Raw genomic sequence first — 142,246 nt, forward strand, 5'->3', positions numbered from 1 at the left:
ACCCCCCAGCACGCGTGTTGTCCATATATGACTAGAGAGTTTCTGCTACTGACGTAATTTAATTGGTCTTAGTGAAATGTGGATGAGTTTTGTTTTTAAAACTTGTAAGGCCCTGGTGAACCACACCTGTAATTCCAGTACTTGGGAGGAAGAGACAGGCCGACCTCTGGGAATTTCAGCCCAGTATGGTCTACGCAGTCAGTTCTAGGCCTTCGGGGGCTACACAGTGAGATCTTATCTCAAAAGCAAAACAAGAGTTTCTCCACAGCACTAGTCTCCTGAATCTTTTTTTATTTTATTTATTTATTTATTTATTTATTTATTGTTTTTTTGAGACAAGGTCTCTCTCTGTGTTATCCTTGGCTGTCCTGGACTCACTTTGTAGACCAGGCTGGCCTTGCACTCACAGCAATCCACCTGCCTCTGCCTCCCGAGTGCTGAGATTACAGGTATACGCCACCACGCCCGGCTCATCTTTTTTTTTTTTTAAAGATTTATTTATTATTATGTATACAGAGTTCTGCCTGCGTGTACACCTGCAGGCCAGAGGAGGGTATCAGATCACATTATAGATGGTTGTGAGGCACCATGTGGTTGCTGGGAATTGAGCTCATGACTTCTGGAAGAGCAGCCAGTGCTCTTAACCTCTGAGCCATCTCTCCAGCCCAGTTTCCTGAATCTTCATCACTGGATGTATTTGGTTGTGTTTGCTAAGGGTCTGATTTACTTAGAAATTAGGATTTTTTTTTTTTTGGTACAACAACTCAGTTTACACTCTTCTTGAACTCTTACACTCTTCTTCCTTAAACATTTAGGGTCCATTATAAAGTCTTCTTGGGTGTGTCTCTCAGAATACACAGGAAAGTAAAAAGAAAAAAAAAAGGGGCCTGAGGATTTATAGGGTTGGAGTCATTTTCAGAGATGAGGTCTGCGTCCCCCAGTCAGGCTTCCCACCACAGCATGTGACAAGAATCACGACTGTCTGTGGCTGCCGCCAGCCTGAGCTGCTGCCCTAGTCAGCGTCCTCTACCCTCCCAAGCAGATGCCCACTGTGACTTCATATCAACAAGAAAACATGTGACGTTTGCTCCAAGACCTTCCTGCCTGACCATCTAAATAGCCCACAGTACTGGCAGCAAATAGGATGGGTTTGCTCAAATATATATATATATATATATATATATATATATATATATAGAGAGAGAGAGAGAGAGAGAGAGAGAGAGAGAGAGAGAGTTTGATCCCTTCTTACCATTTGAGGTCACACCTTCTCCCCATCCCCCAGCACCAGATGTCCCCTTGCCCAAGTGGCTTCCATGCCCACAGGTGTCTTCTACCTGAATGGCCTCTGCATTCTACTCCCCCTCCCTCCCCTCCACCTCCCCCCCCACCCCCCAATCCTCAGCTCACCTGCCTTCAGCCATGCTCCAGGCCCTTGGCACTGCCAGGCCTCTGGATCTTCTGCCTGCCTTCTGTGCCTTTAATTCCATCCACTGCCTTATCCATCCTCACACAGAGAAAGTCAGATGTGTTGCTGTATGACACTGTGGGACACAAAAGAACCATGGCCTGTAAATATTCAGCAGATGGAGGGAGGGAGGGGTAGGTGTTTAAAGATTCTACTGGATGCATACATAATAGATAAACCTAAAAAAAAAAAAAAACAGGGCAGCCAAGGCTAACACAGAGAGACCCTGTCTCGAAAAACAACAAAACAAAACACAAAAAGATTCTACTGAAAAACAAGACTTGCTCTAGAAGTGAGTACTAGTACTACAGTGGCAATGAAGACACACATCCAAGTCACTGTGGGTCAAGAGTGAGAGAGCTCACAGTGTGCTCTCCGTCTCTGATTCAAAGCAGCTTGTTTGTCTTTCTTAGTAGAAAACACTTTTGAAAGTCACTAAAAGTGATGAAGCTTGCTCAACATTTTCCCCGAAAGAAAAACACATGTCCAGGCAGTGGTGGCCCACACCTTTGATCCTAGCATGTGGTAGGCAGAGGCAGACAGATCTTTGAGTTTGAGGCCAGCTTGTTCTACAGAGCAGGTTCCAAGACAGCTAGGGCTACACAGAGAAACCCTGTCTCAAAAAAAAAAAAAAAAAAGAAAAGAAACTTACCAAAATGAAACACTTAAAAAAAAAAACAAACACACAGACAAACAAAAAAGACATAAAGAAAACACAGAAGAGTTTAATCCAGTTGGGCCAATTCCATGAATTCTACTGCTCACTTTAGTTCTCAGTAAATTTGGGGGGGGGGGGGATTCCTCAACTCATTTTAAAGAAGCTCCATTTTTTATTTATTTTTATCTTATGTGCATGGGTGCCATGCCTGCACGCGTGTGTAGCATGTGTTGCCTTGTACCCACAGAGGCCGGAAGGTGTTGGATCTCTGGAACTAAAGTTATAGACAGTTGTGAGCTAGGTGCTGGGATTGTAAACAGCCGTGCAGATGTTTGGAATTGAACCCAAGATCCTCTGCAAGAGCACCCAGTCTCTCTAGCCCTGGGTAAGTTGTTCCTAATCCTTTTTGCTTGATCGAAGAGCCTAGATGATAACGGAACATCCCTGATTAGAAACCAGTGGCTGAGCCCAGGCTGTTGTTCAAAGGCGGCTGTTTTGTTCAAGTGCGCTCTGGGCTGAGCCATTTTGCAATGTGCACAAAGAACCCGTTGCTGTAATTGCCAGGGCGCCAATGTCTCCAGGCAAACGAAGCACATTTATGTCCCTTGTCTCTGCCCAGTGAGCAGAAATAAAGGGTTCAGTTGGGACCGTTCTTGCCAAACCTTGGGGGCTGCCATGGGAACCCGTGGTGGAATTCCCAGCAGTTCAGGAGGCCAGCCTTGCCAAATCGAGAACGTAAAGGTTTATCTGGCTTGATGAAGGAGATTTCCATCGTGTGATAATGGGAGACAGAGAGAGACTGCTTTAAAAGACGTAGACCTTGGGGTAGTTTCCCCTTCCAGGACCGACGTTGCTCAAGATCCACATCCAGGGCTGGACTCTGTTCTCAGCATGGCTTCTCCTTCCAAGACCCCCACCTGGCTAGTATGCAGAGAGTGGGACCACGGGCTCTTCCTTTCCTTCTTGTATTGGGAAAGCTCCAAGCCAGTAGTTATGCAACCAAGACAAACATTTCTAGGATCCACTCCCCTAATCTCCTCATTGAAATTCAGGAAGCTGTGTGCCTGCCCCTGGCTGAAAGTGTAGTTTGGCTGAGCTTTTGTCCCACTTTATGAATAGTTCTTGCTGGAAGTCCATCACCCAGAGGCCAGCTCTCCCAGCAGCCGGAAAACAGCGGAGGTGAGCAAGAAGACGTTAAACTGCAAAGTAGGTGTGTCTTTTGTAATCTCGTGTTTGGTGACACTGTGTTGAGTAGGTGGGGTCCCCCTCTATTTGGCACTCATAAAGTTGGTGGCGGAAGTTGAAACGCACTATATCTGAAGACTCCGATGAAGCCTAAAAACTCTGAATCCAGATGGGGTTTGGGTAGTTTTATTTACTTTGAGAACTAAACGCTTATTCCTTGTTAAGTTCACGGCTCCAGAGTATGAGCATCTTTCTTTGTTTAAGAAAGTGTTTTTGCTTAAACCAGACACGGTAGTGTTTACCCATGCAGAAGTTTTAAGACCAGCTTGGGCCACATAAGTGACACTTCATCTCAAAAGGAAAAAAATTCTAAAGCAGTTTCTTGAAAACGACTTGTTGCAGTTGGAGGTTTTTCCGTTGTCAAAGTCCACGGTGATGTCACTGATGGGAGGGAAGGGTGGTCTAAGTCCGTCTCAGCTTGGCTGTATGTCACCCTCAGTAGCATGCCTGTTTCCAGCGCCATGACACGGGAGGGGCAGTTCAGGGAGGAGCTGGCCTATGACCGCATGCCCACACTGGAGCGGGGTCGGCAGGATGCAGGACGGCAGGACACAGGCAGCTATACTCCTGACTCAAAGCCCAAGGACCTGCAGCTATCCAAGAGGTTGCCCCCGTGCTTCAGCTACAAGACATGGGTGTTCTCTGTATTGATGGGGGTAAGTAACTCAACACCATTTCAGGGCACAACAAACACCATGTCCCCTCAGTGCTGGTTATACCTTACAGAGTGCAAGGCCCCATAGACTGGAAATCACTCTGTCCCAGCTGGGTCGGGCAGGAACAGCTCCCATGTTGGTGAGGTACCTCCTGAGTGCTGGAATATTTCTTTTTATTTTTCTTTTCTTTTTTTTTTTTTTTTTTTTTTTTTGATAGAGTTTCTCTATGTAGCCCTGGCTATCCTGGAACTTGCTCTGTAGACCAGGCTGGCCTGGAACTCAGAGATCCCCCTGCCTCTGCCTCCCGAGTGATGAGATTAACAGAGCACACCACCATCAGCTGGCGGTATTTCTTTTGCGTGTGTCCTGTCAGTTACTTTTCTCAATATCTGCCACGGGGCCCTATGCCCCTAAACTGTACGTATCCTGAGACCACAGGTAACCTTTAGCTGCATGACCTTGTACTCCTGCACAGGAATGGTGTGTGAAGAAGCCAACCCACACTTCAGGACGGCTCTGTGGAGTGAATTGACAAGAGTCGTGGCCAAGGCTGGGGTCAGGACCATGGAGCAGGAAGGGCTACAGAAGCCATAGGACTATGGGGGAACCATGGAAAAGGCTAAGTGGGGTGTAGCTTGAGAGCAGATCCACGCTAGCCCAGGGTGGGGCAGTGCCTTATGGAGCCCAGGACACTTGTACACAGTCTTGCAAATAGCCAAGATGCTTAAAGTGATATTTGGCCTTGAGTATGCACAGTAACCGAGGACCATGCTGCATGCATTTCTCTATGACAGGAGCGGGGTTTTGTGCAGCCATAGTCTGAGAGCAGTCAGACAGCAACCTCTCCCTTTCCACATCTCTAAACGGAATTTTCCAGATTCCGTTTTGAATCGCTTTCTGCAGTAGCAGGAGGGCAGGCACTTGTTTTATAGGCTCTGAGCCCGAACCTGGGGTAGGGTCCTGAATCCCCTGATATTACTGCCCTCTCTCTTTCTCTCTCCTCGCCGCCCCCCCCCCCCAGAAAAATGTGGCAATTTTTATTCTGGCACCAGAGGTGGGAAAGGGGAGGTCCACGCCTTGGCTTGTGTTGGCCCTGCCAAGAGGAGTTGCAGTCATACAGGACCCTCACACAGGCAAAATAAATAGCCAGGAGACTGTTGGTTAATGTGGGAAACGTCAGGTTGCAGTCAAAGGCTGCTCTTCTTAAGCGTCATATCATGAGACAGGCCAGTTATAACCTGAATCTTTGTCACTCTTTTGCAGAGCTGCCTTCTTGTGACCTCTGGGTTTTCGCTCTACTTAGGGAACGTGTTCCCTTCTGAGATGGATTATTTGCGCTGTGCAGCAGGCTCTGTAAGTGTGTTCCTCAGCCACATGGGCACCCTAATTCTCCCACTACGGGTTTGAGGTCCCGTGATCTGGGCTTTAAAGGCTTCTGTTAACCACTTGTGTGACTCCTTTCAATAGTTTTGAAACTTACCAGGTCTGACTCCATGTGTGGGAAACAACACTCGAGCCTGGTGTGTTGTGGTGCCTTTGCGGTCCAGCTGTCTTAGGTGCCATTAAGGAATCTCATCCATTGCCAAAGACTACTGTCCTCACAGGAGGAGGAAGAGATGGCCACTAACAACCCTAAGCTCTGTGGCTCCTGCCTCCCAGTGACTGGGCGGCTTAACCACAAAGCACACTATACTCTGAGTCAGCATGCAGTAGCTGGCTACGGTAGCCTCTTGGGACCACTCTACGGGTCCTTTGAGGTCCTGGACCCTCAGGTTCACACCCTATGCCTTTCCGTACCCAGTTGGTGACTGATTGTCCAGCATAGGCCTTTTCTTCCCTAACCTCATGCCAAGATCCCCTCCCCCTCCCACAGGACACCACTCCCATCAGTGGCCTGAGTTGTCTTAAAAGGCAAAGGGACACAGAAGGCTGGAGAGATGAGTCAGCAGTGAAGAGCACTTTCTGCTCTTGCAGACTCCAGGGCTCAGTTCCCAGCATCCATGATGGCTCACGACCATCTGTAATTGCAGTTCCAGGGGATCCAATGGCCTTTGCTGAGCTCTGTGAGCACTGCACACACATGTGGTATATACAAACACACACTCAGGCAAAACACTCACACACATATGATCAGCAAATCTTTTTTAAAAAGAAGAAAAGAAAGACAAAGGACACCCCGTTTCTTTTAGTCCCAATACCCCAGCCGTGTATACATGCTACCATGGACCTCTCTGTTATTTTAGAGTAAAACTCCTTGAAAGAATGTGAGCCACCCGTCCATGCCACCTCCTCTCTGAATGAGTCAACTGTGCCCTCATCACAGGAGCAGGATCACAATGATTCTGACTCGGATTGTTCCAGAGTAGCAATGATCACTCAGTCCCAAAGGTAGGGGACAGTCATATCTGCCTTGTCCCACCCCTGGCAGCTATCTTCCCAGATGCTAACACTTGGCCTTGGGGGTACCTGAGTAGGTCCCAAGCCCTACCTCAGGCCTCAACACAGGTTTCTCCTGCCTCCCATACCACCCACTCTATGTCCTATATAGACACTCCCACTGGCCTTTGTCCCATGAGCCCCCAATCTTCTTTGGCCCCACCTGCTGTTCTTCTAGGGAACTATGGTCCCGTTGCCCACACGATTGACACCACATGGCTTCCCAGGCCCAGGATGACCCACCTCCAGCTCCCCAGACACCTTCACTACCCTTCTTTCCTGGTCCTTCATCGTCTGGCTTTGGAGTCTCAGCAGAGTCAGATAGGGCCTCGGTGACAACCACTGAGATAGTAGACCCTCTTAAGTATAAGGGGACTCTTCTGTTTTGGCCACACAGATACTTTTTTTTTTTTTTTCGAGACAAGGTCTCTCTGTGTAGCCTTGGCTGTCCTGGACTTGCTTTGTAGACCAGGCTGGCCTCAAACTCACAGCGATCCGCCTGCCTCTGCCTCCCGAGTGCTGGGATTAAAGGCATGCGCCACCACTGCCCAGCCACAGACACTTTTTATTTCTAGGCAATTCCTAAACAATATTAAGTTATATTATGACTTCTGCTCGCATACAACTAAATGCTGGTTTTTTTTTAAGCCTTTAAAATATATCGTTTTTGTAAATTGAGAATTTCATACGTACAATGTATTTGGGCCATAGACTCCGTCCACTGCTTCCTCCATCCTCCCAGATCTATGTCTGACCTCCCTACTCCCCCTCATCATAACTTCATTTCTTTTTCTGTTTAATAATCCACCGAGTCCAATCTGGCCTGAGTCAACCTACCAGGGGCCACACTATAAAAGAATGCTGACTTTTCCTCTCCCCAAGTCATCAGCTGTCAATCACTTCTCAGCTAGGGGCCGGGGACTGGTGAGCCCCTTCTTCTCAAACACTGCTCTTAAATCAAATGACTTTGAAGTATCAAGGGACGTTCAGGGTTGAGGGAGCTCCCTGTATCAAGTAGCTAGACAGTGATGCTTTTTTTGTTTTGGTTTTTGGTTTGCTGAAACAGTGTTTCTCTGTGTAGCCTTGGCTGTCCTGGAGTCACTTTGTAGACCAGGCTGGCCTCGAACTCACAGTGATCCACCTGCCTCTGCCTCCGGAGCGCTGGGATTAAAGGTGTGTGCCTGGCCAAAGATTGTTTATTGTTATGAATACAGTGCTCTGTCTGCATGTGCACCTGCAGGCCATAAGAGGGCATCAGATCACATTATAGATGGTTGTGAGGCACCATGTGTGGGGAATTGAACTCAGGACCTCTGGAGGAGCAATCAGTGCCCTTAACCTCTGAGCCATGTCTCCAGCCCTGACAATGATGGTTTGCCAGTGTGACTCTGATAATTGCAGAGGCTTAGACTTTGTAACGCATGATTGTTTTATGCTAAGCTGGAGGTCTTCAGCTTGGTAGGCAAGAGCTCTAACGCTGAGCTACACATGGCCAACGATGTACAGTCACCCAGGTTCTGGTTTCTTTTCAGTGCATCCCCTCAGCAATTGTGAGCTTCGCGGTTGGGAGGAGAAATGTCAGTGCGGTAAGTTAGCCTCTAGAGCAACCTCTGCAGACCCCACAGTACTGAGCTGTGGAAAGCAGATGTTGTATTTATTTTAGCATATTTTAAATTTATTTATTTATTTTAAACATTTTATTTAATTTTAATTTATGTGTGTTGGTGTGAGGGTGTCAGATCTTGGAGTTACAGACAGTTGTGAGCTGCCCATGTGGGTGCTGGGAATTGAACCCCGGTCCTTTGGAAAAGCAGGCAGTGCTCTTAACCATGGAGCCATCTCTCCAGCCCCTATTTATATTTTATGTGCGTTGGTGTTTTGACTGCATATAAGTCTATATGAGGGTGTCGGATTCCCTGTGAGCTGCCACAGTGGGTGCTGGGAGTTGAACCTGTTGGGGGAGGGATGGTGTGATGTGTTTTTATGTTAATTACTGTTTCTTGTCTCTGTGACCCACCTTTTGATTAATAAAAAGCCATCCCACCTGGGCAGGGCAGAAGAGATGGAGGTGTGGCTAAGGGTCCCAAGAAGGAGAGAGAGGAATCCTGGGAAGAGAAAGAAAAAGACCTGGAGAAAGACTGGAGGAGGAGGAGGGGAGGAAGGAGGAGGAGGAGGAGGAGGAGGCCGCCATGGGTTAGATAGAGGAGAAGCACATGGCTGGCGTGGATGGGAAATTCGGCCCAGATTAAAAACATTAACAAGTATTTGGGATTATGGATGGGAAGTAGCCTGATAAAAATTAGTAAAAACAAATGACAAAGCTGGGCGTGGTGGCGCACGCCTTTAATCCCAGCACTCAGGAGGCAGAGGCAGGCGGATCGCTGTGAGTTCGAGGCCAGCCTGGTCTACAAAGTGAGTCCAGGACAGCCAAGGCTACACAGAGAGACCCTGTCTCGAAAAACCAAAAAACAAAACAAAACAAAACAAAACAAAACAAAACAAAAAACCAAATGACATAGGATTGGGGCAGGAATATGGGAAATAGTTTAGAGGATTAATGTCTGCCCTGCCTCAGGTTAACTAAGGCTATTTTAAAATATAACAAGTGTCTGTGTCTTGATTGATTGCTGGCCAGTTATACTAAAGTAATAATAATTATAGGCCTGATAATAAACATTATTAGGCCATACTGATAATACAGTTAATTTAAAAACAATAAGAACCCGGGGCTCTGGAAGATGGGTCAGTGCTCACCACAGCCATCGCTCGGCTCCTTCTTTAGGTTTTTGTTGTCGTTTTGTTTTTTGAAAAAAAATCTTTATTGTATAGAAATACGTATACGTGTGTGTGTGTATATATATATATAATCCCCCCAAAGATGCTATTCTCTCATTTCTCCATCTTCCTCCTCCTCTTCAATGCCTTTGATATAAAGGACATTATTACACCTTATCAGAACTTCGTCCAGATGTCCAGACAATGCCCCATCTATGTATTCACAAGCTGCATGTTCATGTAGCCGTCCACAGAGACCAGGTAGCCCCTGTACTACATTCCCTGCTTAAGTTTTACCATCACTGGCTTTCTTGTCAGTCCATTGAGTGCTTGGGACTGAGGGGTAAACTCTTGAGCGCTGCACCCCACTAGCCACCGACTCTGCCGCACTGCCGGGCCCTCATGACTGGAGCAGCTGCCGGTAACCGGACCGGCCCAACGCTCTCTCTCTTTTTTTTTTTTTTTTTTTTTTGTTTTTCGAGACAGGGTTTTTCTGTGTAGCCTTGACTGTCCTGGACTCACTTTGTAGACCAGGCTGGCCTCGAACTCACAGCGATCCGCCTACCTCTGCCTCCCGAGTGCTGGAATTAAAGGCGTGCGCCACCACTCCCGGCTCTCTTTAGTTGTTTTAAAAGAGGGAAATGCCCTCTGCTTTGTTTTTCAGATTCCCAACTTTCAGATACTGTTTGTTTCCACATTTGCCGTTACCACTACGTGTTTAATCTGGTTTGGATGTAAACTGATCCTGAACCCATCAGCAATAAACGTGAGTCACTGGAAGGGGCTGTAGGTCGCAATGGATTTCCTGTTTTCACCTGAGTCATGTCTTCCCACTGAGCAGGGGTAAGCCCTGGTTAAATCACAGAAAATGCGTTGCTCTGATCGACGAATGTTGAGGATTTTGCCCGTGCCTCTGAAGGAAAGAATCATCTTCACTGAATTCTGAGTTTATTCAGAGAGTCTACTGACAGATGAATTTTAGTGTCTATTTTTCCAACAGTGACAGGCTTGGGATGCAGCTCAGTGACAGAGCATGTGCTTTTAGCATTTGCAATGCTCTGGATTTTAGCCATTTACCACACATGTTAAAGCACACACACACACCACAATAGCAACATACTACTGTAGTTTGTCAAATCTATGATACTGTTGGTGTAAGGCATTCTGTTATTTTATGTGCTATTGAGAAAAGGGGGGTGGGAATTACTTAAATTGTGATGCTCAATGATAAAAAAAAAATTCTCATCAGAAATAAGGATATCCCATCTAGTTTTGTGAGAACAAAAATTCAAGGGACACCCAGGCCGCTGTGAGCAGAAGAGACACTGCTGACTGGGCACTGGGATCATTGTGTACACGTAGTAAGTTGCTGGCTACGAAAAGTAAACTCTATCAGGGTGCTCCCATGAATTAAAAAGCCTGGGCATTGCTCACGCTGTTATCAGAGTCAATTGTAAGGACCACCATGCTTAGTCTCCACTTTTCAGATGTCACAGACCTTTGTGGCTTAGTGTCTAATTTCACATACTTTGGATGTTATTTTTTTTAATTTATGTTTTGATTGTTTAAAGCTGGGAGCATGAATATAGTCATAGCTGAAATTGCCTCTCTCATCATCCTTCAGGGACACTGTTTGAGTAGATCAATGAACTCATGGACCACAGAATGCAATCGTACTGTATAGAATGGAACAGTAAACTGGATCCTTTTTTTTTTTTTTTGAGGGGCTCTTTCTTTCTTTTTTAAACAGAGGAAAAAGGTCCAACACATCTTCTTTAAAAATTGATTTTTCCCCTTAATAATCAAAAGATGACATAATACCAAGATGCAGCATTCACAGTTTACAATGGAGGGAGAAACTGAGGATTCCTTTGTATAGAAATCCTCCTTAGAGTGATGTCTATGCAGAGCAAAGGAGAAGGAAATAGAGAATAATTTAAGTAGGCAGACATCCAGTTACTTTGAGAACAACTTTATAAATTCCTTCTTTACTTTCTCAAACATATTTTCTAAGATATCTCTATTAGAATCAGCCATCAAATATCATCCATATAATGGTAAATTATGGATTGAAGAAATTTCTTATGAATTATTTCTAATGACTAGTGTATAAAATACTAACTCAAAGTAGGACTATTCAACATTCCTTGTGGCAAGACTTTCCACTGGTATCTCTTGGTTGGTTTTTCATGGTTAAATGTGGGCATAGGGACAGCAACTCTTTCTTTATCTTGTTTCTCAAGGGGTATTGAGAAAAAGCAGTCTTTTAAATCAGTCACTATGATAGACCATGCCTTAGGTAACAAGGAAGACAACGGGATTCCAGGCTGTAAAGAGCCCATTGGCTGAATGATGTTATTAGTCGCTCTCAGATCTGTCAGCATCCTCCTTCCGTGATGGCTAATCTTGCTTGTATACTTCACTGCATCTGGAATCAACTAAAACCCAAGCAAGCTGGGGACAGCTGAGGAGTTTTTCTTGATTGGATCATTTGAGGTGGGAAGGCGTACTCTAAATCTGGGCCACCCTTTCTGGTGGCAGCCCACAAAAAAGGACATGGAAGACAGCCTTTGCTCGCTTGTACTGGCAAGTTCATCTGTCCCGTCTCTAAGACATCCTTTGCTCATATTCGAGCCTACTTTTTGGATATTCCAACATAGACTAAAGGCCAGCAGCTCTCTAGGATTCTGTTTTTGTTTTGTTGTTGTTGTTTGTTTTTTTGGGACAGAGTTTCTCTGTGTAGCCTTGGCTGTCCTGGACTAGCTTTGTGGACCAGGCTGGTCTCGTACTCACAGCGATCCACCTGCCTCTGCCTCTGCTGGGAATAAAGGCATGTGCCACCACACGAGATTGGGACCACTGAGACATCCAGTATCATAAACTGAATCCTTGGCCTCTCTGTCAGGAGACATCCATTGTTGGACTACTCTGACCACAGCTATGCCACTCAGATAAAGCGTAGATAAATCATACAGTCTCCCCTCACACACACACTTCGTCAGTTCTGTCCCTCTAGAGCAGCAGATCTCTAAGCTTTTCTTTACCTGATACTTGCTCTATATCAGAACTCAGATCTGCTTACCTCTGTCTCCTGGATTAAGGAGTGTTTGTATTCCAGCCAGATCACAGATACCTACAAGATCTTTGGATGTGATCTCTTGCCAGAACATCCATGTTCTGAATTGTCATTCCTCTACAGTGTATTGTCAGGATGCCAATGAAGCAGGCACAAGGATTTATTTTAAAATATCACCCATATGTTATTGGTTTCTGATATCACTGTTATGACATGAGTACACAGTCTTATGGCACTGATCCTTTGTCATTTGCCAAGGTTCACTGTGTGGCTGTAAACATTTGTGTTAATTATTTCTGTGTGCTGGGGTAGGAAACACAGCTCAAAGGATTCATATAAGGCGTGGTTTTGCTCCTTAAACATTAAATAAACAGTTTATTTAAATAGTCATTTGTAAAATTTAAATAAATAGTAGTTTATCTTGAGCAAGATAAAAGAATGACCAAAGACTGGGGAACACAAGCTCAGGTTTCCTTGAATAACATGTTCTGCAGTGGAAAAGAGGTATTAGGAACCAGAATAAAAAAAAGTCCTAAGTCGATGCACTTATCAGATATAGTGGGGTGGACATCAGGTAGGCAGGCCAGCGATGGAGGAGTAGGCAAGTCACTTTCTTATACTTTGCAGACGTCATAACATATTTAGCTTTATGGTGTTGGAAGCTAGAAGCCGTTTAAGTACACATTGCAAATGATTTCCCTAGGAGTCACGGAGCTGTTAGGCCAGAGGAGAGCTATTGACAGCGAGTGACTGTTTGAGGACTAAGGGCTGACCCAGGTGATTTGGGCTCTTTATGTGCCGCATTCCGGTTCTCCACAATCATGACGTTCTAGTTACTCAGTCGTGTGGAATTTCCCACCCAGATGAGACTTCTGTAGGGAACATCAGCTTCTGGGCCCAGTGGCCCATGGCTTGTCCTTAAATAAGCCTTTCAGTAAGAGTAGTTTAAAAACCAAGATCCTGGAGCCGGGCGGTGGTGGCACACGCCTTTAATCCCAGCACTCAGGAGGCAGAGGCAGGTGGATCTTTGTGAGTTCAAGGCCAGCCTGGTCTACAAAGCAAGTCCTGGACAGTCAAGGCTACACAGAGAAACCCTGTCTCGAAAAACAAAACAAACAAAACAAAACCAAAAAAACCCAGGAACCTGGGGCCGGTGGTATGGATTAGCAGATGGTGCTTGCTGCCAAGACTGACAACCTGAGGACCCAGAGGTGGAAGAAAATAACAGACTCCTGCAAGTTGCCCTCTGACCTCCATGTGTATGCTATGACTGATGTCCCCATTCCCAGTGAATAAATTTAGATATCAAAAAGTTTAACAATGTACAGAGAGAGAGAAACGAAACTAAAAAGAAGACCAAACAAAAGAGAGGCAGTATGTTGCCCATAGCTTGCTCAGGCCTATGCCAAGGCGAGCAGAGCCTGGTTGGCCAGCTGAAGGGAGATGGTAGCTTGCTGGGGAAAGGACCAGTGTGGCTGAGGCACGCTTCCTTTGCAGATTAACTTCAACCTCATCCTGCTTCTTCTCTTGGAGCTCCTCATGGCAGCCACAGTGATCATCTCAGCCCGGTCCAGTGAGGAGCCCTGCAAGAAGAAGAAGGTGTGTCCCACGGCTACCCCACCCCCCATGGCTCTGAGCTGGGTCCATCTGCAGGAGGCCATGAGTGGGGGCGGGGTACTGGTATGGGTTGAGGGACTGCTAGCCAAGCCTAGGGAGGCGATGGCACAGCACCACCGCCTCCCTAGTGTCCTTCCCTTCCTGTCCTATTTCCACGAGTGTCATTGGAAGATGAGGTCTGCTAAAAAAAAAAAGTCGGTAAGCTCAAATTGCAGTGGCTGGACATGTGCACATGCAGGGGGAAATGTTTGCACTTGAGTCTCTCTCCAGACCGAAAGGCTGTGACATTAAGGCTTTTAGATGTATACTTCCTACCCGTGGCAACCAGCACCCACGCCCAGTATCCTATGGCTCCACGGGGATTTCCTTTTTTCTAGGGTTCCATCTCGGATGGCGCTAACATTCTGGATGAAGTGACTTTTCCCACCCGGGTTCTGAAATCCTACTCCGTAAGGATCCTTCTTCTTTCTCTGGTTTTGTTTTGACACAGGGTCTGCCTGTATAGCCTAGGTCTGCACTGAGCCATCAGCGCTCCTAACCCAGCCTCCCCACCCCCCATGTACTGGATCCCACCACAGGCTCCTGCATCACTGTATTGGGCTGGGGCATCTGGCTTGGATTCAGTTCTGCCCAGGAGTCTCACTGTGCATCTGGTGGGGCTCCCACCGCCATCCACCTCCTTGGCCTTGTGCAGTGATTTCTCCATGGTCAACCCAAACAGACCAAAGAAAGGCGCCTACTGAGCCCATGGCTTGCCTTGGGGAGGGCTGTATCTATACACTGCGTTCTGGGACTTCAAGGGTGTCTCTTCTCTCACTGTGGGAGCAGACCAACTGTGTGGTGGCCTAGCAAGGTGACTGTGTCATTTCTCCCCATAGGTGGTAGAAGTAATTGCTGGTGTCTCCGCTGTCCTTGGTGGGGTGATCGCTCTAAACGTAGACGAAGCAGTGTCGGGCCCGCATCTCTCAGTGACGTTCTTTTGGATTCTAGTGGCTGTGAGTACTTCCTGGATGGTCAGCTTGTCCATGCATAGCTAGCTAGACACAGTTGCAGCCACAGTTTTGAGATTCCCTCCTTACACCTTACAGTTTCTTTTTAGCACAATGTGGTAACATTCACACAGGAATGCACACAGGAGAGCCCCCTGTCCGAAAGAATCTGGGAACAAGGATTAAATGTATTTCTATTAAGCTTTATCTTAACTGCTAGTATATTACTTTCACACCTTTCTAAGAAATCCAATTATTTTACATTAAACACCACTATGATAAACATTTAGACCAGACCTAACATGTGGGAAATGTGTGACATCTGGTCACTCATTTAGACATGATCCTTTTGCCATTTTAAAGCATTCCAAGTTTACCCACGTGCTATAGTACTGCTCAGTGTCTTAACAGTGTGCTGGGTTCAGGTGCAGCCAAGGCTGGCCTGGGGCTCCTGACACTCCTCAGGACAGTCAGTCTAGAGCGACTCCTCCCCATTCGTGATTTCCACACATCTCACTTCTACTCTGAAGCTGGTATCTACTGTGGTGTGTGTTTCCAAATGTGGGCCAACGTGGTCACTTTGCACCATGCCTCTAGTGACCTGCCATTGGCCCTGCTTTGTCCCATATGGCTTGTCTCGATAGAAAGACATTTAGATTATGCTTCTGCCATCTTAGAGGACAGGACACCATGAGCATCCTCCACCTACCTCACCCGTAGGCCTCTGAGCCAGAAGTGGGCGCTGAAGCTTGGCTGGGCTGCTTGCCTTCTGATCTAGTTTGCTTTCAATTGCTGTGCTGAAACAATATAACTAAAAGCAGCTTGGGGAAGAAAGGGTTTATTTGGTTTACACTTTCATGTCACAGTCCATCACTGAGGGAATTCAGGGCAGGAACTTCAAGTAGGAACCTGGAGGCAGGAACTGATGCAGAGGTCATGGAGGAGTCCCACTCACTGACTTATATCCCATGGCTTTCTTGGCCTGCTTTATACAACGCAGAACCACCAGGATGGCATCATGATGCCCAGGGCCCTCCTACATCAATTATTCATCAAGAAAATACCTCCTGGGGCTGGAGAGATGGCTCAGAGGTTAAGAGCACCGTCTGCTCTTCCAAAGGTCCTGAGTTCAATTCCCAGCAACCACATGGTGGCTCACAGCCGTCTATAATGAGATCTGGTATCTTCTTGTTGTGGGCAGGCACATGTGTGGGCAGAATACTGTATAAATAATAAATAAATCTTTAAAAAAAAAAGAAAATACCTCCTAGACTTGTCTACATGCCAACACTTCTCAATTGAAGTTTCCTCTTAGAAGACCTAAGCTTGTGTCAAGCTGAGAAACACACACACACACACACACACACAAACACACACACACACACCAACCACTAACCAATACATCTTCTTAATCTTTCTGTTCATCCATAAAAAGACAAACACCCACCAAGGCTGTGCGGTTCAGCTCCCTGCCAGGGCCCTGGCCACCTGTGATCACCTTAGTGAGCTTCATTCCTGGGGGATTTGTTCCTTCTAGGTGAGCCCAGAGACAGGTGCAAAACACACAGTTCTTCCTCTGAAAGAGACAGAAACGGGTCACTACAGAAATAGAAATCTCCTACAGGTTCAGGGTGTGACCTGAATCTTATGGCCTCAGAGAGAGAAATAATAATAATAATAATAATAATAATAATAATAATAATAATAATAATAATTAATAATAATAATAATAAAGAAGAATGGTCTCATCTCAGTGGTCTGCAGTGCAAACCTGGCTATGGAGTTACATGCTGAACTTCTTGGGGACTAAGACCAAAAATAAACAAAAGACACTTGCTTTCATTCCCACCCCTATTTCCTGAGTTAATCCAATGAACATAACCCCTCCTACATCTTCCTCCAGGACCTGTCTGCTAAAAATGCCCCCTTCTCCTTCCTGGCAAGATACCCTGGGTCCTATCCAGTGTTGACCCTGTCTCCTGGCCAGCCATACCTCTACACAACATGATGTCACTCCCCGAGGGCATAAACAGCTTGGAAATGAGTATGGACACTTAAGGAGGTGGGCCTAGGAGTTAAAGAGAGGGAAAATTCCTCCAGTGGTAGTGACCCAGTGCCACTAACCTGAGTACTGGCCGAAGGATACTCAGAAAGACCAGCCCTGTAAACTCCTAAGAGCCAGACACGGGTCTGGAGATGGGGCTGGGGCTGAAGTCTATCCTTGGGGTCCACATGGGCTAGAGACACATGGGCTTTATCGCAGCTTGCTGGTTTGTTGGGGCCACTCCAGTTGCTTCCTAAGTGGTTGTTTGATGTCCACTGTTCTCATGTCTGCACTTGCTTCTGCTGCAGCCAGAGAGCGCTTTTGGAAATATCAGTTTTGGAAGAGACTCCTGCCTTGACGGTTCAGGATGCTTCGGGACCTGCTCATATAAATCCACATCTGCAGCTAGACCCAGTGTCCCCCTCCCTCTTCACTGGGGCCCTTGACAGGTGCAGACCCCTTCTTGGTGTTATCTAGGACCAGGTATCCTTGGGCCAGTGCAGCTATCCTGGGACACAGGCATTTCCTTCACATTTGCTCATATGGATAAGAACTTTCCAGCTGAGAGACAGGTCAGGAGCTCCTCAGGTCGTTTAGGGTCCTTGGAACCCCTGGACCAATGGCTCAGAAAGATGACCAAAGCGCTCGCCTCGCTAAGCTCTTTGTCATTGCCACTGTCACTGTTTGCCCACTCTTGTGAAGTTGCGAACAGACATTTTGGTAGCCAGAGAAGGAGCCCTGGAGCATCCCTAGCCCAAGATTAGCAGACCTTCCTCTCTCATCCCACAGAGGTACCAGCCTAACCCAAGCAGCTCAGGGTTCACTTCTCAGGAAAGTCCATGAAGATGCTGGAGGTCCAGGGACATCTCTACGAACCGAGATTAGCAAGGAGGCACAAGGAAACTCCAGTTTGGCTCTTAGATAGATCATAAAGCAGAGATTTCTCTTCATACTACTTTTGGGACAACTAAACGCTGTTGCGGATAGGTCCTCTGCATTGCACTGTGTGTGTTGCCCCAGGATGTAACACATAGTCAAGCGACCAGGCTATAAGCAGATAGCATAAATCACAGACATGACAGGTGGCAGCAAGGTCATTCCAAGGGGACTTGGAGGTTTGGAGTGTCACTCTGCCACTCTTGTAGCCTTTCTACAGGAGACTCAAATGTTTAAACAAATAGTCAAGGATCAAGCAGCTACCAAGCCTATGAGAAGGCTGTCCTGTGCCTAGGCCACTTGTACAGCCCTGGCTTTCCTTCTACTCAATAGAAGGGCAAAATCATCGGGGCAGGAGTACAAGGTTAGGATTTGGTTTCTTGAACACCTGCCTCTCAGTTTTTCTCTTCTCTTCCCAGTGTTTTCCAAGTGCCATTGCCAGCCATGTGACAGCAGAATGTCCCAGCAAGTGTCTGGTAGGTGAGGCCTAGTCCTTCCATTGTGTCATGGGTTACACTTCGGGTGTGGCTTAATAGAGGCTAAGAAGGAGAGGCCAGTGAGGGAGGAGGTGGTCAGTGGGAAGGGCCAGGGCAGGCACCATTTCCCAGGAGAAGATCCATAGCTTTCCTAGGGACCCAGTGGCCCAGCTACCCTGCCTATGAAAGCAAGAAGTGAGCACTTTAGGTTTGGAAGCCAGAAATCCCTGTAAGCAAGAGACGTGGAGAGACCATTCCTTTAGCCTCATCCTCTCTCCTGTGGGGCTGGTTACCTGTTCCCTGGCAGTCTTCGGGCCCACCGGTTCTGCAAATGAGTGTCTGTACTGGCTTGAATGGCCCTGGCACCGAGGGGGTGGGGTGGGGGGGTAGAGGTTAGAAGAACAGATCTTAGAAGAATGGGAGAAGTAAACAGCACACAAGAGCTGGTTCCCCCCCCCACACACACACACACCCCACATGAGATTAGAGAGGTGCGTATGACAGTCAGAAACTCACAGGTCACACCTAGCACTGAGTGAATGAGCAGCCACTGTCTGAAGCCACACAGCGATCCGGCCTCACAAACTCACAGGCAGGTAAATGCTGGCCACACCCCCTACCCAGCCTCATCTGCTTCCCTGCCAGGTGGAGGTGCTCATCGCCATCAGCAGCCTTACATCCCCACTGCTCTTCACTGCCTCTGGATATTTGTCCTTCAGCGTGATGAGAATCGTGGAGATTTTTAAAGATTATCCACCAGCCATCAAAGTATGTATCTGTTGTATTTTTGCAACTCCTTGGTAACGGAGCCACGCACTCTTAGGGGCCTGAGGAGATGGCTGGGGGCATCCGCTGTATTCCTGGCAGCGGCCAGAACAAATGGGCACCCACCTGAACAAAGAGGCTTGGCCCAGTTTCCTCCGGGTAGGCTGGGTTGTGTGGGAGTGAGGTGGGATCTGATTGGCTTTCTCCATGTTGGTTCTGTCCGCACTGAGTGTTCTGGTTTCTGCTCATTGCTTTGGTTCTCCTTGCTTTTATCTGCCTGTCTTAGTTCAACCCTGTAATAGGCCCCCACTTCCTTCATCATGACTGTGGCTTTCCTCTGTCTTCTGGCCACCCATGGGCATCTCAAGTTCAGACATCACGTTACCAGAAGACCCACTGGGGTATCGGTCAGTCTTGCATTAAGTTCACTGGTAGATCTGAGGATTGGAAGTGTTCTGACTCCGGATCATTTTACATAGGATGTCACCAGGTGGGACTCCTCCGGGGCCTCTCAGCATAAGTCAGGACTTAAACACATGCCACGTAGATGCTTGGCATTTGTTTCCAGGATAAGTGATTTCCCTTCACAAGTCTATTATGAAGAACCTCATGTGTACATTGAAAAGGCAGTGCCAGCTCCAGCGAGGTGCTCCAGCAGCTGCCCTTGTGCTCAAACATCCTTGAGAGTGATGGTGGCATGGCTGTCGCACTCAACTGGAATGAGTATCAAACTCTGATAACCCAACCCTTCACGTGGTCACAATTAGATGGTCCTAAAATAAGAACAGTCCTCTGCATATCTAAGTGACATTGTCAAGGCTAAGAAGGCCAGCGTTGATACGTGATATTGTTTAAGCCCGTATTGATCTTCACGACTGCTTTAGATCAGGATGTCTTGCACTTTGGTCTTTTTTCTGCTTGGGCAAACCTTATCCCCTGATGCTGTCTGGAGTGTGGCCCCCACCTATGTGTCTGTTTCTAATGCTCCTGAGTACATTAAGGGCCCTGGTGAGGTGTAAGATTGTGGTGACAAGCTCTGTCCGCAGCACTTCCCCTATGAGCTGATAGGAATGGCCAGATTTCACATTGCTCTGCCACTCCTGAGGCGGCAGATTGCAAGGCAGACAGCTTTGGTTTTGGTTGGACACCACCGAAGACTCCCAAGGCCTCTAGTATCTTTAGAGTATTGTTGGCGTTCCTCTTTCTATGCTGACCTTGACCCAGGTGCATCCAGAGGCCACCTGCCCGGTGAGTGCTCCTGTGGCCATCTGTCAGTCTTTCTACCTGGGCACTAAAGACAGCCTTGGCTCTTCCTTTCTGACCTGATCAAGACAGGAGCAAGGCACAGAGCTCAGAATCTGCCTCCGTGTGGTCTTCCTGCGTCAGGTCACTTACAAGCTTGCTTGGTGAATGAAGCTGGAAAGAATTGTATGTTTACAGATATTTGTTTGTATTGTTTCCAATTCAAGTTGAGCATTCGCAAGGATGTTCCCCCACCCCCCACCCCCTGCCTTGAGTTCTTTTTTTTTTAAAGATTTTATTTATTTATTTTATGTATATGAGTGATCTATCTGCATGTACACCTATCCCTCGGAAGAAGGCTTTAGAGGGTACAGATGGTTGTGAGCCACCATGTGGTTGCTGGGAATTGAACTCAGGACCTGTGGAAGAGTAGATGGTGCTCTTAACCACTGAGCCATCTCTCCAGCCCCTGAGTTCTTTTACTTGATTTTTTTTTTTTTTGTTTCTTTGCCCCTACTCCAAACAAGGTGTTTCTGATGACAGTTAATATCCCTCTACTTAATTTTGTCTTATAATAGACACATAAAATGACCAACAATCACAAGAAACCATCATTGCTACCAATAGCCCACCTACTGAGTTTGTGTGTGTGTGTGTTTAACATTAATACCACTAAAGAGTGGCCCTCATATGCTTTGTGACAAAAATCCCTTTTCTGTGTATGATTTTGCTAAGTGATAAAGTCCAGCCTTTGTGCCCATCTCATGTGAATTTGAGGGCCAACACCTGGGAGAGATTCTGGATGTAGTCAACATTAGGGATTGCTTCATTTTGCATGTTAGTGATATTTTAGAGCATAATACATTTACATTGTTCAAAAGACAAAGCTTACAAAAGGTGCCCTCAGAGCAGCAGGACTGGCAGCCTGCTTCCTCAGCAGGGACCACATTGTTATAAGCTTCTCTCTTCCCTACCAAGAAAGCTAGGCCTTCCAGTCTATTCTGTGATGGGGGTCATTTTTTAACCCAATAATTGATCTTGGTGTTTTTCAAACACTCAGAGGGATCAGAACTTTTCTGTGCACTTTCATTAGTCTGTTCACATGTTACCCCACTGACTTGGCAAGTCCCTCGTGATGGGAACCGGGCTATTTCCAGCTGTCCACTGTTATGAATAGCTCCTGCTGACCAGCCTTTGTGCATATCTCCTGTGAATATGAGGATGAACTCCTGGGAGAGAGACTACACAGAGAGCAGATGTAGCTGTATTCTTAAGTTCTCACTGGAAAGGTTTCCAGAGTGTGACAAAACCACGGAGCGGATGCGATCTTTCCCAAGACGCTTCATTGTTGCCGAAGCCCCATCTAAACACAAATCCCCGTTTCCCTCGGTCCCTTGGCACACTTTCTCACAGGCCGTGCTCCTGCGTGCAGCCCTCTCCTTGTATCCATCCCCTGGCTGCTCCAGCTTGTCACCATGTGCTCGGTCTGTCTGTACACCTCCTCCTTCCCTTCCAGACGGTTGAGGCATCTAAGTACAGAAGCACCTCTCTGTGGGACACACATAGCTTTTGCTCTTATGCATGAATTTCTTATCTACATTCCTGGCTCCATATCATGGCATTGACACTGTGTGTGTGTGTGTGTGTGTGTGTGTGTGTGTGTGTGTGTGTGTGTTTAAATTTTTGTGACAGGGTATTGTTATATAATCCAGGCTAACCTTGATCTTAAGATCCTTCTGCTGTCAGGGCCTCCTGAGTGCTGGGATCATGGCCTTACATCATCCTGCCAATCATCTCTCTGTCCTTTGTGTGTTAACATTTAGTTGCTCTGTGTTCCTGTAGGTTGGTGCCGATAGGCACCCACCTGGTTGCTTTGTGGGTATCTCTGAAACACTCCTTAATGTATGAAGTGCATTTTATTGCCTCTGGCCCCTGGGCTGTTAAGACAAGGACTCTTGCCCTGTCTTCTTGCTCTCCCTATGGCTTCTTCCTCACCATCATCTGGTGTGCAGGTCACTTTGCTGGTAGGTCTGGGCCCATGACTTTTCTTCAGCCTAGGGCCCTTCAAGGCCAATTGTATCAATTTCAGGGCTGTTTCCTGCCGGTATAGAATTGAAAATTTTGGTCCTTCCTTCCCTTTACACACTAATGCTCTTTATCCTCCCTCTGCTTGCTGGATCAAAGGGGTGGAAGGAACACAGCCTGGGTCCTTTTAATGCTTGCTTGCTACACACAAGCTAGCAGAATCGGTTGAGTTGGGATGCTATAATTCAGACGACTGAAACAAGAAAGCCGGTTTGGATTTCTAGGGCTTGCTGGCCAAGGGGGTGCTCTGGCTCTGTGGAAGCTGGAGGCGAGGGGAGAATTGGCAGGAGTCTGCCTCTGGGCCTGCTCACATCTTGATCTTTCCTCATAGTCCTATGATGTGCTCTTGCTGCTGCTGCTGCTGCTGCTGTTGCTTCAGGGGGGCCTCAACACTGGTACAGCCATCCAGTGTGTGAGCTTCAAGGTCAGTGCCCGGCTGCAGGCTACATCCTGGGACACCCAGACCTGCCCCCAGGAGCGCCCAGCAGGAGAGGTGAGTGGCCTCCTTCCCAGGATGCCCCATTCTGGGTCCTCAGAGGGTCTTTGTGAGGTAATGGACCTCCTCCACTGATGCCCTTCGATATTTGTTGTAATGTTTTGTGGGATTTTTTTTTTCTTTATTTGCAGTTTTAAAAATAACCTTTGAAGCTGGGTATGGTGGCGCACACCTGTAATTCCAGCACTCGGGAGGCAGAGGCAGGCGGATTGCTGTGAGTTCGAGGCCAACCTGGTCTACAAAGCGAGTCCAGGACAGCCAAGGCTGCACAGACAGACCCTGTCTCAAAAAATAAACAAACAAACAACAACAACAACAAAAAACCTTTGAACTAGGTTGTTTTTTAAAGGACTAAATGAGTACAAACCCAGAGTTTACAGTTCCACTTTCACAGAGAAAGCCTTCCCAAGACTTCCACAGAAGGTGGCACATTCTGTCAGGGAGGGCTGGCCCTGCCTGGCATGTGGGGCTTCTTGCGACTAGACATGTCTATTCTGTGGCCAGTGGGCTGGGAGTAGCCAGTTCATGGTGACCTGCATGGGACTCTCCCTTCCTGCCCATCCTAAGTTCTGAGACCACTGAAACTGAGGCTGAGCCTGTTACCTTCACTCTGAGCCATCTGTCCCGGCAGTGTCTTCCTGGACAAACTTGCCTATTACCATCAAGGAAGTGACCTAGTTGTTCTGTGCCCAAGGAAATATTCAGGTCCTATCTCTGACCTGGGCTACATGAAATCTACCTGGGTCTGTGTCCTGACCAACAGGCCACAGAGCCAGATGAATAAGTTGTTCTCGCCAGCTGATTCCGGAGCTGTCCATGTTAGGAACACAGAATAAGTGTGTAGGCCAGCAATTCCCCTACCTGGTGTCTGGAGGTGTGCATCTGTCTGTTGTCCACTTCCTCTGCTGCCAGTTGCACACCCATCTTAAAGCCTGCCCCATTCCACACCTACAGACACTGTGGGAAGGGATGTGGGGATTTCTAAGACGCTTTGTCCCTTTTCTAATGTCCCTCCTCCCTCCATTGTCTTCACATCTGAAGAAGCCTCCATAAGGACACATGAGATGTCCCACGGATGCTGCTGACTCTGCCTTGCTTCCAGGTCTGACACTGATGAGGTCACACTGCCCTTGTCTTTTGTCACAGGTGGCCCGAAGCCCCCTCAAGGAGTTTGACAAAGAGAAAGCCTGGAGAGCTGTGGTGGTGCAGATGGCCCAGTGACTACAGGATAAAGAAACCGAGTCTTGGTGTCTGCCTGGCCCCCAGCACGTTCACCAGGACAGACTCTAACTATCATGCAGCTACGGCTTTCTAACATACTCTTTTCTTCCTGTGAGGGCGGCCCAGGCTGCAAGGTGGTTTTTCATTCCCTGTAGCAGTTTAACTTCGAAGCAGGCAAATGTTGACGGTCACGCCCTGTCAGGTGGATCTGTTCTGAACTTCTCAGGTGACCCTGATGGCCTGGGTGATCCTTGTTTTTCAGCCCTCTTCACTTCCTGACTGGATCCTCACCAGGATCTGGTGTTTTGGCCTTTAGGGCACTTCCATGCCTCTGCATGCTTGCCACAGTGCAGGGATGATTTGGCTGTGAGAACCGCATTAGCTTTTATTAAAATCATGGCTGAGATAAGTTTGTGTACCTGTCTTCCCAAACCCCAGGTGACAGCAGGAATCTCCCAACTGACAGGAACACCAAGAAATCTATAGTAAGTTGGATACTTGGTGAAGCTGAGAGTCCTTTTAGGAATTGCTTTCTGGCTGGTGATTTCACTGAACCTGTACATGACAGCGGTTTTGTTCCTCCTGTGGGAGGCGAGCTGCAGTTCTCAGAAGGACAGTGTTTCTTTACTGAGACGGGGTATCAATGGGTCCCCTTCCAGGGAGGCTAGTGGAAAGAACAGAGGTGTATTTTTTGTGCCCCCAAAGAACTGTCATGGCCAGAGTGCCATGCTTCTACGTTTCCCACTTCTAGATGCATGAGACCCTGCCAGTAGTCATGAGAAGTGTGGTCATAAAGCCAGGCGTGGTGGCGCACCCATGCCTTTAATCCCAGCACTAGGGAGGCAGAGGCAGGAGGATCTCTGTGAGTTCAAGGACAGCCTGGTCTACAAAGTGAGTCAAGGACAGCCAAGACTACACAGAGAAATCCTGTCTTGAAAAAACAAAAAAAAAAACAAACAAAAAGTGCACTCATTACTTTCAGTCCAACAGGAGGATGCAAGTCAGGCACCTGGAAGGTGGAAGGTAGCAAGGAAAGCAGCTCCATCTCCAGTGTTGGGGCATCCCTGTCCTGTCTGCATCTTCTGCAGCTCCAGAGGGCTGGGCTGGCCTCAAATAAGACCCCCGAGAGGCCATTGCTGCCTAGGTGCAGGGCCTTCTGGGCTCTGGGCCTGCTGTAGTTCTGCCACATGCTTGCTGTTTGCATGGGGAGGGAGCCATGGGCACACTGGGCTGGCAAGGCATCTGCTGCAAGGCCAGAGACTTGAACTTTCAAGACCAGAATGAGACAGCAGAAAGATTACAGCTGGCTTGCACTTTGTAATTTTAGAGAGCTTAAAAAGCGACTGGTATAAATGCGATCTAAAAACTGTGTCTTGTATGCTTTTGTGTGATATAGTTTAATATGCTTGAACAATAAATGCTAACATGCAAATGTGGTCATAGCCTGTTAAATGCTTCTGAAGAGAGTGGGGGGGGGTGAGAAATAGAACCTTAGAGTGGAAAGCCACTTTTAATTTATTCTTTGCTTTGTATAATCCCTGGACGTGGTAAGTAAAGACTAGACCACCAGTCAGGAAGAAGATTGCTACACCTGGAGAGCAAAGCCTGTGAAATAAAGATGCCTTTAAGCCAGAGGTTTCACCCTTCCTAGTGCGGCAACACTAATACAGTGCTCATGCTGTGGTGACCCCCAACCATAACGTTATTTCAATGCTACCTCATAACTGTTAAGAACTGTAATATAGGCCGGGCGGTGGTGGCGCACGCCTTTAACCCCAGCACTCGGGAGGCAGAGGCAGACAGATCGCTGTGAAGTTCAAAGCCAGCCTGGTCTACAAAGCGAGTCCAGGACAGCTAAAGCTACACAGAGAGACCCTGTCTCGAAAAACAAAACAAGACAAACCCGTAATATAAATATCTGATATGCAAGCTATCTGATAGAGGACCTCTGTGAGTGAGGTCACCACCTACTACAAGTTGAGAACCACTGCTTTAAGCCAACTAAAGATGTCCTGAGGTTTGGGCCTGGGTGGTGGGCCTCCTCAACACAGCCCAAGGTGTCACATAGGGGAGGCTGGACAAACACAGGAACTAACCTGGTAAGGCCTAGGTGGCAAGTGGCACTGGCTATAGGGAAGGGACAGCCTGGGAACACTAAAGACACAGCACAGGCACCCCACTACCGTACCAAGGCCACTCTATGTTCCTCTGGCCACCCTAATCTCAGTAGACACCCTCGGTTGACAAGGGGACTTGTCCGGGAGACACCTGCCTGAAAGGACCCTGTGACTCCATCTCAGCTTCAGGCCTAGGTGGGGGCATTTTGTGGAAAGCAAGGGAATCAGGAGGGAGGAAGTTGAGGGTGGGGCAGGGTGTGACCCATAGTCTTTGTGACTTGGTGTAGTCTGAGTGCCAGGTTGTCTGTGTGACCCTGACAGGTGCGTGGGAGATGTGGAGCAGGAGCACATAACCCTGGCGGGGGTCGCAGTCACTTAAGGACTATGCCTGACGCATGGCCGCCTTGGTCCCCGGCCTTAGTCCCCGCCCCCGCCCCCGCCGCCAGCTCCGCCCTGGCCTTGACCACTCCTCGGACCGCCGCACCGGACTGGATCTAGAACCAAGGCTCAGTGGGAACGCCAGCCACTGCATCCGGGAGTCCGCGTTCGGGGTATACTCCGTGGGCCGTCGCCATCAGACTCCGCGTTGCCTTCAGCAGCCCCGGCCGCCCACGCGTCCAAGAAGTCCTACACCCCGGGCTGGGCGCCGCTCAGCGCACCGCAAGCCCCGCCACCTGCGCGAGGGGTCTACACAATGCGCCGCGCAGTCAGGGACCGTTGCCCCAGGCGACCGCAAGGCGCCCAGCGGCTCAACTCGCAGCAAGAGCGTAGGAGCACGTGCTTCTGGGCGGGTCCCAGGTGAGCACTCTCTGCCCGCCCACCCGCCAGGCTTGTCCTGGCTACCGCCCAGGTCTCCCTCCCACCTCGCGCTCCGAACCCCTCCCCGCCCCCCCTCCGATTGGAACCCCAGACCTCGCTCCTTAGAACCACAGAACTTTCCTAGCCTTACCCTCTCCACTTCCCCTATCCACTTTCACCCCACCCCGCCTGTTCAACCTTCTTTCCCTCACCTTCCCGCCTCCCTCCAAACTCCATGATTGCCTCCCCTTCCTGTCCCTAAACCTGCGCCCCAATTTGTGACCTGTCTCCCTACCTTTACCTTCCCTTCTTAGCTCCAGACCTGGATTCCGCTCATGACTGGTTCTCCCACGCGGATCTCCCTAACTCTGCCCCAAACCCGTCTCTTCAACCCCAGCCTTATTTCCTTACCTCTGAGTTGTCTCCCTGCCCTAACTTACCCATCTCACTTCTCACCTCCACATCATGACCTGTCCCTTTACCCCAGACCTCCTTTCCAGACCTCCCTCCCCAGTCCCGGGTCTCAGAACCCAAGGCTTGCTTCAGTGTGTATGTCTGACCTCGCCACCCTTGTCAGCAGGGGCCCGGGGCCAAAAGAACCAGCTACGCGAGGCAAGCATGGAGAATGGCGAGAGGAAGAAGCTGTCTTCCGCTGCTCCGTCGGATGGAGATCACAAAGAAGAAAATAGTCTGTACCTTTGTGTTCCGCATTTGAGACAGCCTTACTCAAAAGAGCAGGCACCGGGGCTTGGGGGATAGTGGAGGAGGCCCAGCTTCTGCAGCCTCTTGGGCTTCTGGGGTTTCTGAGGATTGTGAAAAGCGGACGTGTTGGTCCTGGGAGAGTGTTCTGGTAGGACAAGTAGAAAGTCTTTTATTCTAATGGATTCCTGCACTGGCCCTTAAGACATGGTTCACATTCCTTGAGGAATACCTAAATACCTGTAAGTAAAATCCCATGTCATAGGTGGGTACACATGTCGTTTTAGAAGACATAGCTCAGACTTACCAGCTGAGGTGTCTCCATCCCCCAAACAGTTGGCATTGGCCTTGCAGGTTTGGACCATTCTGGTGGGTGTTACCAGTATCATTCTGTGGCTTTTTTTTTTTTCCCCATTTCTCTTACACCCATGACGGTCGAATGTTTACTACAGATCTTGGCTATTGTTAATAGTGAGTCTTACTGGTTTGCAGCTCTGTGTCAGATCAGGTATTACACATACTCATGAAAATCAGTGGCTGGCCATCGGAGGCGTAATGATTATTTTCATAATCTTTTTTTGTTTTGTTTTGTTTTGTCTTTCGAGACAGGGTTTCTCTGTGTAGCCTTGGCTGTCCTGGACTCACTTTGTAGACCAGGCTGGCCTCGAACTCACAGCGATCTGCCTGTCTCTGCCTCCCGAGTGCTGGAATTACAGGTGTGCGCCACCACACCCGGCTTCTTGCTTCCATAATCTTAGCTTCTAAGGTTTTGGTTGGTTGATTAGTTTTGTTTTTCTATCATCCATCCATCCATCTATCTATCTATCAATCATCTATCTATCATCTATCTATCTACCGTCTATTTATTTGGTTTTTCAAGACACAGTTCCTCTGTGTAGCTCTTGCTGTCTTGGAACTTGCTCGTAGACTAGATTGGCCCCGCCTGCTTCTGCCTCCCCAGTGCTAGGATTAAAGGAATGCATTATATATCCTGGCTGGCCTGGAACTCACTATGTATACCAGACTGGCTTGAACTCATATAGACCCGCCTGCCTCTGCCTCTCAAGTTGTTGGGATTAAAGAATGTGTCATAATGCCTAGCCCGTGAATTTCTGTTTTTAACCGAGGCCTACTTACTGATTTTTCCATATATAATGAGAGCCCTTGTATCTTAAAGATTCTACCTACTTCCTTCCAGAAGGTAATACCCCTCCCCCTTTTTTTTTCCTTTCCTTTTCTTTTCTTTTTGAAGCTTTGCCATTTCACCTCTTACATTTCAGGTCTGCCACCTAATGGGATTGAGGATGGGACTTATCTGTCCTGCTGTCCCGGTCTTTCTGCTCATCCCTTTCCTAGGCCAGTGTTTTCACTGCAGAGGCTTTATAATTTAAGTCCTGTGAACTCGTCCTTCAAGATTGCCTGGTTCTCCTGGACTTTTGCACTTCTGGGAAAATTTTAGGACCTGATTGACTTATATACATGTACATAGCCTGCTGGGGCTGTCCTTATGGTTGTTGTTTAGGTTGAATTTATGAGTCAGTTTGGGGGTGAATTAACATATTAATATTAAATGTCCAAAAATAGGAACATTTAGTCGTCTAGTTCTTCTCGCCTGTGGCTTATAGATTTCATTGTGCGATGTACAATGTTTCTATTGCTAGATTTACTCATGTATTTGGTGTTTTTAAGTCTGCTATAGATGACATTTAAATTTCATTTCCGTGTGTGTGTGCGTGTGTGTGTGTGTGTGTGTGTGTGTGTGTGTGTGTGTGTATACAGAAGGTAGAAGGCGGCATCTGATCCCCCAGAGCATTTGTGAGATGCCTTGTAACATGGGCACTAGGATATGAACTCTGGTCCTCATGCCTGAGTGGCAAACACTCTTAACCACTGATCCACCTCTCCAGCCTCTGCTTTAAGTAAACAATTACCAACTGCTGTGGTATGTTTTCTTCTGCATCTGTTGGGTCATAGTGTTAATGTTATATATTAATGAGGTGGATTGTGCAAAGAGCTTGTCAAACACTAAACCGACTCTGCATTCCTGGAATAAACTCCATTTGGTCATGCTTTGGTTTGTTTTTGTTTTTTCTTTCTCCCTGTCAGAGGATTTAATTTACGACTGTACAGCTAGAGCTTGTGTCTGCCATTATGAGAGAGATCAGTGTGCACTGTCCCTTCCTTGCAATGTCTTATTCAGGTTTTGGTGTTAAAGGTATCGCTTCCTGGTTATATGAAAACTCTTCCCTTAAATATTTGGATAGAGTAACTTGTGACACCATCTACACCTTGAGTTTTCATTTGCGATATTTTAATTTTGCAATTAATGTCTTGAATGGAAATAAGATGATCTGGATTCTCTATTTCTTTTATGCTAGTTTTCATGTGAACTTCAAAGAAAATGCCCATTTCACATGAGCTTTCCAAGTGTTGGCATGTAGATACTAATAAACTCTTGTTAATACCTTAATATTCATAGTTGGGGCAATATCTCCTTTTTCATTTGCAATGTGGCTAATTTGTGTTTTATGTATTTCTACTTAATATGTCTAGATAAAATTTCATCAGTTTAGGGGTTGGGGATTTAGCTCAGTGGTAGAGTGCTTGCCTAGCAAGCGCAAGGCCCTGGGTTCAGTCCTCAGCTCTGGGGAAAAAAATTTTTTTTTCATCAGTTTAAAATTTTCTTTTCTTGGTTTTTTATTTTTGTTTGTTTGTTTGTTTTTTGCTTTTTTCAAGACAGGGTTTCTTTGTGTAGTTTTGGCCTGGACTTGCTTTGTAGAGCAGGCTGGCCTCGAATTCACACCAATCTGCCTGCCTCTGCCTCCCGAGTGCTGGTATTAAAGGTATGTGCCACCATGCCCAGCTAAATTTTCTTTTCCTTCCTTTCCTTTTTAATCTCCTCAGTATTGGGATCTAACTCATAACTGTGCATGCTAGGCAAGTGCATGATCACTGAGCCACAGCCCCAGTGCCCCCCCCCCAAATTCCATATAGCCAACTCTTGCTTGTGTTAATTTTCTCTAGGATACTTTTCACTTAATTGAATTTTGCTCTTAACCTCTTATTTCCTTTCATCCAACTGCCTTGAGAGGAATTGTTTTCTTTCTACCCTCTTGGGCTGACATAAAGATAATTTCCAAAATGTTTTATTTTCTGAAATCTGCGCTTAATAACCTACAGATCTCCCTCATTACTATTTTAACTGCATTGTAGTGCTTTGATATGTCATATTTTTAATTTCATTCATATTATTTGAACTTTACTTGATTTGTCCTAAGCATGCTACTAATTCTGGAGCATTTAGGGAATTTTCTACTTGTCTTTATATACTCCTAGTTTGGTTTGGTAATTGACAGGAAATTCGACCTCTGTATTTTATTGTTTTGCTTTGGTCATCTGGTTTTTCCAACACGGGGTTTCTCTGTGTGTAGCCTTGGATGTCCTGGACTCACTTTGTTAGACCAGGTTGGCCTCTGCCTCCCAGAATGCTGGGACTATAAAGCGTGTGCCACCCCGCCTGACTTCTGTGTTTTATTGTTGCTGTGAAAAATATCTAACAAAAGAACTTAAAGGAGGAATTGTTCATTTGGCTAAAGGTGTAAGAGGCTTCAGTTCATCGTGCTTGAGAATGTCAGGAGGCAGAGAAAGGGAGTCACAGAAAGAGAGCCAGGCAACATATAGTCCTAGAGACACACCCCTGGTGACCAGACTCTGTCACCGCAGACATCCAGAATTACATGTCACAGACGTAGGCACATCGCAATCTACATCATGGTAAATACTTTTAGATGTGTTGGGGTTTGGAGGCTGAGCCTTTGATGTGTGTTTAGGTCATCTGATTGCTCATCATATCCAAGTTGCTGTACTGATCCATTGTTTAATCTTTCATTTCCCCCAAAGAAGCAGATTCAAATGCCCCAGTGCGGCTGTCTTTGCTCATCTCAACTTGTATTTCTATTTTGAAGCCATGTTATTAGGTGCATACAGATTTGAAACTGTTGTATTTTTATTAAGTTATTTTTATTATTTTTATTAAGCTTATTGATAATTGTTTTTTATGATTTTATTAAGTTTATTGATAATTTCACATACTTATATAATGCTTTCCGGTTTCTCTCTCATTTCCTTCCAGTCTCTTGTCAATTTCCTGCTCCCTAAAAGTCCCTTTCCCAGATTCATGTCTCTTAGTTTATTTTGTGATCTGCCAAGTTCATCCAGGGCCATCCATGTGATCATCAACTTGGAGTCATGCACTGGAGTCTGGTGGGCTCACCCATGGGTAGACAACTAAAGGAAATAGCTCCCCACTTCCCAGACACTGCCCATAGACAATAGTTCATCTGTGAGGTGTGGGGCCACCAGAGCCTGTCTCTGACTGTTCACAAGACCCAATTCTGGCAACTCGAACTGGTGTGAGTTTCTGATTTGTTGTGTGTTGCCCAGAGATGGCATTTTGAAATCGTTTTTCCCAGTGTTCCCTGAGCTTTGGGATGATGTAAATGTCATTTAGGGCTGTTGATTCCCAGCACTTTGAGCATGTGAGTTTACATGGGCCACTATTCACTGACAAGAGGGGCTCTTCAGATTAAAGCTAAGAGTAGCATTGTCTATCTCTATTGATTTTAATTTCAGTTTTCATTTTATGTGTATGAGTGTCTTATCTGTGTGTATATATGTGCACCGTGTATGTGCAGTGCCCACAAGAGGCCAGAGAGCATCAGATCCCTTGGAACTGTGTTACAAATGGTTGTGAGCAGCTATCTGTCCAGCCCCACTATGCCTATTTTTAATGTTATAAAATATCTCCCTTTCATCTTTAGTAATACTTTCAATTATTTTTTAATAAATATGTTTATCTATCTATATATTTACTATCTCTAAAGGGACATTTTTATATAACCACATATTCATTCCACTTTCATAAAATTTACAATAACTCCTTCATAAAGATCTAACCCTAGAATATGCTTGTGTCTCCCTGGCTTCCATCAGAATAACCTTACAGTTGGTTTGTTCCTGTCTGCTTGGCCACACACTGTTCTTCTGTCTTTGATTATCTTTGCTCTGGTATGGCCCACCTTCCCACTAAGGTATGGACTTTCTACCCAGGATGCACCTGCTCTGTGGGGAGCCTTATATTGACCCTTGTTCTATGCTGCCTCCTCATGGCATGTCACCTGTCCCTCCCACCCTGGATTTGGAGGGGACAGCTGTAGCCTCAACTGGGCTTTGCAGGATGCCTCCGGCATGTACAGTTTCACCTTATCTCAGCTTGCCTTTTTTTTTTAAACTTTTATTCTTCCCTCATACGTTTACGTCTCAACCGCAGTTTCCCCTCTCTCTACTCCTCCAGGTCCCCCTCTCCGACTCCCCTCTCCCTGAGATCAACTCCTCCCCTGGTTCCCTTCAAAATAAGAAACAAGCAAACAGCAGGCCTCCCGGGGGATATCCACCGAATATGGCCTAACAAGACACAGTAAGACTGGGCACAAACCCTCGTATCAAGGCTGGATGAGGCAACACAGGAGGAGGAAAAGGGTCCCAAGTGCAGGCATAAGAGCCAGAGGCACCCTCAGTCCCATTGTTGGGACCCCCACAGGAATACCTAGCTACACAACCATAAGCAATACTCAGAGGACCTACCTCAGACCCATACGGGGTCTGTCACTTCAGTTTCTGGGAGCCCCTGGGAGCCCTGCTTAGTTGATTCTCTGAGCCATATCCTTTTGGTGTTCTTGGCCCTCTGGCTCCTACAATCCTTTCTCCTCTCTTCTGCAGCTTTCCCCTGGCTAGTAGTAGTGTTTGCCTGTGGGTCTCTGCATCTCTAGCTTGCTTTCTGTTGCTATCCTTGGTGGTCCGTCCCACAGTACTGGCCTCTCCACTCTAACTAAACCTACACCTCACTGGTAGTCTCAGCTGATCTCTCCTTAGGGGAGCTCCAATCCTGCCACACGGTGCCTAGTCTCAGCTCTTCCCCATGATCCCTCATGACTTCAATACTAGCACCATGGGGGCAACTCTTGCACATTGCCAAGTTCACTGCCAGCTTGAGTTGCAACCTTGGCCCAGGAAAATCTTCCCAGATTTTGCCTCAATAATGCTGGTCCCTTATCGATCGCAGCTGGCTCCTGAGCCCCAGCCAACCCTCATCGATTATTCCAGTAAAGCAAAGTTTGCACTTAAGTGGTGCTGGTCCCTTGTTATTCACAGCTGAATCTCCAGCTCCAGATTACCAGAGACCAGATTCTTTTTTTTTTTTTTTTACTATCTTTAAAAGAAAATTAATTTATTATTTTTATTATTATAAACATCCCAACCTCAGTTTCCCCTCCCTTCTCTCCTTCCAGTCCTTCCTCCCACTCCCCCACATCCAATCCTCATCCATTTCTGTTCAGAAAAGGGAAGCCTCCCATGGATAGCAACTAGCCCTGGCATACCAAGTTGCAGTAAGACTAGATGCTATACTGATAGAGCACACATTTAATCTCAGCACTCAGGAGGCAGAGGCAGGCAGATCTCTGAGTTCAAGGCTAGCCTGGTCTACAAAGTGAGTCTAGGACAGCCAGGGCTACACTGAGAAACCCTGTCTTGAAAAACAAACAAAACAACTAGATGCATCATCTTCTATTGTGTCCAGATGAGGCAGTCCAGTAGGGGGAAAGGGCCCCAAAGGCAGGCAACAGAGTCAAAGACAGCCCATGTCCTACTGTTATGAGTCCTACATGAAGGCCAAGCTACACAACTCTAGCATATGAGCACAGAGCCTAAGTCAGTCCCATGCAGACTCCCTGGTTGGCAGTTCAGTCTCTGTGCGCCCCAATGAACCCAGGTTAGCTGATTCTGTGGATTTTCTTGTGGTGTCCTTGACCCCTCTGGATCCTTCCTGTAAGTCCTTCCTCCCCCCCCTCTCAAGCTCCACCTATGTTTAGCAGTGTCAGGGATGGGCTCCTTATGGTATGGGTCTCAAGCTGGACCAGTCATTGGTTGGCCATTCCCACAACTTCTGCTCCTCCTTTACCCCTGCACATCTGGTAGGCAGGACAAATTGTAGGTCAAGGGTTTTGTTGCCTGGGTTGGTGTCCCAGTCTGTCCATTGGAAGTTTCGTCCGATTACAAGAGTCGGCCAGTTCACGGTCTGTATCCCCCACTGCTAGGAGTCTTGTCTTGCGTCACACTCATGGATTCCTGGGAGTTTCCACTGTCTTAGGTGTCTAGCTCATCCCAGAGGTGCCCCTTTGATTCCAGTTGTCTCTCCCAGCACTCTCTCCCCGAGTCCTCCCTCCTCCCCCAGCACTCTCTCCCCGAGTCCTCCCTTCTCTCCCAGCACTCTCTCCCCGAGTCCTCCCTCCTCTCCCAGCACTCTCTCCCCGAGTCCTCCCTTCTCTCCCAGCACTCTCTCCCCGAGTCCTCCCTTCTCTCCCAGCACTCTCTCCCCGAGTCCTCCCTTCTCTCCCAGCACTCTCTCCCCGAGTCCTCCCTCCTCCCCCAGCACTCTCTCCCCGAGTCCTCCCTCCTCCCCCAGCACTCTCTCCCCGAGTCCTCCCTCCTCCCCCAGCACTCTCTCCCCGAGTCCTCCCTCCTCCCCCAGCACTCTCTCCCCGAGTCCTCCCTCCTCCCCCAGCACTCTCTCCCCGAGTCCTCCCTCCTCTCCCAGCACTCTCTCCCCGAGTCCTCCCTCCTCTCCCAGCACTCTCTCCCCGAGTCCTCCCTCCTCTCCCAGCACTCTCTCCCCGAGTCCTCCCTCCACTTGATTACTCCTCTTCCCCTCCCAACCCCCTTCCCTGTGCATTCCCCGACCCCTCATCTGCCCACAGTGTTTATTCCCCCAGTAGCCTCTCCGCACAGGGACAGCGGAAAGCTTGGCCAAGATGATGACCCCTCAGCTAGCAGTGGCCACCTCCTTGGAGCACTTAACACCAAGACTAGCGTGACCATTGCCGTCCCTGGTAGCGACAAAAGCCTTGAACCTGGTCCGCTGGCCAGCCCGAGTCTGCTTCTGCACTGGCATGATCTTGAGAACCTTATCCTTTAGGGATGCGCCCAGGACAAATTCAATAATCTCAGATTCCTTAATGGGCAGGGAGAACAGCTAGATCTCCTCCAAGGACTTGATCTTCATGTCCTCAGCTAGGGAGCCAAGCTTGGTGACGGGATCCACTCCTTGTCTTTGGCCTTACCTCCCGGCCTCCTAATCCTGGGCCCCACGGGTCCTGGCTCTCTGGCTGCATGAGTGTCATCTACCATTTGGTGTTTTCCCAAGGAAGAAGAAGCCACATCCTTGTTAACATGGACTGTCACTTTTTTTTTTTATCTTAGCCATCAGACAGGTATAAGATGGAATCTTAAAGTTGTTTTGATTCATATTTTCCTGAAGACTCAAAATGTCGAAAATTTCTTTAAGTACTTCTTGGCCTTTAGAGGTTCTTCCATTGAGAATTCTGTTTAGATCCATACCCTATTTTTAAACTGGATTGTTTCATTTGATAATGTCTAGTTTCTTGAGTTTATATATATATACATACATACTTTGGATATTAGCCCTCTGCCAGATGTGGAATTGGTGAAGATCTTTTTCCATTCTGTAGGCTGCTGTTTTGTCCTTTTGATGGTGTCCTTTGCTTTTCAGTGTCATGAGGTCTCATTTATTAATTGTGGATCTTAGTGCCTGAGCTGTTGGTATTCTGTTCAGGAAATTGTCTCATGTGTCAATGCATTCAAGGCTCTTCTCTACTATTTCTTCTGTCAGGCTTAGTGTATCTGGTTTTATATCAAGGCCTTTGATCCACTTTGACAGCTGATAAACACCTTCATTGAAGTGGCTGGATACAAAATTAGCTAAATAAATAAATAATTAATTAATTAAATTAAAAAATAAAAAAGCAAAACCCAAAAAAACATCAGTAGCCCTCCTACACACTAATGATAAATAGGCTGAGAAAGAAATCAGGGAAACAACACTCTCTACAATAGCCACAAATAATATAAAATATCTTGGTGTAACTCTAACCAAACTAACGAATGACCTCTATGACAAGAACTTCAAGTCTTTGAAAAAATAAATTGAAGAAGATATCAGAAGATGGAAAGATCTCCCATGCTCATGGATCAGTAGGATTAACATAATAAAAGTGACCATTGGGCTGGAGAGATGGCTCAGTGGTTAAGAGCGCCACCTGCTCTTCCAGAGGTCCTGAGTTCAATTCCCAGCAACCACATGGTGGCTCATAACCACCTATAATGTAATCTGATACCCTCTTCTGCAGATAAAGCACTCATATGCAATAAATACAATTTTAAAAAAGTGACCATCTTACTAAAAGCAACTAAAGATTCAACACAATTTTCATCAAAATTCCAACACAGTTCTTCACAGACCTTGAAAGAACAATACTCAACTTCATATGGAAAAACAAAACAAACAAAAACAAAAAACCCCAGGATAGCTAAAAAACAACCCTGTACAATTAAAGATCTTCTGGTGCCATCATGATCCCTGCTTTCAATCTGTACTACAGAGTAATAGTAATGAAAACTGCATGGTATTAGCATAAAAACAGATAGGTTGATTAACAGAATCACACTGAAGTTCCAGAAGTAAATCCACACACCTATAGACACTTGACTTTTGACCAAGAAGCCAAAGTTATACAATGGAAAAAAGAAAACATCCTTAACAAATGGTGCTGGTCTAACTGGATCTCTGCATGTAGAAGAATGTGAATAGACTCATATCTATAACCCTGTACAAAACCAGATTCTTAAAATATTTTTAGTTAGCTGAGTTAGGCATGGTAGCACATGCTTTAATCTCAGCACTTAGATGTAGAGGAATGTTAATTCAGAACATGGCTGTTCTGGCAAAAGATCATATCCAAAGACTTTCTAGGTCTTTGTGATCCAGCTAGAATACAAACATGCCTTTAATCCAAGAGACAGAGGCAAAGAGATCTGAGTTCAAGGCCAGCCTGGTATAAGAGCAAGTATCAGGTAAAGAAAAGCTTAGGTCCAGGCATCATGGTACATGCCTTTAATCCCAAATGAAGGTAAAGATAGTTTGTAGAAGGAAGCATAGGCTATGACCAACTCTCAGGAGAAGAGAAAGGAAAGAGAAGCTGCTTTAAGGGGCTTTTTTTTTTTTTAACAGAGAGGGAGGCAGTTTTTACCAGGACAGTAATAGAGAGAGGAGTTGCAGAAAGAGAAGCCAGGTGAAAATGGAACGAGCCAGAAAATGAGAAGAAGCCAGAAGATTAGAACAGATTGCTGAGTTAGTTTGTGGCCAAGCAGAGCAATTCCAGGCTGAGAGAGAAGCCAGATTAAATAAGTCAGCTGGGAGAGGAGTTTGAGCCAGAATAGCTGAGTTGAGCCAGCCAGTCCAGAGCTCAGAAAGAACAAGTAAGGGTGAGCTCATTAAGCAGTAAGTCTCAGAGGCTGAAAACATTCTAGGTCTAGGTTAGATTGTACAGAGGCTAGAAGCTTCCAGGACTAGGCCTAGGTTAGCAGAAGGAGGCAGTAAGCCTCTGAGACAACAAGTGAAAAAGAGTAAAAGTTACTTTTACACTTGGGAGGCAGAAACCGGCCGATCTCTGTGAGTTTAAGGCTAGCCTGGTCTACACAGTAAGTTCCAGAACAGCCAGGGATATGTAGAGAGATGATCTTGTCTCAAACAAGCAAACAAACAAACTAGAGGCGGGAACTGAAGCAGAGGCCACGGAGGGATGCTGCTCACTGACTTGCTTTCCATGGCTTGCTCAGCGTGCTTCTTCTTATACAGGACCACCTAACCAGGGTTGGTATTGTCAATAGGTTATTAATATTTAGCATTGATTCCTAAGATTGTTAATTCCGCCTGTTAGAGTTTTAATAAACCTTAATAGGCCTGGGGCTAGGCAGATCGTAACCCCCTAAGCTACCCTGTTATCCCCCAGCCACACATTCCATGCAAAATTCCCATAAATGCTTGCACATGCTCCATTTGGGCGGCTGCTCTGCATCACATCAATGCTCAGAGCAAGCTGTTCCCAGCCACGTGCCTCTAGTTCACGCTAACCTATGGCAACCTGGTCCTTTCTCCTTTCCTCTTCTCCTCCAACTCTCTCTTCCATGATCCTTCTCTGCTCCAAGCCCAAGAACCTTAGCTCTGCCCATCTCTGTCCTGCCCAGCCCACCTTAAGGGGCGTTGATCTCTTGTGTTGCTTCCTGCTGATTTGGGGGCATAGGATACCTTTTTGGGGCCCAAAAGAAATTGGGGGAAATGGTTAAGCAAGCTAGTAATAACATTTGTTGTCCAGTCTCTAAATATTGAGAAATTGTAGGCTTAATTGAAGTCTTGTTTGGAACCGTCTGAAAAGCTGGACCAGTTGGGATCCGTAGCTTTCTTTGAAGCTGTCCCGGAAGGAGTCTTTAATGGAACAGCAGCTGAAGCAGGACCATGTAGAATGTTGGAATCTCTTGTGTCAGTGTCTCAGCATCCTCCAGGATGAATCCTGGTCACGTCCAATGCAACATTACCTCTGGTGTCCGGTTCTTTTGCTCTGAAAACCTAATTTCTCACAAGTAATATACGGTTCTAAAATTATAAATGCATGAGGTGTGTAGGATGCACAGATCAATTAAGGATGGTTTTCTTCTCTTTTTTTTTTTTTTTTTTTTTTGAGCAGACATCTTTGTAAGGTAGCTGTCTTTCTTAGGAGCTAGTTTGGATTGTGAAGAAATTGTAAGATAATTTTTTATTTATGCCAGATAGAGGATGGCATGATGAGTCCTGAGGATGTTGTAGCCAAGGATTTGTTGGCCATGGATAGTGGAAATTGTCTGCAGATATGTATATGCCCCAGTCAGTTTTCGAGATGTTCCAATATGGAGGGATCAGCATATACCTTACCTGGGGATCAGCATATACATTACCTGGGGATCAGCATATACCTTACCTGGGGATCAGCATATACATTACCTGGGGATCAGCATATACATTACCCATTTGGTCTTTTTTATTTTTCTTTCTGTGTATAGCCAAGATATCCAGGTCTCCCTCTTTCAAATCTGACCCTTATTACTTTGGATAGAATCCAAAGCCTTTTCTTTTTTCCTGTAGACACAAACAGAAAGACTCTCTCCCAAAATAACATAGCATTTGTCCTCCAGTTTTAAGTCATCCTAAGTATAAATTGATTTAATTTAGCAGTCCAATTTTTATCTAGGTCAGCTATATTCACCCCTCAAAGGGGATGAATAATATTACCATTGAATATACAAAAAATTATGTTGATAAACTAGAACAAGATTATATGGAGTTTAAATATACTCTTTTACAGAGATATAATTATTAATTTTATTGAGACAGGGCTTTTTGTTTTTGTTTTGCGTAGCCTGGGCTATCCTGGAATTGTTTTGTAAATTAGGCTGCTCTCGAGTTCACAAGGAACCTGTTTGTTGTCCTTGTTTCCTAAGTATTGAGATCAAAGGCATGTGTTTACTCGTTAGATTATTTTAGTTAAATTACAAAATTAATTAATTAGTTCACTATAATAATGAGTTTTAAGTTCTTCCGTGGGAGCCCCAAAATTATCAGCTGTGGGAGACATGCAGATTGTTCCCCTGTTTTTGCGATCCTACTGCCGCGGTAATTGACGAAGGTTAATCTTTTAGCCACCATTATGGGTCTTTTTTACTTTTATTTTAAAAAGACAGTGACTTTCTGACCCACCTTGGTTCTGTGCAGCTTCAAGCTTCACCGTGGGTATCAGGAGCCAGTTCCATCCGCTTCCAGCTCTGGGTGATGGAGGCTTTATCCCGAGCTCAGATTGGTCTGTGGTCTCCGGGAAGTGTGTGTCCTGCAGGCTCCGTGTTCCTTGGAAGTTTGACCACTCCCTTTGCTCCGCTGCAGCTCCTGGGAAAGTTGACCCCATGGGCAGTAGCAGGGCCACCTGTGAGGTCCGTGGAAGCACGTGTGCAAGCTAGCTTGCCTGAGTTCCGAACTGCGCAAGGTTTGGGGGGAAAAACACCGTAGGTAAGGATCTGTGCGCGCTCCCCACACACACACCACCACCACCGCCACCGCCACCACCACCACCGCCACCACCGCTACCACCTTTCCAGCAACTGTATTTTCACAGGAGGCCTGTGTCTGTCTTAACAGCTGCTCGTAGTTAGGAGGATTCCAAACATAGTCTAAGTACAGAGAGCAAAGGGCCCGGAACCATCCAGACCGTGGCTCTTTATTCTCCTCGCCAATACGTTTGTTTGTTTGTTTGTTTGTTTGTTTGTTTGTTTGTTTCGAGACAGGGTCTCTCTGTGTAGCCTTGGCTGTCCTGGACTCGCTTTGTAGACCAGGCTGGCCTCGAACTCACTGCGATCTGCCTTTTTAAGGGCTGGGATAGTATGAAATCTCGTTGGGTGCCATCTGTTGTAAATTTCTTATTAAGAATTAACATTGGCCGGGCGTGGTGGCATTCGCCTTAAATCCCAGCACTCGGGAAGCAGAGGCAGGCAGATTGATGTGAGTTCAGGATAGCCAAGGCTTCACAGAGAAATCCTGTCGGGGAGGGGGGCGGAGGAATTAACATTGATTCATATGATTATTAAACACACCTGCACCTCTATCTCCTCATCCTTCTGCCCTTCCAAGCCCACGAACCTTAGTTCTGCCTAACTCTCTTCAGCCCAGCCCAGGTATGTCCATTTTATTGATCAATCAGGGATAATTTGAGACACAGTATCATTTGATGTATGTGAGCATTTGCTTGTAGAACAGTAAAGATCTTGGAAGACAAGCAATTAACATTTGAATACATAGTAGCTCCAAATTGACCACTAGAGGCTGGCACCACCCAGAATGGGCTGAGCCCTCCCACATCAATCATCAACCTAGAAAATGCACCACATAGAGAAATGGCTTGGCAGTTAAGAGTAATAGCTGCTTTACCAGAGGACCCAGGTTCGATGCCCAGCACCTACCTAGCAGCTAACGACGATTTTTAACCCTAGTTTCAGGGGAAATCCAAAGCCATCTTCTGGCCTCTATTGGCACTGCATATACACAGACAAAACATCCATACACATCTTTTTTTTTTTTAATTTCTTAAATGTTCCCACAGACTTGACTACAGGCCAATCTGATGAAGTTGAAGTTCCCTCTTCCAGGTGACTCTAGTTTGTGTCAAGTTGACAAAAACTATCAGGCACACACCTTTATATGGGTTCCAGAGTTGAAACTCAGGTTTCCAGACTTTTGTAGCAAGTGTTTTTACCCACTGCACCTATCTGGCAGCTGGGCGCTCTTCTGATTCTTTTGTTTTGGTTTATTTTGTTTTTGTTTTTTTGAGATAGGGCTTCTCTGTGTCACCCTGGCTTTCCTAGTTTATCTAAAATTTAAGTTTATTACTGTGACGTTCATAGTCATTTCTGTCAGTATAGAAACACAGTCCTTACCTCAGAGGGACAAGAGATAGTTTATTCTGGAGCCAAACGTGAGTGGCCGTAGACTGGCATACAGATTTAGGTTAACTCAAATTCCATGATCTACTATGGAAACAGTTGCTTGAAGTATTACTAGTTACAAAACAAAGAAAGTTAAATTTTGAGGTGTTTGGGCTATAGGTAGGCAGCTGACAACAAAACAGGGAAAATAATTCTACTACAGATTTCAAATGATGCCTGTTGATAGTTTTAGACTTAGATTAACGGGGGCTAGTGGTCTGCTAAGAGCGCATTTTAAAGTTTTGATAATCTCAAGGATGCTAGGGTCACATACATGTGGGCAACAAATGGCATTCAGAGAAGTAAAAATAGCCCAAGATAATTAGGCCCCAGTCTGCAACTTTTTAACTCTCCATTTGGCCTTGTAGAAACTATACCACAGGTACAGTCTCTCTCTTCTCTCTGCCTTCTGGGAACTTTAATTCACACCTCTTAGGGTTTTTGTTTGTTTTTGTTTTTGTTTCTGAGACATGGATTCTCTGTGTAGCCTTGGCTATCCTGGACTCGATTTGTAGACCAGGCTAGCCTCGAACTCACAGTGATCCGATCTGCCTGCCTCTGCCTCCCAAGTGCTAGGATTAAAGGCATGCACCACCACGCGCGGCCACACCTCTTAGTTTTTAGGTCCTGAAACTCCTATAGCCGAGAATGCATTTCAACTCCATATTTTCCAGCAATCCCAACTCCCAAGTTATGGGATTACAGGAGTGTGATACTGCACCCAGCTTTGAATCAATGTTTTTAGCCTTTGTTATTCTGTCATGAAATCACTCTTTAGGCCAGGCTGGCCTCGGACTCACAGCGATTCCCCTGCCTCTGCCTCCCTGAGTGTGCGCCACCACACCTGGCCTGTTTTTGTTTTTGTCTTAAGACAGAGGTTTCTCTGTGTAGTCCTGGCTATCCTGAAACTCGCTTTGTAGACCAGGCTGGCCTCAAACTCACAGGGATCCACCTACCTCTACCTCCCTGAGTGCTAGAATATTCTATCCTAGAAAAATAGTGAATGTATCAGCATTAAGCATGAGGTTCTGCCTGCCTTGTCTGTTACCGCTGGCCTTTTTGTTGGTTCTGTCCACTACTGAAAGCCAAGCATTCATTCCGTGACCACAGACTTAACGACCTCTCCTTGTCTGAGGCAGTATTATTTGAGCAGCTTTACCGACATACTTTCTTTGCACCCACTCCTATACACTTCTTCCCCTCTTCTGGTCTCCACCTTCATGGAAGACTTTTGCCAGCTCCGGCCAACGCTTCTCCAAATGGAGTCCGTCGCTCTACACCTTTTATGTCCGAGTGGTGTATTTGTAGTTATGGTTCCCCATCTATGGTTTGCCTTTTCATTTTTCTTAATAAAACAGAGCGTTTTAATTTTTGTCCATGCTGTGTACATCTGTGTACACGTGTGTGTGTGTGCACATATGTGTGTGAAGGTCAGAGGTCAACGTTGGGTGTGGTTCCTTAGGAGCCGGCTACCTTGTTTTGAGACAAGGTCTCTCCCTGGGAACTTACTGATGAGCTAGACAGGCTGGCCAGCAAGCCCCAGGGCTCCTCTCGTCTCCACCCTCCCAGTGCTGGAGTTACAGATGCACAGACACCAGGCGTAGTTTTCTATGCCAGTGCTGGTGATGGGACCCGTGTTCTCATGTTTGCAAGGGAAGCACTTTGTCTTAGGGTCTTTGTTGCTATGAAGAGACATCATGACCACGCCAACTCTTTTAAAGGAAAGCATTTCATTAGGCCTGGCTTATAGTTTAGAGGTTTAGTCCATTGTCAGCATGGCAGGAAGCATGGCAGCGTGCAGGCAGACACGGTGGTGGAGAGGTGCTGAGAGCTCTACATCTGGATTGGCAGGCAGCGGGAAGGGAGTGAGCCACTGGGCATGGCTTGAGCTTTTGAACCCTCAAAGCCCCCCCCCTGGCTACACACTTCCTCCAACAAGGCCACGCCTCCCTGTGAGCCCATGGGGACCATTTTCATTCAAACCACCACAGGCTTTACCAATTGAACTATAGCTCCAGCCTCAGAGCTTTTAAATTTTTGACAGTTTCAAATTTACCAATTCCAGTATTTACTTTGTGTGTGTGCCATTTGAGGTGTTTGTTTTGTTTTGGTTTGGTTTGGTTTGGTTTGGCGCCTGGTGAAGGCACAATGTTTCCCTCTTGTGCGTTCTTCTAGAAGCTTTGTGTGGCTTTCACAGGCTTCAGAATAAATTCTGAGTGTCTTGTCACACGGCCGTTAGGGTCTAGCCTTTTCTATCTGGATGAACAGTTCTTGTCGTTCTCCATTCCCCAAGTTGCTTTGTGCTTTAAGTCCACATACTGGTGCCTGTGGGTTCAGGGTGAGGACAGCCACCAGTGAGCAGGTGGGTGGGGTTGGCTGATGCTTCCTGGAGCTCCTTGGGTGCCCAGGGCACTGGAGGCCCAGGGGCACTGTGGGTCAGGGTAGTCTGGGTGGATCTGTATGCTTCAGGGAAGCTGTGGCTGTGAAGACTACACGTTTAGGGCTTGGAGAGAGAAGGGGAACGCTGGACGTCCAGGGGCCTGTGCTGCCTGGAGGGACGACGCGGGGTACACTACAGGCATGGCCGGTGGGAACCCAGCAGATATTGGAGAGAGGGGACAAAAGACTAGGGAGACCTTGGACACTCAGTGTTTGGTATGCGCCTATGGGGACGATTGGCATCAAAAGGTTGCCAAGAGAGAAGCTGGTGTCAGGGAGAGCCATCGAGAATAGAGGAGACCTTGGGGGACTTCCTCCAGGCAGGGGAGACGATAGCCACTGAATAAAAGCCTTGGACATGGTGGAGATAATGGGGGTCCAAACCTTCTCTCTCCACACATTAGAGGCATTACAGAGAGGATCAAGGCTATCAAATTCAGGCCAGGCATGGAACCTTCTGATGCATCTACCTCTGCCTCCCAAGTACTGGGACTAAAGGACCAAGACAACCCAGGGCAGAGGCAGCTGGGCCTATATGAGTTCAAAGCCAGTCTGGCCTACATAGTGGGTTCCAGGCCAGCCAGGATATATACGTCATACCTTTAGTCCCAGCACTTGGGAGGCAGAGGCAGGTGCATCTCTGTGAGGTTGAGCTTAGCCTGGTCTACATAGTGACTTCCAGGACGGCCAGTGCTATAGACTCTGTCTTAAAAACAAACAAGCAAACAACTAAACACTACCCAGAGTAGCCTGGGGCAGGCAGGCAGGGAGAAGGAAAGCAGCTGTGGGGAGGGCTGTTGAAGACTCGAGAAAAAAACGGAAAAGAAAGCTGAGAACTATAGGGACGGGAGCCGAGTGGGCAGAGGCAGGTGGAGATGAGTCCTCCTTCTATGTGTCTGCTGTCAGGATGGAGTGACTATTCTGAGCCACTGGCCCTTTCCTCTGACTTGATGTCTGTTTCTCTTTTGCAGATTTAAAACAAGGAATCCCCCAAGATTTGTCTTGTTCCCCCAAATTAGACAAATACAAAATAGCAAGACAGTTAACAGAAAAGGCCATCAAGGTAAATGTGTTTTGGGGACTCAAGGGTGGGTGTACTAATTTTTTTTTAATGGAAATTATTTTGGGATTTCATCTGGGTATTGGCCTGACTGGATGACTTCCTCCTCTATGGAGATGGTACCACTATCACTTTTGACTTTGTCTGAGTCTCCTGTGTAACCCCTGCTGGCAGCCAGCCCCTCCCTGTGCCTTGTGAACTTACACAGCCATATTGTTGGTGGTGGACATCCATATGACTTCCCCACCAAAGGGCAGTTTGGCAGGGCCACCTGTCCCACATATCTCCTGTGGGTACCAGAACTTAGCTCCAGGCATCTTTTGAGTATTCTCCTGGGTAGGGTCAGATCTTCCAGTGGGACAAGGTTAGGCATCTCTGTTGCCTGGCAACATGAATTCATCTATAGAAAACAGCACCACCGTGTCTCTGTCCGGCATCTCTGTGTTGGAAACTGGGCTCAGCTTATCTCTCTGTGCATGTCCCTGTGGTGGGATCTGGGCTCAGTTCGAGTTTCTATCTTGGGTGCCTGTGATAAGGTCTGAGTTCTGGCTATCTGTTTGTGTCTCAGTGACAGAGTCTGGGCTGTGGTGGCGGTTTGGTGGCTGACAAAGATCTCACTTAGGTCCAGTGTCAGGCTGGCCATCGCTCACTTCCTGGGTGTATCTGCCACCAGCTGTTTGGGAGTCAGAGGAAGTTTTTACAGGCTTTTGTGGTTCAAGTCTCTGTTAGGGACACTCTGCTGAGGTTAGAACCCCAAGAGATTCACTGTTCATCCATCAGAGTCCACTGAGTCAGGACCTCAATGACATCTCCACCGTTATCATGTTTGTAGGATGATGACAGTGATTGTGGTATGATGTCCTGTCACCTTGCTGGTTTAGAGTCCTGGGAGGGTGTCCTGCATGCGTGGCCCATCGGGTCTGTATGTCTGCTGCAGGACTCCAGTGGCGCTAAGACACTCCTCCTGCCTGATCCCAGCTGACCCTGCCCTGCCCTGCCCTGACCCCACTAGTGACTGAGTACAAGCCACATCACTGCTTTCACCTAGCAGGTAGCTTGGAGTACCCACAGGAATATCAGCTTCCCCTTTCCTCCCTCACCCTACCCCGCCCCCACCCCCGCTGTGGCTACATAAAACACCAGAGGCTTCGTATTTCATTAAGAAAAGAAGTTTAAGCTGGGCATGGTAGCGCACGCCTTTAATCCCAGCACCTGGAGGGCAGAGGCAGGCGGATCGCTGCGAGTTCGAGGATAGCCTGGTCTACAAAGAGAGTCTAGGACAGCCAAGGCTACACAGAGAGACCCTGTCTCGAGATACAACAAAAACAAAACAAAACAAGAAGAAAAGAGGTTTATTTGCCACTCAGTTTTAAAGGCTAAAATCCAGAGCTTGAGCAGCTCGGCCCACTTGGCTGTGTCACATAGTGGCAGGTGGCATCGTTGTAGGCGTGTAGGAGGGAAAAAACATTTGGTAGAGGAGATCAGAGGGAGAAGGGGACCCAGCTCTTGCCTAACTACCTGTTCACTGTGTGAGAGCTAGCTCACATTTACCCTTCCTCAGGCGTGTCCCCACTCAACCCCCATGCTGGTGACTATGCCACGAGCACACAAGGCCTTTGGGGACATGCGATGATCAAGGCCTATCAATGACCATTCCTTCCCTGACTTTCTCTCAGCTGGATAGACTGAGGTGGATAGTTTCTTTCTCCCACCAGCTGGCACCTACCTTCTCATCCACACGAAGCCATCTGTCTCCCAGTGGTGACCCAGAGCTTCTGGGCTCGCCCTGGCCCTTTCTGTCATTCTGAATGCAGGCACCCAGAGCTCTTCTTTATGATTTTTTTTAAAAAGATTTATTCAAATGTATTATTATGTATACAGAGCTCTGCCTGCATGTACATCTGCAGGCCAGAGGAGGGCATCAGATCACATTATAGATGGTTATGAGCCACCATGTGGTTGCTGAGAATTGAACTCATGACCTCTGGAGAAGCAGTCAGTGCTCTTAACCGCTGAGCCATCTCTCCAGGCCCCCCCCCTTTTTAATTTTAAGATGTATTATTTATGTATTATTACGTATACAGTGTTCTGCCTACATGTATTCCTGCATGTCAAAAGAGGGTATCAGATCACATTATAGATAGCTGTGAGCCACTATGTGGTTGCTGGGAATTGAACTCAAGACCTCTGGAAGAGCAGTCAGTGCCCTTAACCTCTGAACCATCTCTCCAGCCCCACCCATAAGTCTTAGAAACATGAAACACACTCTCTTTGTCTTTGTGGTGCTTTTGCTGTGTTAAAGACACCATGACTAAAAACAACTTGGTGAAGAAAAAGTTTATTTCATGCTACAACAGGCTTGTAGTCCACCAACTAGCTAAGTCAGGGCAGGAACTGAAGGCAGGAACCTGGAGACAGGTCCTGAAGGAGGCTTGCTACTCACTGGCTTCCTCCTGTGCTTTGCTCAGCCTGCTTTCTTATACAACCCTGAAGGACTGCCTGTCCAGGGGTGGCACCACCCACAGTGGGCTGGAACCTCCTTCATCTATTGTCAGCCAAGGAAATGCCCCCATGGGCCTGCCCAAAGGCCAAGCCAGTGTGGGGATTTCCACAACTGAGGTTCCTCTGCCCAAATGACTCTAGCTTGTGTCAAGTTGACATAAAACTAGCCAGAGCACTCACTTTTCCATAAAAGAGGGCCATTCTGGGAGTCTTATTCTCTAGACCCATAGGCATTGCATAGCACTGTATCCCCCCTGTATTCCAAGCCCATGAGTGGGGGCCATCATGACAGCTGACAAGAAGTTGCTGGCTTTCTACGATGTACGCCCAAGAATGTGAGTAGGTGTGAAAAGGTGATTGGCTCTGTAATCCAGAGCTGACAATTAACATACATGTGCAGCAACTGTGGGGTGTCTTTGAAGCTCCCACACATGTGTAAGCACACACACACCCACACCTTTTTTTTTTTCTTTTCTTTTTTTCTTTCTTTCTTTTTTTTTTTCAAGACAGGATTCTCTGTATTAGGCTTGGCTGTCCTGGACTCAATTTGTAGACCAGGCTGGCCTTGAACTCACAGAGATCCACCTGCCTCTGCCTCTCGAGTGCTGGGATTAAAGGCATGTGCCACCACACCCGGCCACACATCCTTTTTGCATTACTGAAAGACACTCCTGTGCTCTCTGGCCAGAGTGTCGTTCTCCCATGGTGTGATCCGTCCTAGATCAGACTCACCTCAATCCCCTTGTTGCTGAGTGTGTCAGTTAAAACATAGCTGTTTTCAGGAAAAGAAGATTTTCTCCATCTATGGACACTACCCTGTCATCCGGGCCGCACTGCGAAGAAAGGGCTGGGTTGAGAAGAAGTTCCAATTCTTCCCCAAAGTCCTTCAGAACGTTGAAGGCGAAGGTAAAGGGCACAGGGGTGGACTGTCAGACTCGCCTCATCCCATGTAGGATTGTTGATGCATGGCCCAAAAAGTCAGCCATCCTAGGTGTGGTGTCCCTACCTATCCACTGGCATCTGTCTGCATTGTATCCACCACCCGCTCAACGCCACACATCCCGAGTGGCTGCACTCCTACCGTGGTACCACTCACTTCTTGGTGTCCCCATGACCACACTCAGCCCTAGCCATTCTTCCTCCAGGTCCATCCCCCCACCAGGGCCATTCCTCGGGTTCCCAGAGTTCAGACTGGTCCTCCCTAGACTCATGCCCCAGTCTCTTCTGTCTCCCACCCTGAGAGTCATCTGGCCTCCAGTACCCCCCTCAGTCCTGACCTAGCACAACCTACATGGGATGCTATGCAAGATTCTGGGGGAAACGGGCACATATGGCCTCCACAGCATAACCCTCAAGCGGTTATCAAGCTTGAGGCTTGATAGACAAGCGGCGTCAACGTCTTCCTCTTGTTTTGTTTGCAGATAATAAAGGCACTGAGACCAAAGAAAATCAAGAAATCGCCCTGGAGAGATTAGACGATATCCACGATGTGATGGTAGGCCCCGTGGCCTGGTACCCGGGTGGAGCAGGGCCTTTGTAAGGCACAGCATCCTGGGCAGAAGTGAGACTCCATATGAGGACATGAGCCCTGGGGAATCTGGCTTCCTTGTAGCCTGCAACCTACACTGACTAGCATCAGTGAAGGCTTATAAGACTGTGGACCATGAAGTCCTGTGGCCTGTGGGCAAGGCCATGGGGGCATTTCCTCTACTGACAATAGATGTGGGAGGACTCAGCCCCCACAACTTAGTGGTGGGGGCCGGGGTGGGGCATACATTTACAGGATGGAGGTAGAAAGGGCCTGACCAGTGAGTAGATGGGGTCTCCTGTAATGCAGCTGTTGTACTCCAGACACCCCTAGCCTGGGTCTTCTGAAACTCTCCTATATCTTCTATAAAGAGGGGGGAAAAATGTTAGCCATGGAGTGGAAGTTTTTGCAGTACGTGTAATTTAAAAGATCAGATATACAGGATGTCTGTGTATAAGATATCATAAATCAGTGCTAAAAAAAAATAATAATAAAATAAAATAGCTTGCAGGTGGGCCTGGAGAGATGGCTCAGTGGTTAAGAGCACTGACTGCTCTTCCAGAGGTCCTGAGTTCAATTCCCAGCAACCATCTATGGTGACTCACAACTATCTATAATGTGATCTGATGCATACTGTATACATAATAAATAAATCTTTAAAAAAAAAAAAGCTTGCAGGTGGTTGTAAGGACATTAGGTTTATGGAGTTAATCCCATTTTTATAGCCAGCTGTACACTTAACCTAATTTATTATTCTGTGAATACCAGATCCTGAGCCCTTCCCTGGCTCTGTACAGTGGGGAAAAGCTGCCTCCTAGGGGTTCTGGGAGAAAGCTTCCTCTGGACCACACTCCTGGGTCTAAGAACACCACAGTCACCTCCGATCAGCAGATAGCACATGTCTAAGCCTCACATAGAGTAGGAAGAGTTCAAATTCACCTTCAGCCCCAGGTTGAGAAAAGCAGCTGGTTTCTGGGCATCAGACACCCCTTGTGGTTGGAGTTTGTCCCCGTACCAACATGGGTGGCCCTCAGGAGTCATGTCACCTCAGCTAAGACGGAGCGTACAGCCGTTAGCCGTCACAGTGTTGGCCGAGCTTCTGTCCCACTCCCAACCCTCAGCCGTGCCCCAGCCTCCCAAAGAAGCAGAGCCCTCCTTGAGTGCTGGTTGATAGACGGCTCTTCTTGCCAGTCCAGGTTGGTAAAGAACGAGATGCCATACCTCCTCTGGACTATCAAGAGGGACGTTGTGGACTACCATAGCCTGACCTGTGACCAGATGCTGAACCACTATGGGAAGACTGCATCATTTACAACCAAGGTGGCCTGACGGGAGGGCCTAGGGCTCAGGCTGAGTGGGTGGGCCATCTACAGCTGGGAGAGCCACAGGGATTGGTCTATGATACAGGCTCCTCCCCAGGACACCCACCACTTCCTGTCCCGCATGCATGCCCACTTGCACCCCATTCCCCTCCCCCCTCTCCCTCTCTCTCAAACATGGATCCTCGGTGAGGCTGCTCACTGAGGTCCCCAATGCACTGCTCTCTCTCTCTGGAGATTGGACTGTGTCTGAACATGAGGAGTCTGCCTTGGTACGTCCAGGCCAACCCCAACACCTTCTTTCCACGTTGCTATGGCCTCTGCACTGAGAGCGAGAAGCAGGAATTCTTGGGTGAGTGACCAGTGACCCTTCTGAGGCACCACACTTCCCTGGGGAAAGGACTACCATCTCTGCCCCACTTAGTAAGGGGCCAGGCCAGAAACTTCCACAGGCAACGTTGGTAGTGTAGGAGGAGGTACCTGAGTCTGACAGAAGCTCTAGAGCCCAGTGTGAGGCCTCCAGCAGCACTGGCTCAGAGCAGCACCACCTACTTTCCAATCTCTGTGTGGAGAAGCTGCTGCTCAGAGCCTGGGCTCGCCCAGAGCTTAGGCCTGCAGGATGCACAGCTGTGCCGCTATGCTTATGTGCTGGGTAAGTGCAAGTAAGACCCCTCAATAGAGGAGGGCTCCACTCTAGATGGTCCAGGATGCCCAGAGAGACTCCTTAGATTCCTTAGACGATCCTGGCACTGTATCAAGGGGACTCCTGGGAATTTCCCTCAGGTCTCTGAGGGGCTGTGGGGGTCCTCTGAGGAGGAGGGGGAAGAGAACCCTGGCTGGAAGGAAGAGCTGACGGGACTGGGTGTGAGGAAGGAGGCCCATGTGGCATGCTCTGCTGCCGTTCTGCTCTGGGTGGGCAGTGGGAGCGAAGCCTTGCCTTTCTTCCAGATGATTTTCGGCGCACAATGGCTTCCAGCATCCTCAAGTGGGTAGTCAACCAACAGAATTACTACAGCAAAGTCAAGAGCAAGAGTAAGAAAGAGGAGGCCAAGAATGGTGACCCCAGCCCCAAGAAAGGTACGCATCTATGGGGAGTGGAGTCTCCTCTGGTCAACGGCAGAGGTCTTTAGCTGGTGAGGTGGAGTCTCTATGGCTGATGGACGGGCTTGGTGGGAGGAGATAGCAATGCTTCCGGTTCGTCTCTGATTCTCACAGCCTATCTTTTGTTTTGACTGTAGGCTGAGACCTAGGTCATCCTATTTGCACAGCATATCAACGCCAGGCACCCTTGTCCTGTGATCATACTAAATCCTGTGCCCCAGGTGCACTATCTAGGCAGGGGCCACTGCTGGGACCCTCCATATGGTCCCCGGAAGAGGACCACAGTAATGGCAGTTCTGTGTGATATAGGCACACAAGCAGACATCTGGGTTTAAGGAGATTTTTGGGTTTTGTTGTTTTTTTTTTTGATGTTGTTGTTTTGTTTTTAGAACAGTTTTAGGCTAACAGCAAAATTGAGCAAAAGGTACATTGGTTTCCTATCCATCCTGGTCCCTATGTACCCTGCTGTCAATGTTCCCACTCCAGAGGTACATTTGTTTAAACTATTAGAAAGTAAACTTTGGTGTGTTAAACATTTTTAAAGGATGTATTTGAAAAATAACTTGTTAATAAGGCAGCTTCAGCCGGGCTTGGTGGCGCACGCCTTTAATCCCAGCACTCGGGAGGCAGAGGCAGGCGGATCGCTGTGAGTTCGAGGTCAGCCTGGACTACAAAAGCGAGTCTAGGACAGCCAATGCTACACAGAGAAACCCTGTCTCAAAAAAATAAAATAAATAAAATAAGGCAGCTTCAGGCTGTGGGTAGAGGCTTTTGCGGCTGGATGGGAGTTGGTTACAGCTGCACTGTCCAGGTAGGGACAGTCAAGACATGTGACTAAGGAGCCCTGGCTGTGTATGCTTAGCTGAGGTCATTCCTGCAGCTCCCGGCCCTTTTCCTTGTCTCCGTGGTCCTAGCCTTTTCAGGATCTCTACAGAGAGGACCTCACAGTATGCAACCTATTCACACTGGTGAGCTTAGCAAAGGCTTTCGAGTTTCATCCATGCTTGCTGCTTTATGATCAGGGCTCCGTAGTTCACAGTACCGATGTGTTGGGCTATTTATCCATTCACCCACTGAAGGCTTTTCTCTTTCTTTCTTTCTTTCTTTCTTTCTTTTTTTTTTTTTTTTTTTTTGCTTTTCGAGACAGGGTTTCTCTGTGTAGCATTGGCTGTCCTAGACTCGCTTTGTAGTCCAGGCTGGCCTTGAATTCACAGCGATTCGCCTGCCTCTGCCTCCCAAGTACCGGGATTAAAGGTGTGTGTGCCACCACCGCCCGGGCACTGAAGGATTTTTATCATGGGTAAAATGGTTACAGAGCTCTAGGTCCAAGTTTTCACAGGCATTGAAATAATACTTCAATTTATTTGAATAAATTATAAAAGAGCATGATTACTGGATGTTACAACAATAGCGCATCAAGTCATCAGCACATTTTTTTCCAGGACAAATCCCAAGGTGCCAGTGTTCTGGGTTTTGAGCCTTGTCTAGGTCTGTAGGAGCATCACACTGTTGCTGTCGTTTGTAGCTCACTAGTGATGTGATATCAAGCATATTTTCCTACGTCATCAGCCAGCTGTTCATCTTCTCTTGTGATGTGTCTGCTTCCTGAATTAGGCTGCTCCATTTTCTTACTAAGTTTCAGGAGTTCTTTGCGGACTTTGGTAGTGTTTCTCTGTGGGATATGTGCGGATATGGCCACCCCGTCTTTGGCTTGTTTCCTCATTCCATTGAAGATGACTTTCGTACAGCAGATACTTTTAATTTTAGAGTTTGATGAAGCGAGGTCACCAGCAGTTTCTTTCCGGACCAAGCCTTCAGCGGTGTATCTGAAAGTAGTCAATGGAAAGCTCTAGATTTTTCATCAAAGAGTCTTGTGGCTTCTCATCTTGCGTTTACACATATTATCCCTTTGGAATTCACTTTTTTGAGGTTGAGATCTGTGTCCAGATTTGTGTTTTAACGATATGTGTGTGTGTGTGTGTGTGTGTGTGTGTGTGTGTGTACAAGGGTGCAGGTACCCACAGAGGCCACAAGTGCTGCTCTCATTTGAAGCTGGTGTTACACGCAGTTGTGAACCTCCTGACACAGGTTCTGTATGCTAAACACTGGTCCTCTTCAGGAGCAGTCCAGGTGTATGTAGGCCACTATATGAACCCTGGGTATTGTTGTGAGATCCTGGGGGGCCTTCAGCCATAACGACACCGAGACCTTTTACTATTTCAAAGCACAGGCCTTAGCTAGGCAGACTCTCAACTAGCTCATCTAAGTTAACCCGACCACCTAGTCCCATCCAGCCAATGTCTCCTCTAACGTTTCTTGGTTTAAGGGATTCCCTCTTTTTTCTTCCCAGAATTCCTTTCTCTCTCCCAGGTAGTCCTTCCTCCCTCCCACTTCTCTCTCTGCCCGGCTATAGACTGCCAAAAACTTTTATTATCTAATCAGGGATAATTCGGGAGGCAGGGTTTATGCATGAGAATTTGCTCATAGGCCAGTAAGGATCTTAAGAGGGCAAGCATTTAATAGTTGAATACACAGTAGCTCCAGATCAACCAACAGCCTTGGTATTGGAGGTGATTGTCCATGTAGCCCCTCGGCTGTTACTGTTTTCTCTCTATCTGCTGCTCTTTCTATTTCCATTGTTTCCCTCCTCTCCTTTTCCATCTTCTGTGGCACTGCTGTCAGAGTTCACTTCCACAGCCACGTTTTCCTACTGCCATTCATCCCCCCCCCTCTCTCCAACTTTGGAGGGATTGGTTTTGTCTTTTACTTCGCTCCTTTGGAAGATAGGAGTTGGTTGTTTAGATCAATTTTTTTTAACATAAGAATTCTCACCTGTTGAAGCTAGACATGCCACATTCATTTTTAAAAAATGATTTGTGTTCTGTGAATGTCCCATGCCTGTTGTATTGTCTGCAACTGCCACCTAAATGTAGCACTCTTGCTTTGCAGCATGTTCTGTGAGCCTGTACCCATCACATCACTCCTTAGTGCCATGCCTCTACCAACACTGTGCTTGAAGCCCCCAGCTGTCTCCTGTCTGTGCCACAACCCTGCCAGCTCCCTGGGAAACCCACAGAAACCCCACAGCTGGCCAAGGAGGAATGTCAGCCTACTGGCCATATTCTTGAGGCCACTTGAAGTTCACTTTCAGCCTCTACTTCCTGAGACTCAACAGTGGTCCTGAGTCACAGAGTTGAGAACCCTGTGTAAGGGTTCAGGTTCCAGGACCTACCAATGCCCCCTATGTGGTCCAGGGAGCTCTGTAGTGATAAGAATTGGCACTCAGGGCAGCTCCAAGTGCTCACAGGTGTCAGAGAAACACAGAGTACAGGGACTTTGATCAGAAAGCATGCTTTTTATGACAATTCAAAAATACTGTTGTTAAAGTAACTTTTATTCATCTGATGTCATGGTCTTGGGAGGCTTGCCTCTCTGCCTGCTAACCTAGACCTACAGTCTAACCTAGGCTTAGAATGCTTTCAGCCTCTGAAACTTACTGCTGAAAAAGCTTACCCTTTCTAGCTTTTTCTTAACTCTGGCTGGCTCTTCTCAGCTTCTCTGGCTCAAACTCCTCTCCAAGCTGACTGATTCCATCTGGCTTCTCTCAGCTCTCACTGAGTTGCTCTGCTCGCCCTCCGACTTACTCTGACAATCTGTTCTAACCTTCTGGCTCCTCCTTAGTCCCTGGCCCATTCCGTCTTCACCTGTGTCTATTTCATTTTTTCTTCAGCCTCTCTTTGTAAAACTCTCCCAGTAAACACTGCCTCTGAATTCCATGGACTAAACTTTCAGGAACTCACTCCATTGTACGACTTCTCAATTTACTCTCAACTGAACTGCCTGACCACAACTGACTAGAACTCAGAGATCTGCATGCCTGTCTCCTAAACCCGAGGATTAAAGGCGTGTCTGTACCTGGAAGCTCAGCAAGAGCCCAGAGCCCGAAGCCTTCCCTTGAGCGATTCTCTCTAGGAGCGTCTCAAAGTGGAGTGATGAACAGCCAAAACTATCCCAAGTCTCCAAAGTTGGATCACACAGACCTAGGTCTTTGGATGTGATCTCTTGCCAGAGCAGCTATGTTCTGAATTAAAATGCCTTTACATGCTGTCTCCTCTCTGTTATGATAGCCATATCCAGTTTCAGAGTGTGAGCTCCTGATAGCAACTGTAGTGCTAAACAGAGGTGCTGTGGTGGTGAACAGGGGAGGAAGTGTAGCACCAGGGGAGAGATGGTAGGAATGTGAGGCAGCCTCTGTGCCCCCGGTGGTGATCACGCTCAGTGCATGTGTGTAGGCTCAATTTTCTTAACAAATATATTTTATTATGAACTTATTAACCGAGAGTACCTCACTTATAACCCATCTAACCTAAACAATAGGAAAAAGAAGATTAAAGAATATAATAATGAAACTATAAGGATATCAGTTTCAAGGAATGATTCTCCTGGTATAATCAGCAGGATTTCTTCTGCTGGAACCTGGAGTAACCATAACCCAGAACCTCAGCTGGAGCCCAGAGCCCCGAAGCCTTCCCTTGAGCAGTTCTCTCTAGGAGCATCTCAAAGTGGAGGGATGAACAGCCAAAACTATCCCCAGTCTCCAAAGGCCCCGCCTCTTGTTTTTGGCTCATATTTATACCTCTTCTCAGCATTTGTTCAAGGATGTTTTTCAGCTGCTTAATAACCAATCACGGTGGTTGGACTTCTAAGGGGGTAAACATCACCTGCTCTCTCACAAGTCTTTTTCTCATCCCCTACTTGTGATCTTAAAAAAAAAATGTTTATCTTTCCTTCATCTCCCCCTTTCTATTAAATAAAATGAACTATAAACAACAAAATAATTATAAGAATTATCCATTAAGTCACATTTACAAGGACCAGTCCATTTGTAGTTAACAATTTTTAAGAAATTATTCCACTATGCTACTGATTCTTATCCTAATGTCTAAAGTTTTTTTTCACTAAAATTATATTAGTACTATGACTATCTAGTCTTCAACCCCATCAGAGACCTCAGAAGAAAAAACTATCTAATATGAAGGAAGTGCAGGCAAGCAACTTCCAAAAGTATTGACAGGGCAGAGAGCTGACTATCTGGACAGTCACAAGTTCCTCTCCATCGTCAGGGCATGCAGTCCTTCAGCCAGCCGGCCCAAGGCATCTGACAGACTGCTTCTGCACTGTCACAAGTTTCTCTCCATCATAGGTGCATCCTGCCTTCAGCCAGCCAGCTCAAAGCATCTCACAGACTGCTCTGAAGCAGGAATCCTGAAGGACTGGCCCACCTAATCTCTGCAAGACTGGGCAGCCAATTTCTCAGTATCAGGCTTGATCATAGTGCACGGTCAGTCTGTCATCAGCAGTAGAGATAAGCAAAGTTCCTCAGACCAGTGGCTATCTGCCACTATCGTTTCTTGATGCCTGCATAATTAGACTGGAGGTGCTGCCAGGAACAGATATGTCTCTCTGTCATAAAAGCCCTTTATTATTAAATGCCATTTTCTGTGGATCTCTGAAGTGTTTGAAGACCATCTATCTATTCTATCCGTCATCCATCTATTCCTCTGAAAACATATATAAAAAACTAAGTAAATCTTATTCTATAATTAAGTAATTTAGTATCTAGTAAGATTTATGAGTGACCAACTACCAATTTCTATCTCCGACCATCCTGAACAAGTTTTAACAGTTACTTTTCACCTTTTCAAATAAGCTGTACGTGTATGATACATTAAATACATGTTGAACAAAGTGACCTTAAGTTTCTACCAACACATGCGCTTGTATTTCAGATCCTGAAAACAATGACCTCAAATTCCAAGGCCTCTCGGGACATCTTGTAGACATAGCATGCAAGGTGTGCCAGGCCTACCTGGGACAACTGGAGCACGAGGACATCGACGTGTTAGAGACCAGCACTGAGGCCTTGTCTGAGGCAGAGTGGAATGATCTGACGCAGCAGTACTACCTCCTGGTTCAGTAAGACGCCACCCCACTGCCTTGGCGCGAGAGGTGTCACCATGCGCACACACTGGGATGCGTGTCTGGGTGCCGGAGCACCTATCTGGGTCCTGAGGGCACTCGCCTTGAAGTTGGGATGTTTGTCAAGTGTCTGGGCATCTGTCAGGGTGTTAGGGTGCTTATCTAACTCCTGAAGCACCTGCCTGAGGTTGGGATGCCTCCTGAGTCTTGGGATACCTTCTGATGTTAGAGCACCTGCCTTGGGTATTATGAGTGCCTATTGGCTGTTGGCAGGTACCCGGAACCTTCTGTTATTTGTTGAAATCCTATGAGTGCCTTCTGGAGATACCATTCATTTTGTGCCTTCCCGGATCCTTCCGTGCTTACTCTCACTTGGACCCACAATAACCCTGTTAAGTTTGTACAGCTCAGGGCCTGGAAGGCTCTGGGTGATGGATGACAGTGGGCAGAGGTGCTTTCCGGGGCTGGTCACCCCTCACTGCCAACGCCCACAGGTTAATACTGCTTCCCTACTGACCTCTGGCCTCCCACCCCTTATGGTGACCACCAGCAAGAAAAGAGGACACCCTAGAGGGGACAAAGTCAGGCAGGCAATGCTAGATTCAAGGGTCTGTGGTGGCCCCCACATACCGCCCTGGGTGTTTCATGCCTTGGCCCTTCTCTCCCTCCCTCTGGTTATCAAGCGTGTTCCTCCTCTTCTCCCCCTCCTCCCTTCCTGCCCTCCCCTTCCCCCTCTTTTTTGACTTATATCTGTCATCCACTCAGGAGGATGAGGCGAGAAGAGCCTGAACTCAGGGTCCGACTGGGCTGCGCACTGAGTCTGAGGCCAGCATCAGGGTGTAGAGCAAGACTGCTGATTTTTTTTAAGCCAACCCTAAAAATTACAATATAGTTGGGTTGTTTGTTTGTTTGTTTGTTTGTTTGAGATAAGGTCTCTATATATAGCCTTGGCTGTCCTAGAGTCACTTTGTAGACCAGGCTGGCCTCGAGCTCACAGAGATCCACCTGCCTCTGCCTCCCGAGTGCCAGGATTACAGGCGTGCACCACCACGTCCGGCTTGGTTGTTTTTGTTTTTGTTTTTGTTTTTGTTTTTGTTTTTAGACAGGGTCTAGCATGAGTCACTGCTTTATGGTATTTTTTTTTAAGATTTTTTTTTTTTAAGATTAGATGGTTGTGAGCCACCATGTGGGTGCTGGGAATTGAACTCAGGACCTTTTGGAAGAGCAGCGGGTGCTCTTAACCTCTGAGCCATCTCTCCAGCCCCTGCTTTATGTTTTATTACTCATCTCTAATTAGAACTATCACTGCTTCCCAAACCAATCATGACAGCATGACTTGGCTTGCCTCTTTCCATTCCTGGCTATCATTTCTGTCTTTGTCTTATTATTTAAGTGTGTGTGTGTGTGTGTGTGTGTGTGTGTGTGTGTGTGTGTGTGTCTGAATGAGTGTGAATTCAGGTGCATTAGGTCACACAGGTGCCCACAGAGTCCCTGGACCTGGAGCTACAGATGATTGTGGGCCACTTGGTGTGGGTGCTAGGAACTAAACATGGGTTCTCTACAAGAGCAGTCAGTGCTCTTAACCTCTGAGCCATCTCTCCAGATCTTCCATCTTTGTTTTAAAAGGCACATGCCATGCTTGTTGTTTATTTAAACAGTCAGTTACTTTCATATATATATGAAAGTATATATATATGTTATTGGTTTTATTCTAGTGATGGTCTGCTGGCAGAAAACTTCCTTCTTTTTTTTTTTTTAAGTTTCAAAAAGCCTAAAAAAAATCATTTTTGGAAAAATATTTCCTCCAGGATAGAGTTCTCAGCTTGCAAAGGTAGGTTGCTGTCAGAATGTTGTTCTATTGTCTTCTGGGCTGTTCCATTTTGTTTGAAGTTTTTCGGCCAGTACTTTGGCTCCTCTGGATGAAAGTAGTGTCTTTTTCTCTGGATGCTTTAAGATCTTATATTTCACATTTAGCAGTTTGTCTATTGTCTTTCTAGGGATGCGTTTCTTTGTATCTACCTGTGTTTGAGTTTGTGTGGCATCTTTTAACTACGAGTTGACATGTTTTCCTCCCAAATTTGGACTCTGGTCATTATTTCTACATGTGTTGCTTTTGTGTCATTCTCTCTCTTCTCTTTCTGGGACTCCCAAGCGCATGTGTGTCTCTTAGCTGCTCTTTTCCTTCATGGCTGTCCCGAGGGTCCTTCTGATATACTTGTCTGTGCCCGGCCATGTGCTGTGTTCCATTGCTCTTGCACACGCTAGGGCTCTGCGTCAGTCAATGCTTGTTCATGACCTGAGCCATCAAAGGAGGAGCTTCTCTAGTTACTCCCCTTTCCAGGAGCTGCCCTCAGCCCCCACTGTATGCAGTTTGTTATATCCTCGTATTTATTAGCCACTAACATGGGGAAATTATTAGCCACAGTTAACAGGAGAAGTTGGCGAAAATGCTTCGCATTGGCTTAAGAACTGTGTTTAAAAAAAAAAAAAACCTTGTAAAGGGGACAAAAAAAAAAAGGCTGGAGAGATGGCTCAGAGGTTAGGAGCTCTTCCAAAGGTCCTGAGTTCAATTCCCAGCAACCACATGGTGGCTCACAGCCATCTATAATGAGATCTTGTACCTTCTTCTGGTGTGCAGATGTACATGTAGACAGAACATTGTATACATGATAAATAAATCTTAAAAAGAAGAAGAAGAAGAAGACAAAAATAGAAGCAGTAAACTAGGGACAGATCCAGTGTCCACACGTCCAACAGAGGTTCAAGTTTAGAAGCTGCAGAGTCAGCTATAATATGTCAGGGGAAGGAAATGAACCAAATGAAGCCCTCGGTCTGTAGAGCGTTTCTCTATTGTACTTGAAGCCCTGGGTTCCGCCTCCAGCACCACACGAACTGAACGTGGCCCGGGTCTGTGCCGCAAACACTCAGGATGTAGTAACCGGAGGATCAGAAGTTCAGGGTCATCTTCAGGAGCACAGCAAGTTCAAAGCTAGCCTTGGGCTTCCTGTCTCCAGGCAGGGGGAAAGCAACAGACACTTCATGAAATACAAAAACAGCTGTCTAATCACACTAGATAAGTGCCCAGTATCAGAACTTATCAGAAATGCAAGTTAAAACTGCTGTGAACCCTTGGTGCTAGCTCCTGTAATCCGAGAAGGATCTTGTACTCAAAGCCAGCTTGGGCTATATACAAGACTCTGCCTCAAAAACTGAAAAAGGGGCCGGGCGGTGGTGGCACACGCCTCTAATCCCAGCACTTGGGAGGCAGAGGCAGGCAGATTGCTGTGAGTACGAGGCCAGCCTGGTCTACAAAGGGAGTCCAGGACAGCCAAGGCTACATAGAGAGACCCTGTCTTGAAAAAAAAACCAAACAAACAAAAACTGAAAAAGGAAAAAAAAAACCAACCCAAAGCACCCATGATGGGACACCTCTGCATCCTAGGATGGCTGAATTAAACACACGCAACACCAAGTGTTGGCCTGAGTCAACAGCTCTAACGCACCACTGTCAGGAGTATGGAGCAACAGCACTTTGGAAAAGCAAGAACTGTATGTCCAGTGGTGGTGGGCGCCTTTAATCCCAGCACTCAAGAGGCAGAGGCAGGTAGATCTCTTGTGTGTTTGAGGCCAGCCTGTTCTACAAAGAGAGTTCCAGGATAGCCAGTGTTATACATGGAAACCCTGTCTTGAGGGGGGGGGGGAAAGAACTGTATGTCCTATGGCACAGCTCTTCTCTCTCAGGAGAAATGGAAGCACCCAGCCTCAAAGAGATTGGGAAAGGCCAGACCTGACAGACCCTGCATCAGAGGGCACAGCCATGGACCAAACTCCCAGTTGTGAGGCTGAGAGACGCTATATCAGAGACAGAGACAGAGAGAACAGAGATAGAGATACAGAAAGACAGAGGGGGCGGAGAGGAGAGAGAGAGAGAGTCTGTGTCCATGTCCCCACTGGTGCGTGTGAGATTCAAGAAAGGCAGAGCCCATCCCTGTGGTAGAAAGTGAGACTGATGACTAGTTCCTGTCAACTGGAACACAGCACCAGAGAGCTTTCTGAGCAGCCCAGGCTGTGTGTCTCTTGAACTGGTGGTGATGACACAGGGTACACTTGAGCAAAAACAAAGCAAAACAACAACAACAAAATCAAATTTCACCTTTCCAGTTAGGACTTTCTATATTCAGCCACATTTTCTTAGACCTTTACCAAAGAGAACCCGGAGGCATCACCACTGGGTGGCAGCATTGGGCTCCGGTGGAGAGGTCCAGTCAGGTGTGCTGTGCAGTGACTGGCCCCCTTAGATGCACTGCAACCTAGAGAGCCTTGAAGCCCATTTGATCCTTATGGAGACTGGCAGGTTCCCACATGGGTGTTTGTATGTCAGGACCCAGGAGGCTGGGAGGCTACACTTCATGGGCCCTGCAGGGACCCTGTCTATTCTCTGATGAATGTCGATGTACCTAAAGAATCTGAGCACTTGTTGAAAGGGGCAGGGCTCCTTCCCTCTTCTCAGAAATCTCCTACCTGACAGCTTCCATCCTCTCTATGTGACAGAGGCAACATAACATGGGAAACATGGTGATAACACGAGTGCAGTGCTGGCTCAGCTTCAGGGGTGACTTCCAGGGCCCTGGCTCCGGCATCCTGCAGAGGTTGTGAGGATTCCTTCCCGTGGGACTGAAAACACTTGTCTTTCTGAGCTGTAGTGGTGAAAGCATTTGTGCCATCAGGCGCTTGCTGATAGCACCATCCCGTTGCATTAGTCTGTCTCTGTGGATCCGGTGGTGATGTGGGGACACTGGGGGTTGTCTGTACATGTTTGTACCATGTACCCATTATGGCAGAGCTGTCCTATCCGACATGACCGACATGAAATATCCGCAGAAGAAACTCACATCCAGTAGACCAAGGGAGTGGGCTCAGCGAGGAGCAAAATCAGTCCATCTCATGCCAACCTGTTTCCTGCACCTGGGGGTAGAAACTGACCCTGATGGGGCTCTTGCTGCCTTAAAACTCTAACCTACCTAGCCAGAGATTGCCGTAATTCACTGCCCCCTAAACACTGCCCTCCTTCCCCAGCAGGTGGACAGAACACAGGTGTCTCCTGTCCCCAAACCCTTGCTCCCACCTCTAGAGCTGCAGCCAGAATATTATGGCTCAGCAGCAGCCACAGAAAAGGTGCAGGGAGCCTGCACTGAACACTTGCCATTTACTGCCTCTGCCCACACATGGAGGGCCGCACAGAAGCTGAGAGGGGCTGTGGGCGCTGTGGCGGATGTCTCTCCCAGGTACCAGCAGTGCACCCTCAAATTCTCTCTTTTTTTTTTTAATATTTATTTATTATTATGTATACAATGCTCTGCCTGCATGTACACCTGCAGGCCAGAAGAGGGCATCAGATCACATTACAGATGGTTGTGAGCCACCATGTGGTTGCTGGGAATTGAACTCAGGACCTCTGGAAGAGCAGACAGTTCTCTTAACCACTGAGCCATCTCTCCAGCCCCACCCTCAAATTCTTAATGCTACTCAGATAGCTCTACTGACCCCAGCCCTAATATTTCGCGAGATTTTAATGGGTTTCGTCAGGTCTTTTCCTACACGTCTGAAGTCACCAGCAAGGCCACAGGGTCAGGTTAACAGTCATGTTCACAGGACAATAAGCCAGCTGCTAAGGTGGGGCAGGTAGGTCTGCATTGGAGTTTGGCTTCCTTTAGAAGTCTGAGCCGGGCGTGGTGGTGCACACCTTTGATCCCAGCACTCGGGAGACAGAGGCAGGCGGATCACTGTGAGTTCAAGGCCAGCCTGGTCTACAAAGTGAGTCCAGAACAGCAAAGGCTACACAGAGAAATCCTGTCTCAAGAAGAAGAAGAAGAAGCCGAAGAAGAAGAAGAAGGAGAAGAAGGAGGAGGAGGAGGAGGAGGAGGAGGAGGAGGAGGAGGAGGAGGAGGAGAAGAAGAAGAAGAAGAAGAAGAAGAAGAAGAAGAAGAAGAAGAAGAAGAAGAAGAAGAAGAAGAAGAAGAAGCACACAGCATCTTGTCTCAGGGACCCACCTTTCTCTGGTTTTCTTTTGGTAAAGGCTTGGTGTCTTTGTCCATTCAGACAGTCCATGTGTCAGGGTTCTTGTCTCTCCCCACCCTTCCTCCCCCCAAGGTCTATTATGAAACCTTGGCTGTCCTTGAACTTGTTATGTTAAGCCCTGCAGACCTGGAACTCAATAAGATCCTCCTGCCTCTGCCTCTGGAGTGCTAGGGCTAGAGGCATGCACTACCACGCCTGACTAGGGAGCTTACTTCTTGATACACTCTGTCCAGGTGCAGCCTCTAAGGGCCATGAGCCCAGGCATCCTCTGCTACCTGTAACCCTTTCTTTCCAGATAGCTATTAGCCGGTCCTAGAGCAGAGACATCCAACAGCCACCATGGCTGACTGCTGCCTCTCAGAACCTCATGCCCTTTCTGCATCTTGCTTTTTAGTGGCAATGCTTTCATCACTGATTGGAGAAGCTACTTTTTGCAGTGCCAGACTCTGCTGAGTAAGATCAGCTCTGTGAACCCTCAGACAGAGATCGACGGGATACGGAACATCTGGATCATAAAGCCCGCGGCCAAGTCCCGAGGGCGAGGTGAGTTCGCCCGGTGGAGGCCTCCCCATTATGCAAGTCCCCAGCCTTGACAGCCACCTGCTGTAAAGATGGAGGGAGATTCAAGCAGTACTGCCAAGGTTCTGTGTGTGTGTGTGTGTGTGTGTGTGTGTGTGTGTGTGTGTGTGTGTGTGTGTGTAGCTGAGCTAGAGGAGGAAGTGTCTCAGCACAGTGCCATCCTGGAGTTTGCTAATTTAGCTCAGATGTTCTCATTTGTATCCATTGCATCCAGAGTGTTGTTTTTTGCATTTTGAGTTACCTTGGTCTTAGCAATAGGCTTATTCTGGCCTCTTAAAAAGGGTGTGAAGAGCCTTCATCTCAAACAATGTACTTCCTATGCCCTGGATCCAGTCAGTGTAAAACTCAACTGTAAAAACCTAACACCCTCAGTGGCAAATTCTGAACACCTCATAAAATTTGCCTGTGAGTTAGTCACCAGTTCACACTGTCTGCCTCATCTGCCCAAACTGTAGCCATAATTACAGCTCTTCTTTTTTCTTAATGGTGTGTGTGTATGTGTGGGTGTGGGTGGGTGGGTGTGTGTGTGCACGTGCGTGCATGTGTGATGTGTGCATGTGTGTGTGTGTGTGCGCGCGCACGCGCGCGCGCGCGCACATATGCACATGTGTCATTTCCTAATCTTATTTGTGTTTCCAAAACCAATGGTTTTCAGTTTTCCTATGAGGAATTTCCTCTTGTCTCTGATTTAAATGCTAAGTTTATTTATTTCCAGGCTTTCCTGTGAAATAATCAAAGAATTAAGGCTACCAAATTCTCTCTGTCTCTGACATTAGCTTCATCCTGCTGTTTCTGCTGTAGAGGGTTCTGTTTTCCTGTGGTATTTAAACAGCTTTTGTTGGTGGTGGTAGTTTGGTTTGGTTTTGTCTTTTGAGACAGGGCCTCTCTTTGTAATAGCCCTGGCTGTCCTGGACTTGCTTTGTATACCAGGCTGGCCTCGAACTCACACCGCTCTGCCTGCCTCTGCCTTCCGAGTGCTGAGATTAAAGGCGTGTGCCACCACGCTTGGCCTTTAAACAGACATTTTAGTTTGTATATCCTCTTGGTCTCTTGATTTATTCTGAAGTTTTTAAATTCACAGGTTATTTATGTGATTTTAATTTTTTTTAGATTTCTTTTATGTACATGTTTCTCCCCCTTGCATATATGTACATGTAGCATGTGTGTGCCTCGTGCCTGTGGAGGCCAGGAGAAGGTTCAGAACCCCTGGAGCTGTGGGTGATTATAAGTCTCACGTGGGTGCTTGGAGTGGAATCCAGGTCCTCTATAAGAGCAATAGGTACTCTTAATCGCTGAGCCATCTCTCCAGCCCTATATATGTGATCTTTAAATTTTTTTTTTTAATTAGTGTGTAGTTTTGTCACATTCAGTCCCTGAGGTCTCCTATTTTGAATTCTCTTTCCCGGGTGTATGTGGTCCATTCTTTTCTGGTGTCCTACGATGGTCCGGGCTCCCTCTGTCCTTCTGTGATGCTGCCACGTCGGTTTGGAGCCTGTGCTGAGTTCCTTCTTGGCCTCTGTGCTAAGCCCACTCTCCTTCCTAACACATCCCTGTCTCCTCATCAGGTCATACCTTCCTCCCACAGGAGACTCCACCCCTGGGGACACTTTGGGGACTGTTCAGGATGCTGTTCTCAATAAGTGTACTTTTTCTGCTGGTCCCTGCTTATGGCCCTGTCTACTGCTGGTGGCCCTTGACTGTATTCAGCAGTTTGTTTCATTTTAGGCAAGGTCCCAACTTGCTATAACTAAATAAACGGAAGCCATGTGCTTTGCGAGAACTCACCTAGCACCTGCGGGGGCCCTGTGAATGGAAATCCCTCCACCTTTTATCATCAGAATTGATGACCAGATGCTGTGTGTAACACTCTCCCACCCCACCCCCCCAATCTCAGCAGAAATTTGCATTCCTTGTCCTGGGCAGATTGCAAGGATGCTCTGGCTATCTTGTGGCCTCGTTCTCATCCTACATTGTCATGGCACAGAAAAGGGAGCTGCAGGGTCTGGCACTGGCACTAAACTGTACATCACGAAATGAAACATAACACTCCTTCTTACATGCCACACAGGTCATGCAACCTGCTTTATGGCCGAGGGTGGGAAACTTTATAGAGTCCTGCCAATGACTAAAGGGAAGCCAGTGGGGAAAATCAAAGGCCTCCTATTTGTGCCCAGCTTATCTCTTTGGCCAATCACTCCTTTAGTATTAGCCCTTGCTGGGCCTCCAAGGGTCCTGCTCTGAGAACACACCAAACCCCTAAGCTCTCTGCTCTGTTTCTCCCTTGATCTCTGTATGTCCTCTGGAGTGTAGGGCTGGCCCCATAGCGAGAGGGCTGAACGAGTGGCCGGTACCAACTGTTCACCCACTGAGTGCGCCTCTGTCCTGCCCACACCAGTCCTGCAGATTCTTGGTGCTGGACCAAAGGCCAGGGTGGGTGTTGGGGCCTATCATGACGACCAGGGGCTGTGCTGCACTGGGCCAAGGTACCGCCTCTTGTTCTTGGAGATATTGTGTGCATGGACCGGGTGGAGAACATCCTGGAGCTGGTGGCCACAGACAACCAGACCATGAAGGACAACAAATGGGTGGTTCAGAAGTACATCGAGACTCCGATGCTCATCTATGACACCAAGTTTGACATCAGACAGTGGTTCCTCGTCACGGACTGGAATCCCCTAACCATCTGGTTCTACAAGGAGAGCTACCTCCGGTTCTCCACACAGCGCTTCTCCCTGGACAAGCTGGACAGGTCAGCAAGGGGAGCGCCATATTCCTTTAAGCACTTGGAAGGAGGACGTTGGTTTGTGTAGATGAAATACCCTGGCTGTTTGCCCCCTTTGAGCCCTTGAGGCTGCCCATCACTGTCAAAGCTTCAGGGCACCAGGGTTGCCAGGCTCAAACACTCAGGGGTTCCTGGGGATTAACAAACCACATTCTGGCAAAGATAGAACAGTGAGAACCTCCCTGAATCCTCAGGGATGACCCAGGGCTTGTCACTTGGCAGGCAGTGCTGGAGACCTGGATGCCCCAGGGGACTTTAAAAGGGGAGAGGCAGGGGGAATCCTGGGAGGCTGGGGGTTGCTCAACAGAGGGTTGCACACCTGGAGACACACCTGTTAGGTCACACCTGGAGTGGGGCTGGGCATGGCTGAAGGCAACCACCCCTATCTGTGTGCTGCTCTGGATGAGCAGTGGATAGCAGGGTCTAGAACCCTATGTGGAAGTGGAGCCAGGAGCTGCATGTAGCCTCTTTACGTGGGCTTAGCTGAGCCATCAAGCCATGAACTCTTTGCCTGGCACAGAGAACCCTCCTCCTTCAGCATAGGCTGATGGGAGAGTCCCAGAAATGGTGTATGAATGGGCATTGCCCCGCTGTACAGACGGACGTTAAATAAGTACTTTGAAAACGACCGCATGGGTTGGCTGTATCTTTTAGATGTTTACTTTTTTTTTTTTTTAACATGTGGCCATGGGGCAGGCCTCATTCTGGAACTGGATGGAAATCCCCAGTGTGGCATGTCCACCCCATACCTGAGGTTCAAACAAAAACGTCCTGAGCTCCAAACAGCATCTTACAATTAACAAGCACTACTTGGCTCAAGTCTGTAGACAGCCAGGCAGGAGTACAAAACTAATTCACTGGAAACTCTGGGTCGGTGTCTCAGATGCTCTTAAGGACATGTGCACTTGAGGAAACTGAGGCACAGGCAGGTGGTTGGGTCTCTGCGATGTCCTGGTACACTCTGTGCTGTCCCCCAGGCTGGTTGAGGATCCACGCTGTGTCAGGGTTGGCAGAGAAGCCTAACCCACCAGCCCAGGCCTCCTGCAGCCACCCTGCTGCACCAGGCATGGGTGACTCCAGGGCGACTTGGGCCGACTGTGCTGACTCCGCGTGATGGTTGTTGGCGTACACCAATCTCACAAGGACCATTGCCCACAGCGCCATCCACCTATGCAACAACTCCATCCAGAAGCGTCTCAAGAATGACAAAGAACGCAGTCCGCTGCTGCCCGGCCATAACATGTGGACCAGCACCCGCTTCCAGGAGTATCTACAGAAGAGGGGCCGAGGGGGGACATGGGGGAGCATCATCTACCCATCTATGAAAAGAGCCGTCACCAATGCCATGAGGGTGGCCCAGGACCACGTAGAAGCCCGTAAGAACAGTTTCGAGCTCTATGGGGCCGACTTCATCCTGGGTCGAGACTTCAAGCCCTGGCTCATCGAGATCAACTCCAGCCCCACCATGCACCCCTCCACTCCTGTCACAGCCCAGCTCTGTGCCCAGGTGCAGGAGGATACCATCAAGGTTGTGGTGGACCGAAAACTGGACCGCAACTGTGACATCGGCAACTTTGAGCTCCTGTGGAGGCAGGTGAGGATAGCAATTACTCCGCCTTTCGGCTGCTGGTGCCTGTCTATGAGATGGGTGGGCTTGGGATCCTATGTGCCAGCCACCTCATTCCCAGTCATTGGGAGACACAAAGCCCGTTTCTTGGGTCCTGCATGTGTGTGCAGGAGTGTGAGGAGCCTAGGTCTGGTACACTCTGTGCTGTCGTCGTCGTCCCCCCCCCCCCCCCGGCTGGTTGAGGATCCACGCTGTGTCAGGGTGGCAGAGCAGCCCAACCCTGGGCTTGATCTGTCCCAAGCTCCATGTCCTGTGTGCAACAAGCAAAAGGTTTACTTGAGACATGGAGTCTGGACAGCCCTGTCACTTGAGCCCTGTGACCTTCATAATCTAGTCTTCCTATCAGTCATTTCTTCCTGTCCCAATTTTATGCATAGTGGGAGAGGCCCTTGCCTGAATAGATGGGGCGGTTCCACAGTTCCACAGCCCGTGGGCCCTTCTAGATGGTCTCTTTCCAGAGCCCCTTATCCCGTAGGGATGATCTGACTAAGCTAGGCATCACCTCTGCTCTCCTGCCTGCCCTGTGGGTTATGCTCCAGGACCTGGAGGAAGTTGGTTTTCTCTACCTGAAAGAAGGGCCTGCTGATTACCTGAGCCTTAAAGAAGCACAGCCAAAGCTTTTGAGGCATGCCAGGTGGCTTGGTGTGGGGCCAGCTAGGTGACTCTGGCCACAGGCTCCCGGTCCCTGAATTAGGGAGGAATCCTGACCAGCTGCCTCTTCTCACAGCCTGCCGTGGAGCTGCCACCGTTTAATGGGTCTGACCTCTGTGTGGAAGGCATCAGTGTGAAGAAAGCCAAGAAGCAAATGCCACCCATCGCCAATCTCAACCTCTCAGAATCACTCTCAGACACTCCCCTCAAAGTGCGCAGTCCCCGGGCCCTGCCCGATGCAGCGATCGGGCCCTCCAGAACGACCCAGCGGCAGGACTGGAAACGGGAAGAAGCAAAGGTACTTTCAGCCACCTCGTCTGCGCCAGTAATGGCTGCCGAGGGCAGAGGTCAAGCAAAGCCCACCCATGGGTTCCGGCTCAGTAACTACCAACATGTAGACACTAAGGTCCCCAAAAGCACTTTCACCAGAGCCCAATCCACTAAACACTTGGACCTAAACATAACAAGTGTACGGTGCCCTGCTCTGGTGCTGCAGAAAATGAAACCGTAGCCAGGCTCCTTTCTCCACCGCCCAGAGCGTTAGGTAACCATGGAGAACCTGTGCCTTTCTGTCTAATTGTATTTGAGGAGTTACGGGCTCCATCTCAATCCTCAAAGAAGACCTTCAAACTGCATTCTCCAGAACAGGGCACAGGGCTGGATTAGGGGTGTCCCCTGAGAGGATCTCCAGCCTGAACTCACAAGCAAGGGGGGCGGGGGCACACTGCCGCTGACCTGGCCAGGCACTAGAGTCTCCCGTGTAATGCTGGCCAAGGTGAGCTGCATCGTGGGGTCCTGTTGCAACAGTTCCATTTGGTTTACCTCAGTAGGGCTTGCTTCCTCTAAGGTGGATCAGGGATGGGCTCAAACAGCATCAAGTGATACAGGGTGGGACAGCTAAGCTATGTCTACACACAGTGTTTCCATGACACCTGTCACCTGGCACTGGCTCAGATAGTGTCGGGCTGGGCCCCCACTTTCTCTGTTAACGTGTGCTTTTCCCCCATGACGAATCCCTCTAGTTAGTCTGTCTGCTCTCTCTTATCACCTCTCAGCTACCTGGTCCTGCCCATAGCTCCCCTTGCCTGCTTGCTGTCTGTGCCCCCGGATAGGATGATCTGCAGCAGGATCTCTCTCACTGCCACCTTCGCAACCGTACCCTAATGCCAAGGATGGCAAGGCGATGAGTGGCAGGTGCTTGGCATTTGCTGGGCACAGGTGTGTGTTGTCTGTAGAAGCTCCAGGTGGGAGGAGCATCTGGGTCAACTCTTCTGTCTATGCCTAGCTATCCGTGTAGGTGAGTCTGTAAATGTGTCTCTAGGAACCCCGGGGCTACACACCTACAGACCTCTTCCTGGGGAGAAATGCCAACAGAAACAGCAGCTCTAGCTAACAAGTTGTAAAAGTGTTTGTAACAGTGAACCACACACTGGGAGTTAAGGAGGGAAATTTATCTCTGACAGCCAGGTCAGCAAGACCATACTTCCAAGGACTCTAGCGAGGGTCTCCCCTCCTACAGTTCCTGGTGTCCACCAGTGACCTCTGGCGCCTGATGACCACATCACTCCTGTGTCAGTCTTCACACAGGCATGTGCTTGTGTGGGTCAGCTCGAGTTCCCTCAGGCGCTCACCCACACTTTAGTATGACCTCATTTCGTAATTGCATCAGCAAAGCCTCTGTTTCAAAAAAAAAAAAAAAGGTTCCAGGTGGGCATAAATTTGTGGGGAGAATGCTTTGCCCCATCTCATCCCATTGCAGGTGTAGCTTTGCTGACTCACACTCTGGGCAGCACCCCACAGGCAGCTGTTGCTCCTGTCACTGCTGCTCTTGCCTCTTGTACACGTGAGTGGGCTTCTTGCATGTTTCCACTTGATAATGAAATGAAAATTAGCCAATTGTCATATATTTAGCAACCACTTTGGTTTCCTCTGGAAACTTCTGCCTTGCGTCTTTGGCTAACTGTCCAAAGGATCCTGGGTACCACTTTCTCTTACTTGTCACAGATTTCTGTTACAGAGGTCCCTTTTCCATCGCTTTTCGGTTGCAAATACTGTTTCCTACCTTATTAACATGTCTTTTCACTCCTTTGTGGTGTTTTTGCCTTTTATGTAAAATCATCTTAACTTTAATACAATCAGTTTAACCAACATCTCTAAATTTGGTGATTTTTGTTTGTTTATTGATGAAGGAAGGACTCAAGGTCATAATGTTAGCCTGGAGGTGTTGGGTAGCAACTGCATCTGCTAGAACTGAATTGTCATTACCATGAGGCAGAGTCAAATGGCTTCCCAGCAGAAGCCTCTGGGAAATTGTCCCCACTCACGTGGTCACCTCTCCCACATAGTCTATGCCCATGTATTTGTCTTAGGTCAGAGCCACAGTGTCTTTATGCTATATGCAACTAGCTCCATCTTGTTTCCTTGGAAACAGCTGAGCTGTCCTTTCACATATATTTCCATGACTGGTACTTTCATATACATCACAGAATCGGGCAATTAATATTGATCAAAACTGATGGAAAAATGATTAGAATTTTTGGAGGGCATTAAGTTCAACTTGCATATGTCAGTATGCACAAATATATATTTGTATATACAGGGTAAAGCTGGCTTCTTTGCCACACTGAGCCTTGCACTCCATGAGTGTGGTGTATCTACTCATTTACTTATCCTGTAGTGCCTTTCTTTCAATGCCTATACTTTTAAAAATATATAAAAGGATGAGCATTTTATATATTTGGTTTATGTATCTGAGTGTTTTGCTTGTTGTATGAATTGCAGCATGCGTGTGCCTGGTGCCTATGAAGGTCAGAGAAGTGCTTGGACCACCACATGGGTCCTGGGAACTGAACCTGGGTCCTCTGCAAGAGCAAGTGCTCTGAACTGCTGAGCCATTTCTCCAGCCCTTAAGCTTTTAAAATGGCATTTATTTATGGGGTGTGTTTGTGTGTGTGTGTGTGTGTGTGTGTGTGTGTGTGTATTAAGGTCAGAGGACAACTTATAGGAGTCACTGTCACTTCCATCATGTGTGTCCTTGAAACCAAACTCAAGTCATCAGACTTAGTGGCAAGTGGTTTTACCCACTAAGACACCTTTCTTCGCTCTTTTTTGGCAGATTTTTTTCCCTCTGTATATTTTCTTTGAAGTATTATCTTTTGATAGGATTTTATTGTATCTGCAAATTGTACCCATTTTGTAGAAATACTGTAGACTTTTAAAATTGTCCTCTGAATAAATCTTGTCAATTTTATTAATTTATTTAAAGATTTATTGGATTTTTGTCACAAGCATGCTATGTCAGAAACATAGACCAACACAGTTGTCAGAACTTGTTGAATAGCAAACAACCACTTTTTCTGTGGCTGCTTCACTGACTGCAATCTGGCAGATACTTCTGCTTTCTTTGATAGCCCTGGCTAAGACAAACCCTTGTTCCCTTTTTCCAACCTTAATTGGATCACACATTACACAGCACACAGTAAATCTCTCTCTCTCTCTCTCTCTCTCTCTCTCTCTCTCTCTCTCTCTCTCTCTCTCTCTCTCTCTCTCCCTCCCTCCCTCCCTCCCTCCCCCTCCTCCCCCGCCCCCACCCCCACCACGCGTGTGTGCGCGTGCGCACCTGTATGTCACAGAATATCTGGAAAGAGTTCAGAGACACGGTCTTCTGAAGCCTGAAAGCAAGGGGCGTAAGAGAGGCAAGGAGAGTTTGTGCTGGTGCCATAAGGAACCAAACAAAGCTTGGGGAGCAGCTGGAGGCCGGATACAGGGTGAGAGTGGAGGTGCAGAACTGAGTCCAGCTGTGAAGGTGAAAGGGCAAAACTAGATCCAAACAGGAAAACCGGAAGATGAGCAGACAGTGGTGGGGACAGAGCTCAGCCCAAGCCCCAGCCAGTTTTATCAGGCTGTGCTGTGCAGGTGGTACTGGACACATGCTGCGGTTCACAATCCTTTTTTTGTTTTTTTGTTTGTTGTTGTTGTTGTTTTTGGTTTTGGGGGACAGTTTCTCTGTGTAATAGCTCTGGCTGTCCTGGAACTCTCTTTGTATATCAGGCTGGCCTCAAACTCACAGAGATCCGCCTGCTTCTGCCTCCACAGTGCACTCCAGCTGAAAGTGGTCCTCCACCCTCAAAATGGAGTCAAAAGCCACTTGTGAAATGTAGTCTCTCAGAGTAAGTAAGACACAACCTGAAAAGTCAGTGGAGTAACTTTGAGTAGGGCACAGCCTAAACAAAATAATTTTTCAAATATTTAAGTCATCTGACAAATTTTCTTTTTCCTTGAAATTATTATCATTTATTTTAATCATAATCCTTTTTTTGTTTGTTTGTTTTTTGGTTTTTTGTTGTTGTTTTTTGGCTTTTTGAGACTGAGTTTCTCTGTGTAATAGCTCTGGTATCCTGGAACTCTCTTTGTATATCAGGCTGGCCTCAAACTCACAGAGATCCGCCTGCTTCTGCCTCCAGAGTGCTAGGGTTAAAGGCGTGCGCCACCACGCCCAGCATAATTATTATTCTTCCCTCCCCCCCAAGACAGGGTTTCTCTGTGTAGCCTTGGCTGTCCTGGACTCACTTTGTAGACCAGGCTGGCCTCGAACTCACAGCGATCCTCCTGCCTCTGCCTCCTGAGTGCTGGCCATAAAGGTGTGCACCACCACTGTCAGGCTGCGCTCCTTTTTTAAAGTCAGAGGTGGGGCGGAACTTCACCCAGTCTAGGTGTCCTGGCTTGCCTCTCTGTCACTGTGATAACACATTGACCAAAAGCAACCTGGGGAGGGAAAAGGGTTTATTTGGCTCACAGGTGCCTAGTCCACTATCAAGGGAGGTGGGAACTCAAGGCAGGAGCCTAGTGGCAGGAACTGACGCTGAGGCCATGGAGTCCTGCTTACTGGCTTGCCCTTCTTGGCTCGCTCAGCTAGTTTTCTTCTACAGCCCAGACCCACCTGCCCAGAGATGGCACCACCCACAGTGGGCGGGGCCCTGCTACATGAATTAGCAATGAGGAAAATGTATCCCCTGCACACATGCCCGCAGGCCAGTCTCAGCGTCAGCTCCCGGTCGCCTCGCTCCAGGTGTGTTAACCTGATAACTGAAGCTAACTGTGAACCCACAGCAAGCACTCTACACTGAGCCCCCAGCCCTCAGGTTGTTTTTATAACGTAATAAGAAGCTGCAGAGTATTCCTCGTATCTGAGTAGCCTAGGACTGAGTCAACATTCTTTTGATTTTTTGTATTACATTTTTATTTGGGAGGGGGCACGCATGCCATGCCATGAAAGCGTGGAAGTCAAAGAGCAACTTGCAGAAATCATCTCTCTCTCCACTAGGTGTTTCCAGGGAACCCAAGTCGGGTTTCAGGCTTAGCGGCAAGTTTTTGTCAACACTAGAAACGCTAGTTTGCGGAGATTACAAAACAAACCCAACCAACCAACAAACAAAAACAGCTGTTTTGTACACTGCTTAAAATAATGTACACTTCTCACTGAGAATGCATAGAAAGGTGGTGGTTCACGCCTTTGATCCCAGCAGCAGAGGCAGGAGGATCTCTGTGACTTCAAGACCAGCCTGGTCTACATAGCAAGTTCCAGGACAGTTAGAGCTACATAGACCCTGTCTCTAAAAAAAGAAGAAGAAGAAGAAGAAGAAGAAGAAGAAGAAGAAGAAGAAGAAGAAGAAGAAGAAGAAGAAGGAAGGAAAGAAAGAAAAGAAAAAGAAAGAAGCAAAGGAAAATATATATATAGAAAAGTGTATGAACTCACCAAATCACCAGCTATCTATTGCTCATTGGGTAGATTTAAGACAATGTGCAGTTGTGAATGACTTTTGCTGATGGATGGTGCTGCGCATATCTTGCTCTTCTGCAAAATGTCCCTTCAGAGATGCTTTGCACGCATTTCTCTTCTTTCTTTGTTTCTTTGTTTGTTTCTTTCTTTCCTTTTTTTGTTTTTGTTGTTGTTGTTGTTGTTTTGGGGTTTTTTTGTTTGTTTGTTTGTTTTTTGAGACAAGGTTTCTCTGTGGAGCCTTGACTGTCCTAGACTTACTTTGTAGACCAGGCTGGCCTCAAACCCACAGTGATCCACCTGCCTCTGCCTCCCAAGTGCCGGGATTAAAGGCGTGCACCCGCCCCCTCCCCCCAACTCAGACTGTATTTTTGTTTGTTTGTTTGCTTGCTTGCTTGTTTTGGTTTTGGTTTTTCAGAGTCTGTGTAGCCTTGGCTGTCCTGGACTCACTTTGTAGATCAGGCTGGCCTTGAACTCACAGGGATCCACCAGTCTCTGCCTCCCAAGTGCTGGGATTAAAGGTGTGCGCCACCGCCGCTGCTACCACCCAGCCTTGGACTGTATTTTTTAAACAGCTTTTGTATCCACAGTTATCATAAGCCTTTCTCCTATTAAAGGGATGAATGACATCATTTAATCTCTGTGTGTGTTAAAGCAATTATCGATAGTCCAGGAACAAAGCTTTGTTCTTGGCTATTTATTTATTCCTATCACTGTTAGTTGTTTCAAGTTCAGGTGGTTGTAAATAGAACCGCTGTGGTTCTTCCCCAGTGAGAGAAACAGCGTTAGCGGGTCGCGCCCTAGCGAGAGGAACAGCATTAGCGGGTCGCGCCCACCGCCAGTTACACCTCGTCGTGGTGTCATGTGTCCCGCTTGGTTACATGTGCTTCACAAGGGAGGTCCTTTCTCTATTTTAGCTGCTCTATTTAAAGTGCTGGCAGAGTCACATTGTGGCTTCACTTTGCATTTCTCTGATGCTAATGAAGCTGAGTAGTCCATAACCCAATGGAACACACTTTTGTAAAGTGTTCCTTTTTTTTTTTTAATTTTTGAAAATGTGTTCGTTTTACTTTTATGTGTATGAATATTTTGCCTGCATGAATGTCTGTACACACATGCATGTCCCGTGCCTGAGAGGGCTGGAGAGGGGTGTCCTATCCTCTGGGACTGGAGTTACAGACAGTTGTGAACCATGGGGCTTCTGGGAATTGAAGTCTGGAAGAATAGCCAGTGCTCTTAATCTCTGAGCCATCTTTCTAGTTTGCTTGCTTGTTTGCTTTTTTGAGAGAGGGTCTCACTTTGTCGTTCTGGCCAATTTGGAAGTTGCTACATAGACCAGCTTGCCTTGACTTCCCTGAGATCTGCATTCATCTGTCTCCCCAGTGCTTGGATTAAAGGAGTTGACTACCACACCTGCCTGTAAACCGCTATTTCTGTCTGGACACATTTTCTGCTAACTTCTTCTTGTTGATTTATAGGAGCTCTTTATATATGCTGGACACAAGTTGTTCAGTAGGTCCATCTCTTATGATTTGCCTTTTGCTGTTTTAATGTTCTGGGTCCCCCCCGACACACACACACACACACACACACACACACACACACTTTTCTTTTATGTGTAGTGTATATGTATGTGTTCTCTATGTACATGAGTATGTGGGTGTGTATAAGCTTGTATGGATTTAAAGGCTAGAGGTTGACCTTGGATGTCTTCCTCTATGCCTATCTTATTTTTGAGACCAGGTATCTCACTGAACACAGCACCCACTGATTGGCTAGACTGGATGGTCAGGAGCTTTCTATGTCTTCCTACCCCACTTTAAGGCTGTAGGCACGTATCTCCATGCCTAGCTTTTTAACCCAGCTTGGGGACTGAGGGATGAAGATGCTATTCTTGGAATCCGAATTCAGGTCCGCGCACCTTACCAATGGAGCCATCTGGCCTGTCTGAATGTTTCAATGCACAGAAATTACTCGTTTCTGGGGCTGGAGAGATGGCTCAGTGGTTAAGAGCACTGCCTGCTCTTCCAGAGGTCCTGAGTTCAATTCCCAGCAACCACATGGTGGTTCACCACCACCTATGATGTGATCTGATACCCTCTTCTGCAGATAAAACACTCATATACAATAAATAAATATCTTTAAAAAAAAAAAAAGAAAGAAATTACTCGTTTCAATACATTTCACTGTCTACTTTTCTTTTTTTTAATTTTTAATTTGTTCACTTTACTTCCTGATTGTAGCCCCCTCACCATCGCTTCTTGATCCCACCCTCTCCCTCCCTCCCTCCCCCAGTCCTCAGAAAGGGGAGCCCTCCTCCCTAACATCTGACCACAGCCTATCAAGTCTCATCTGGACTGCCTGTATCCTCTTCCTCTGTGGCCTGGCAAGGCTACCCCACCAGGGGGAAGTTGATCAACGTTGGGGGCACCAGAGTCTATGTCAGAAGCAGTCCTTACTCCCCAAAGTGTGGGACCCACAAGGAGACTGTGCTGCCCATCTACTACATCTGAGCAGAGGGTCTAGGTCCTCACCATGCATGGTCCTTGGTTGGTGCATCAGACTCTGCGGTACCCACCTCCTCCTCCCAGATTTGTTGGCTCCATTGGTCTCCTTGTGGATCTACTTTGTTTTGTTCTTGTTATTGATGGTGGTGGTGGTGTTTTTTTGTTTTTTGTTTTTTGTTTTTTTGTTTTGTTTTTTTTGAGACAGGGTTTCTCTGTGTAGCTTTGACTGTCCTGGACTCACTTTGTAGACCAGGCTGGCCTTGAACTCATGGTGATTTGCCTGACTCTGCCTCCCACGTGCTGGGATTAAAGGTGCCACCACGCCTGGCTGGATCTACTTTTCTTATGATTAGAAATTTTCACTTTGAAAAATGTTCATATTATTCAAAGTTGTGAAATCCTTCTGTTTTCTTCTTTAAAAGATATATTCCACTTTTCACACTTAAATCTGTATTCCATCTATCTTCGAGGGTCTGAGCATAAAGTGCAATATGAAAGTAAACATCCATTACTTTTTCTATATAGATAGACTAATCCGGAGATATGGGCTGCAATGCTTGCCATGTGTATGTCAGTGTTCCAAGGTGCAATAAAGCCAGTAGCTGTGTGTACAGGATGATGCCTCCATATTTTATCAGCCAGGTTTCTTTGGTTACAATGCTACACAAAGGCCCACTCCGAGACAATGGCTTCCAACAGCCATTTCTCACATGCCTGCTGTACCTCTTTTGGTCTTCTTAGGTAAGGCTGAACTGGCTTCCAGATGCAAGCTTTACCCAGCTACTTTTTTTTTTTTAAGATTTATTTATTATGTATACAGTATTTTGCCTGCATACCAGAAGAGGGCACTAGATCTCATTGTAGATGGTTGTGAGCCACCATGTGGTTGCTGGGAATTGAACTCAGGACCTTTGGAAGAGCTGTCAGTGCTCTTAACCTCTGAGCCATCTCTCCAGCTGGGCCCGGCTACTCTTGTCTGAGTCTTTCTCCTAGAACCAGTGAGCCTGGAGCCATGCTGTTACTCTCTGGGCTCTACCGTTTCTCCAGGCTGGCTCTGTATACCCACTCCCTCCACATCTCTCAGGCTCTGGAGGTCTCACAGTCACAGCTACAACGTCAGCCTCCTCTTCTGTCACCCACTCACAGCTTCCACTGACTGGGATGACTGAAGGCTGATGGAGCCGGATGTTTGGGGCAGGAGCCCCGTCTTCACACTCCAGGAGCATGTCAGTCAGTCAGTCAGAGTGCCAGGGTGGCTCTGGTAGTTCGTGTATACCTTAGGAGCTCATCTGGAAAAGCAGAGTGAGGTGGCACCAGCCCCTGAGGAAACCGTTCCAGCACCAAACAACGTCAGGAATCCCATGGGTGGCTGGGAGCCTTGAGCCTTTAAACACCTCAACTTCTGACCAATTCAGACAAGCAAAGTATACCTGAGGGATGTTTTCATGTGGGGTGTGACCGAAGAATGTGTTATTTAAAGGTTTGGAAACAAAACAAAACAGAATGTGTCACCGAGTCCACATGTGCTCCCCACACCTCCCCACAAAAGCTTGAAATAGCTGCCATCATCCATGGTACCAGTGCTTGCTGTGAGCAAAGCTGGATGCGACTCGGGTCAGGTTCAGCTCGGAGGTCTATACTGAAGCTGCAATGCCACTGCCAGGGTGTCTCCTGAGCAGAGAGTGCCCACAGTGGAGCACGTTCCAAGCACCCTGAGAGGTGCCTATCTCCAAGTTGTCAGAAGTACCACAGAGGTTGGGATAACATCAGAGCATTGTGGCCTCCTTCTGTGCAAGGAATGCAGCGGGAGACTTGCATCCATGGGCCGCAGTGTCTTTTTCAGCAGAGGCCTCTACTGAGTGCCAGGGCTGTGCTGGGAGGTAGTGCCTGGGCCAGTGACAGTGTGGTGGCCCCTGAGTTGGCAGGCCTTCTGAAAGGCCGGTTAGTGCCAACTGGACCCAGCATAGAACCTGTCTCACAGTGAGCTTCTGCCTAAGTTACCCAGATGGACATGAGTAGCCAAGATCCATTTCCATCATTCATAGCCCCTCCACATAGCGGTCTTCTTTGGGTTCGTAAAGATGTAGCAACGGTCATGTGAGCATGTGCATAATCAATCGCTGGAGCTACTGGGACCACAGCACAGTCACTGCCAATGGCCAGCCCTGAGGTGGGACACTCAACTAATCCACCAGGTCCCAGACAAAGCAACTTTTGAAGCTGTGCTCTGGCACAGGCAGGGAGCTGGCATAAGTTTCTCTCAAAAGGTGACTGTCCAAAAAGCTCTAGAGCCAGCCCTGCACCATCTTGACTGTGCATTCCTGTTGGCAGCACCTCCTACTGGTCATCATCAGAAGTGACCCCAAAGTGTAGGAACTGTAGCTGCCTGTCTATAGATGAGGCCTTGGGGGACTCAGCCTTATAGCCTTGGAGCCTAACCAATATGTGGTTTCTCCTACTGAGCGAGATGACAAGGAAACAAACTAAGGGATAGTATTCTGGTCCTAGAGTCCCCTCTCTGGAAGTAGCCACCCTAAATGTGAAACTGACACCCGGGAAAGAGACTTCCAGTGAGGAGGAAGTCCTTCCTGCACCCTCACGGGGAAGACGCAGCATAGCCAGGCCTCTCAGCTCTGGGCCCAGGAGCCCCTGTTCTGTTTCACAGTTCTGAGTTCTGACCTCTCACTGCCCCAGTGGTCTGTGGCAGGGCACGTGCCCAGGGAATTCTGAAGCCACTGCTGCCAGCTCTAACAACTACCTCTACCTCAAGTCTTTTTCCTATAATCACTTGCCTCAGCCTCTGGCCTGTTTGGCCCAGATGCAGCTGCAGCCATAGCCTGTCAGCCAGAGTATGCTAACATCACCCCTCAGAAGAGCATTGAGTCGTAGAGCAAGCCTGTCCACTGCCTGCGTTCATCGTACCTGAAGCTGCATATTTCTAAACACAAGCTCAGGTCTGCTGACTAGAACGCTGGGGGACTTCTCTCACGAAGCAGCTAGTGGTGAGAATCCCCTGGCCCTTCAGTCCCATAGCAGCAGGACTGGCATTTGCTTTTCCCAGCCATATTTCTCGCACCTGGCAGATGCCAGCAGAAGATAAGGCCCCTGGGTCAAAAGGAAGGATTTCTATGATTCAACACAGGGGGCTTGGCACAGTGAGTCCATGTCTGCCCTGAGGGTAGGGGATCACTAGTTTTTTAAAAATATTTACTTATTTATTTATTTATTATGTATACAGTACTCTGCATGTGCCCCTGCAGACCAGAAGAGGACATCAGATCACATTATAAATGGTTGTGAGCCACCATGTGCTTGCTGGGAATTGAACTCAGGACCTCTGGAAGAACAGCCAGTGCTCTTAACCTCTTAACCATCTCTCTAGCCCCCGGGATCACTAGTTTTTAGTTGTAGTAAACAGCTTGCTTCTTGTCCCATAGGGAAATATTATTTCCTGCCTCAAAATTGCTTAAGGCCAACAGGATATTGGGAATCGGCCAAGGCAAGAGCATTTGGGGTATCTAGAGGAAACTTTCATCTAAGAGTGCAGAGGACCCCAAAAATAGTCTCTCCTTGCCTGTACAGATAGATCATCTGTACACATCGTATACACTGCCGACACCCGCCCGCAAACATACATGTCATCCTGTCATTTCCTGGACTGAGGCAAGTCCCTGACACGTATTTTACTTTTGCCATCCAAGAATTTTTGGTTGCTACATTTGCAGCCCACTCACTTCGCCTCTCATAGTGCCATGTCCCATGATGCTTCATTTTTCTGAAGCTTTCAGACTCATAAGGGTCCCTAAGGTCCCTCTGCATCTTAAAGGAGCACAGTTAGCCAGCAGGACAGCAGCACAGTTTCATTGCCACCCACCTCCCAGATGTTCCTCCCGAGGACCAGATGAACTCTGCTCACCTGCAGCCTGTGCCCACAGAAGCCTCTGCTGGCAACATCCCACATCACAGGTACTGCTTCACCACTGATGACTCTTGGTGGTCAGCATGACTGTCACCCTGGATAACTGAGCATGCTCAGTGCTCCTTTCCCTGTGACGTGCCTCACTATGTCTTTTCTCCACTTTGAAGTTTGCCTTTTGGCTTTTACCATTATGGTGGTTTTTATACATTCTGTGTGTTTCCTTGGCAGATAAGTGTGCTGGCAGCTGTCCTCTCAGTCTGTGGCTCACCTTTTCCCCTCCTCAATAATGCCTCTTCCTTTCTTTCCTTCTCTTTTTCTTTTTGGTTTTTTTTTGAGACAGGGTCTATGTAGCCTTGGCTGTTCTGGAACTCTTTTGGAGACCAGGCTGGCCTTGAACTCACAGGGATCCGCCTGCCTCTGCCCCCGAGTGTTGGGATTAAAGGCGTGCGCCACCACGCCCGGCTCTCTTCCTTCCTTCCTGTATCGGAGTTCTGACCTGAGACCTTGAACGTTGCAGGCAAGTTCCGCCACTACAGCACTACCCCAGACCTTCTTTGTGATGAAGGAATATATCATCCATTTGTTTGCTAGCTTCTCCTGGTGCGGCTAGTGCTTTGGTGTCCCTTCTAAAATAACTCTGCCTGCCTCAGGGGCATGAGGACTGTCCTGTGCTTCTCTCTTGATGCCTATGGCGTTGGCTTGCGCACCGTGGCTTGTTGACTCATTGGGAATGAGTCTGTAGTGCAGTTCTGGCTTGGACTCATATTTGTTCTCTGGTGTCTAGATGTTCCAGCTACTGCCTGAAACACACACACACACACACACACACACACACACACACACACACACACATACACACACACACAGAGCCTTCCTCCAGTGGGCTTTGGCATCTCTGCAGAGATGATAGCACACACTTGTAATCCTAGCACTTGGGAAGTAAAAGTAGGATTTGCCATGTGTTCGTGTGTTTCAGGCTGACCAGGGCTATATAGGCCCTGTGTTGAAAAACCAAAATCGGGGGTCGGGTGGGGTTGGGTAGGGAGATGGTTCCCTGGGTAAAGTGCTTCTTATTGTATGAGCATGAGGACATGAGTTCAGATGCCCAGCATTAGGTAAAAGCCAGGGGCAGTGGCACAGCATTGCCCATAACCTCAGTACTCAGGGCAGCAAAGACAGGAGGATCCGTGGAGCTCAGTGACTGGATAGTCTAGCAGGAATGGTGAGCCCCAAGTTCAGTCTCCCAAAAAAGGGTGGTACAATAGAGAGAGAGACCCAACATCAACCTCTGTCCTCTGCACATACCTACATGAACGCCTCCACCTGTATGTGCACACACATACACGTATACATGCACACACATATATATATATACACACACACACACAAAAGTGTGCGCACACACACAAACTAACACACATACATACAAAGTAGACTCTTAACTAGGCATGATAGTGTATGCCTGTAATCCCTGCACTTGGGAGGCTGAGGCAGGAGGATTGCTGAGAGTTTGAGGCCAGCCCAGGATACAAATTGAACCCTATCTCAAAAGAGAATCAAAAACAAAAACAAGCAAAACTCTTGAGCAAGTCCTGAATTTCATCTCTTCTGCTCCTCGGCCCATTTACCAGTTTTATGCCAATCCCACGTTAATTACTGTATTTTTTAAAATAGATTTTGAAAGCTAATCATTGTAGGTTTCCCCACTTTGTTTCTTTCTTCAGTGAGTTTTGAGTTTTCGTGTAATGAACTCAGAAGGACCTTAGAGATTTTTTTTTTACTGAGATTGTATCAAATTTATAGACCCCTTTAGGAGGAACTGACACCCCCTCACCCCACAATGGAAACTTCCGCTCTGTTGTTGTGCTGTATCTCAAGCATTGCTTGGGTATCAGTTACTTTATATGTGCAATATTTGGGACATAGGCATTTTTCATTAAATATGTCCTTAAGTATTTGATGTATGTTGATACTCTTATAAATACATCTTATACATAAATTTTGATGCTTTAAAGAACATTTGAAATTTCATTTTTCAGTCATTTGTGGCTTTAACATAGACAGTACAGTTGGTTGCATGCATTGGCACCATTGTCCCTGAGTGCTGGTGAGTGCTCTTCCTAGTTCTGGTAGTTTCTAAACGTCTTTGGATCTCTAACTACCATGTCACCTGCAGCTTGTCCTCCCTTCTTGGTGGCCTCGTGCCTTTGTGCATCACCCCAGCATCATAAGAGGGGACAGACACCCACTCTGAACCCACCTGAGTAACAAGCAGGCCTCTGCAGAGCTAATGAATCTGCCTGGAGTGAGCACTGCAGAGAAAACACGCAGACTGCCATGAACTGTCATCAGGGAGGCCAGGGGAGACAGAGAGTTCCAAAGGAAAACACGAGAAATTATTTCAGGGCCAGTGATGGGTGGCATCGGTTGAGAGGCCAGGCAGCCATGACATTTTCTGAGGAAGGTCCCTAGGGCCCTCTCCCAGCCAGTGGTCCCAGCAGAGTCTCCTGAGACAGTACTGTGTGCAAGAAGCCCTCCCTCACAGCATCCTGACTTGCTTGCTTTCACCTTTCCTGCCTTCTTCATTGTAGTCTGACACAACTCCATTTTCACTCTGGCAACCTTCATGTGTGTAGTAATGGCCGTGGGACACATGGGGCGGTTTCTTTTGATATGTTATGTGATGAGAGCTTTAGCTAGGAACAAAAGCTTTTGGCTTTAGTCAGGAACATGGCTGAGTTTCCCCTGCATTCACCTTGCCATAGCTGTCCTTTGCCCCCCTCTAATATGGATTTATTCTTCTTTCCATCCCAAAACCTTTCCTGACCAGCTCACTAGCCTAATTTAATTGTATCTGAAAAAAAAATTAATGCAGTGGTTTGGGGTATAATGAATTCAGTCATTTCATTATTGTAGTTTCTTTGGTCTTGCTATGACAAACAACAAAAGCAAAAGCAAAAACAAACTCTGTTCAAAAATTCAGGGAGAAAAGGTTTTATTTACACTTCTAGGCCATAGTTCAAAATCAGGACAGAAACTCAAGCAGGAAGTTGAAACAGAAACGGTGAAGGAATCACTGCTTGCTTTTTCTCTCCAGCTAATGCTTAATTTGCTTTCTTATAGAGACCAGGGCCACTTGCCTAGGGAGTAGCACTGCCCCTGAATCAATGAATAAGACAGTCTCCCACAGACCCGCCCACAGGCCAATTCTGTCTAGGCAGTTCTTGGATTAATGACTCGAGGCTGTACCAAGTTGACAGTGCTAACTAGGAGTCTGAGTTATACGGGCTCTGCTATCCTCCTGAAAATGCACTTGTGTGGGACTTTAGCTTGCTTGTTGTTTGGTTGGTCGGACACCAGTTGCCTGTGTGACGTCAATAGATGACCTTTGTTCTGAATCGCTTCATCAATTAACTTACGTAAACATCCCATTCAGAGCAAATAACATGAAAGTCTGCGATGGCTGAGTGCCCTAAGTAGGGTCAGATTTGTCTATTGTACCTCAGAACTTTTTGCTTCTTCTTGTCACTCTTGTTCTGTCACTTACTAAGCATAATCAGCGTTTCTGGGGGACATGCCACTTTTTCTTTTTCTTTTCTTTTTTTTTTTCCACTTTTTTCTAACAAGTCCGTTTATTCCCACTGTATATTTGCTGGTCATTTGCTTACTGTGGTTAGAATTTGCCGGTGTTTCTCTCACTCTCTAATCTCATGCCTTCGATCAGTGGTTCTCAGCCTTCCTAGTGCTGCAACCCTTTAATGCAGTTCCTCATATTTTGGTGACTCCCCCCCCACCATAAAATTACTTCATTGCTACTTCATAACTATAATTTTACTACTGTTATGATTTTATAATGTGAATATCTGATAAGCAAGATATCTGGTATGTGGCCCCTGCATTAGTCTTGACCCACAGGTTGAGAATAAATCCAAACTTTGCGGTATTTCAATGTGTGCACTCAACATCTGTATTCCATATATGTAGCTGAACTCTGTGGCAAGACGGTGCTAATGAACAAACTTCAGCGCAGTGTAGCCTCAAACAACACGTGCTAACTTCTCTACAGGTCAGGGTCAGACAGACCACCTCCAGCCAGTGTTGCTGGTCGGCCTCCTGAGGTAGGCTGTGAAAGTACAGAGATACCTGGGCACTGTGACCTATTATGAAACCGTCTCACAGCAGCCACCATATTCACTTGTTCCCATGTCTGTTCTGAATCTGTGGGGGGAGAGCCCACGTATGCACAGGGGTCAGGAGACAAGCCACAAGAGCCACGGGAACAGGATTGCCACAACATCCACCACTGATTTTATTTATTGCCCTTCAGCCTCCTGTCCTCCGTTTCTCTGATGTTTACTTCTTTTTTGAGCTAGGATCCATGTAGCCTGGATTGGACTCAAATTCCCTATATAGCAGATGATAACCTTAAACTTCTGTCTTCTGGTGTGCCAGGATTGCAGCATGCACAGCCATGTCCAGTTTATGCAAAGCTGGGGATTTTTTTTTTTTTTTTTTTTAATTTAATTTTTTTTTTTTTTTTTGAGACAAGGTCTCTCTGTGTTAGCCTTGGCTGTCCTGGAGTCACTTTGTAGACCAGGCTGGCCTCAAACTCACAGAGATCCGCCTGCCTCTGCCTCCCAAGTGCTGGGATTACAGGCGTGCGCCACCCAGGGCTTTGACCCTGCTAGGGAAGCGCTCCACCAACTGAGCCACATTTCTAGACCCTTCTATCTTTCTCTCACTTGAGTGTTCCCCTTTCTGGCTTAGAGGTTATATAGTCTTTCACTGGTGTTTTAGTGGTACCTGAAAAATTCCAAAGCAAAGAAAGTTGTACTTTGTGGGCTGGAGAGATGGCTCAGAGGTTAAGAGCACTGTCTGCCCTGTCGAAGGTCCTGAATACAATTCCCAGCCACCGCATGGTGGCTCACAACCATCTATAGTAAGATCTAGTGCCCTCTTCTGGCATGCAGGTGCACATGCAGGCAAAAACATAAATCTGAAGGAGGAGGAGGAGGAAGGAAGAAGGAAGGAAGGAAGGAGGAAGGAAGGAAGAAGAAGAAGAAGAAGAAGAAGAAGAAGAAGAAGAAGAAGAAGAAGAAGAAGAAGAAAGAAGAAGAAAAGAAGAAAGAAGAAGGTTGTACTTTTAACCCTGGTAGTCTTGAAGCTTATAGATGGCCCCCTGGCATAATTCTCACTCTTGTTGGCAACTCACTGGTTTTTCTTTTCTGTTCTTTTTTTTGTTTTTGTTTTTGTTTTTTAGGGGAGGGAGGCAGCATGGTGTGTGCTAGGTCAGAACCCAGAACCTCATGCCTGCTAAATAAGTTACTCCATGCTGAGCTACAGCCCAGCCCCTCGATGCCTCTTATGCCACAGAGGCAGCACTCCCAAATTTGCCTGCCTATATCCTTCTTCCCTTTGGGGTTCTTGTGTCTCAGACTTCCCTAGTCCAATGATTCTCTTTGGCTCAAACAGCATCGCTTAGTGAGGTTCTGGCACAATCGGGTGACTGCCCGGTGTCCAGTTGTGTTTATCACACCTGTGCCACACAGCTCTCAGCACATGCCCAGCATGCTGAAACACCCCCCACCCCCATCAGTGCATGAATCTGAACCCACAGATGTTCATTTCTGCTATTCTAACATCCACTTTTTAGAAGTTCTGCCTGAGTCCAGGACAGCTAATGCTACACAGAGAGACCCTGTCTCGAAAAACAAAAACAAAAAGAAGTTCTGCCTTTGGGGGCTTGGGGGTGTCCTAGGTTGGTAGAGTTCTTGCTTAGCAGGCATATACAGTGCTAGGTTCAATCCCCTAGCAACAGATAAACTCCAGGAGATTGAGGCGGGAGGATTACAAGTTCATAGTCACTGTCATCTTTGTAGAAAGTTCAAGGACAGCCGAGGATACAGGAAACCCTATCTCAAGAGAGTAGCCATAGACTTGTGTTTTAATAATGCTGGGGGCCGGGCGGTGGTGGCACACGTCTTTAATGCCAGCACTCGGGAGGCAGAGGCAGGTGGATCGCTGTGAGTTCGAGGCCAGCCTGGTCTACAAAGCAAGTCCAGGACAGCCAAGGCTACACAGAGAAACCCTGTCTCAAAAAAAACAAAAAGGAAAAAAAAAATAGGGCTGGAGAGATGGCTCAGAGGTTAAGAGCACTGTCTGCTCTTCCAGAGGTCCTGAGTTCAACTCCCAGCAACCACATGGTGGCTCACAACCATCTATAATGTGATCTGATGCCCTCTTCTGGCCTGCAGGTGTATGTACAGACAGCACTGTATACATACTAATAAATAAATAAATATGTATTTTTTTAAAAAAAAGAAAAAGAAAAAATAATAATGATGCTGGGTTGTAGGTTAGGTAGTAGTTCGGTCATAGAGGACTTACCAGTGGCATGCATGAGGTCCTGAGTTCCGTATCTGACCACACACACGCATGTCCACACATAACATACACACACCTACCTTTGGTCATCTTAGAGTTTACTTTTTTCTCTCTTACGCTGCTCAGCGTTCTGTTCAGAACTATGGGGCTTATGTTCCATGTCTCATTGTCTGGAGATTCTCATTCTTTTACCCTGCTTGTTCTTCCAGCACTGTTTACCTGAACTTGCTCGTGTCTTACTGTAATGGTTTTCTTTAGCAAATAATTAATAGAGACCATTTGCGCTCCTTGCTGGGTGTGGGGGTCACCCTTCATAGAACAGAGTCTGCTCCGTCTGTACCCCAGCCACCTCAGGCATCTCTCTACTTCTCCTATAGCCAGATAAGACGTTGTCTTGCTGTTCCACGGGCAGGTTGACTTGGCAGGTCAAGGGTCCGGGTGAGGCAGGATGGAGAAGGTATCTCACTGTGGTTTCTGCTTTACTGGAGAGGAGGTCTCTTCTCAGGAGGATGCTCTTCTGACTGTCATACCCCAGGAGGCCTTGGGGTATGCAGAACAGAACAGAGACCTCAGGGTCCCTCTCCTCTTGCTCTTCCCGCCTGCATGAGCTTCTTTGCTTTCGGCTCTGTTGGCTCTCTCCATGGCTTTCCAGTGTTGCTTCTCCTGTCTTCTGCCCCACATTTGTTTGGTCTGAACCCCAGAGGCCACTTAACATGGATTTCTCCTAAGCCCAGAAGCCTGCCTCCTCCTCAAGTGTGTCTTCCCGGACTCTCCTAGGGTTCTGTTTGGTGGTGTTCCCCTCCACACTCGCTCCCTCAGAAAGGCCTGGGCCCCTTGGATTGCTCCTTGCCTTGGAGCTAGCTAGCCCACCCTTGTTTCCTGACCCTCCCTATACAGAAAGACACACACTTCACAAAGCACAAAGCTTCCACCGCTGAGCTGCCATCCTTGGCCTTGTTCCTAGTAACTTTCTAGCCTGGCACCCTGAGGTCAATGACTTGGGCCAGCCCATGGGACGAGGTTGTCCAAGCCAACCCCAACTCCGTGGACCGGCTGGACATGAAGTGAGTCCGGCTGGGAGCCTGCTGGCACTTAGGCTTTAGCTCTGTGGCTACAGGAGGTGTGAAGTGGGTGTGTCTCGTTACAGTCTGCCCTAGGAACAAGGTCCCTGGACCAAGGAGACTGACTTTGGGGGCTGGTGGGGCGTGGTTTCAGGGTATAATAGGTGTGGCCTCGGGATGCGATGAGTGTTCGTGTGAAACAGGGGTCCTGGATGCCAGACTCACCAGGACAGAAGGGACTGGCAAGGGAGGCTTAGTTCCCCACTGTTGGCACTGGTCAGCACGGGTGGGTGGGGTGGAGAGGTAGGGACAGAGCAATGGTACTTCAGGCCGGCCTTGGGATTGTGCTGTGGAGGTGTGTCAGTGGGCGGAGCAATGTGTTGTAGGACTGGGAATGAAGCGGTGGGTGGGTCGTGACACAACAGTGAACGGTGGGATAGGGCAGTGGGGGCGTGGCAGTGGGCATAGCAGTGGGAAGGGCTGCTCCCCATCTGGCCAGCAGGGCCGGCCTCAGCGCCCCCTTTTCCTCGCAGGGCTTCCGTGGGACCTCCAAGCGCCGTGCCTAGTTTGCTGTGGCTTCCGCCCGCCCCGCCCTGCAAGCCTCTCACTGCGCGGTGATACCGGAGGGAGCCTTCCGCCGCTGCTCAGGTGGCGGGCGGCCACGCAGCCCAGCCCGAGGAGATCGAGGACCAGGAAGAGGACGAAGACCCGACCCAGACGGCCCCAGATCGTGGCGTCTCTGCGGGAACCGACACATAGATGAAGGACCTTGTATATAGAGCTATTTTAGAGAAATTGCGATTGCCACCATAGTATTTCTTGTGGAGCCTTATCCTCGCCTGCGCCCGTACCCTCGTCGTCCTGCTTAGTTCCTGGGCAGACATAAGCCCGTAACCTCTAACCCCACAGTGACTCTAGCCGAGAAACAGGAGAATCAGCCGCCCCTGGCACCCAGGACGACCTCTCCTCTCTGAGGGTCGCCCCTTTGCTGCAGGGTGTCTTCCACTCGGGAGAGTCCCTAGAAGGACACCCATTCGTTTATTTACTAACAAGTCTAGCTGTGCTGGTCCCATGCTTTGCACTCTAGTAGGGGTGCTAGGTAAGGGGATATGAACAGGGTGCCCACCTTGGAGGAGAGCCCTCAAATTCTATCACGGTGCGGTTTGGAGCCCTCTTGTGGTCAAGGAACCAGACAGTCAGCCGACACCCAAGCATGGGGGAAAGCCCCCCAAGTCCTCTCTTCCCCGGGCTGAGGGATTCTGACATGGCGGACAGAGCCAGATCTTGGGGTCACTGAAGGTCTGATATTGATTGAATGTGTACCCCCAGAAGTTCATGCCCTAGAAAGTTGGTCCTCCCCAGTGTTGAGAGGGGACACCTCTGCCTGGGCCTTTGTGAACAGATGAGCACTTTCATGGATTAATAGTTTGGCTTGAGTATGGCTTTGTTATAACGTCAAGTTCCCTCATTGTCACCTCCACATGTCATGACATAGCACAAAGCCATCGGACAGCAACACTCAGCATCATATGCTAGCCCCATGCTCTCAAACTTCCCAGCCTCCAGAGCCATGAGCCAAATAAAACCGTGTTCTCTATCAATTTCCCAATGTGTGACATTTTGGTTTGTTGTTTGTTTGTTTTTGTTTGTTGAGACAGGGTTTCTCCCGTTTCCGTTTGGAGGTTGTGCTGGACTCCTCTCAGGGACTGTGGCCACAGGCAAGCAGCGCTGCTCCCTCCGTGCCTTCTTGTCTCAGTGACAGTGCAGTGTGGGGTTCCAGCAGTGACCACTGGCGTTCCCACCCACAGATTGATGGTCTGGGCCAGGTGATTAAGGGCCTGGTCTATGGGCTCTGCCGCTTGGGCCTGGGCTGGGCTGGCAGGAGAATGGGATCCCTAGACACCGGTGAGGTCAGACAGTGGGTCTCAGCTATGGCCATTGCTTCTGTCCTGTGGGCCTGAGACCCCCACTCAGCATGCTGCTCTGGTTCTCTGTGTTCTCCTCTGGTCTTTGGACGAGGGCTGCCCTCCACCCTTAGGATGCCTGTTGAACAACCATCAAGGGCGGAGACCCAGCATCCCAGCATTCCCCAGGCATTCGCCTTTCTCTGTGCCTTCTAGGTCAGTTCCTAGGGAGGTACAGTGGCCTCCTAGGGTCAGAGGAGTTCTCGTCCTGCCCAGGAAGAAGCTGGACATAGGGACTTGGGCTGAGAGGGCCTGCAGGGAGAGATGTAACCAACCTAGTACCTGCTACATGGATCCAAGGGTAGGACAAGCCTGACTCTCTTTTTTTCTTTTATCTTTTTATTATTTATTTATTTATTTGGGTTTTGTTTTTGTTTTTGTTTTTGTTTTTTTTTGTTTTTTTTTTTTTGAGACAGGGTTTCTCTGTGTGGCCTTGACTGTCCTGGAACTTGCTCTGTAGACCAACCTCTGCCTCCCCAGTACCGGAACTAAAGATGTGTGGTACCACCACACCTGACCAGACCTGACTCTTATTTTCCCATGTGACTCGTTAGCCATGAAGACCCAGGGTCCTCATATTCCAGGGAGAGTTAATTTTAGTCTAGGGGCCAGTGCCCAGCACAGGGTCCCCTGGTCCTCAGGGTTCCTCCCAACCTCTGTGGGTGCTCCCCAGTCATGTGGGAGTTGGGCCAGCTAAAAAGGGGTTCACGCAGGCTCACTTTCTTGCAAAGTTTCTCCGGGCCACCCCGTGAACTGACAGCCTCACACTTCTGACATCAGTGTTGTTTTCTCACGTTGTTGTACCAGAATAGGCAAAAGCAGCCAGTGACTTCTTAGATTGTCAATTTCCGCTGCCTCTCGTCTTTGGAAGATGAGCTCCTAAGAGGGCGGGCAGACTCTGCAGATGTTACTTCACCCCATCACAGCACAAAACACACGATCCATTGATTTTCACTGAGTGGCTAAACCTGCGTGTGCGCCGTCGGGCTGGTGGGAGCTGTTTGCCGGGAGGTGGAAGGCCACGTGGAGAGGGAGGGACTGAGTCCTTAGGGATTGGGTCTGCACTGGCTTTCCTAGAGCTAAGGCCCTTGGATGTCAAAGAGGAGCCAGGGAAGGAGGGGGTCTGTCACTCAGAGAGGCCAGGCAAAGCGTGGGTCCAGAGGTGGCAGAGTTCTCTGCTTCTCGGAGTTTCACACCCTCTCAGCCTTTGTGGCGTTTCCTTTTCACAGTGAGGATTCCAGGAGAGAGAACCTCCCAACAAACAGAATTATTCAAAGGTTTGGTTCTTAGGAATATATATGTATGTACTGTCTATATGGGCTTTAAAAAAAATCATTTGCTCAATACCAAATTGGCTTTTAAGTAAGTGTTATTGTGCTGGAAGCTGGGCATGGTGGCTCACGCCTTTAATCCCAGCACTTGGGAGGCAGAGGCAGGCAGACCACTGTGAGTTTGAGGCCAGCCTGGTCTACAAAGCGAGTCCAGGTCAGCCAAAGCTACACAGAGAAACCCTGTCTCGAAAAACAAAACAAAACAAAACAAAAAAGTTATTACGCTGGCCCAGCTCTCGTTCAAGTCACAGTAAAACTAAGCATGTTAAGGGGGAAACGTCCTAACTCCAGCTGCCCAGACAGACGAAGTTAGCTTAGCCATGCCACACACCAAGTACACCAATTGAAGGGACAAAAAGGGGACAGTAAGCCAATGTGACCACCTAGGAAAACAAGTAGAGATGGCTAATGGGACTAGATCTTTGGAGGAAGTAACATAAGCTTTTTTTTTTTTTTTTTTTTGTATCTAGACAAGGTTTCTCTATGTAGCCTTGGCTGTCCTAGACTCACTTTGTAGACGAGGCTGGCCTCGAACTCACAGCAATCCACCTGCCTCTGCCTCCCAAGTGCCGGGATTAAAAGCGTGTGCCCCCACGCCCAGCCAACATGAGCTTTTACATTTAAATTTTTAAGTCTTTTTTTTTTTTTTAAAGAAAAGGTATATATAATTATATGCTTCTGGTTAAGAGAGTATCTATTTGATCCTCATCTGGATTCTGGTTCTACAAGATGGTCCCTATTGCTTGAGGTAATAAATCAATTTTAAGAAATGACAACTCCTGGGCTGGAGAGATGGCTCAGAGGTTAAGGGCACTGCCTGCTCTTCCAAAGGTCCTGAGTTCAATTCCCAGCAACTATATGATGACTCATAACCATCTATAATGAGATCAGCAGGCACACATACAGGCAGAACTGTGTATACATAATAAATACATAAATAAATATTTTTTTAATTAAAGAAAAAAAGAAATGACTACTCCACTTCAGGTACAATCTTATCATAATTATTAATTCACCCTGATATGCTAAAACCCCCTATCCCAGGGATGTTTATTCTGTGCTTTTAGTTATATTTTGTATGTATAAATATTTCAAGGATTTTTAAGGATAAAAAACAAAACAGGTTTTCAAGACCAGTATCTTAGCCAAGCTTATGTAAGATATAACTCTAAATATTATTCTTTTAAAACAGTCTCATTAAACAAACAAACAAACAAACAAACCTGGTAGCCTTGGAACTCACTCTGTAGACCAGGCTGGCCTCAAACTAAGAGATCCACCTGCCTCCCGAGTGCTAGGAATAAAGGCGTGGGCCACCACACCTGGCTAAGTTATTAATTTTTTAATATTTCATTTTAAAATATTTTTATTATTTATATACATGCACATGTGTATGCATATGTATGAGGAGGGCAGAGGGCTGTCAGATCCCCTGGAGCTGGAGTTACAGGCAGTTGTGAGCCGCCTGATGTGAGTGCTGGAAGCCGAACTCACGTCCTATGGGAAAACAATATGTTCTCTTTAACTACTGATCCATCCCTCCAGCCCTAAATATTTTTTTAATTATATGTACTGCCGTTTGTGGGTTTGTGCATGGGAGTGGAGGGATCCCTAAGTGAGTGAAGTCCTGAGTGACTGACTGTGTACTGTTGACATGAACACAGCTATGACAAGGACCCAAGGCATCAACCCATGGGGATTTGGCAAAGCCATTCACCATATGGGCCAGACTCTGAAAACAAAGCCTCCCTCGTCTGGTCTAAGCATGAGTGTTATGGACAGTTGACTGTTGTGTGCAGAAATGAGCACCTGCTGCTTCCTCCTGGATGTTTACAACCCCGGTGTGCTCACTACAGACACCTCCTGCTAGCTAGCTGGTCCCCGCTGCGCTGTACACAATAGACACACTGAGGTTCCAGGGAATAGTCGGTGCTGCCCAACCATGACCCCAGCTCTCCTGTAATTGCCTTTGTCCTTCCTTCACTTCCTTCCTGCCCTAGTTAGGGTTCCAGGAGTCAAGCTGAGCAGGTCACAGCATGTGAATGCAGCACCCAGAGTCCAGGGATTTACAAATGGTTATGAGACACCCAATATGGGTTCTGGGAACCGAATTCAGGTCTCTGCAAGAATAGTTCAGGCTCTTAACCATTAGACAATCTTTTTTTTTTTTTAAGATTTATTTATTATGTATACAGTATGCATCAGATCACATTATAGATGGTTGTGAGCCACCATGTGGATGCTGGGATTTGAACTCAGGACCTCTTGGAAGAGCAGTCAGTGCTCTTAACTGCTGAGCCATCTCTCCAGCCCCTAGACAATCTCTTTTGCTCCGGATTAACTTTTTTATGATCCAAATCATTAGCCCTGAGATAAAGTGCTCGTTTTCTGTTTACAACAGTGGGGCTTTTTAAAAATTCACATTCATAACTATAATTTTGCTACTGTTCTGCATTTTAATATAAATCTTTTTGGAGATAGAGGGTTGGTAACTATAATTTTGCTACTGTTATGCATTTTAATATAAATCTTTTTGGAGATAGAGGGTTGGCAAGGGGGTGGTAACCCACAGGTTGAGAAGTACTGGATTAAAGGTTTGTGCCAATACCTGCGGCTTCTTTGTGGATTCTTTTTTTTTTTTTTTTTTTTTTTTGTTTTTGAGACTGGGTTTCTCTGTGTAGCCTTGGCTGCCCTGGACTCGCTTTGTAGACCAGGCTGGCCTCGAACTCACAGCAATCCGCCTGCCTCTGCCTCCCAAGTGCTGGGATTAAAGGCGTGCTTTGTGTATTCTTGTTTGTTTTTGACACAGGGTTTCTCTGTGTAGCCTCAGCTGTCCTGGACTTGCCTTGTAGACCAGGCTGGCCTGCAACTCACAACGATCCACTGCCTCTGCTTCCCGGAATGCTGGGATTAAAGGCTTGTGCCACCATGCCCGGCTCTTTGTGGCTTCTTGTTTTCCAGTGTGTAGGTACAGTGAGCGCTCAACTCCAGGTCTCAGCAGACAGAAGTGTGTGGAATGAATTAATGCCATGGACAGACAGACAGCACCATGGTAGAGGCTCTGAGGAAGATTCAGGCCCATGTGATGGCGGCAGTGGGCAGTGCCCTTTATAATGAGCAGTCCACTGCACAGACCACAGGCTAGCTCTGAATCCCTTGTGGAAGGCAAGTGTGTGTGTGTGTGTGTGTGTGTGTGTGTGTGTGTGTGTGTGTGTGTGTGTACCTTATATTACTAGGGAGGGAGGGAAGGGATCTTGCTAATGAATAAGTTAAAGGTAGACAGTAAAGGAGAGGTGTGTTTAGTTAAGGTGTGCCCATTATAAAGATGGGGAAGGCACCACTAAGCCCTGCAATCTTCCTTTGGGAGAGAATCAGAGCACCTGTCATTCTCCTGGAATCCAGGCACCTGAGGGACCTTTTATTTTTTATTTTTCTGGTTTTTCGAGATAGGGTTTCTCTGTGTTTCCTTAGCTGTCCTGGACTCACTTTGTAGGCCAGGTTGGCTCCAAGTCACAGAGATCCACCTGTTGCTTCTTCCTCCCTAGTGCTGAGATTAAAGGCATGCGCCACTATGCCCAGCCCTGAGGGATCTTTTAGCCGGTCACAGGTTTGCAGACAGGCACCCCTTCAGGGCAACTGTGACACTGGAGGGGGAAAGAGACTCCTTCCGGTAGACAAGTCCTGATTAACCAACCCCTCACCCAAAGCTTAACACTGATGACAGATCTGTTGCAGCCCTTGGCCAATGGCCTTCCTGTGTGAAAGCACCTGCGACTCTTGACAACCATCTGCAATGGGACATGGGCTGGAGACAGCTCCATGCTGCCTCCTGTAGTGTGCCAAGGAGATATGTTAGGAGGCCGTCACTCAGGAGCTGCCAGGACTCCTGACTCTGCTGCAAAGAAGAATTTCAAGGCAAGACAGTGAATCTCAAGTTACATCTCAAAGGCTTGCTAAGAAACCTCCTCTCCACAGCTACTGATTCTTTTTGGCAAATGAGATTACAGTGACTTCAGAGGTACTGTGCATAGGATTAGAAAACGATAAAACAGTGGTGGCGCACGCCTTTAATCCCAGCACTCGGGAGGCAGAGGCAAGTGGATCTCTGTGAGTTCGAGGCCAGCCTGGTCTACAAAGTGAGTCCAGGACAGCCAAGGCTACACACAGAAACCCTGTCTCAAAAAAAAGAAAAGAAAAAGAAAGCAATAAAAAAATCATAAGTCAGCCGGGCGGTGGTGGCGCAGGCCTTTAATCCCAGCACTCAGGAGGCAGAGGCAGGCAGATCGCTGTGAGTTCGAGGCCAGCCTGGTCTACAAAAGGAGTCCAGGACAGCCAAGGTTACACAGAGAAACCCTGTCTCGAAAAACCAAAAAAAAAAAAAAAAATCATAAGACACAGGTCAATACACTGCACAAGAAAGTTTGGATGTTTCTTGTGAAATTCCTACAAAACTGCGGGTTTACATGTGGGAGAGAACAAAGGCCACATGTGTGATTCGCTGCTATTTCAGCATTCTTGTATGAAACATCTCTATAAAAGAAATATTTTATCTGCGTAGGCTCTCTTCACAGCAACTATTCAGTCAGACTCCCGGGTTCTTTTCTGGGGGTGATGAAGGCCTTTAATCCCAAATAGAAGCAGGCAGGTGTCTGAGTTTGAGGTCAGCCTGGTCTACAAAGTGAGTTCCAGGACAGCCAGCTTCTTTCTTTATGCACGAAGAAACGAGAGAGAGAGAGAGAGAGAGAGAGAGAGAGAGAGAGAGAGAGAGAGAGGGGGGGGGGAGGGAGGGAGGGGGGAGAGGGAGGGAGGAGAGAAGGAGAGAGGAGAGGAGAGGGGAGAGAGAGTGCAAAAGATGGATGGAAGAAAGGAAGGGATGGAAAGGAGGAAGAGAAAAGGGAGAGGAGGAGGAGGAAGAAGAAAGCTTTGCAAAAAGGCCGCCTAGGGAGGGTGGAGAAGCTACAGGAACCAGTCGCTGCTTCTGTGAATCCTGGCTATAGGACTGACAGAAGCCTCAGTCTACTGGCAAAACAGGGCTAACATGGTCCCTGCAAGCCTGGCCCTGGCCCAGCTCACAGCCTCTTCCGGAGTCATCCTGGATCAATACAGCTTCCAATTAGAATTCTGGTTATTTTAATGGTGGTTTTAAATCGCTGTTTATTGTGTTGAGGATTGATAGATTGGAATTGCTTTTTTCTAAAGTTCTACCCTGTCTTCGGTTAAACATTGCTTTGTAAGGCTGGGGAACGTATTGTTTGGAAAGGAGCCCCGGTCCCATATCCAGCAAACAGCCCCTTCTCCACCCCACCCCACCCCACCCCCCCGACTCCCACCAGCTTATTGTTTTTGCGATTGGCGCCAAGAAGAGCTGTGGAAGGGCAAGACACTAAGACCGTGGAGCATAGAAGGCGGTGGGGACGTGAGTCACACAGGTAGAGAAGCCGACCCAAGTATTGGGCCTAGGAGATAGCAGAGAGGTGGGAGCTGCGGGTGGAGCCGCGCATGGACACAGCACCTGGAGGCCACAGGGCCACATACAGGACATGAGACCTGCCTTTGGGGAGAGAGAAATAGTGGCGCAGCGAGGCTGGAAGCCACTACGATGTGGGAGAGGAAAGGTAAGTGCCTGTATCCAGGTGAAGCAACCTTAAGGAAAGGCAGGCTAAGATGCTCTGGATGAGACTGGGTTGGACCACCTGCCTCCCAGTGAAAACCATAGTTACCTTGGACCGGTACATCCTGGCTCAAAGCAGAAGGGCACCCTGGGGGACCAGCCAGGAGCTGGCACAAACATGTCCCTGGCCCCACCCCCTCCCAATTGGAGGTCTGGTTTCTACCGTGTCCCTTTCCCCAGGGCCAACTGGAGCAGGTTCACAGTTCCCCTGGGGCGACGCAGGTGGGGGCCAGCGGCAGCTGCAGGGCGGTCCCCGCGACCTGAGACTCATCCCGGGTGCACCGAGGAGGCGGCTGTGGCAGGGGAGCAGACCGGGCTTGGCTCCGCAGCCCTTCTGGGCCAGAGGAAGGGGTCACATCTGCTATGGGGGGGGGGGGGACGGGGACGGGAGAGGGAGGAAGGTAACAACCTAAGGGCGTAGGGCCAGGTGAAGGTGGGAGATGAGCCTGTTTTCTGCCTCAGGTTCCCGGACCGGAGCCACTGATAACCCCCGACCGACCCCCGACCCCCTCAACCCCCCACCCCGCATGAACGTAGCTTTTTTTCACTAGGAAGGCCTTCCTATTGCACACTGCCCACTTAGGCACCCAGCTCTCTTGTTCACTGTTTACTCTACTTCAGGGTCTTGATGGGTGACCACCACCCCAACCTATGTGACCCCATGGAGCGCTGCGGACCTCTGAGCTTGGGCTTCCTGGCTGCTCAAATCTCTGGTCTCCATCCCTGAAGTAGTTAGGTCTCTCATATCTGCAGATGTGGAGGCCACTAAAATCTACCCCCAGCAAGCTCCCTTGCTTTTCCCACATAATTCACCATGGCTGAATAAACAAAACGACCACTTCCTCACTGGCGGGCCCTTGCATATGTATGGGAAACATAACTGCATTCCCTCAGGTCTGTTTTGAGACCACCTATCCTGTTCTGCTGATCTCCCTGCCTGTCACTTTTCCATCACCACACACTATCATGAACAATTGTGAGGCCTGCACCTTTTTTTTTTTTTTTTTTTTAACAGAAGGGCCTCACTATGAATCTCTGGCTGGCCTGAAACTAAGCATTCAAATTAGGGGATTATGAGGCCGTTCTTATACAAACCACCACAGTTTTAGTTCAAGTTCTGTTCCTCCCATGTACATTTTAGAATGAGCTTATCTGTGTCTACACTAAAGATCCTGCTAGAGGCAGGCATGGAGGTGTACACATAGCACTTGGCAAGTGGAAAAAGGAAAACAGGATTATGAGTTCAAGGCCAGCCTCACCTTTATGTCAAGGTCTAGTCTAGCCTGAGATACATGAGACCTGTATCAAAATAAAACAAGTCCTTCTAGACGTGTTATCAAGATGATTTAGTGCGTAAAGATGTAGAGGAATTTTAACCCAGAGCATGGCTGTTCTGGTAAGAGATCACATCCAACGACCTTCCAGGTCTGTGTGATCCAGCTGGAATACAAACATGCCTTTAATCCAGGAGACAGAGGCAAGCAGATCTGAGTTCAAAGCCAGCCTGGTATAGAGCAAGTTTCAGGTAAAGAAAAGCTTAGATCCAGGCATGTGGGAAAAGCCTTTAATCCCAAGTGAAGGTAAAATTAGTTTGTGGAAGGAAGCACCCATGTTTGAAAGTGATGTCTACAGCCAAGGTTAACACAGAGAGATTGTGTTTTGGGGTGGGGGGGGAGAAAGTGATGTCTAATTGAGTGGCAGAAAAAGTTATTTGACAGAATAGGATAAGCCCAACTCTCACAAGGAGAGAAAAGGGAAACTACTTAAGAGAGCAATGAGCAACGTACAGAAAGAGAGGAGGCCGTTTTACCAGGAGAGTTTTACAGAGAGAGGTTAAATGAGAGAATAAGCTAGACCCTGAAGCCCCAATGCCTGTGAAGCTTCTAAAGACAGGGAATGTGCAGGAGAGTGAGGAGGAGCCAGGAGCTTAGAGCAGATCGCTGGAGTCAGTTTGAGGCCAAGCGGAGCAATTAAGGGGCCGAGAGAGAAGCCAGATTGATGAAGTCAGCTGGGAAAGGAGTTTGAGCCAGAACAGCTGAGTTGAACCAATCAGCCCAGAGCTCAGAACAAGGAAAGGTGAGTTCATTAAGCAGTAAGTCTCAGAGGCTGAAAACATTCTAGGCCTAGGTTAGGCAGGCCTAGGCTAGGGTAGCAGAAGGAGACAGTAAACGTTCAAGACAACAATTACCTCAGGAGAATAAAAACTCATTTTACGTATGGTGCTCAACATGGTTGGTAAACAGACAACAACAACAACAACAACAAAAACAAAACCACCAATGTGATTGAAGAAGAAAGCCCACGAATGTTGCAGAAGCAGAGGATATCTGACAGGAAGCCACAGAGGAGAAAGTCCCCTGGGATCATCTCCAGAGGAGTTCAGCTGGATGCCCAGAGATACTCGGGAGACCTCTGAGCAGCAGGAGCCTCAAACCCAGAACAAGAAATGATGCAGGGACCTCTGAGACAGCAAATCACAGTAAGTTGCCCCAAAAGACAATTGCACTCTATTTTTCTTCTCAAAAAAGGTTGAAAAAAATGGCTAAGCAACAATAAAAATATGCTCTGATAATACGAAAGCTTAAGACAAGAGACAAAAGACCTAAGAGAACAGAAAATGCTTAATTGTGGACCTCCGGTACCTAGTGAAGTTGAGGATGGAGACAGACAGCCGATAACAAGTAGGAAAGCCTAGCTTGCTGGAACAGAGACCCGCTCACTGGCATGGAGCTGGGCATGGGACAAGAGCGCCTAAATGTCTAGTATGTGTGTGGGTTCATAAAGGCCTAATGGTACCTTGATAAATAGAAATGCGGCATAAGATTAGCAGAAAGACACTGGATCCTTCATTAGACTGGCAGACTAGAAAGCCTTGATGCCAAAATGGATTGTTGTTGAAGGACAGATGATCAGGACTGCGATTGTGGGGGATCATCGCATCAATGGTTAAGTGGATCTTCCTAAGGATAATCGGACTGTTAAAATGTGGGATTACCGGGCATGGTGGCGCAGGCCTTTAATCCCAGCACTCGAGAGGCAGAGGCAGGCAGATCGAGATCGCTGTGAGTTCAAGGCCAGCCTGGTCTACAAAGTGACTCCAGGCCAGCTAAGACTACACAGAAACCCTCTCTCGAAAAACACACACACAAAAAAAAGATTGTGGGATTGATAATTGTTTCTACTGTGAAAGTTAAATATATGGTGTTTTGTTGTTGTTGTTGTTGTTGTTTTGTTTTGTTTTAAGCTTAAACAGAAAGGGAGGATTTGTAGAGGAATTTTAATTCAGAACTTGCATGTTCTGGCAAGAGATCTCATCCAAAGACCATCTAGGTCTGTGTGAGACAGGCAAGCAGATCTGAGTTCAAAGGTTTAGGCCCAGGTGTGGTGGTAGGTGGCTTTAATCCCAAACAATGACAATAGTTCATAGAAGGAAGCACCCACATTTAAAGTGATGTCTAAGCCGGGCTCGGTGGTGCATGCCTGTAATCCTAGCACTCAGGAGGCTGATCTCTGTGAGTTCGAGGCCACCCTCTACAAAGTGAGCCAGGACAACCAAGGCTAGACAGAGAAACCCTGTCTTGAAAAACCAAAGGAAAGCCGGGCGTGGTGGCATACACCTTTAATCCCAGGAGGCGGAGGCAGGCAGATCACTGTGAGTTCGAGGCCAGCCTGGTCTACAAAGCAAGTCTAGGACAGCCAAGGCTACACAGAGAAACCTTGTCTCAAAAAAAAAAGAAAGAAAAGAAAAGAAAGAAAGAAAAGAAAAACCAAAGGGGAAAAAAAGAGAGAGAAAGTGATGTCTATTGAATGGCAGAAAAAATGATTCGACAGAATAGGATATGCCCTCAAGAGAAGACAAAGAGGAAAAGGAAGCTACTTAAGCCCCCGCCCCCCCACCCGAGAGATGGGGGGCAGGGAGTGGCAGCATTATATAGATTAGTTTCTGTGGATCTGTCTTTCAGTTAGCTGGTCATTTATTTCTTCTTTTGTGCCCGTTTGGCTACCAAATCTGTTAAGTAAGGTTCCTTTTCTTTTTAGTTACTGGATTCTTATTTTTATATATATATTTATTTATTTGCATATAGTGCTCTATTCGCATGTATATCTTCATGACATAAGAGGGCATCAGGGGGCTGGAGAGATGGCTCAGAGGTTAAGAGCACTGTCTGTTCTTCCAAACGTCCTGAGTTCAATTCCCAGCAACCACATGGTGGCTCACACTCATCCACAATGAGATCTGGTGCTCTCTTCTGGGGGGCAGGAGTACATGTAGGCAAAATACTGTATATGAAATAAATAAATCTTTAAGAAAAAAAAAAAGAGGGCATCAGATCCTATTACAGATGGTTGTGAGCTATCATGTGGTTGCTGGGAATTGAACTCAGGACCTTTGGAAGAGCAACCAGTGCTCTTAACTCCTGAGCCCCGTTACTGGATTTTTCACTTCTAAAATAAAACATTCTTTCATTCAGTTCCCTTGAGTGGTTCTCTCTAGGAGCATCTCAAAATGGAGCAATGAACAGCCACCTCTTATTTTTGGCTCATTTTTTTTTTAATACCTCCTCTCAGAATTTGTTCACTGATGTTTTTCAGCTGGTTAATAACCAATCTCCCCTACATGGTGGTTCAGATTCTAAGGGGATAAACACTACCTGTTCTCTCACAAGTCTTTTTCTCATCCCCCACTTGTGATCTGACATGTTTATCTCTTCTTCAGTGTCACACTTTCAGGGTATCTCTGTGTAGCCTTGGCTGTCCTGGACTTGCTTTGTAGACCAAGCTAGTCTGCCTCTGCCTCCCAAGTGCTGGGATTAAAGGTGGCGTGTGCCACCACACCTGGGTAAGGGTGGCGCACTTAAACACTTAAAGCCAAGCGGCTAGCCTGGGGATGTAGCTGAGTTAGTAGAGTGTGTTTGCCTCGCATGCAGGAAGCTCTGTGTTTGTTCCCAGCACCGCCTAGAAGCAGATATAGGTGCACTCCTGCTTTCCCAGTACTAGAGAGGTAGAGGATCAGAGTTCAAGGTCATCTTCAGGTATCAAGTTGGAGGCCAGCTTGGGCTACATAAGATAAAGTGCTGTTTATAAATAAACAGATGAACAACAAACAAGGGCCGTATAGCATTCCTGGGAGATGTTAAAGCTCTAACGCGATGGAGAAACACTCCAGGTACATAAACTTGAAAGACTCAAAACGCGGACAGGCTCCTCTTGTTGCAGAAAGTAGTAACCCAATCATAAAATTTATACGACAGTGTAAAAGGTGGATCCGGTACATCAAAAACAATTTCAATGAAAGAAACAAGTTGCAGGACAGACACTCTAATTTCAAAACTCACTATAAAGCTACAGTAATAAAAGACTATGCAGGCATTGAGGCCCAACACACCGATCCATGAAGCATCTACAAATGGTCCACTGATTTCTGACAAAGATGCCAGGGAGATCTCAGACTGGGCTACAGAGGGAGTTCCTGGACAGTCTGGACTGTACAGAGAAACCCTGTCTCAGAAAACAAACAACAAAAGCAAGGAAAAAAAGAAATAAATACACCCCCCCCCTTTTTTTTCTTTTTCTTTTCTTTTCTTTTTTCTTTTTTTCCCAGACAGGGTTTCCCTGTGTCACCCTGGCTGCTCTGGACTCACTTTGTAGACCAAGATGGCCTCAAACTCACATCGATCTGCCTGCCTCTGCCTCCTAAATGCTGGGATTAAAGGCGTGTGCCACCACTCCGCGATGACGTAAATATCTTTAAGCACAAAAGAAGATGGTGATCTCACTGGCGTTTGGGCATGAGGACTACCCAAATTGGTACTCAGGCTATCACTCCAGCCCACCAGGCTGGTCCATCAAAAGGAGTACAGCAGAAAGGGCTGTCACGGCCAGGCGATGGCTGTTCATGACAGCCAAAGCACAGAAACACCTTCAGTGTGCATCAGCTGATGAAGAGGCAATCAAAGGAGAGGATTGTTTATCCCTTCCTGGGGACATCACTGAGTGAAAGAACTGGTACCACAATCCTGGCAAGCCTCAAAACAACGGCCTGTGAGAGCAGCCAGACCCTGAACTCAACACATTGTGAGACTCCATTCAAAGGAAATGTCTAGAAAAGGCAAATCTATAAAGCAAACAAGTGGGCTGGTGGTTGCCTAGTGGGAGGGGCGGGGGAGAAAGAGCACCGTGGGAAGAGGAAGTGACATCCTCTGGGCCTGGGAGCACGTTGAGGGGATGGAAATATTCTAAAACTGGATGATGGTGATGGCTGCACAGCTAGAAAAATTACTAAAAATCATAGAATTGTGGGCGGATTTCTGAAACTGCTTAAAGCTGGTGGATTTTTATAGAATGTAAATCACACCCTAACGAAGTTGTTTTAAAAATATCATTTGCAGATCTTATTAGGTTTCTATTTCATTCTCTGAACTGTTTAAAGTGACTCAGAGTATGAGTTTAGAAAGAATTTGCTTTTTAAAAAAAAAGAAAGAAAGAAAAGAAAAGAGAGCCGGGCACGGTGGTGCACGCCTGGAATCCCAACACTCAGGGAGACAGAGGCTGATGGAGCTCTGTGAGTTCAAGGCCAGCCTGGTCTACAAAGAGTCCAGGACAGCCAAGGCTGCACAGAGAAACTATGTCTCAAAAGATAAAAAATTAAAAAAAAAAAAGGGTAAAAGAAAAGAAAAAGAAAGAAAGAAAAGTCAGCTAGCTGAAGGAAACTGAGCCTGTTCTGCCCTGGGTGGAGCAGAAATTAGTTATCCTCCTATACATCCTGAGCAGGCCTTAGCAGCCCTGTGACCACTGCAGCCATGTCCATCCTGTGGTTGGGCAAAGGCCACAGCTCTCTTCGCCTTCCCAATCACGACCTGCCTCAGGCCCCCAAGATTAAGCCTGGAACTCTCTCCAACTTGACTCTCCTTGAAGCTGCCTTTTCCGCGGACCTAGAGCGCCACAAGGAAAAACCAAAGCGCCTACAGAAACAGAGGGACAGGGTCGCCTGAGAAGCTGGCAGAAGACGGGTGCTGAGGTCCCTGGTGCTTAGCAGAAAGGACAAGGAGGGTGCAGATTTGCAAACTAAGGTGGAGTTTCTGCCTCCCTACAGCTTTCGGCCAGCAGGGGGCGCCGCGGCCAGCAACTCTGTGCTCTGGGTACCCGCTGTCTTGAGACTTGAGGTGGCCCCCGTGGGAACCAGGGTGAGCAATGATGCAAAGTGACCTGATGTCCTGACCACTTCCTAGTTGAGCCCTCTACTTTGCCTCAGGCTGAGTCCCTCCACTCAGTGTTCCCAGGGCTTCAGGCGTGAGACCGTGGCACTGGGGCCTGGATGAAAGAGGATCACCTCTGCCCATCATCTGGGGGCACTGTCTCTTATGCCTGGCCAGCCTTGGGTTATAGCGACCTGCAGACCCTGAAGGCAAAAGTTTTCATCTCATTTTTATCCATGAGGGCATCAGGTGCAAGAAAGACTGATGATGCAGACCAGAACAGCCAGCGCCAACAGCCGGAAGCTGTGCTGGCTATTGCTATTGCGGAGACAACCAACTAGGCCTAGGCTCCCTGTGCCCTGTACACGAGCTAGGACCTGTGGGTCCCTCATACCACGCCCACAGGTGTCCTGGTGCGACCTGGACAAAGGGTCACTTTTGTCGGTCCTCCCCTTCCGGGCCCATTCCTTCTTCAGGCCTCACAGCAGGGCACAGGGTGCCCACAGCTGATCCAGCCAGCAGCGTCAGGTACCCGCCAGGAGAGGAGGCTGGGTCAGCTGACCACGCAGTGGGGACAGAATGTCCCAAAGGCTGGAGGATGGTGGAAGGGGGAGCAAGGGGAAGACCAGCAGACCAGAGCTGGGATCCCCAGTCCCACCCAGGCCTAGAGGACTGTTGCTCCCTGGATAAGCGGAGTCCTCTGGCGCTAACCGGTCAGCACAGTCCAGGGCCTGCTCCCCTTGGGGGAGGGGCCTCACGTGTATGAGTGTCAGGGGGCAGGATCTTTCCCAGTCTGTGCAGCCTGCTGCCCCATTGGGTCAGACTGACCTTCTAACTCCCACAGCTTCTGAACTGCACCTCTTCCCTCCTAGTCTGGGAGTACTGTGACCACTCAGTCCCCTCCCTCGTTGTCTGTCCCTGTCCCTGAGTCTGGCCTATCCTTTCCACCTGCCTATTTTCCTATTTTCCTTCTTTGAGGGGCCAGCCTGGCGCCCACCCCAGCCCTGCCTCTCAGGTTGTCCTCAGTAATCAGTGTCTGTCTGTCTCTCTGTCTGTCGGTCTCTCTCTCTCTCTCTCTCTCTCTCTCTCTCTCTCTCTCTCTCTCTCTCTGTTTCTCCCTGTCTCTCTCTGATACACACACACCACTACCACCACTAGCACCCTCCTTGTGGAATACTCCCTAAATCTCCCTTACCCTGGATTTTCTGGAGGTAGGGGTACCAATGTCCAGGTAGAGATGAAGACCCGCATGCAGGACCCTGGGATGTTCTTCAAGCCAGCACCCCATGGGAAGATGAGATGGCTCAGTGGATAAAAGAACTTGCTGCTGAGTGTAATGTCCTGAGTTGGAGCCCAGGATCATTATGGTATTAGGAGAGAACCAACTGCTATAAGTTGTCCTCTGACTTCTGTATGTACACACACACACACACACACACACACACACACACACACAGAGAGAGAGAGAGAGAGAGAGAGAGAGAGAGAGAGAGAGACAGAGACAGAGACAGAGACAGAGACAGAGACAGAGAGACAGAGACAGAGAGACAGAGACAGAGACAGAGACAGAGAGAGGTAATAAAAGTTTTAAAAGTCAAACCTTCGCTACAGTTATCAGTGCCCAAATCCATCTCAGGGATGCACACTCATATGGCCTTACTGTCTATAAGGTCAGGAGTCCCTTCAAGCAACCTGGCTAGGAGGACCCGGTGCACAGGCTCTCCTGTAATAGCAGCCCTTCTGTGCCTGCCTCTCTTCCTCCTGGCTCCAGATTGCTCCTCTCTGGCCATCTTCTTCTCACCAGCTCTCTGTCTAGTCCCCAAGGAACTCACAGGAGACTCCTCAGCAGGCTGCTTTAAGTGCGGGAGGGTGAGTCATTGCGGTAGCAGTGTCATGTGGGGGGGTGGGAGTAGGAAGAACACTCTAGTATGGACAGCAGGCTTTGCCTAGGTCAATCCTGCACAGACGCCCACACACACCAGCCCATGCAGAGCATCATGCTGGGGCACAGTATACTGAGACGTTCATAGAACTGTACATACAAACATATAGACACAGAGACATTTGCCCTCAATGGGCACCAACATGTGCACACACAAACACTCAGATATGCATGCACTTGGCAGTTCACACACCCGCTGACACACTCATACTTAAATGCACACACTGCACATATTATGTGAGTGAACACTTACAGAGCGCAGCTCCGTGCATCCCTTTTGTGGGCTTGTAGATGCGGCTGGCTTTTTCACAGGAGGCTTCTTCAGAGCAAAGCCAACACTGCGACCCAGGCACTTTCAGGTCCAGGTTTTGTGCTTAAGGAAGGCACTGGCAGGCGTCCTGATTTGTGTGGTCCCTTGAGCTGTCTGCTCTGCCCCTATCAGATCTCTCAGCAGCAGGACCCATCAGGAGAAGGCATCCTTGGGGCCTGCTCAGCCTTTTCGTCTGAGGTTAGCCTCCCTGTCCTGGGACCCTTTCCTCAGCTACCTTGAGTAGAACAGGCTAGTCCACTGGAGCACCAGACCAACCAGGAAAAGGGTCCTAAGGTGCATGTGCTGGATGGAGTGGGACTTTATAGCCCTCTAGTACCTGCCTTTCCCTTCTCCCTCCTTAAGACCTGAGTTACTTTTGGAGGTTTGTGAGTGTGGTGTGGTGTTGGCGGGGGGCAGTGAGCTTAGTAGACCAGGCTGGCCTTGAACTCACAGCAAACTCACAGTCCTGCATCTGCCTCCCAAGTGCTAGGATTCCAGGCATGTACCACCACATAGGCCTGGTCTGTTGTGCCCACTGGTCTGCTCTTGTATCTTTTTAGATCTCAGCAGAGCTGCCCTATATCTTCCAGGCTCCTGTCTGTCACCTCTGAGAGGATGGCAATTATTTGTCTCAGTTACTGTTTTTTGTTTTGCTTTTTTTTTTTTTCTTGTTTTGGTGGGGCCAAGTACTATGAGGGCTACCTTTTCGCTCCCAAGTGAAAAGGGGGAATGTATGGAGAGCAGACATGGAATGCAGGGAAGTGGATGGCAAGTGATGGTTAGTAGGTAGAACCCTCCAGGGTGCTCTGCAAAAACCTGACCAGCAGTTTGTGTGGACTGAGCACTACAGGACTGAGCACACACCTCCAAGCCCTGATTCTCTACATCGCCCACCACAGGATAAGGAAAAGGCCCTAGTGACGAAGACCTGGGCCACATCCAAGGCCCAGGACCCTGTGGGTGTCCTCGTTGATTTTAACTGTCAACTAGACAGAGCCTAGATGCATCTGAGGAAAGTATCACCTGAGGGATCAGCCAATTCAGACTGGCCTGCGGGTATGTCTGTGAGGAATGGCCTTGATTGGTGGTTGCTGTGGGAGGGCTCAGCCCACCGTAGGCGGCACCATCCCCTAGGCTAGGCAGATGTACCTGGGCTGTGTAATAAGAAAGCTAGCTGACCTCCAGTCTCTTGAATAAGCTAGAGAACTAGGCAGCAAGCAATGGTCCTCTGTGGGTTCTGCTTTGAGTTCCTCCTGCAGCTCCTGCCCTGACTGCCCTCGATGGACGGTGACCTGGAAACGTAAAACATAGAAGTTGCTTTCGATTAGAATGTTTACCATAGCAAAAAGGGAGGAAACTAGGACACTGGGTTCAAAGAAATCCCTACCAGGCCTGGCCTGGTCTCTAGATCCAGCACACCTGCCACTCGGAAAACCTGGAACACATTGGCAAGGCAGCCCAAAGCCCACAGTGAGTATACAGACAGCTGTTCTGCCTTCCTTCTGCTGGCTGCTTGATTACTAGGATGTCTACGGGGCCGGGGGTCGGGGAGAGCACAGGCCACAGTGATTGAAGGGGACTCAGAGAAGCAGTAGCTCCTCTCAGGCAAACTGTAACGGATGGATCTGTTTTCTCTAGGACACCAGCCACACGCCCATCTTCGAATCAGAGCCTCAAAGTGAAGGCAAGCTTTCAGAGCCGCCTCAGTGGCGACCACAGGGCCTTGGGGAAGAGTCTGTTGTAGCCTCCGTCAAAGGCTGGGCCAAGGGTGTCCCTGTCTCGTCACTTCCCATCCCTGGATACTGTGTTAATGAAGGACCATTTGGTAACTGGGCTGGGCAGGGCTAGTGGCCTCACCATAGCATAGTGGTCAGCAAGGGTCAGAGGCCAGGTCAGAGCTAGTTGGCGTCTCTGAGCCTCTTGCTGAGAAGGAGGCATCCAATCATACTGCCTTCGGGGCATCTTTCATAGTGGATAGGCAGAGGCCCTATGCCCAGGGTCCAGATCTGAGCCTGCTTAGTTGTTATGACCTTAAGTAGTTTTGAAAAAAAAAAAGGGGGCAGGGGAGAGGGCTGGAGAGATGGCTCAGTGGTTAAGAGCACTGCCTGCTCTTCCAAAGGACCTGGGTTCAATTCCCAGAGCCCATATGGCAGCTCACAACTGTCTATAACTCCAAGATCTGATACCTTCACACTAATGCACATAAATTAAAATTATATAAAATATTTCATATATATATAAATCTTCCTGAGCCTCAGTTTCCCCAGCTGGTTCAGGCAGTGCTAGACAGAAGTGGCCCACCTCAGCAGGGGGGGACACCCCCTTTGGTTTATCCAGGAGGAAGCCTGTTCCCTTACCCCAGCTAACATTAGGATCCCACCCACAACCCCAAATAATAAGCCCTTCCTCCATTAAGTTGTGTTTGGTCAGAGCGTTTTAACACAGCATCAGAAAGTAAACTCGAACACTGGGCTGGGCTGGTCTCTAGGTGCTGGGATCGAATGTACCAGCTACTCAGAGACGCTTTCCTGAAGGGCTATGGTCAGGAAGAGGGCAGAAGCCAGTGCTGGAGAAGCAGCCCCCTGCCACAACCTGCCACAGGGCCACAAAAGTGGGTCAGTTGTGTAATCAGAGCTCAGGGTTTCACCAAGGCTGTCTGGCAGTCATGTGGACCCACTCCAACAGAGGTTCCTGTAGAAAGAGCATCGGAGTTGCTGAGAAATCCAGGGCAGAGTTCAGGCATGAGCAAGGCCTCTGGTCTCCTGTCTAACCCCCCTGCTCTGAGCTCAGGAGCTTCATATGCCTGAGTATAGGGATATCAGGGTCTGCTTGATAACTCTCCCTGGACTTGGTCTGGCAACTTCTCTGCTCCTGTGGCTATGTTCAGACTCTGGCTACCCGTAGCTCTTTGTGGAGAGCCTGGTTCTTCTGCCCAGCAAAGCCAGCAACCAACACCCTCTTCCTCAGACTCTCTCCCCCAGGGGTACCAGTGGGGTACCACTGACAGGCCTGGAAATCTTGCCAGATGCTGAGGCCCTGGGGGTCCTCACAGACAGGGACTACAACCTGTGACTGTGGGTCAAATGGGTGAGGGTCTAGATGCTCAATTCTTGCCTGCCCCAGTCTTTGCTGCCTGCTTGCAGGTCCCCAGCCTCTGTCTCAGACAACACTTTTCAGACCAGGTAGGAACTGCCCAGCTGCATCTGGTGTGTCCCTCTAGAAGTCCTTCTCTCTTGTTCAGGGCATTTGCAGGCTGGGGTATGGATGCTCAGGAGGAGCAGGCAGGCTCTCAAGGCCTCCCGGAATCACTTCCCTTTGTCACACAGCTTTGGCACCAAAGCCAGAGCAGGACTTCATTTCTGGAGCTGCCTTGGAGACCATCTGTGTCTCAGCCTCCCTCTACGGGAAGTCATCCTGGCTTTGGGCCTAGCAGATGAGGAGGCAGAGGGGCCAGACCCACAAGGGAACAGGAAGGGCATTCTCAAGGCCAATCTTCACCAGTCAGGGCCACCCAGTGGTCGTGCTGTGACCCGATTGGGACCTACTGATGATCAAACCAACTACCTGACTTTAGCATCATTTGGCTCAGCCTGCAGAACCTGACAGGTCCCAAGATTTTTTGCTAGTTTGTTTGGTTTGGTTTTTTGCTTGTTTTAAAGACAGAGTTTCTTCGTGTGTCATGGCTGTCCTGGAACTCTCTTTGTAGAGCAGGCTGGCCTTGAACTCAGAGATACACCGGCCTCTGCCTCCTGAGTGCTGGGATTAAAATTGTGCGCCACTTCCGCCACCAAAGATGCTAAGGATGTCTTTAAGACAGTTGTGCTAGTTGAGAGTTTTCAGGTATGTAGCTTTAAGGATCTAACCCCATAGAAAATCATTTGAACCACCAGGAAATGCTGAGAAGGACCAGCTTGGGTACCTTGGTGAATTGAGGAGCTCAGAGCCTGGTCATTTTCCTGGGTGGGTGGGGATGGGGTAGGAAGAAAGCCAGGAAGCTGTAGTGTAGGCAGAGGCTTAGGGGACATTTAAGGCAGTCAGTTTGCCCATTCTGCTCCAGCTCCAGAATTATTGCACGGTCAACAGGGCAGCCTCTGGAAGGACTGGGTTCTAGCTCCCAATGACAGACGAGGAGATCACCGTACCAAGTCTTAGACCCCATCGATGAGATGAGCTCTGGCTCACTAGAAGAGGATCCTTTAACTATCAGGGGCCTGAGCTGGCACTGACTCTGCCCTACACAGAGCCTCCTATGCTGTGTAAGAGGATGGCTGGAGAGGGTGGCAGCCTGCCTACTAGTTCCAGATGACCACCTTGTGTGCCCTGCAGATACAAGGGCAATGGAAGCATACATATCATCTTTTGGCCCCAAGCTGCAAAGGGTTTGCCACGCTCTTGGAAGGTTATCCAGGCAAGGTAGGAGGGGCCTACGGGGAAAAGGGTTTGAACACCCACAGCCCCGTGTCCAGAACCTTAAGCCGTTGAATTGAGCTCTGCTTTACTTTCTCCCCAGAGGAAAGCCAGACCTCACTCGGGGTCTCCAAGGTCCAGAAAGCAGGGGCTCAGGTCCATTACAGCATGCACGTCATAAAGATCATGATAAAACCTAAGTGTGGGGATGTGTTGGGGGGACGGGGACGGGACACTAGACAGAGAGCCCAGGGGGTGGGCTGGGCTCTGAGTCTTTCACCAAGTAGTCCATGGCAGCCAGAACTGCAGCAGGCCAGGCTTCCTGAATAGCACGTGTCACCGTTTGGCTCTGTAGTGTCTCCAAAGGCTCTTCTGTTAAAGGCTTTGTCCATAGCCTTTAGGCCATCTGAGTGAGAGGTGGTAGGGCTCCCAGGAGGTGTGGCTTGTGAGGAAGTGAGGTCACCCGGGGCAGGCCCTTGAGGGGATTTTGGGATTTCAGACCCATCCTGTCTCTCTGGCTTCCTGGCTACCACAGAATAAACAGGAGCTACCTACTCCCCCACCTTGCTGCCAGAGACCCAAAAGCAGTAGGACAAATAACTAAGGAACACCAAAACCTCTGGCCCTTCGTACCGGAAGCCAGAACAAGCCTTTCATCCTTTTGTTTATCAGGTATTTTGTCACCCGTGATGGAAAGCTGACTAACATTCCTGGCATTCCAGCTCTGGAATTCCGGGAGTGAGCAAGCCCTGAAGACTTCTCAGAATTTCATTGTGGGTGTGGCCCAGATGCCAGAAAAAGCCCTCAGGCCCTGCACCCTGGGCCCCTCCTGTTGCTGTGTGGCGGTGTCTAGCCTCACAGGTAGGATGAAAAAAGAAAAAAAAAAAAGACTCAGGGTTTATCCGGCCTATAATCCCCTTCTGGGTCCTAGGGGGTTGTGTGGAAGCCCCGCTTGGCCTGTCATCTTTGTGCTGGAAAACCAGTACATCGGCAATCCTATGGACCGATGCTGTCCTGTTTCTCTGAAGCTCCCAACAGGTAAAGGCATGGTGGTGGGGACCAGGGAAACTAGATAAACAGGCAAGGCCCAGCCTGACAGAGCTGAGGCTGGCATGACAGTAGAAGCTAGCCTACTAGTGGGCAGTCAACAACGCTGCAGACCAAGCTGAGGTGATGTGCTAGGGAAATGAATGTTCCTGTGTCCTCTACCTCCACCCCCTTAGTCACCTGTGCTCACAGTTTCAGTATCTTTTGAACTTGTTAGGTCTGTCCCCTGTGCCTGCTCCACCTCCATGGCATTCCTGAATAACCTGCAGGCCTCTAAAGAGAGCCTGGAGACATTTGCTGGTCCTGTTGCCCAGATCAGAGCAGACCCCAGCTCTCCAGACCCTGGTCCAGATTCAGGCACTGGAACTCTGTGGTCGTGGATACAATGCAGCGGGCAGAGAGCACTTCATGATTGCCATCTGCCTCTGCTCCCCATAGCTGAGCTGGAAGACTCCTAGGACAGGCTCTGCCAGTGGTGTTGACAAATGTCAAGGTCGCTGTGCTCTGCTGTGCACACCCACTACATAGAGGCCGCCTGATGACAAGATCTGCTTAGCTCCTGACCTCTGCAGTGGCCATTAGCACTACCCTCCTGGAGCGCTGACACTTCAGTGTGTGAGGACTTCAGGAGACAGGACTTCCAGTGTCCTGCTCAATTCCTCTGAAGGTTTTCCTTCCTCAAAATAATAGCTCAATGCATGGAGGAAAACCTCCCCCACCCTTTGATTCAGGAAGCCATGGTTAGCCAGGTGGGTGGACATTGGACACGGGGATGGATGGGTACCCTTGAGGTAACAGAAGAGGTTGACAGGTGGTGGGATGATGAGCCCAGCATCCTTAAGCAGCAATCAGGGGAGCCAGTATCCCAAGCAGATCTCTGCAGAGCCTGAGATCTGTGGAGATGCCTTCCTTGTTTTTTTTTGAGGTTGAGCTGGGTCCTGAGTCAGTCTAGTGACTTCATTTCTTCTGCTTCACTTTCCAAAACTTCCTGTTTCTAAATCTCCTGGCCCTCTTGGCCAGAGGCTTGTTATGCTGCCTGCTTGAGGCTCAACAGGTGGTAGGGACACAGGGCATCTAGTGGCCTCACAAGACTGGGCACTGTCCACCACTGACCCCCTTTCACACCTACACATGGCTTATGGCTTTCCCTCCCACGTCTGTCAGACCAGGGCTCAACTGCTATTGACCAAACATCAGCACACATCGTGCAGTAAGCCCCACCTTCCTACCTTTTCACATACTGCCTGTTCTGCCTCATTTATACTCCCACCACCTCCCTGGGAAATTTCTTCTTCTCCCTCAGAACACCCACCAGGCCCCTCCCACCCAGGTGACAGACTTCTACCCTGCCTTAGGGCAGAAGCCACCCCCACCAGACTGCTAATGGACCTGCCTTCTCACTCTCGTGGAGGAGATGGTGGTGATGAGGAACACCAGCAAGAAACACCCTCTGGCTAGCCACAAGGCATTGGGATGGCCTCATAAAGGCTCACCTCCACAGGGTGCACGCCTTTAACACCAGCACTTGGGAGGCAGAGGTAGAGCTGATCAACATGAGGAGGCCAGCGCAGTCTACAAAGCTAATTCAGGACTGCCAAGGCTACAGAGAAACCCTGGGGGGCTGGGGGAGGAGCTTATCCCCAACAATCCTGTTCCCCTTCCCAGCAGTCACCCAATTAGCAAGAGGAGCCTCAACAGAAACATGGAAGGCTGCTCAGCCCCCCAAAACCTTTTTAGAGTCCCACCCTCCCTGAGTCTCATTTCAATAAACAGAAGATATCCATTATATACCAAAACATTTAATTGAAATACCTGTATAAAAAATATTATCTCCAGACATCTTACACTTTTGAACTTAAACAACCCCCATCCCTGATGCCTACTCACACCAGGGTCACAGAAACACAGCTGCTAAAATAAATTAAGGGCTTGAGACTCTGTCCCCCACCCCAGCTTTCAGAGCCAGCAAGCAGACTGTACAAGGTCAATAATTTAAAACTCCCCCACCCCCCAGCACAGAGCGCCTGGGGTGGCAGGGTCCCCCTCTCCCCTTAAATTAGCCACTGTACAAGTTCTTCCTCCTACACCCACTCCAGGACTCAGGATGGGGTCTGGACTAGACAGCCACCCTTGTAGTTCCTGTACATCCCAGGGGCCTGGAGGAAGTAACCTCAGCAAATAAATTAAACATTAAATAGCCCCAGCAGGGCAGGGGCGCCCTCCAGGGTGGTCACACCATAAATAAGAGACCCTAGCACTGCTTAAGTTGTGCGCCAGGGAGCCAACGGGCCAGCAGCGGCCCAGCTGTTGCATTGCTTGTGCAGACATGCCCAGATGAACCCCGTGAGACTGGAGAGTGGGAGGTGGGCACCACAGGGCGCTCCATGCCAGACACAGTTGGTCAGGAAGGCTGCCTCCAAGATGGAGCAGCAGGGTTGGGGTCTCTGGTTCAAGTATCCACCCAGGGCAGGCGGGACTTGCTTAGCCCGCAGCCATCTTTGGACAGAAGAGCTCAAGAAAACCCAGGCCCTGTGGAGCAGCGTTCAAAAAGGCACTCAAAGCAAAGGAAACAGGCCCGGTGCCGAGAGCAAAGGTCACCAGGGGTCCGAGGTCACTGCTTTTGCAGGAGACTTCCCAGGCAGAAAATGTTCATTCTGGGAGAGGGCTGGCTAGGCTGAGCCCAGGCCCCCCGGTGTGGAGTCCAGGCTCCTCCTCCTCATAAGCTCTCACTGCTGGAAGTAGTGCTGGCTCCGTCATCAGTGTCCAGAGCACAGAGACGAAGGTCACAGTTCTCTGGAACGTTCCCCTCCGCCCCCAGCATCCAGGGGTGGGCAGCAATTTGGTCCAGTGAGGGCCTCTCTGAGGGCCGCAGGGAGAGACACCACTCAATAAGCTGCTGGCACTCTGCCGAGAGAGGGGAAAGGGTTAGAGTCCTGCTGCACTGCCCTGCTCCCAACAGAGCCCCACGCTGTACAACACACACCTGAGGAGACCCTCCTCCGGAAGAACAGCCTGCCTCGCAAGATCTCCTCATCCTGCTCAAAGGGAATGTCCCCACACACCATGTCGTAGAGCAGTACACCCAGGGACCACACAGTGGCAGAGCGCCCATGATAGCGGTGGTAGCGGATCCACTCTGGGGGGCTGTACACACGGGTACCTGAGGGAAGAACCGGGATTAGGCAATCGTCAGGATCTACAAGGGAGGCTTAGGATCAAACACACTAGGCAACTGGCCCTCATCAGCTCTCAGCCTGCCTCCACCAGGCCTCCGAATCCTGCTTGTCACCACCCTGGAAAAACCCCAACACAGCAGCAGGCGGGGCGTGCAGGAAAGGAGGGACGTGGCGGGCAGGGGAGGAGAAGGCCCACCCCCAACAGGCCCCACTGCAGAAGCATGTCACATGAGCTCCGGCTCGGGTTTCACAACAAACAGATACAACGTAAGCCACAGGGAACAAGGTCTGGCGTTCTAGCTCCTCCCGCCCCGCCTTGCCTGCTCTACTCCGTGTGGCCAGCCAAGGGGAGGAGAGGAGTTTGGGAAGAGGAGGGGCGGAAGAGATGGGAGGAGGGAGGAGTGGGGGAGCCCCGGCTTCCCCGCGCTCCGCAATGCGGGGATTTCTACTGCGGCGCCCCCGCGCTCCGCACGCACGCACGCAAGGGAGGCCCGCGAGCGCCCTCCACGGCAAAGGGAGGGGCCACGGCGCCAAGGCGGCTGGCTGTACCCTGCGTCACGCGCGTACCGCGGGGTCTCCCTGACTGCCACCCACCATCCCCAGACCCTGCGCCCTAACACCGCAGAGGGGTACCCCGGTGTCCCCACTCACCCCCTCCCATCCCCGCAAGCCCAGCGCGGCGCGTGGCCACCCAACAGTCGCCAGAACGCAGCACCCCCCCCCCCCCCGCCCCCTGCTCACCATCAAAGTCAGTGTAGACTGTGTCCTTGAGGATGGCGCCTGAGCCGAAGTCGATGAGTTTCAGCTCACCCGAGCGCAGATCCACCAGCAGGTTCTCGTCCTTGATGTCGCGGTGCACGACCCCACAAACGTAGCAGTGCCGCACAGCGGCAAGCACCTGCGAGAAGAAGCGGCGCGCCAGCGGCTCGTCCAGGGCGCCACGCTCCGTGATGAAGTCGAACAGGTCCTGGGCCGGCTCCGGCCGCTCCAACACCAGCAGGAAGCCGTCGGGCCGCTCGAACCAGTCCAGCAGGCGGATGACGCCGCGCGCGCCGCCCGCCGCGCCCACCTTGCGCAGCAGCACCACCTCCAGGGGCACGGCCACTCCGCCCTGGGGGGGGGACAAGGCGGTCAGCGGACAAAGCCAAGACGGCCCGCGCCGGCCCGCACCCGCACGACCCGCGCCCGCACACTTACGAGACTGCCCCACTCGGTCACCCGCTCCTTCACCACGTGCTTCACGGCCACCTGCGGGGAGGGGAGGGCGACACGCGAGCGGTCAGCCGGGCGGCCGAGCGTGGCGGTCGACCACGCGGGCGCCCCCGGAGCCCCGACTCACCGGGAGTCCATCGGCGATGCGGCTGCCCGCATAGACCGTGCCGAAGCCGCCGCTGCCCAGCACGGCGCCCACCTGGTACACCTTCTCGAAGCTCTCCTTGTCCGCCTTGGCTGTGGAGACACGCAATCCGGTTGGTGATGGCCCAAAGCCCCTCCGGCCGTCGCCCAGGTCCCCTCCCTGGCCGGCACACGTACCTGGCTGCAGGATCTTCGCCGGGAGGTGGTCCACGCCGCCAGGCCCGCAGAGGTGCGCCAGGGACCCGAACTTGGACAGCAGCATCGCGGGTGGCCTCGCGTGCGGTGCCGCCTCTGACCCGTCCGGCACGGATGCGGGAGGGCGGTCTTCCTGACCGCAGGCAGCGCGGCGGATCCCGCGGCCCCGAGGCCGAGCGCTCAGCGGGGCGGCCGCGCGGCGCAGTTGCCCGGTGGCCGCGCGAAAGCGCGTAGACGGCAGCTGGCCGAGCGGCTCACACACCCCGGCCGCCTCGCCCCGGGGTTTTGGACCACGGAGACGCGGATCCCTCCGCGGAGGCGGTGTCGCCTGAGGCCCCGCCCCCTACCGCCCGAGGCTCGCTTTGCGTTGTGGCTGTTGTGATCTCGCTGGGCGATGCTGGGAAAGCCGGACGCTCCCTGTCGGTTCACTGAGGACCCGTGGCGCGCGGAGACGGCAACCCGTCCGGACTAGCTTGCCGTAGTAGAGTCGCGGAGGTGCACGGTGTACCACGGCAACCCACGGCGCGCTCACCCGCCCTGCGCACGCGCACCTCGCGGGCGGGCGGTGGCCCCTACGCCTCTGGCAGCGCAGGCGGGGCCGCATAAGCCAATGAAAACCGAGGTTTTGAAAGGACACGGGGACTAAACCAATGGTGGGGTGGGGCGGGGCCTCCCGAGCCTCGCCCCCCCCCCCCTCAACACACACACACCCAGGCCGCGCAGAAGAAGGTCACTCTCCCGCTCCGCGAGTTACGCGTTTGTTCCCTCGTTCCCTGTAGGCGTTCGTGGCGCGTGGATTGCGAGGAGTCCGCTCCCTCAGAGAGGCGGAAGTCCGGGAGGACAGTCGTGCGGCTCCGAGGCCTTCGCTGACACTCGCCGTGTGTGTGTGTGTGTGTGTGTGTGTGTGTGTGTGTGTGTGTGTGTGTGTGTGTGTGTGTCCCCAGCTGCTCGCGTGCCACGATGCGCACGTGGCTGAGGGAGGGAGAAAGCATTGCCCTCAGACCCTAGCTCCCTAGAGCACACCTTGTGTGTTTGCCCATCGGCTGGGTTCAGTTAGATCTCATGCGCCTACCTAGATCCTCTGCCCTGAGGGCCCATCCCTCCCTTTTGCAGCCACCTGACAAAGTATCCATAAGCTACCCACAGGCAATCAGTGGGCATTCTTTCATTGATGACTGTCATGTCATGTCGATAGTCTGGTCCCGAGCAGCCCAAGTAGACGGCTGACAGCAGTTTCCCTGTACCCTTCCTGTATCTTAAGACACCGGTGAACTTGGACTCTATTTTGCAGGGCGGTGGTGGCACACGCCTTTAATCCTAGCAGAGCAGGTGGATCTCTGAGTCAAAGCCAACTTGGTCTTCAGAATGAGTTCCAGGACAGCTGGATCTACACAGAGAAACAAACAAAATAAGCCGTGTGTGGTGGTACACCTTTAGTCAGGAGGCAGAGGTAGGCGGATCTCTCTTGAGCTCAAGGCCAGCCTGGTCTACAGAGTAAGTTCAAGGACAGCCAAGGCTACACAGAGAAACCCTGTCTTGAAAAACAACAACAAAAAGCCCAAAAATTGCACTCTACTCTTGTTGACCCCTGGCCAAGAGCAGCCCAGGACTCGGAGATGAGTTGTCATCTGCCAGCCTTAGCTGGATGGGAATGGGTTGAGAGCACGGAACTAAGCATATTTCCAGTTGCTCCTAGGACACAAGGTGGAAGTCTTTTTTTTTTTTTTTTTTTTTTTTTTTTTTTTTTTTTGGTTTTTCGAGACAGGGTTTCTCTGTGTAGCCTTGGCTGTCCTGGACTCGCTTTGTAGACCAGGCTGGCCTCGAACTCAGGAAGTCTTAACAATTCAACTTACGTTCCTGGATTGCTACTACCTAGGGGATCTGAAGCCTGGCTTCTCACTCCTTCCCCTGTTATTGTCCCCCAACCTCATGCCCCGCTCCTGAGGCTCCTACTGTCTTGACCCAATCCAGGGCCTACCCAGTTTCCTTACCCTTTCTGTTTTTGTGGCCTAGTCCTTTCACTGTCTGGGCACGCTCACACATCCTCTCTGAATGGATCTTAGGTTCTTGGAGTTCTGTCTGGCTCTCACCTGAAATGCTTTTAAACCATGTCTGCCCAGAACAGAACTCCCTGCAGCACCTACCAACAGGAGTCATGAGGTGCCTGCTCAGGTTGGGGGGTGGGATGTAGGGGGTGGGTGGCTCTTGTCTGCCTGTGGGTGCTGTCAAAAGACCAGCTGAGTCCACCAGGACCAGGCCAGTCGGTTGTATTGGAGGACTTCGGGAGATGGAGGAAGGAGAGCTTGAGAGCTGGCTAGGTCTAGGTGGATAGAAAAGTCAGTGGTAAGGAGTGGATGGGGTTTAGCCAGGCGTGGTGGTGCACACCTTTAATCCCAGCACTCAGGAGGCAGAGGCAGGTAGATTGCTATGAGTTCAAGGCCAGCCTGGCCTCAAAGCAAGTCCAGGACAGCCAAGACTACACAGAGGGACCCTGTCTTGGCGGGGAGTAGATGGGGTTCCCCTCATGCCCCCACCAGAAGCCTGTGAACTTCTTTTGTTTTGTTTTTGTTTTTTTGAGGCAGAGTTTCTCTGTGTAGTCCTGGCTGTCCTTGGACCAGGCTGGCCTCAAACTCACAGAGATCCCCCTGCCCCTGCCTCTGGATTGCTGGGGTTAAAGGTGTGTGCCACCACTGGCCAGCCCAAGTGAATTTCTAAGCCAGGTCTCTCCAGATCATACCGGCCCTCACCCTGGCTAGTTCCTCAGGAAGTCGGCCTTGGGAGGCCAAGACCAGGGAGGCTCACCTCATCCTTGCTCCCTAAACTCCTGAGGGGTGCTCCTTGAATCTCTCCACACTAACCACAAGGCCTGCTCCGCAATGGTGCTCAGTGACCCATAGCTCTTCTCCCCTCACTTTGGAGGTAGGCTGAGACCCCTAGGAATGAAGACTGGTCGGAGCCTCAGTCTACACACACACACACACACATACACACACACACACACACACACATACACACACAAACACACAAACACACACGAGGTAGGGGGCAGGGAATCTGTAACAGGAGACAGCTTCTCAGGTGGGGAGTTCTCTTTATCGTGTTGTACATCAATGACTGTGGGACTCTGTGTGTTGTCGAAGACCCCAAACACACTAAGCTCCGTGATGAGAATATTCTGAGCTTGAGGGTCGGAAGAGACCCAGGAATCATTCATCCATCATCTTCTATCTGGCCTGAGGAGAGGCTTGATCTGAACCCATGCATCTGTTTTGGAGAGGGTTTGGGGTTTGTTTTGGTTTTGGGTTTGTTTTGTTTGTTTGTTTGCATTTGGAAATCCCTGTGTCCCCGAATAATCCCTCCCCATCCTACTCCCTACCAGCAATGGGCATGGCCCGCCCTGCTTATTAGTTATCAAATGGGGGCTCTGGTGGGTCCTGTCTGTGGGGCCTCTTTCCTATTTGCATGAGAGTGTGGACTGAATCCGAGACCCGGGGCTTCTGGCCCTGCTCCCCCCTCCCCCTCCCCCTGCATGGTTATTGGAAGCTGGACCTCAGGCCACCGATGCTCCACAGGCTTCAACACCCCCAACCAGTTCCTGTACTGGATACCAATCCTCCGCCTGTTTTTTCCTGGTTCCTGGAAGGCCCATCCGGTAAGCCTTAAAAATAGCTCTGGGCCTCACAGGTCAGTCATTACATAGGCAGCAGAGCTGGGGTACTCCTACAGATGAGAAGGGTCTTGCTGAAGACGCCATGCTCCGTGCTTTCCCACCAGAGAAGGAAGGGGGGTCTGAAAGGCTGTCCTGTCATTACAGGAGCATCCATCTGTTGGCCTTCCTGACTTACCCAGGTGTTACTTGAGGATGGGGCTGGTGGAACAGGATAGCTTCTACCAGAGGGTCTGTACCTTCTCTCTCACTCAGCCCCCACGCCACCCTGGCCTCGTCTGCATGCAGCCTTGGAAACAGCCATTCCTGCCCTGCAGTGGGTACAGACAGAACACACAGCCAGACCCACCAGGTCACTCTGTCCTGCTAGTGGGAGGGGCTATGCTGTTGCTGTGGTGACAAGAGCCAGGCTGTCCTTCCTGGTAGAAAAGAAAAGACGATGGACCTAAGAATGATGGGACCTCAGTCTACACGCACGCACACACACACACACACACACACACACACACACACACACACACTCACACGGAGAGAGAGAGAAAGTGAGAGACAGAGTCATATGTACTTACAAACCCAGTCATACACAAGCAATTGTCCTCAAAACCACATGCATGCGCAGGCACACAAAACCACACTTGAGGTACTCAACAGACCTTTGATACTACAGGGGAGGGCTAAGTGGGGCACCTCCGACACTCTGAAAGCTGCCCTGCCCTGGTACCCTCAGATTCCCGACTCCTCATCTCCCTGCAGATCTCATCTACGTCCCTTGCTCTTGCCAAGGACAGAACCTGTGTCCAGCTGCCCCATAGACAGGCCCTGGGTCCTCTCAACCCTGGCTGTCTTCGATGTCTCTCCCGCCCTTTATTTACCACAGAGACCCATGGGTCTAAGTCTTCCTTCCTTCCTATTAACCCACTACCTCCTGTTCCCGGCCTCAAGCCAGGCCAGGCCTGGTCCACGCTTCTTTTTGGCTGTCAGGGTCAATCCTTTTTACAAGCACTTCCTACTGGACCTCAGCTACCCCTGACCTGGTTCCCACTGCAAAAGCTGATGGCCCCCACTGAGCAGGCCCCCCTCCTTCACCCCCACCACCACCACCCATAGTCCAGGCAGGCAGGATCCCAGATAGGCACACCTGGCACCATTCTCACACCCCTGGCCCCAGCCCCAGATCTAGGCTTGGTATCGTGCCAGGCCAACCTCTCCCTGAGCCTGGCCCTGGCCAGCTGATTAGCCAACAGGCCCTGGCTGCCCACCCTGTCAGGCCTGTCCAGGGCCAGGCCCGCAAGCTGGCTAGAGGTAGAAGCTCTCAGTTTAAGGCAGGCAAGGCCTTTCCCCTCCTGCCTCCACACTCCTTGGCAAACCTCTCCTAGAGGAAGAGAGGAGCCAGGGGAACCAGCCAGGATTTTGCAACATTTTGCCAAAGGCGTCCCTGGGCTGGGGAGGCCCAACAGGATCAGAAGCGTAACACCAGCCTTCGTGAACTCTGGCCTAGCCACTGTGGCTGCCTCTTCCAACCTTGTCCCAGATGCTTATAGGCACCATCTCCCTGCCCAGGGGACCCTGGCCCGTCTATCCTAACCTCTTGGCTCAGGCCCATCTATTGTTGACAAATTGTAGCTCCCCCTTGGCATGATTCTTGCTGCCACTGCGGACTATTTACTCACATTCTGCTCTATATAAGCAGGATACATACACAGGCGTACCCTACAGGCCTCAGGCCCCTGGACTCAGTATTAAAAAGACCCCGAAAAAACCAAAGAAGATACTATGGGTATCTAGGCCTAAACCAAGTCTTCACCACTGAATGCTTTCTGTCACACACACTGCTCCCCACCCCCCACCCCCCGAAAGCAGTCCACATTCTCTCCTCTGGTAAGCCTTGAAGGTAATGATGATGGTGGCTATGGTAGGATCCAGCTGCCCAGAGAACTTCAGCCACATTGACCTCAACAGAGGCAGCCTTGAACTGGGGCTTTGGACCCATGAGGCAGAGTGGTCCGGGCAGGGTCCAGGCAGACTGGGCTGAAGGTACTCCTCCTCACAAGGCTCTGGCCTGTGGTTAAACAGAATGGCCAATACGGTCTGTACCGGACCAAGTTTGTCCCCACCTCCCACCCCACCTAGCCTTAATCTCTTCCAGCTCACCTTTGAGGACCAGCCTCAAAGGACAGAATCCCGGCCCTTGTACCACAGCTCAGGACCCACCCTGAACTCAGGCCTTGTCTTGCCACTGACTGGCCCAGCCTTCTGGTTTCAGCCTCCCCGTGTATACAACAAGACTTCTGGTGGCCGGTAAAGTCCTGTGAAATATTGTCCATGGTATCCAGTGGGTGCCTGGGAGGGCACATAGTCTGGACTTTCACTCAGCAGAGCCTCATAGCTTCCTGCATGGGTTGCATTATGGTGGGACCTGTCGTGCCTTCCAAAAGCCCCAGGATACCAGGGGTAACAGTGGGCCAAGCTCAACTAGGGTTGTGGGGTAAGGATAGAAGACACCATTGACCTTCCTCCTACTCCTCCTATCTGGTCCACACAGGTAGGCAAGTGCTTACAACGACCCCGATGAAAGACCCTTGTCCCCTAGGGATGCAGAAGGGCTGAGAGAAATGTCCAGCTCAAGTGTGAGCATGACCTCTGTGATACACATTTAGTGAGCACCTGCTGTATATGTCTGTCAGCTTGGCATCCTCACATGCCCCAAGTCAGCCTAGGACACTGTTGTCCTAGCCTCCCTCCTGCTCTCTCCAGCATGTGGTCAAAGAGAGCATGGGTCTTTCCTGGAATGAAGACGTTAGGGTTGCAGGGCAAGCCTGCCAGCAGAAGCCAGCTCCACAGAGCTCTCCGGAGTGTTTCTGCCAGGCGTGACCTCCGCTCAAGAATAGGCTGGGGCCAGGAGAGAAACAAGGCAGGATAGATGGCTACTTCAGTTCTGATATGGGTTCAGCTCCTCTCTGACAGCCCTCGGCAGTACCCACACAGCGTGGCACTGCAAAGCCTAGGTACCCAGTCTCTGTGAGCCACCTCTAATAGTTCAGAAACAGAGGTGGATTGGGTACGTTCCCCCATACCTGGGTACGGTGAGGGGCAGTCAGTGCCACAGAGGAAGAAATATAGGCTCGTGGAAAAAGAAGTGGAAAAGAAGCAGCATGTTTTCACAGCGCTCAGAGCCTGGAGGTGCACGTTGGTACACCAGATTTCCGGGAGCCTGCCCCTGCCTTCTCCTTTCACACCTGCTGGGTTGGACCCAGGTCTGCAAGCATGGTCCTGATCCTGGGAGCCACAGTGCCGAGACATAGCCAGCCAGTCTGAGGCTGGGCTGCAGGACTAGTCCACAAAGCTGACATTCCCTCAGGCTGGGTTCTATTGCTCTTTCCACCCCACACTGTTGAAAAGGACTCTGACCTGGCCCCTGGGTGTCCACTGTGCCAAACCTTAATAGATGCCAGGAGCATTCAGATCCTAGGATGCAGCAGAACAGAAGTGGGGGTGTCAGTGCCCATAGGGCGTGATGAACCCAAGCTATGGCTCCCTCTTCTGGGATCCCTATGCGCTTTCCAGGCCCTTCCTGCCGAGTAGTTTAAGGTGACAGGGCACGGCTGCTGGAACTCTGAGACACAGTCCTTTGAGTCATCTCCGGAACCCAGTTGTACGAGAGTCCAGAGAGACCCACTGAGGCCAGAGAAAGGCCTTGCCCTGTCCCTACCTCTGGGCAGGGCTTCACAAACCCACCCTGACCCTGGAGCTCCTGAAGTGGCCTGGGCAGGGCATCCAGTTCAGAACTGGCTAGGCTTTGTTCCAACCACAAGACCACTTCCCTATTCCTGGGAAATGACACGGATGGCGGGCGGCAGGGGGTGGGGGGGGAGGAACACCACAGTCTGTACATAGGTTGAGCTGGCTTCTGCAGAGGAGATCCCCCAACTCTTTACTCACCATGGATCCCCTGCGATTGGTCTTGCTTCCCCCCCATAGTAGATTGAAGTGGGGCACCCTGGAGCAAGTGGGGTGTCCACTTCTCCAGAGCCGAGGCAGAGGAGTCCAATCTGGCCTGGAAGACACCCCTTAAATGCCCCAAGGGCTAGCCTGTCTGGATCAGCGCCCAAGAAGAAATGTACTTGGTGCACACTGGCTCTCAGATAGGCACTGGGCTGTAGGTATTACAAGCAGCACACCCCCTCCCCACATGTTAATCTCACTGTTTGTGGGCTTTGTGAACCTTCTTGCTTTTTTTCCTGAGCTGCCCAAGCTAGAGAGACCCACACACCACAACTACCTCAGGGGCACCAGGCCCATGGGCACAGCTCTCTCGTTTTTTAGCTTTGTCCCACCCCTCAGGAGGAAGATTCAGGAACTTCGTCTGGGATGGTCAAGAGCTGTTCATTGTCTACAGGTTGGGGGACAGAGGCCCAGGGGGACTCTACCCACAGCCCTAAGTGAGGTGGCTGCATCCTCTCGGGGTGAGGCAGGACTTCATCCTCCTCCTCCCTACACACACACACACAACACACACACACACACACACACACACACACACACACACACACACACACACCCTATTAGCCAGAAAGCACAGGAAACCCAGTGGCTGCGTCAGCACTCAGCATGGAAGGGATGAGAAGAATTCTACACTTTCACTCTTTGGCTGGCTTCCCATCCTGCTCTCTTTCCCATCCCCCCCCCCCCAACTCCACACCACCTTGCCCCACACAGCTTAGTAGCCTCAGTAGCCTCCAGCCCCCAACCCCTTCCCAACCAGAAGCCCCTCCAGTTCCCAAAGTCTCCTCTGACCTTGGAGATTATTGAACTTCCCACTGGCTCCTTGGGGCTGTGGGTGCCAGGCCACAGCCTGGCACTAGAAGACCCTCTGTCCACAGTCCATCTGCCTGGGTCCGCACTGCCCTCCCAGGCCTAGGAAGTCAATCTCACTGTCTGCACAGGGCCCTTGCTTGGCTTCCCCCGGCCTAAGATGCAAAGCTGAGCTGTGTTGTGGTTCCCTGGAGCCATGCTCATTATGTGGATCGGAGGGAGGCACAGCAGCGGTGCCAGCTGACCAGACATGCCTCTTGCCTCACACCTGACCATCCTGCCCTCTGAACACACAGCTCCTTTCTGTGCATCTATTGCTGTCCCTGGGCTAGAGAAAGGTCAGCCCCAGCCAGGCTTGCAATCCAGTGGGGATGGGGGCAGGGAGCAGCGATGAAGGTCGGTGGGGGCGGGGCGGGGCGGGGGCGGGGCTGAAGTACTAGGAGGAAAGGAATGAGTACTAAAACCCACTAAGCCAAGTTAAAGTGCTGGTGTCAACCAAAAGTCTGTGGTATAGTCCTTTTGAAAGATCTGGGCACAAGGTTATTGGTTCTGAGTTACCCCAGCCAGGTTCAGGGCTCCTCAGGATCTAGTGGGGCCAGGGGCATGAAATCTCTTGCCCATCCCTCTCGAAGTTTAGCCAGCCACTTGTGGCTAACCCCAAGTCCCTATCTGAGTACAGGTACACAGCTACTAAGTAATGGTAGGGCAGTGGTCTGATTCGGGGAAGGAAGTGCCCAGAGCAGAGGACCAGCTTTCTGGTCCCTCGGGGACCAGCATCCACTCCAAGGAGAAGACTAATGGACCGCAGGGAGTATGCGCAAAGGAGATCAGCACTGGCTCCCGGACCGCTCCTCTGTCTTTGCTCTCTTTAAGTCCCTGTCTGGGCCACACCCTTGCCTGGGTGTTGCCAGAGTGGCTTGAGCTTCCCTGGCGGCTGTGGGAGGAGAGCCGCTGACTCGCAGTTTCTGGGACGCAGTTTTAGGGTTTCGACCCGGCCCTGGTAACCCGCCCAATTGAACAGATTGGCTGCTCTGGGACCCTAGGCGGAGGCTGCCCCATGGGCAGCAGCAGAAATGTCATTCACTTAGCGCCATCCAGCCTGCCCACGCACTCAGCCAGCCCTCAGCTGATTCACCTGCAACCCTAGCCCTGAGGCCCCACTACTGCTCTACAGCCAAGGGGTCCTCCTCAGTTTTTTCTGTCTCTGGAGGCTTCTGAGCACAGATCTCCTGCTCACAACCCTTTACCAAATCCCTACTGCCTGGGGAGGAAAAGTATAGATTGGGCCTCAGTTTCCAGCTGTAGAATGGGTTTGCTGGGAGGCAACCCCCCCACCCCCACACACACACCTGGTAGGTGTTTGGGAGAAACCTTCAGTGTTTATAAGTAGATCCTGACCTGCTCTGGCATCTCAGCTCTTCCTAGTATTCAGAACTACCTTCCACCTCAGGATGTAACTTGATGCTCCTGCGTGCCTTCAAATCTCTACCAGAGCTTTGTCTCTTCCAAGACCCTAAAGCCCAGCCAGGTGAGCTCCACCGGCCAGTGATAGGGTGTGTGCTGGACTGAAACAACCTAGGCCTACAGGAGTTGCCTCAGGCCTTGGTGGGGGTTCCTCCTAGGCCTTGGTAGCCTGTAAAGGGAATAGGCTGAATGGCTGGAAAGGGGAAGAGACAGTAGCACCCATACACTCAGGACCTGCCCATAGGTTCTGCTCTGCCTTGACTTTTGTTTTGTTTTGTTTTTCAAGACAGGGTTTCTCTGTGTAGCCTTGGCTGTCCTGGACTCACTTAGTAGACCAGGCTGCCCTCGAACTCACAAGAGATCTGCCTGCCTCTGCCTCCTGAGTGCTGTGATTAAAGGCATGCGCCACCACAAGCCAGCTGACATCTTGATGATTGTTTCTAGGTGGAAAAGCTGAGGCTTGAGAAAGTAATGTGGCGTGGCCTCACAATAGCCGTAAGGGAGCCTTGGTGTATGGTCATACTCAGGCTTAGTCCAAAGCCCACAGAGGCTGTGCTGGAGGAGGAAGAGCCCAAGCCCTCACAGTTCCTCTGTGGCAGCTGCTGATCAGGTAGGAGTGCCCCTGCGGTGGGAGACAAGAGCTGGTTGAGATGGGAGAGGGGACCTCAGCCATGTCCGTTCTTCTGAAATCTTGCTTGGCTAGACTAAGGTTCTCTGCAGAGGTGATTTAGTGCTCAGTCCAAACAGGCCTAGAGCCCCTTAGTGTCACCTGGGCAAGGCCAGAATGAAGTCAACCTGAACAGTAAGGTCAAAGGAGTGAGGAGCAAAGCAGCTGTCAGACCAGCCGAAGACTCAGGGGCCCAGTCCAGGTTCTGCCTCCTGGTGAGGCTGCTTTTTCCCAGCTGTGCTGTGTCCTTTGTGCTTTCTGACCTATGAAGATGGGCGGAGTATGTATTTGGGTCCTGTCCAGCCCACCTATTCCTCTCTCTCTCTCTCTCTCTTGGCCTTCAAGGCTCAACTGTACCTGTTCTGCCACTCCCAGCTGAGCCAACACCCCCAGCAGGTGGCCATCTGATGTAAGTAATGCCCATGACGCAGGTCAGGGCTTCTGTCCTGCCAGCCTCCTGGCTGGGCCCCAGTCCACGTGAGCAAGCAAGCAAGGCGCAAACACACACACACACACACACACACACACACACACACACACACACACACACACCAGTCAGACTGGTTCTGCACCATCAGCCCTTGGCCTCTTGGCCTCTGTGAGGTTCACATTGGTACAGAGCTCACACTGCCAGCACAGTGAGTCCCTATTCTCACCACAGCCCAGCCTCCAGCACACATGCCCTAAAGATGCCTATCCTCAGTTTGGCTTTCTTACTTTTGAGCCAGATAGTGCTGCTCAACCCAAGGATTTTGCGAGACTTGGCATGAGGAGACACTTTGCAGTTGTGTAAAGCATATCTCTGGCGTGGAGGAATATGGAGACTCCCCCGCCCTCCCCCAGACCCCCCCCTCCCCCGAGATGTAGCCAAGCTAGCAGTGAAGCTAAGAAGTCCAGCCACTTACCTACCATCTCATTTCCTAGTCATGAAGGACCCTTGCAGACATGGGGGATGTCAGCTGGGCCCTGCCTCACTGAGTCAGTCCACGGGGTCTAGGAAGGGGCTGTCATAGCCCTTGTGTATGGGGAAGGGGCTGGAAGGGCAGCAGCCCCCATGGTGACCACCAACTGGCAGCTGGCAGTTTATTTCTTAGTCGATTGGGATACCCGGTCACCAACCTGGTATTCCTCCAGACCAGATTCTCAGCAGTCCTACACATCTATTCCTTAGAGTTAATATGATCAGATTTCCCCATCTGTCTCCAGGATCACCAAGTCACCCTGAGGGAGACTCTGGGGCTATAGAGGTGAGGAGTTTGTGCTTGTGGATGGAACCTGTGTGAGCCTGGGTGAGCATCTGGATGTTTAAGGATGTTAAGGAGCCTTGCTGTATGTGTCACGATTTGGGGCCCTGGGTGGGATGACGCTGGAAGGGCAGTGTGCAGTACGGGGAGAGGGTGGTGAGAAAAGGACATGAGGTGTGGGGGTAGGTGGGAGTCAAGGTTTGTGGGGGTCTCGGGAGTTAAGTGTGGACAGAGACTTAGCCCTGGCAAGGTGATGTGGCCGCATGCTGAGGGGTGAGAGTGCTGTGGACAGTGGTGAGGGGGTCACAGGGCAAAGATGGAGGTGGGGCAGCATGGATAGGCCAGTGTGGCAGGACTAGCCAGGATGGTTAAGGACACAATGGGCCCTTGTCCCATGCCGGGCTCCAGGCGCCCGAGCAAATACACGCCCTGTTCCCCGCTGCACACTGTGTCCCCAACTGGCCGTGGCTTGGGGCCAGCAGGGAAAGTAGCCTGGCCAGGACACGTGCCGAGCTTGTCCCTGTGGCCTCCACAGAGCCAGGAGTCCCTTGTGCTAGATGCTCCACATAGCTGCTCTCAGCTGCCTCACTACACACGGGCATTTCCAAAGCCCTATGGAAGAGGGGCCTTGTACCCTCTTTATTCTAGCTCTACCCTCTGGTCCTGGGGACCCAGCTGCAGCCTTGTTGTCTCTCTGGATGCTATGCTTGTGACAGAGGCCAAACTCGTCAGGCCTGACTCCAATCCTTGCTGAGGCCCCTCCTGGGCACTGGCCCTCTCTGGACAGTGACTAGCTGCGGCAATAGCTCTGCCAGACATCCTGCACACACCCAACTCTCCCATGGCCTGGCCCAGATCTGCTCTATGACAGGGTGGCTGGGTCCCCAACATGCCCTGAAAAGGTCCCTGGCCAGGACAGGGAGTCAGGAAGGACTAGATGGAGCCCTCCCACAGAGGCCTGTGCCAGGGACATTAGGAGTGCCTCCTGCTGAGTTTCTAAACGGGGCTGAAAGGGGTATAGTGCTGATGTGGCAAGTTCCAGGGACTGTTTCCAGGGGCCGGAGCTAGAGAGAACGCTCCAGGATCCCCTATATTTCTTGTCACTTCTCTAGCAGCTGCTCCACACTGACAGACACCCCAAGATACATGCAGAAGGCCCTTCTGTGACAGCACAAGCCCAGGAGCTCCAAGGCACCCACCCCCACCCCCCCACCCCAGGCACAGGATGCTAGAGGCGAAGGGTTTGGACACAGAGAAGCTTCAGGAGACACTGGACAGCCCAGCCCCTGTGATTCTGGGTCCTAGAGCTGCTGCAGATGAACCGGTGGGGCTCGGTGGGGCTCGGTGAGATGAACTAGTAGTTAAAAGCGCTTGCCGCGTAAGCACAAAGACCTGAGGTGTGGTAACTGAAGCCCACGAAGGAAGGAGAGAATCATCTTCCAAAAGCTGTTCGCTAACCTCCACTCATACGTCCTGGTATGTGTGAACTCTCAGTTAAATACATGTGACATACAAATGCAACACACATGCATACACACACATACACACGCACATGTACAGATACACAACGTGCACACACACATACACCAATGCACACAATTCATGCGTGCACACACACATACACATGCTACTAAATTAATTTTTAAAAACAACAACAACAAAAGCCAAGTGAGATGAGATGAGCAGCTTCTCAGAAAGCCGGGTGCCTGGCCACGGTGGAGTCTCTAAGGGGCTCTCCCCAGGAAGGGTTTCTGGAAGGGTGGTCAGTTAAAAGCTCTCTTGAGGGGGCTGGAGAGATGGCTCAGAGGTTAAGAGCACCGTCTGTGCTTCCGAAGTCCCAAGTTCAATTCCCAGCAACCACATGGTGGCTCACAACCACCTGTAATGAGATCTGGTGCCTTCTTGTGGTGGGCAGGCACGCGTGTGGGCAGAAAAAGCTTCTCCTTGGGACAGGATCCACCACTTGCCCCTCCCCACAGTGGGTGCCTAGGTTCTGGGGGCAGAACAGTATGCACTTGGTACCCTATGGGCCCACAAGATAGCAAGAGAGCATCTGTCATCTAGCCAGTGTCCCAGTGCCTAGCCACCCTAGTCCCACATGATAATTGGTTCAGAGGCTGAATGGTATCGTACCGGGGGCCCAGAACTGGCTGGGTATAGACAACCCCCGGCAACTTGACCACCAAAGAAGGTGCCTCACTCTTAAAGTTGGGCGTGGTGGCACATGCCTTTAATTCCAGCGCTTGTGAGGCAGAGGCAGGCAGATCACTGTTCAAGGCCAGCCTAGTCTACAAAGTGAGTCTAGGACAACCAAGGCTACACGGAGAAACCCTGTTCAAAAAAAAAAAGAAGGTACCCCACTCTTGAAGGACGGGAAGCCTAAGAGCCCTGCTCCCTCCCTCTGAGGGAGAGAGATAGCGTCAGCATGCCATGTTATCATGCTGAGGACAGAGTTGGGCAGTAGCCAGGGCCACCTCACATCCAGGTGGGCAAGAGCCAAGTCCCAGGCCAGGCACAGAACTGAGGATCCTCCGGTAAGGGGATGTCCCTCGGATGGACCTTGATGTAGCAGGCCTGTACCCCACCTTGGCCAAACAACAGTGACCTGCGGGAGGTTGGCAGGGTCATAGGAGGCACGGCAACTGGATTCCTAGGAAGTCTTTGTATACATTTATATGGAGGTGTATCCCAGAGGCCCACAGCACCCGCAAGCATCTAGACTGACCTCAGTTGAAAGGCACACTGAGCATAGTCTGCCGGTCAGAGGTATCCATGTACCACTGCACACCCCGCCCCCAACCTTTAGCTCTGTCATTCTGTATCTCCAGCTGAAAGTCAGCCTTGTACCACGGTCAGGATCTAGACTCTTCTCACCTGCAGGTTACTTGGGAGGACTGGTCCTGGCCCAATTTGAGGACAGGAAGAGTCAACATCCCAGGCCTGTGACGTCACCACCAAACCCCTCAGCTGGTGGAGACAGCTGTAGGGTAGCAGGGCAGGGAGTGTCTTTCTAACCGTGGCAGTACTCCTGGCAATAGTCCATCTGCTTTCCCATGAGCCTGGCTTTGAATTCATGGATACCATACATAGACTTGCCTCCTGAGTACTGGGATTAGAGATACATGCCACCGTGCTTGGCCATGGCCTATCCTGTGGACCTGGATCAAAGGGTAGAGGGACAGACCCTGAGCAGGTCCTCGGCCTCCTCCTTCCTCTCAGATACAGAGGACAAGAGAGTGTGGACAATGGCCAACCTGGAGAGGCTTTGGGCATGCGTCAAGCTTGGACACAGAGATCTGGAGGAATCTGCCTGCTCAGAGGTAACTGATGAGAGAACCAAGGTGAGCCTGAGAAGAGATGTGGTAAATGGCGTTCCCCCCCCCCCCCCCGTGCCACCCCAAGTCCTGGGACCTGTTACTAACCTTTGAGCTCCAAGTCCATGGCAACAGAGGCAGACAAAGATATCTTTAAGAGTGTACACACTGGGGCTAGGGTGTTGCTAGGTGGCTGAGAGCTTGCTAGCATGCACAAGGACGTCAGTCCTAGCTCTAGCACCAAATAAACACAAACGTTTTAATGCTTACAACTGTTCAGTGTCCCCAAGTCACCAGATGAGCCAGGGGCCTGAGCTCCCAGGCAGGTGCTCTACAGAAGAGTACAAGTTAAAGGCTCCCTGACTTTCTTCTGGTTCATGGCCTATGCGAGATCACTGTATCACACGCTTCTTCAGGCCACTTGAAGTCACCCCTTCCCTGAGGGGCGAGGTACAAGCTTGCAAAGGGCACAGCAGGCAGCCTGTTTCACCCTGTTTCCCCTCACTAGACACCCGTCTAGCTTTCTTCCCAACCCTATGGGGTCTAGTGAGTGATGGAAATTCACAGTTCCCAATTGCCAAATCAGTGTCCCTTGTTCAAGATTAGGCAAAAGCGATGCTATAGTTATTAAATACACAGATTTTTTCTTTTTTCTTTTCAATAGTTTCAACCTGTCATATTTAATGTCATGTAATGTTATTCTAAATCAGCGTTTCTCAACCTTCCTAGTGATGTGACCCTTTAACACAGCTCCTCACGGTGTGGTGACCTCCTCCGGCCCCCAACCATAAAATTAATTTCATTGCTACTTCATAGCTGCAATTTTGCCACTGTTATGAATCATAATGCAAATTTCTGATATGCAGGATATCTGGTTTTTTTTGGTGGTTTTTCGAGACAAGGTTTCCCTGTGTAGCCTTGGCTGTCCTGGACTTGCTCTGTAGACCAGGTTGGCCTCGAACTCACAGCGATCCGCCTGCCTCTGCCTCCCAAGTGCTGGGATTAAAGGTGTGCCCCACCACGCCCGGCTTTGCAGGATATCTAATATGCGGCCCCTGTGAGGGGGTCATTCACCCCCCCCAAGGGGTCTCGGCCTACAAGTTGAGGATGACTGATATAGATCGAGCTGGCCTTGAACTCACAGCAATCCTCCTGCCTCTGCCTCCCAAGAGCTGGGAATAAACGATGTACGCCACCACACCTAGTGTCTTTTGAGACAAGGCCCCACGAAGCTGCTCAGCCTAGCCTCAAGTCTGTGCTCCTCAGCCTCCTGAGGACATGGCAAATTTTCAGTAGCTGTGCACACGGATCACCAAGCTCTCGTGGTCTCTATCTCCACGTGCGTTTTTGTCCTTACCAGGTTGCTCAGGGCGCTGCCCTTGTGTCTTGACTGTGGTAGTAATATAAATAGCATAAAGGTTGCTTTTTGCCATCATTAAGTCTATAGTTCATGTCACCAGACTCACAATGCAGCTAACACCACCCCCACCCCACGTCCAGGATCCCTGAAGAACCTCAGATTCTGTGCCTATTATGTAACTCCTGCTCCCAACCCCAGCTGCTGCTTTACGCCTCTCTGAATATGATCAGAAACCCCAATATTTTCCTCTTGGCGTCAGCTTCTCCGACCACACCCAACTCCAGTGTATCATTTGTCACAAGGCTGAGTCATGTTTTGTCGTGTGGATGTGCCTTGCTTGGCTCATCCACCCATATGCCCCGGACACTGGGGTTGCTTCCATGTCGTGACCACGGCAGATGGCGCTGCCGTGTGTGAACCCAGCAGGGCAGCGAAGGGTCTGAGTGTCTGTCTAGTTCTCCGTAGACCTAGAAGAGGGATGACGGGGCCACATAGTACTGTGACCTAAATATGTCTCTGAAACTGGACTGTGGAAAGCACGGTCCCCAATTGGGGGATTCTGGAGATGAGGCCCCAGGCACGGGCCTCGAGGATGGACTGACAACTGGGCTTAGGGTCTTGGCAAGGGGACTAATTTTTCTCTTCCTTATTGGCTTCTGCCCCGTTCCCTGACCTTCTGTGACCCCCTCCTCCTCTGCTTGCCTCTCTTATTAGGTCTCTTGCCTTCTGCATCCTACCACAGGATAAGAGAAAGAAAGCCCTCCCCAGATTCCTTCACCCGCCCCCACCCAGGCTCTCCCTGGTTATAGAGCTATGAGTCATTACTGTTCTGTTTGTGAGTTACCAGGTCTCGGCAACTGTGTGGCAACCTCACAAACCAGAGGGGCCCATAGAAACTTGGGACTAGCCATCCGGACAATGGCGGCTGCCCTGTGTTCCGTTTCCTCACAGCAGTCATCTCTGTGCGTACGAAGTGGCATCTGATCATAGATTTAGAAGGCAGTCCCCTAAGTCTCTCTTGACTGACACACCCTCCTGCCTCCACCCCAGCTCACACTAACCTTACACTCGCCCCCCCCCCCCAGCCCCAGCCCCGTGCAGCGTAAGCTCTCGAAACTGGATTTGGCTGGAGAAACCCCAGCTGCACCTTCTGGTCTGTTCTAACTGTCCCTTCCCAAACTCCGGCATCCCACCTTGCCTGCCCCCTTCCTGCTTGAGTGTCCCTAGCAGGATCCCTCTCCAGGCACTGCTACCCCACCAGTGTTACAAGCCCACTATGTCTCTCGCTGACAGGACCACCTGATAGAGCACCAGCTGTGGACTCCAGACAGAGCAAACTCCTCTTGGGGTGTGTGTCAAGCTCTCATACTACTGTGGCTGGCACACAGTTCCTGGGCCCACCCTCCTGACCCGCCACCCTCAGTGGACCTAGGACTCCAGTCTGGGTCTCTTTTCCATAGAAACCCCCACCTTGTTTAAAACAACAAAAACAAAAACAGGCTCTCTCGCATGCCTTTAATCCCAGTACTTGGGAGGCAGAGGCAGGCGAATTGCTGTGAGTTTGAGGCCAGCCTGGTCTACAAAGTGAGTCTAGACAGCCAAGGCTACACAGAGAAACCCTGTCTCGGAAAGACAAAAACAAAAACAAACAAACCAAAGAAACAGTCTCTCTCTCTCTCTCTCTCTCTCTCTCTCTCTCTCTCTCTCTCTCTCTCTCGTTGTTTTTTGAGACAGGATTTCTTTGTGTAGCCTTGGCTGTCCTGGACTCACTTTGTAGACCAGGCTGGCCTCGAACTCACGGAGGTCCACCTGGCTCTGCCTCTCAAGTGCTGGGAATACAGGCATGCATCACCGTGCCCAGCTCAAAACAGGGTCTCTTACTGGGACCCAGGGCTCATTTAAGCTAGGTTAGGTGACCAGTGAGCCCTAAGGACCCTCCTGTCTCTGCCTCCCCTGTGCTCGTGTTAGAAGTATGCACCACCACACCCACTTTTAAAAAACCATGGGCGCTGGAAGACTGAATTCAGACCCTCATGCTTGCACACCAAGCCCTTTACTAACTGAGCCACGTCCCAAGCCCGCCTTGTTTCTTGCCACGCCCTCTTTTCTACCTCACCTATCAGGCTAAGGTCATCGTCCAGCCCTACTTCAACACTACTCGCGTGACTTGCTTGGCACAACGTCCATTCATTATTGCACAGTTTGAATGGGTCTGAACCCCAGCTATGGTTTAGCGGCGTCCCTCCATCCTGAAGTACCCACAAGGTGAAAACGTGGGGTCTCTTTGGTCTGAAGGGTTACAGGACCCAATATGAGATGGAAGAGGAATTTTTTTTGTTTTTTTGTTTTTTTGAGACAGGATTTCTCTGTGTATCCTTGGCTATCCTGGACTCCGCTTTGTAGACCAGGCTGGCCTTGAACTCACAGAGATCCACCTGCTGGGATTAAAGGTGTACCCCACCATGCCTGGCTGTAAGGGGAATTCTTTTTTTTTTTTTTTAGGCAAGGTTTCTCTGTGTAGCCTTGGCTATCCTAGACTCCCTTTGTAGACCAGGCTGGCCTCGAACTCCCAGCAATCCGCCTGCCTCTGCCTCCTGAGTGCTGGGATTAAAGGCGTGCACCACCCCCGCCCCACCACACCCACCCCACCCCCACCCCGGCTGGAAGGGAATTCTTAGAGCAGCTTTTGCCGCCAGGGTCCTGGGACCCTAAGTGCCTGGTGAACAGTGACCCTCTTGAGTGGGTCATAAACCCATTTCCCAGGACAGCTTTGGGGACCAGGCTCTCTGCAGCCTGAATGCACAAACACCTTCTGTGTCCCCGTGAGTGATGGCAGGCTGTTGGTGTGAACAGTGTATGTTCTGGGCTCTTAGATGCTCATAGAGCAGAGGTCCCTGAGTTGAGGCCTGGACTCCGGGGACTGCAGAGACTCAGGACCCTAATGGAGAAAGGCTGGGGCATGAGGCCTGAAAAAGGATGCTGAGGGCCAAAGTAGCTCATATCCTCTCTCTCTCTCTCTCTCTCTCTCTCTCTCTCTCTCTCTCTCTCCCCCCCCCCATTGCTCCCCCACTCTCCCTTCCTCTCTCTCTCTCTCTCTCTCTCTCTCACACACACACACACACACACACACACAAGCACGTACTGCCACCCTGCATGGGCTCACTGTGGCTGTAAAACAGCTGCAGCTTTGTGTCTTCAGAAACAGGAGGCGGTGGCCTCAGCCACTCCAGACAGCCAGGCGCTGCCTGCAGCCCCAGAGTTAAGGCGCTAGGCATCCTGGGCTGTTTCTCTTTCCCACACATGGCCTCTGCTGCCTGGGGGGGGGGGGGGGGCTCCGTTCAAGGGGCCTGGGGTTTGCAGTGAGGAGCTGTCTATATGTGAGGCACATTCGCGTACACACAGCCATTCATTCACACCCTCAGTCTCTCATTCACACTCTTCATTCATTCATTCATTCATTCATTCACTCACTCACTTGTTCACTTACCTTCCGTGCACACACTCCTTAACACATGCACTCTCTCGTTGCTCACTCACTCACTCACTTGCTCACTCCCTCCCTCGTTCATCTTGCGCTCACTCATCATTTACTATTCACTCATTCATTTATTCACCACTCATTCATTCTGTCCAGTGAGCTCTCTCTTCCTAGGACCCAACCGTGGCTAGTCCCCTTTCCTGCTGTGGTGCTGGCCCGACTGGCATGTCCAGAGGGGGCCTTCAGGGTTTCCTCTCGACAAATAGGTGGCCATAGAGGATGGCTCGCCCTTCCCTTCCTTTTCTCGGATGCTGTGGGCTTCTGGGTTTTGTGCTGACTTCTGCATACAGACCCTTGAACTGTGGAAAGATCAGAAGGCATGGGCCATAAGGTCAGGGCTCATAGGGGGTCATAGCGCATACTACCTGAGCACCTACTGTGCGTCTGCCTAGTGTGGGCTAGTGAGTCTCCATGACAAGACCCGAAGGGGGGCCTTGGATGATGGGGAGAAGGTCGTAGGACATTTAAAAACCACAGATGATTAGACGCAGGGACCAGAACACAAGGCTGGGACTATGAATGCTGCATCTGGACCAGGGTTGGATGGGAACCATTGACCTTGGCAGTGGTTTTCCTGCAGCCCCCAGCTCTCTCACCCCAATAAGGGTGACACTCCTTGAGCTGGTCTGTGCCAGGTGGTGTCAAGGTCAGTATATCCAAGCTTCCCATCCTCCACCCCCATCTGACCTTTGGCCTTCATCTTGGACTCATGCTTTTCTTATAGGAAATACTACCAGCCCCATCACTCTCAGCCTTTAGCCTTAAGTCAGCTGCTTGAAGTAGCAGCCGGTTTCAGCCACCAGAAGGCTCCCTCCCTAACTGCCTGAGAACGCTATAGAATTGAGGTGTGAGAGTGTGGGGCCATCAACCAGGCCTGGATGAACCCCCGACCCCCGCCCTAGAGTAACATTCCACCTTCTCACTTAGTGATGCAGCCCTATTCTCACCTAGACATGGCACAAGAGGTGTTCCCCAGTGGCTGAGCTGGACATGTTGATAGAGGAAAGAAGCCGGTGAGTGGAGGGGCAGCACCAGGGGTCCTTCCTAGGCAGCTTGGCCAGCCATCTCATTTGCAGTCAGTCCACACAACATTGCTGGGTCAGCTTCTGCAGTGTCCGGCACCATGCAGTGCCTCACAGCTGTCTGGATAGGGTGACTTGCAATCTCTCCCCTCCTTGGCAGGTAGTTTTAGGCTTGGGAGAAACTGCTTTTGGGGCAGATGGAGGAGGGACTGCTGAGTGCTGACAAGTGATTTGTGTGTGTGTGTGTGTGTGTGTGTGTGTGTGTGTGTATGTGCGCGCCTGTGCTGTGTATATACAGAGGTGAAGATGCTGTACGTGGCTGGCTGGGTTGATTTTTGGTGTTGGTGCATGACCAATGTGTGAATGCACGTTTGTTCATGCTGCAATGGGTTAACCACTGTTGGCATGGGTAAACAGGAGCACATGCCACTGATGAAAGACCAGGACCTACTTGGGCTTCAGTGAGTGTGAGTATGTGTGTGTGTTCCTTGGGCTTTTGGCTTTTGGGTCTCCTGGCTCCTGTATAGCTTACCTTTCCCTTCATTGACATTTCCCAGCCCTTCTTTGTGAGACTGCCCTATGTTGGAATATTACTCCTGGGTTTAACTCATAGACTGCCTTTAGGGGCACCTAACAGGAATGAACACACACACACACACACATACACACACACACACACACACACACACACACACACACACGCAAGCACGCGCTCGCGAGCATACACACACACACACAGGTGCACACACACATGCCCAAGCACATACACACTCACACACATACAATGCACAGACACGTACACGCACACAGACATGCATGCAAGCTCACAAGTATACACACACACACACACACACACACACACACACACACACACACACAAACTACTCAGGCTTGTGGCTGGTCTCTCAGTGACCTATGGATAATAGCATCAGGAGGCTGGCTGGGAACTCACAGGTTCACGGCTGTGAGTGAGGTGTACAGCAGGAGTTCCGCACGGTGTCCGCTTCTCAGAAGGAGAGTCCTGTCTCCACGCTGTGAGCTTTGGCAGACAGCTTTGCCTGAACGCTGGAGGAGGCCTGAGCATCAGGCAGAGGGGTGGACCAAGAGAGGCCAGACAAGAGAGCAGCTGATGACTGGCAGAAGCTCTGAGAATCAGCGGAAGCTGGGGCAAGCGGCCTGCGAGTGGCCTGGCAGGTCCTGGAAATCCTGGCTTCCTGTTTTTCCAACAAAGGACCTCTGTCGCCCCCCCCCCCCCCCAGGAAGGCCACTGGCCGGAGGTAACTTGCGGTCCTTTTCCGTAAACAGGGTTGTTTTCTTTTTCCCCTCTCTACACAATACCAGCACCCCTCAAACCCTCCCTCCGCCCTGACGCCTGTCACCACCAGCCACCAGGCCCAGGGGCAGTCTGAGAGGCGACGTCTAGCAAGCAGTCTCCTAGATCAAACCCCACCCTTTACTAGGGAACTGGGATGGGGTTCACAGTTTGCCTGCCAGGCGAGGCCTTAGTAGGAGCCAACAGGAATTCAGAGGTGCCTGCTCTACGGAGCAGGTGGAGACTGAACCAGCTTTAGGTAAATCCAGGTGGTTGAACCTACACCCCTTAGGATTTGGTGGGATTCTGACCCTCATGCCTGACTTAGCAGCTTCTAGAGTAGGAACTCGGGCTTGGCTCTGTGTGGTGGGCAGTCACCTGGGAAGGGACAGCAGATCCAGGCCCCCTCCCTTCAGGCAGGTTTCGCTTCAGGTCAGCTGTTAGTTACTTCACAGTTGGGGTCAGAGAGTAACCCCCCCCCCCCCAGCCCCGACCTAAGTCTCTGATGAAATGGACTTAGGGGCAAATGAAGCAAGGCCAGCTCCAGGCTCTGATAGAGAGGTAAGGACAACGATCTCCCCCACCCGGCAGCTGTGGATAGACCCTGAGGGGTGCAGAGATAGAGTCTGGTCTTTCTTGAAGCCAGATGAGGTTGGGGGGGGGGGCGGGGGAGCGGTACCCCTCTCCATGTGCCTGGCCCTGGAGGAGCCAAGAGCAGGCAAGATGCCCAGTGGACGACTCTGAGCCACAGTGTGCAGTGTGTGTGGGTGATTGTATGCATCCCTGCAGCAGGCGCCTGAATGGGCCTGTGTAAGGGGCTGGGGGCTATTTATAGCGGCTCCTACAGGGAGAGTGCGCTATTAATAGTTAGAGCCAAGGGTGAGTGGAAAATGTGCTTGCCCCCTGCAGTCCAGGCGATGGGGGCGGGGCCTTCTGCTGGAGACACCCCGGGGCTGGTACTAGCCCCCACACAAGCTGCCCAACAAGGGCCACTGTTATCTGGACCCACAGCTGAGCCAGGGATTCAGGCCTTACCTAGGGCTGCAGGCTAAGATGCCATCTCTTTCTCCCACCACGTTTTACTCATGCATGGTTGTTTTGTATGGGGTCAAGGGGATCCAGAACCACCAGACTCAGTGGAGAGACAGGTAGAAGCTATGTTACAGAGATGTCACGCTCCTGCCACGCCCCCTCCCAACCCGTGTGGCAATCTCACTGCCACAGCAGGCATCTTGGCAGCAAGCAGGTGCCCCTAAGAGGATATCAGCAGCCCTGACCTATAGGAGTGGCAGTCAGTCCTGGGCTATCAGGGCTGGGTGGGCGTGGCAGCTGCCCTAGGTTTAGCTTCAGGCTCCATCCCTGGATTGCTTTTTGGAACTCCACGATGGAAAACAGGGACGGAGCAAGAGACACTTAGATTAATAATAAAAGAAGCCAGTGGGGCTGGCAAGATGGCTGGCTCAGTCCGTAAAGGCAGCTGAGTGAGCTGAGTTCAATGCTCAGGAATGAGACCGGGCTCCCCACATCTTGTCCTCTGACTTCCACATACCCACCCCACCCCCCACCAATAAATAAAAATACAATTTAAAAAAAAAAAAGAAGACTGGTAACTCTCTTCCCCACTTGGGCTACAGCTAACAGAACAGAGGAAGGTGCAGAGAAAAGCCGGGGATCTGCGAATGCCG

At 49.4% G+C, this 142,246-nt stretch overlaps 3 protein-coding genes and 1 pseudogene across 8 annotated transcripts; 2 read left to right on the forward strand and 2 right to left on the reverse strand.

Annotated features, from left to right (window-relative positions):
• Positions 1 to 2,373: 2,373 nt before the first annotated feature.
• Positions 2,374 to 25,621, forward strand: MLC1 (modulator of VRAC current 1; the record flags this gene model as incomplete). Of its 5 annotated transcripts, none has more annotated exons than XM_084803214.1 (13): positions 2,374 to 2,511; positions 3,246 to 3,336; positions 3,829 to 4,027; positions 5,291 to 5,380; positions 7,996 to 8,049; positions 9,903 to 10,004; positions 13,812 to 13,913; positions 14,309 to 14,380; positions 14,810 to 14,926; positions 18,320 to 18,376; positions 19,022 to 19,144; positions 22,800 to 22,961; positions 24,111 to 25,621. In XM_084803214.1, 11 exons carry the CDS (start codon positions 3,833 to 3,835, stop codon positions 24,183 to 24,185), a joined length of 1,149 nt encoding a protein of 382 aa, XP_084659340.1. In that variant the 3' UTR covers positions 24,186 to 25,621. The 5 variants fall into 5 exon arrangements, with proteins under 5 accessions (XP_084659340.1, XP_084659341.1, XP_084659342.1 ...); XM_084803215.1 differs by having other exon boundaries at positions 3,246 to 3,332; XM_084803216.1 differs by having other exon boundaries at positions 3,246 to 3,305.
• LOC311579588 (small nuclear ribonucleoprotein F-like) lies at positions 9,345 to 9,642 on the reverse strand (annotated as a pseudogene). Its single transcript has 2 exons — positions 9,619 to 9,642; positions 9,345 to 9,588 (listed from the first exon to the last, which is right to left on the reverse strand). The product of its transcript is annotated as a small nuclear ribonucleoprotein F-like (transcript).
• A 495-nt stretch (positions 25,622 to 26,116) lies between the features above and the next one.
• On the forward strand, positions 26,117 to 72,077 carry TTLL8 (tubulin tyrosine ligase like 8). Its single transcript, XM_084803203.1, is given in 15 exon segments — positions 26,117 to 27,100; positions 27,681 to 27,788; positions 45,685 to 45,776; positions 49,058 to 49,181; positions 49,697 to 49,770; positions 50,995 to 51,123; positions 51,360 to 51,474; positions 52,071 to 52,199; positions 58,013 to 58,199; positions 64,675 to 64,823; positions 67,365 to 67,608; positions 68,800 to 69,235; positions 69,996 to 70,425; positions 70,428 to 70,513; positions 70,515 to 72,077. Coding segments are annotated over 15 exon segments (2,790 nt in total). The 5' UTR covers positions 26,117 to 26,697; the 3' UTR covers positions 70,599 to 72,077.
• A 43,140-nt stretch (positions 72,078 to 115,217) lies between these two features.
• On the reverse strand, positions 115,218 to 118,741 carry PIM3 (Pim-3 proto-oncogene, serine/threonine kinase). The gene is made up of 6 exons (XM_084749754.1): positions 118,144 to 118,741; positions 117,950 to 118,059; positions 117,808 to 117,858; positions 117,352 to 117,721; positions 116,418 to 116,594; positions 115,218 to 116,338 (listed from the first exon to the last, which is right to left on the reverse strand). The coding sequence occupies exons 1-6, from the start codon at positions 118,226 to 118,228 to the stop codon at positions 116,151 to 116,153; spliced, it is 981 nt and encodes a 326-aa protein (XP_084605880.1). The 5' UTR covers positions 118,229 to 118,741; the 3' UTR covers positions 115,218 to 116,150.
• Between the last annotated feature and the right edge of the window lie 23,505 nt (positions 118,742 to 142,246).

The sequence above is a fragment of the Acomys minous genome (genome assembly GCF_964271855.1).
Source record: "Acomys minous genome assembly, chromosome: 12".
NCBI lineage: Eukaryota > Metazoa > Chordata > Mammalia > Rodentia > Muridae > Acomys > Acomys minous.

Bases quoted from the DNA above. Each gene is read 5' to 3' on its own strand.
- PIM3 (XM_084749754.1), bottom strand. From the start codon at position 118,228: ATGCTGCTGTCCAAGTTCGGGTCCCTGGCGCACCTCTGCGGGCCTGGC. The intron at 118,060-118,143 runs GTACGTGTGCCG...GTGTCTCCACAG, and splicing joins GGCGAAGATCCTGCAGCCAG to CCAAGGCGGACAAGGAGAGC. The intron at 116,595-117,351 runs GTGAGCAGGGGG...TTCTTCCCTCAG, and splicing joins AGTCTACACTGACTTTGATG to GTACCCGTGTGTACAGCCCC.